This window comes from Chiloscyllium punctatum, chromosome 14, assembly GCF_047496795.1.
Source record: "Chiloscyllium punctatum isolate Juve2018m chromosome 14, sChiPun1.3, whole genome shotgun sequence".
Taxonomy (NCBI): Eukaryota; Metazoa; Chordata; class Chondrichthyes; order Orectolobiformes; family Hemiscylliidae; genus Chiloscyllium; species Chiloscyllium punctatum.
The window spans coordinates 32,124,539-32,254,237 of NC_092752.1; the positions used below are offsets into that span (position 1 = coordinate 32,124,539).

A 129,699-nucleotide genomic window follows, 5' to 3' on the forward strand; every position below is an offset into this window, starting at 1 on the left:
AATTCCTGTGTATAAAACTCACATGATTTGGCATGTGTACAAGTGATAATGTATTTACAGATGTACAATTTTTATACATTCAGCTCTTAGAAGTACATTTTCATAAACTTATCAAGGCATCATGAATTCAAAACTGTCAAAAGCCTCAGCAAATTATTTTTCAAACTGTACGCTTTTTCCCCCATTACTCTTCCATCACTGACCTTTACATTAAAGTACCAGAAATCATAGGCATATACAATTCATGAGATTCTTGGAACCGAAATTCACAAAATAATCCATTACCAAGTCCTGTGTGGTAACAAAGGATGATTAACAGGATGTTGAAATTCCAGTAGATACAGAAGCATCCCAAGATGCTATAAGTATTTTGGATTGCACATACTGACCAGAAAAGGAAATCAATGACAAATTCAACTGACTATTCAGATCTGGTTAGGCAGCAATAAAGGCGAGGCACTTCTCCATTTCAAAAAGGGAAAAAAAAAATCAGAAACCGAAGTACAATAAAAATCACATTTTCCACACCTACCAGTGTCTGGCTAGAGTAGCTTTGATAAAGGCCCTGGGAATCAATATAAACAGTACAACCAAAAGAAAGTAACAATCTAAAACTAAATTCAGAAACATAATGCAAAGTGGTACCGGCATTTCAAAATTTTAAAACTTGGGCGACAATAACGAACAGTGATAGTTAAGTATTCCCCCTCTGTAAAATGAATTCCCAAAGAATCACAGTGCAACCAGTTAAATTTTGATTGATTTTGAATGTTTTTATATGCATTTTTATAAAAGTTGAGAAGATTGCCACAAATTACACACGCTAATGCTAGATGTGCACACTTATTTCATTAGATGAAAAAAATTAGGGTAAATATTCTAAACTGATTACTTTAAATGGTATATACAATCTTTCATCCAAGTATTTTACAGTTGCATCGTTCAGCTGGGTTTAAGCCTGGATTACACATTAAGGTAAGATATGCATGCTATTTCAGCAAAGTAAATGATGTACAGCTGCAGCATATTTATAATGATAGTTGAGATTCCACACTGCTACTGTTCATTCTAGCCCTCTGATTAGCAGCAGTAAATAAAGTATACTGCCCAAACTTTCTTACATTCAAGTCTGAACAGATAGGAAGACCAATAGATTGTTTTCACTGGTTGTATTAGGATGCTATATCTTTAAATACAATAAATGCGTCTGATTTTGAAGATTTTTCCAGTAATTTTCACAAATGTGAATAAAACCTTTCAAGATAAACCAGCAACCCACCCTTCCTGCTAAGTATAATTTAAAATAAATGACACTGTCTTAATAATTACTAAGAGCAAAACCACTTCAGCAAATGAGCACTTGTTTTTTGTAAATTTTCCACAAAAAAAATTAACATTTTAGAACAGTATAATGGCATTTTAAAAATTACAAATCAATTGTAGTGCTTTACTGAAAGCACACTAAGCATAAAATAAATGAAACAAAACCAAACCCCAGTACCTCCTGAAGTGAGAAAAATCTGTTATTTTATCTTCATCTGCATAAAAAGATGCAGTAGATAATTTAAGCAGTGCAAGATATTAGTGATTCAAAAGACCATTTTTAAAAAGCTGCACAATCTCCTTTAGTTATACTTTCATTCAAGCCCAAACCATCCAAGTCACTCTGTAACAATCTCCACTAAAAATTTGTCAATAACTGTGTAACCAACTGCTTTAAACCTAAAACACACTGCATCCAGGATGATTAGATTAGATTCCCTACAGTATGGAAACAGACCTCACAACCATTTTCAACACACTGTTAATTACTGAATAATTCATTGAATTATGTCGCAACCCTGGTTATACCATCTTGGATGTAGAAGATTTTCTTTCCAGATTTTATTCTCCCTACCCAAGCATTTTCAATTGTACACTTCCCAGAAATAAATTTATGTACTCTGATATAGATATATTTATATATATATATATAAAATCAATAATAACAATAGGAGGAACTGGCTGCAAAAGCACTATGGTAATGGACTAAAAAATAATTTTTCTTCTTTAAGAAGTATGAGAATCCTCATTGAAATGTAAGGCATTCCAAATTCAAATGTGTAATTTTTGCATATTGTGCAGGAATGCGTTTCTGTAAACAGTAGTTCAAGGTAATCTTGAAAATCAAAATGAGGGGTGTGACAAATTGATTAGATTCTAAATTCCTCTTCTCCAAACAGCTGGCTGAAAGCTCAAAACTTGGACTTAGTTTTTCCCACCCCAAAACTGAAAGTAATATGAATATTTTCAAGTTTTTTTTCTTTCATTGAGGTGGAGTCTAAAAAACTGGACAAGGTCCTTGAGCTTAAAATACTGATGCGATTTGTATAAGCAGGGAGATGTAATGCAGAAAGTCTATTTCTCAGGTGTTTCAGGTTCAGTGGTAGTCATGGCAGCAGTATTCTGGCTCCTATTGTCCTCAGATTTCCCAGATGATGCATCCCATTTCAAAGGGTTTGTTGAAACCTGAGACTTATTGGTGAGTAAGGGTTTAGCAGCATTTACTGGTTTACTAGAAGAGGCATTTGGTTGATGTCTTCTACGACCACTGTCATCAGCTCCAGAGGAACGTCTCTTTCGACCAACCTCATCACCAAATGGGGGCTAATAAAAAGTAATGTTTAAGAACGATTCAATAAAATAGAAGTCAGAAGTATAATAACATTATGCACTAGAAAGGAAAGTTCAGAACTTTTGAGTAAAATACTAATTATCTTTAGATGCTGAAGCATGCAAGCAGAATATTTGCAAACACATTAATAGCTTCAAGATTGTACCAACCAGATTAAAATATAGGATAATTTTCTGGCTAAAGATCAGGCTTAAGAGATCAGATAAGCAGAAACACAGTTTGCACGATTTTTAAGTTTAATGCAACAGAATATTTAAAAAAAAAGGTTTCAACTTCAGGCATTATAATGCTAATATTGGTCTTCATGCACGCCTTGGGGGTGATTGAACCAATAGTCAGTGGACTGGGATGGGGTGGTAGAAGCAGTTAATTGCATTTGTGGAACCCAAGCAAACAATCCTGAACCTCAAACACTCCACATTAAGTGAAGTACTTTCACAATAAAATTACCTATATATGGCAGGTCCTCGTAGATTACACTGCATGCAGTTTGGCTACATTCAGGCCAAAACAATTTTGTCAAGGCAACAGGTGTTACATCCTGTATTTGCACATGCACAAGAGACAATGCCCTTTCCAAATATGAACCCTAGACAACTTCTGTGACACCAAAACAAAATGGTGCTAGGTACAAATCCCGATTCATAATATGCACATATTCAATACATAGGCACCATGGGCCAAGATGCAATGCATTTCTAAATTTAGCCTTGACAATAGTAAGAATGGAAGATGATTGCGACCAAAGCAAGCATACATTTCCACAAAACCAACCTTCCTAGGTGACTCAATTCTATGGTGACAATTATTATTTGTATACACATGTTAAGTGATAAACAAATGAGCTAATTATAATCACTAAGGAATTGTTCAAAATGTTTCAAGTAACAAATCACCTTCTGTAACTAATGAAAAACAAATGCTAAATATACTCACATCAACTCTGAAGTCTTCAAGTCGCTTGAACTTACTAAGGTATTCTTGCAGTTTGGGATCAATTGGTAAATTCTTTGTTTGAGTGTATTTGAGAAAAGCCCAGAATTTTTCCAATCCATAGAGTTGGCCTGAAAGTGAAGCACTCAAAAGTCAGTATTTGGATCGAAAATGAATCGATTGTAGTACAAGACTATTAAAATTTCTTCATAGGAACTGAATGCTGAATAATTTTCATGTTATCAATAAATCTTCTATTCTTACCATATGTATTTGTGAAATGCTTTCTAAAAAGTAATGAATTTCTGCTGTAATGAAACCACAGAATACGTACAGAAAGCTAGGTATTAGCTGGTATTTATTATTTTGGACTGACAGTTACCTGCTTCATAGTCTTTTACAGTTTCTTCTTGGAAATCTTTGAATATGTCATGTCGAAATCTTCTTTCTAATCCATAACTGTAAAATCTAAACAGGCACTCCAACCCATACCTGTGAAAGTTAAACACCAAAGTGGAATGATAAAAGGAAACAAGTCAAATATTCTAAACTTAACACAATAAAAAAGCTCAACTAGCAGTACAGCACCACTGCTTCAAATGTTGTTGCATTCATTCTGACAGTAATTATTACAAATTTTAATCTTTTATGAACCAAATAAGTGAATAATACAAGTCAAGTTTAGCTTACATTTTATCTAATGGGAAGGGTTTGGAGGGATATGGGCCGGGTGCTGGCAGATGGGACTAGATTGGGTTGGGATATCTGGTCGGCATGGACAGGTTGGACCGAAGGGTCTGTTTCCATGCGACTCTATGACTAAGGGGAGTAGAGACAACCCTGGTAACTATAGACTTATGAGCCTTACTTCAGTTGTGGGTAAATTGTTGGAATAGGTTATAAGAAATATAATTTATCATTTAGAGAGGAATAAGTTGATTAGGGATAGTCAACACTGTTTTGTTTAACATAGGTTGTCCCTCACAAACGTTGAATTCTTTGAGAAAGTGACCAAACAGGTGGATGAGGGTAAGGTGGTTCATGTGCTGTATATGGATTTCAGCAAGACGTTTGATAAGGATCTATACGGTAGGCTATTTTATAAAATACGGAGGCATGAGACAGAGGGTGATATAGTAATTTGGATCAAAAATTGGCTAGTTGATCGAAGACAGAGTGGTGGTTGATGGGAAATATTCATCCTGGAGTTCGATTACTCATGGGGTACCGCAAGGATCTGTTTTGGATCCATTGCTGTTTGTCATTTATATAAATGACCTGGATAAGGGCGTAGAAGTATGGGTTAGTAAATTTGCAGATGACACTAAGATCGGTAGAGTTGTGGATAGTGATTAAGGATGTTGTAGGTTACGGAGAGACATAGATAAGGTGCAGAGCTGGGCTGAGAAGGGGCAAATAGAGTTTAATGCGGATAAGTGTGAGGTGATTCACTTTGGAATGAGCAAGAATGCAGAGTACAGGGCTAATGGTAAGATCCTTGGTAGTGTAGATGAGTAGAGAGACTGCTGTGCCCAGGTATGTAGATCCTTGAAAGTTGCCATCCAGTTGATAGGATTGTTAAGGCGGCATTTGCTGAGTTGGCTTTTATTGGTAGAGGGATTGAGTTTCAGAACTAGGAGATCATGCTGCAGGTGTACAAAACACGAGTTCTGCATACAGTTCTGGTCGCACCATTATAGAAAGGATGTGGAAACTTTGGAAAGGGTTCAGAGGAGATTTACTATGATGTCACCGGGTATGGAAGGAAGGTCTCAGGAGGAAAGGCTGAAGGGACTTGGAGGTTGTTTTCAGTAACAAGGAGGATGAGAGGCGACTTAAGCGAGACGCAAGTTAATCGGAGGGTTAGATACATTGGACAGTGAGAGCCTATTTCCTTGGATAGCAATGGCTAGCACAAAGAGACAGTTTTAAATTAAGAGGTAGTTTCTTTACTCAGTAGTAGGGGTGTGAAACACAGCCTGCAACAGTAGTAGACTTGCCAACTTTAAGGGCGTTTAAATCGTCGTTGGATAGGCATATGGATGAGAATGGAATAGTATTGGTTAGATGGGCTTCAGATTGGTTCCACAGTTCAGCGCAACATCGAGGGCCAAGGGGCCTGTACTGCGTTGTAATGTTCTATATTCTAATGTTCCATGGTAACCTTCTTCGTTATCCATGACACCTACAACTTCGGTATCACCTGCAAACTTCCATACTATACCTCCTGTGTTCACATTCAAATAGTTTATATAAATGATGAAAAGAGGCGGACCCAGCATTGATCCTTATGGCACACCATTAGTCACAGGCCTCCAGGCCAAAAGGCAACCCTCTACCACCAACCTCAGTCTTCTACCTTCAAGCCAGTTCTGCATCCAAATAGCTAGTTCTCCATGTATTCCATGTGGTCTAATCTTGCTAACCAGTCTACCATGAGGAACCTTATCAAACACCTTACTGAGGTCCATATAAATCAGGTTCATCGCTCTGCTCTCATCGATCCTCTTTATTACTTAAGTCATAGAGATGTACATCATGGAAACAGACCCTTGAGTCCAACTCGTCCACGTCGACCAGATATCCTAACCTAATCTAATCCCATTTGCCAGCACTTGGCCCGTATCCTCTTAATCATATACCTATCCAGATGCCTTTTAAATATTGCAATTGTAGTACCCTCCACCACTTCCTCTGGCAGTTCATTCCATACACGCACCACTTTCTTGGCATTAAGGTTCCTTTTAAATTTTTTCCCTCTCAGACTAAACCTATGCCCTCTAGTTCTGGATTCAGCCACCCCAGGGAAAAGACCTCGTTTACTTATCCTATCCATGCTCCTCCAAAATAAAAAGATCAAGTTACAGAGACTTAATTTCCCATGCACAAAGCTTGCTTGCTAACATTGTGCTCCTTTTACAAGGCATGTCTTTTTAAAAATTCTGATTTGTTGTTTATAGAACCAAAGTGAACAGCATCACACATTCTACTCTCCTCCCCCACCTCCCATCCCCAATCAGCCATCTTGTTGCCAACTCACGTAATCTAGCTATTTCTCTGCAGCTGTGTCCTTCTCTCAGCATATATTTTCATCTAAATTTGGACAATAAACAAACTTGGACACATTACTTTTAGATTCCATTTCTTCATTCTCCATGAAAATGGCTCCTGTTCCCTGCCTCTAAAGGATGATTTATTTTAGATATACTCTTCCCTAATACGCTTGGCTGATTTACTTCCATTCTTCTCCACCCATTTATCAAGTAGTTTTTAAGTTTCCCTTAGGTGGCTTTAAAAACATTCCCAATTTATTTATTGCAAAACCAAAACAACCGTCGTCAACTTCCCTAGAAAGCTAGGAGGGATCCTGCTTCCTAATTCTACCCATCTGTAGTGAAATGCACTTTGTGAAAACTTTACAGGACTTTAAACAGGGCTTATACTCACTAAACTTTAGCAGAAGCAAGAAGTGATGTCATTGAAACAAAAGATTGAGGCCAACTGCACTGTAGGTGCTGAGAGAGAAAAAGAGAGCAAGATAGAGAGAAAGAGAGAGGAAAAAAAACTCTAGGAGTCAGGAAGCACGGTTTAGAAATAAGAGGTCCATTTATAGAGACTAAGTGGAATATCTTTCGTGCCTTTGGATTTCTCTTTTCCAGCAGGCAACGGAGTGTGGGTCATAGAATGCACTCAAGGCTCAATGGACAGATTTGACAGACAAGGGAGTAAAGGATTTAGGAGCAGAAAAGCAGCAGAGTTAAAACCACAATCAGACCAACCACAATCTTCTAATATTGTGATACGAGTCCAGTTGATACATTTATCAGATAAGTCAGATCCCAGACAGGAAACCGGCTTGAATGTCAAAAGTGGTCTCTTACAAGTATAAGGAGGCATTGCTGCAGCTTTTTCTTCAACAATAAAACAAGTTTATTAATAAAAAGATACAATAACCCAAACCATCTTATAATATTATATAAATTCAAATATCTTTAAATACACTGTAAAAATATAAACCTAATATACTCCTTTGTACTCACACAGAGTCCCAATACCCAACACCCCGGAGTTTTAAGTCACTTGTGACTCCTCCTACAGATAGCTCCAGAAAGAAGCTGTCACACTCCTACTTAAACATATTCAGTTTGAAGTCACCTCTTTTTATCCCAGCTCTTATAGTCTAGGACTAACACCAACTTATCACTCAAAAGTCACACTATATCCTTCCCTTCTTGGGAACCCATGTCGACACAACCACCCTGTTCCATGGACTTCATAAGACTGTTCTACAAAGGTCTCCTTCTAAACTATAGATGTTTCCCTTAAGCTTTAAAATAAGTGCCAGAAGTCACTCACAAACCATAAGGCCTCACTACTTACCTTGTTGGGTTGCAAAACAATCAAATTTAAAATAGTTGATTAGTGGTTCACAAAACTCAAGTCAGGTGTCAAAATATTTTTAAAAAAATCACCATGTCTATAAAAAGTTCAGTTAATTATTAGCTTAGACAGAAGACCCACGCGTTATCAACTCAAAATACCACTCAATAGCAACCCAAACATACAAAAATTAATCCTACAATTTACATTACAAGTGGATTAGGCTCAAGGGTCAAATGGCCTACATGTTTTTGTTATGTTGTTCTTGGCATTACAATCCTACACTTTAAAGGCAGATACACTTTTTCTGTTGTCTCTGAAGTGGTGTAAATCCTGGAATATTTCTACCTTAAAATTTCCAAATATCCTTTCATTTGAACAGCCACAGTCAGTTTCTGTACTGGCTATTTTAAGAAAAGCCCATCCTCTAGAAAGACTCCCAACATTCCCCAGCGCTGTACTAGTGCCCTGCTCGGGCATAATTCCCAGTTCCACAAATGCAGTTTTTTCTCATATGAATCAGCACAACATTCACAGCAAGTTCTTCACAAGCCACAAGGAGACATCTTTAACCTCGATATCAGGCAGGCAATACTTCGGAGCTGCATAGAACAGTATGCAACCCTCGAACTAAAAATGTTCCTTTCGCTGTCATATTTACTTCCTCTCAATTAAACAGTCTTCTGTGATGTGATCAATTTGTCCATCCATCCACACAGATAACAAATAACTTGTTATTTAAATGCTTGCCAAAGGGAACTGAATCGGTGATCTCCAATTCATGCCTGACTCACATTTGTATACCTTCCTTTATAAAATTACTAACAAAGTTCAACGGTGGCTCAGTGGTTAGCATTGCTGTCTCACAGTACCATGGTCCCAGGTTCGCTTCCAGCCTCGGGCGACTGTCTGTGTGGAGTTTGCACGTTCTTGCAGTGTCTGCGTGGGTTCCCTCCGGGTGCTCCGGTTTTCCCCCCACAGTTCAAAAATGTGCAGGTCAGGTGAACTGGCCATGCTAAATTGCCCAGAGTGTTAGGAGCATTAGTCAGAGGGAAATGGGTCTGGGTGGGTTACCCTTCAGAGGGTCGGGGTGGACTGGTTGGGCCGAAGGGCCTGTTTCCACACTGTAGGGAATCTAATCTTAACCAAAGTTAACTACTTGACTTTCGCCCAGGTAATGCTTCCTCCTATGTCCCATAACAGATTACAGCTTGAACTCAAGTTCAGCAACAATGTCTAAGTTGAGTTGCTAACATTTACCAAGTGTACAGATTCCAATTATTTCCACAAACTCTGCAACCCAAACAGTCTATTTGATTTATTTAACTAGTTACTAATTTGTACTGCTTCTTCATAGTGTCTTCAGCTTAGCTTCCTCCCTAAATCTCTTCCAACCTAATCATTTTGATTGAGCTTCTGCTAACCTGCTCCAATAGTGCATTACAGTCACAATTTTGGTTTTGCTAAACAATTGTCTTGTACCTTGGGATGTTGTATTATCTAAATGAATATTAAAAAATGTAAATTTGTTGTGAGGACAAAAATCTTTCATTTTATCTGAATTAGGAAGAATTTCCATCTTTTAGTCCAGTCTTGTTCTTCATATTCAACTATTCACTGCTGATTATACCTGTAATTGTCTTTTGCATCCTCAAGGGATAGCTGTTTAAATTCTTCATACATTTTCCTGTTGAAGTGATCTCTGAGAAAAAAGGACCAGAAACGGAACAGGGTGTTCATTTCCTGGGACTGTCCAATTCCTACTCTCTTCCTCTCTGAAAAGGAAACATTACGCAATTAGATCTGTACCATTCCAAATACCTTGCGATTTTTCTGAATCGTTTAAACAGTGTGAAGTGCATTCAAATGTCACTTAAGTAGGAGACCATTCTGCTCATTGAGCCTCCTCAGTCATTCACCAAGATCATGGTTGATCTTCTAATTCAACACAATTTTTCTTCACTAACCCCAAATCCCTTGATATTTTTAACGTGGAAATCTACTGGTCTCAGTCTTGAATATACACAATGAACCAAGCCTAACACTTAAGCTTTAAACTGGCTATGATGCAGATTTGCAACTTATGATTTATATTCAGTACAAAACAAGATTACAGACATCTACATTTGCCGGTTTCCTAGCTGTCTTACCTTGTTCAGTAGATAATTAATTGTTAATCAGTAGTTAGCTGCATAAGTTGATGACATCTGAAGGTTGTTTAGATTGAGAACAGATGAAATAGATAATTATTCTGACCCATTAGGGAACATTTTTAAAGCTAGACAATAAAAATTCATTCCTCGTTGTCTGGACCTTGAAAATAACCCATTTGATATTCAGATGTCTTTTGAATTCCAGCAAAAGAGTTGTACTTTATTTTGTTATCAACATCATTTGGTCTCACAAAAGAAGAGTTAAGTTCCTGCATAGCATTTCACTCAGATTCAACAGCCACAAGCTTTATGTATGTCAGAAATGAAGTACTATGGAGTTAACCTACTTCAGTACTCTTTCTGATTTTTTTATAAATAAATTTGATTAGTTAGGGCTGAAGAGCATCCTGCACATAATATGTTTTACCTTTTGAGCAATGCATGTGAGATGGACAACCTAAGAATTCTTCTGGTGGATAATCCTATGAAAAAGGATAGTTTAGTTCTATGTAATGCTACTTTATTCATGACAAGCCAAATGGTTCATGCTTCAGCTCATTGAAGTTCATTGAAATTTTCTTTTGCAATGCATAGAAGTCAAATTCAAGAGAAAACCAGAACTATAATGATGAGATTCTACAAAGGAACAGTTTAGCAAATTTCAATCAAAACACTATGGAACTGGGAATCATGATTGCCAAGCTATTCTCAATTATGAGTAAGGGAGATACAGCTACCTGAAACAGAAAAGAGGCAGCAAGTCAAAGTTATGGTCTTGTTCTTGTCAGGGCTGCAATCAAGAAACCAAACTAACGTAAAGGAACACCAATATATAAAATATGAGAAAAGGGCACTGATAGATGGGACTGTGGCTGGCATGGAGATGCAGCGGGACCTGTTAACTGTCAACCATAGCTAGCCAATTAACCACTGTTATGTTCCATTATGTACTTTATCGGTTTCCTCACTTGGACTACATTCTCTAGGTCGAGTCTGTAAGGATATTTCCACATGGGTGATGCACACCTTACATTAACAGCACATGTGGCCAAAGAAGCTCTCCCTGGCCAATCTACATAAATTGAATGAGTGACCATATTAGTGTTCATATATCAACTCAATAGATTTCTGGGAGATAGCATAATATTCCATCTAAATTTAGAATTTTAAATTTGATTCATTCTCAACAGCTCTGATATTCTTATTTCACTCCCCACTACTTTCACCACTGTAAAACACATTCCTTCTGACTCCTCATAGTGCTGGTGTAAGTTATTAACACATATACATGGAAATTCATTGAGTTTCTTTTTGATTTGATAAAGTCCCATGTACCTCAGTTTTAGTGGTTCACTACAGGCCAGTAACAATACTAATACCCTGTTTTCAATGACAAATCCACTTTCGCTTTACTTGTTTGTTTCATGATTATCTAGTGCTCTTTGGCCAACTCACATGCTTTGGCTAATTATTTACAGTAACTCAAAACATTTTGGAAGTTTGGTTTGAAGCTTTGGTTCAATTCTTTAAGGGGATCCTCTAACCTCATATCCCCATATTAGTTTGAAAGGGCTTAATCCTGTAGACTCATTAGAGATATCTTTAATTGCCAACTACAAGAAAATGCATCGTTTCCAATCATTACGATATTCTGAAATAGGCTGAAACCTGGTCTTTAAAGTTTGATACCATCTTTCTTCTAGTGCACCTTGCAACTATGAATGAAAATAAATTGTATATTCCTAAACTATTATTTATTTGAATATATGATTGAAAATTCAAACCTTGATCGATTGCATTGCCTGACGTATCACAAGTATGAGAATCATTCCAGTGCAGAAGGCATCAAGTTAGTCCTATCTTCTTTGCCTTTTCCTAGTAACCTTGCACATTATTTCTATTTAAATAATCAAGTACCTTTGTGACTGTCTCAAATGAACCTGCACCTATGATACTTCCAGGCAGCATATTCCATCATTTCCCGCTTGAAAAGTTTGTTCTCCTATCACACTTATTTCTTTTACAAATTGTTTCATGAGCAGGAAAAGTTTATCCATCCCTGTTCAGATCTCTCATGACTTTTAAAATAAACTTCAATTACTCTTTGCTTTTCCCTCTAAGAAAATCACCCCACTTCTTCAATCTACCTCAACTAAAATGTTTATCATCCTTGAAATTATTCTTCCAAATCTCTTTTACACTTTCTCCAATAAAGTGCTTTAACAGTACCCCAACTGAGTTTGTGTGTTTTATACAGGTCCAGCATAATGGTCACTCCTGTACCCATGCCAGTATAATAAATCCCAGAATACTGTATGCATTAACTGCACCTGTCCTACCACCTTTCATGATTTGTGTACATATACACCTTACTCTCTCTGCCCCTGCATATCAGGGTCATCCCCTTTACAGTGTAACTCCACTTTCATTTGCAACAATGCTGTCACTTCAAGGTTATTTGGTCCTTGGGTTTTGTTTTAAAAAAAAAGGTCACAAAGGCAGGGGTACCAAAAGGTCTAGGAAGAGTCTAGTTTAACAGTGGCAGGGGAGTGGACAGTTCTCCCAGTTCAGTTTTTTTTTTCCTAGTTTGGTTTAGCTGTGGCATTCAAATGATGCTGGAGTTCAGGAAGGTTGCAAACTTCAAATGATTCCTGATTGACTTTCTCTCTGATATCTCTTTGGATGCTGTTCCCTCCTGCCTTTAAGAATCTTTTTCAATTTACCTTTGTGCCAAGGGATCTGTTTCTAGGATGTTAATGGATTGTTCCTTAGTTAAGTTGCTGCATCAGGTTTTCCAATAATTACATTAGTTAAAACAGGAAAATCAGAATTTGGAATATAGTGTTTACATAATTTCTGTTTTGCTTAAAGTCAAGTGGTTTGACCAGCTGCATCACACCTGGAATATCCATTTCACATCTAGCTCTAAAATAAGAAAAAGTTAGGGTCTCGGCTACCTCCTTAACATATTTTATCGGAGTCTGGCCTGGTCCATAACATACTCTCACAAATCACCTCTTGTTTATCTGTATTTAACTTAATTGGCCACCCACCCATCAACTTATCAATGTCCGTTTGATATTCTATATCAAACTTATCAAGTTCACAATACTTGGAAATTGACGCCTGTACTCCAAGATATAGGTTATGAATGTAAATGAGGAACTATTTCACTACCATTTTGCTGTTGCTTTTCACTCAGGAAATGTTTTTGAAACACTCCTGACTCTTAAAAGACATCAATTCCCACTTTTGGTTTTAGTTAGGAATCCTTCATAATCTATTAGGACCCTGCTAAAGGTTCTTCAAAAGTTGACATCAGAATAAAAGGATACAGGTTCAATTGATGGTTTGAATTTTCCACTACTTGACATGTATGGCATGTCTGGAAAGTTTCATCATATCTTTATGTAATCCTGACCAGTAAAAATGTTATTCTAGTTTACCTTGCATTTTCCTAATACCCAAGTGACCTAGCTTTGGAATTTGGAGAGTCACTGATAAATTTTGTTACAACATCAAGTGTGAACTACTTGCTGATATACTAACACCAATTTGGCATGAGCAGATAGTTAAGGCTATCACAGTTACTTCATTAACACTCTTGAACAGCAACTTTCAACTGAATACTGATTCTGATCCAGTTTCAGAGTAAACTGTTTGATAAAGTTCTGTCAACTCAGGATGGGTTTATTACTTCTACATTCGAGAAGACGGGCTAAACATGGTGAGGGGGTAAGATTTAACAGAGACTTAAGGGGCAACGTTTTCCACATAGACAGTGGTGCATGTATGGAATGAATTGCAAAAGGAAACGAAGGAGGCTGGTACAATAACAACATTTAAAAGCATCTGGATGAATAGGAATAAGAAGAGTTTAAAAGGGATATTATGACAATGCTGCTCCTTTAAAAAAGTTATGTTATCAGTGGCTTTTTTTCCCCCCAAAGAGGGGTTGCAAAAGGTAGAGGTTCCGATTTTTCTGGGATTTGGGGTCTTTGCTTACGGCTAACAAATACTGCCGACAACAACAATCAACCAGGGAAAGGCTTTTACAATTTTTAAAAAACAAGTGTACAATGAATGGGGAGTGACCAGTTCTCCCAGATCAGTTTTTTTCCTGGTTTGGTTTGGTTTGGTTTTAGCAAGCAGTCCCGAAGCTGCTGCTCTGAGAAACAGCTGCAGTGGAAAGAGATTCCATGTTTCAGCATATGATCCCTGATTCATCCTCTCTCCCCAATTCCACCCCCCCGAATCTCTCTCTGGCAAGAATCTGCATTTGCATTTACCTTTACCTTTTTTCGGCCAAGGGGTGTGTTTATGTTGCAGGAAATTGGAACAGCTCTTCCTTAAGTTGTAAGAGATGTAGTGTTGGTCAGGTTTTCAAACCATTGTTGTTAGACTAAATTTTGTTTTCTTTTGTTTGTGTTTCATTCGATGGTGCGTAAATACATTCTGTTTTACTCTAAGCCAAGTGGTGCGACCAGCTGCATCACTCCTGGGACATCCACCATACATCTGCCTAAAGTAACTAGAAAAGTTAGGGTCTTCAAACGTTGAGGGGGTCTAGCTTGGTCCATAACAACATGGACTAAATACTGGCAAATGGGACTAGATTTGTGAGAGGATATCTGGCCGGCACAGCTAAGCTGAACCGAAGGATCTATTTCCATGCTGTACATCTCTTTGATTCTATGTCAGACTCATTCACAATACTTCCTTCCATTTTATCGAAGTTCTTTTTCTTAAAAATTTCCTATTCCTCCCAATCCCTTGTCAATTCCCATATGGCTATTTCAATCGGGAGGGGTCATAGGCACCTATCAGAACTGCTGCTTCTCAGATCGTTGATACTTGGTGCTCATCTAAATAGATCAAATTACTACAATATTAATTTGGAATACTCTCAGAAGTTTCTTCTAATTTCTATGAGCAAAACCACAGAAATCGCAGCATTGCTTTCTCTTGAAAATTGTAGAAGTGCATGAATAGACATTTAATTGATTACCTTCAGGGACAAACTCAGCTGCGTTAAATTCTACCTTTTTAATGACTACATAGTGTTTGAATATTCTCCCTGAACACTAGTGGTGTACATATTCATAGTTGTGCTTATCTGGTCACTAACATTAAGATTCAAGCACCTTTTGGCACTTCAATGTCAGCTATTTTTTAAAGGTTAATTATCTTTCAACACCATACTCTAAATTTTAGGTACTAACCAAACATTTTAGTTAAATCAAATTCTTCAGTGCAATCAGAATCATACTTTGAATTCTGCTTTCTTCCTTTACCCCAAGCTTTTCTTTAACTAAGTCACACTGTCGGATTTCTTTCTTTCTTTGGGGTTCAATGTTTTCCATTTCCTTTCCATGTTTTTCCTCTCCTCTCTTGCCATTTCAAAAATTTTAAAATAGTTTCTATCCATTTTCAATTAAATCTTATCTAATTGTAGCTTTGATACATCAATTTTAGATTGCTCGGTTTTCAATTCTAAATGCTAGGTTAATCATGATACTCTCATCATCCTCACAAGATCCAGTATGACATCATCTACTCCCAAAATGTTTTAGTAACATAATCTAAAACATCTTTAAAATTCCAAACTACATAACATGTTACACTGCAATTCACATTCCTATGCCAAAAACCGGTTGGTACTTAAGGATTCATATATCTCAAATTCAAGGATTTCTGATCCCTCATTTAAGACCCCATATGATATGAATACTGGGCAAATCAGGTCCTAAACCAAAGCCTGGATTGATCAACCCTAATTTGGTATTTGTGATTTATTCTAAACCACATCAGTTTGCTATTGAACATATTCTCTAGGAGTTTGCCAGTGTAATTTTTAACAAACAATACTGAATTGATAAAGAAGTCGACACTCCATTGGGGAAAATGGTTAGAAAGATTGTGTTAAAAACACCAGAAAAGGATTCAAAACCACACACTCTCTATCCCAGCAATACCCTTACAAACACCACAACCCAAGCAAAAGCTACCACCACATCCAGACCAAGATTTCTTGCTCAAGCTGACACAACTGTAACTAGTTTCCTTCTGACCACTTTCTGCACATTCACTAGATACTTTATCTTCAGCTGAGACACTTAAACTGCAAACTACGCTCATTATTACATAAACCTCAGAGCAAATATGAATTTCCTGAAAACATTTCCAGCAGTTTTGCAGGATTTCATACCAAAGAGTTTAAAACTATTACCTCCATTCTCCGGCATATAATATACAAAGACTACTTGCTTCTGGAGCCCTCTGTGTCTCTCAATCCCTGTTGCTGGGAGTTTTTTAAAATCCCCAAACCTTTTGTAAAAATGCACCAAAAGATAACTAATCCCGATTTCTTCACTTCAGAGCTGTAAAACTTCATTAGAAGTCTATGTACCCAAAGACTTTGATTGGCTTCTCCATACTAAGAACACAGAACATAACAGCCCAAAGGGCCTTAATTGCGATGTTACACTGACCTGTGGAATCAGTCTGAAGCCCACCTACCCCACACTACTCCATTTTCATCCATATGCTTATCCAATGACCATTTAAATGCCTTTAAAGGTGGAGAGTCTACTACTGTTGCAGGCAGTGCGTTCCATGCCCCTACTACTGAGTAAAGAAACTATCTCTGACATCTGTCTTCTATCTATCACCACTCAATTTAAAGCTTTGTGCCCTTGTGCTAGCCATCACCAACTGAGGAAAAAGGCTCTCACTGTTCACCGTATCTAACCCTCTGATTATCTTATGTCTCTAAGTCACCTCTCAACCTTCTCTCTAACGAAAACAGCCTCATGTCCCTCAGCCTTTCCTCCTAAGACCTTCCCTCCATACCAGGCAACATCCTAGTAAATATCCCCTGAACCCTTTGCAAAACTTCCATATCCTTACTATAATGCTGTGACCAGAACTGTATGCAATACCACAAGTGTGGCTACACCAGGGTTTTCTCCAGCTGCAACGTTACCTTGTGGCTCCCGAACTCGGTCCCTCTCTCAATAGAAGCTAACTCACCGTATGGCTTAACAACCCTATCAAACTAGGTAGCAACTTTCAGGGATCTATGCACATGGACACCAAGATCTCTCTGCTCATCCACACTACCAAGAATCTTACCATTAGCCCAGTACACACTATTTCTGTTGCTCCTTATAAAGTGAATCACCTCTCATTTTTCTACATTAATCTCCAGCTGCCACCTCTCAGCCCAGCTCTGCAGCTTATGATTCTCTATAACCTGAAACATCCTTCAGCACTATACACAACTCCACTGACCTATGCGTCATCCACAAACTTACTAACCCATCCTTCCATGCCCTCATCTAGGTCAGTTATAAAAATTACAAACAGCAGTGGCCCCGAAACAGATCCTTGTGGTACACCACTAGTAACTGAACTCCAGGATGAACATTTCCCATCAACCTCCACCCTGTCTTCTTTCAGCTTCTAATCCAAACCGCTAAAATCACCCTCAATCCCATGCCTCCATATTTTGTGCAATAGCCTACTGTGGAGAACCTTATCAAATGCCATGTACACAACAACCACTTTACCCTCATCCACCATCTCAAAGAACTCAATAAGGTTTGTGAAGCACGACCTACCCTTCACAAAACCATTTTAGCTATCCCTAATCAACTTCTTGGCACCAAGCTCACAACAGCCTTAAAATTATGTTTCCCCTTCATTAAAAAAAAACTTAAGATTACAGTTCTACATTATTCCTAACAACTTTCAAGCATTTGTTTGCTTGCATTTCAGTGCCAATGAATGAATTCAGTGCCATTTCAAGACAAAAAGCTTAGAATTCAGTATCTCTTGTAAGCAACATTAATGTGCTATCACCAAATTATAAAGCAGTCTTCTGAATTAAAAACAAGGCTACAAAACGTTCAGTGGCATATACAATTACTTGTTACAACAGGTAGAAAGCAAGTACTGCAGACGCTGGCGATCAAATTCGAGTGTGAAATGCTGGAAAAGCACAGGTCAGGCAGCATCCAAGGAGAAAGAGAATCGACATTTCATTCCTGCTGAAGGGCTTATGCCCGAAATGTCAATTCTCCTGCTCCTCGGATGCTGCCTGACCTGCTGTGCTTTTCCAGCACCACACTCTCGACTACTACTAGAACACACAAAAACATTTTGTCACAACTTATTTTTCTTTCTCAGCTGTACATTAGAAGTAAAAACCTTCATTAAGGGTTCATTTAAAGCTACAAAGATACCTTGAAATAAAAAAACAAATTGTACAAACCAGTAAAAAAAGAACTACTACTTTTGATGAATACATCCTTTAAATGCACTGTATTCAAAATTATCCAACCTACTAATATATGAAATATAGGAAAAAGGCTTACCGTTCAAACATCTTCGACGATATTTGTGGTAAACTTCTTGAGTGAAGCCATTTTCTCTCAAAAGCTCATGGGAAGGATGCTGGAACTTAGGTAGAGAGTTTGGTGTACAGCCATAACTTCCAACAAATGGTGTGCCTTCTGAAGGACTGGCATTTGAACTACTAGGTGGACAAAAACAATTTCAAAGCTAGGAATGAAATGTTACTTTCCTTAACATTTTCACACCATTATGTTTCCTATGGATATAATACTATACCTGGCTTGTAGACACGCCACTTTTCTGGCAGGCATTTTGTTAGTTGTTAGTCTCTGCTGGTTTCCTCAGCATAACTAGTCATACATCAGCCAATCGAACACGCGAAAACACAGAATTATAAGGACATTCAAGACTATCTTTTGTAGCAGTTGAATATGGTTTTAAACTTACACACAAAACTGGCCAAATCCCCAGATCTTGATTCCTGTTTCCAATAATTGGAATCATTTGTACCCTTCATGTTGGCTTAAAATCGACTTTTAGCCCCTGGCACTGGCTTTCAACGATATCATGGTGGATCTGTCATCAACTGCCAATGTACCTAAATAACTAGGATTAACAAAAATCTAACCACCTCAGATTTGAAATCAGCCATGTTTCCGGTACTACCTGTTGACTGCAAAAGGGTTTCAAACTTTTACCATCCTATGGATGAGTATCCGAATTTCACTCCTGAAAGGCCTGGCTCCATTTTATCTTGACAATGTTCCTAATTTAAAAGTTTCCAACCTGCAGTAGTATTTTCTCACATCAGTTTTGAGAACGTTAATATCAAATCTCCCCATAACTATCCAAATTCCAGGGAATACATATCTAGTTTGTGCAGGTGCTCCTTGGAATTTACTGCTCGAAGACCAGGTTTCATATTGATATATCTATGTTGAACCCCTCCAAAGACACTAAATCCTATGGTTTTCCTATGCCCAGGACTTCTCTCAGTACTTCAGTTGTAATAAAATCCTGATTAGCTGGAGTATAATCTCTAACTTTCTGAACTTTTGGCTTTTCACATATCATGGCAAGCATTATCAGTCAAGTCTCTGACCTCCACTGCTTCTAGATTTGCGCCATTTAAAGTTCTCTATCCTGTCCTGGGTCGAAAATGATGATCTGATTTACCTGCATAGGAAATTGATTTCCTACAATTTTACTCGTTCTCTTAAACCATCAGTTTTTCTTTGTAAATTTGTATTATTTACAGTGTTGTCTATGTTTGTCATCAGCAAACCTGAAAAGTGGTTTACCTCACTAAATAATAAAGTAAATATTTTTAATCAACCAATTCAACACGTTTGACAGCTCTCCCACAGGCAGAACTTTATGGCAAACCTTCCAATCCAGAGGTAGAGAAACTACCGGAAGAGCCCAAACATTGAATCTTTATTATAGACTTGCAATTTCCCTCACAAGAGATGGTAAGCTCACCAATCTATAGTTTCCTTGGTGCTCCTCTCACTATTCCTAACTAAGAGGACACAGAAATATTTCCAATCTAAAAAGGACTAATTCCTGAATCAAGAATTTGTGATGATTTCAAGGAACAAGTAGGTTATTGTTACATAAAGGAACAAAAAGAAACTTAGCTTGAAATATTCCACTTGCTATAATTGATGAATTCTTCAGATGTGATAATTTGAAACAAGTTTAATATTTAATTGTTTTTAGTACCTTGAAATTACATTAAAGTCCAACAGTGAATGACTTAAAAGGCAAACATGAAAGTGGGGGACAAAAAAACGCTCCGGAATGATTGAATTTATTTTCCAGGACATTTTGGCAATTGGCTGGTTACAAACTTACGAAATTAGGCACAAGTAACTGTTCAGCATTATGGGTTCAAAATAAAGTTGGAATGTTATGGTTACACAAACAAATTTTGTTTATAGACTGTTGTCTTTTACCAATTAAGTAATTTCCATTAGAACAGACATCATGATATGTGTAACTTTAATGCTGATTTTTTTATAAACGTCCTAAAGAACTGCTTCAGTATTAGATTAAACTTTACAGAGGCAGTATTACAATATACATATTGTCACAAAGTAGCAATATTCAAAAACACAAGTAGACTATATCAGTAATACTTTCAGTAGCATAAACAACTGAATTGTCTAAGAATTCAGTATAAATACTGAATAAAAGTCAATTAAATTTAACTTACTGATAATGCTATAACAAATGTTAATGTTAATATTACAATTATTTTCTTCTTTCATGGACAAGTTACAAAATTGTTATTTATTCAGTTGATATAAACTATCTAAACATTTTTGTAAAGTTAATGCTACAATGCAAGTAGCAACATCACTATACAGAAGAACCTTGATTATCCATAGGACACAGGCAGGCAGTATTTCGCTCGCTTAATCGAATTCCAGATAATCGAATGCTGTTTAACAGTTGAGCTGAGCATCGGAACCTTGCAATCTTGCCGGATAATTCGATATTAGGATAATTGAATGCCAGATAATCAAGGTTCCTCTGTATTAGTTTGCAACTATATTAAACATTTTAAAAAGCCTAGGAATGTAACGTACCAGACGATTAATAAGTGATATAAACAAAAGCATTTACCTAACAGATGGTGTTCTTGGTCTGTGTTCTTTTGAATCCATAACCCAGCCAATGTGACATTCAAGTGGTGGATTTGAACTATGCCTCGTTTTTCTTTTCCTTGGTGCCTGCAAATGCAATTACCGTGGAGTTTTAAAAACTACCAATAACTTAGCTTCTGCCTCAGTAAGTTACACATTACCCTCAGTGTACTCATTCACATCATGTATTTGGGCCAAGTCACTATGAGGTCAGAAAGGGCTTGAGGTAAAAAGATTATGAGGTTAAATAGGGATGTATTGCCATTGATATGGTAATAGATATGATGTTACTTGAGTTTGCAACTTAATTTCAGAATTTAATAGAACTGCCTGATGATATTAAGTGGCATCATATGTATAGTACAGGTTCTAAAAGGTTTTTCTATTTTGTGGAAGTCTTTGAATTATGAATTTCATGAGGGCTACTGTTTCCTAGGAAGTTAACTCATTTTCTAGAAGACAAAATACTGCTGGGTAATTATTACAAAAGGACTCTAAGACGACTTAAAATGTTTTTACTTCATTATACCTATAGATATTAAGACAATAGGGACACAAAAGAAGGGGAAAAAAAATGAAGGATAGTATCCAAATTGAGATATTACATTTTCATGTCTCATTCTTTCAAATGGTACAAAACTGGAATATCGCTGAAAACAAAGGGATGTTTTGTCACAGTATTTCATCTTGCCATTCATCTCGTGTGCTCCAATGTTCAATGAGATCATGGCTGATAATACTCAAACCCATTTTCCTCCCTTGTCATCTCAATCAGACTCCCTTAAAATATTTTTTAAAACGTCCATTTCGACCTTGAATATACTTAAGGAGCTAGCCTCAACAGTCCTCTAAAAGAATTCCACAGATTCATTCTCAGAAGATTTCTCCTCATTTCTGTCTTAAATGGGCAACAGCTTACTCAGATTGTACCTTCTGGTCCTAGACTCTTCCCACAAGAGCAAACGACATTTCTGCATTTACCCTAAGAATCTTGTATGTTTCAATCAAGTTGCCTCACATTCTAACTTCCAAAGAGGGCAGGCCCAGCCTAATCAATCTCTTGCCATAAGACAGTCCCTCCATATCTGGAATTAACCTGGTGAACCTTTCTTTGGACTGTCACCCAATATCAGTGTATCTTTTCTTGGATATAGGGGCCCTACCTATAAGTATTCAATTTGTGATCTGACTGGTGTTTAGTCTAGTTTAGCAAGACCTCCTACTTTTATACTTCACTCTTTTAGAAATAATAGAAATTGTCTTCCCTATTACTTGGATTCTAGCTTTTCGTGATTCATGGAAAAAGACTTCGATATACCTCTTTCTGTAGCTTTCTGCATTTAATATTAAGCTCCTCTATCTTTTCTTGAAGAGGAAAACCAACATTTACTTGACCAAAGAGGAAAGTGCAGATTGGTTAGCAAGTTGTCTTTTTTTCCGGCAATAATCAACATTATTCTAGACCCTGGTGCAATGATACAATACATGCTACTCAAGGAAAATTTGGATTTGATGAATGATTTTAAATAAAAAAATTTGACTAATAAAGAGCATTTTAAAATTTAAATGAGCACTCAAGTGATGCATAAGCATTAAAAAGCAAGATTTTCACTGTCTTTAAAATATGGAGAGACTTTGCACCAAAAATGTCATATCTTTCCACTTTATTGTGTTTCTAGCCAGAAAAGGATAAATATTTATCGTACCTCAATGTCTAAAGGCCTTCCTTCTTTGACGACAGGATAAAATCGTGGTGTCTTACTGGGATCTTGTAGCCTAGGTGTACGTGGAGTCTTTGGGGTTCTGGCTGGACATGCTGGAGATTCTGGTACAGTTGTAGGTAAAGAACGGGCTAGGTTTGATGATGGTGGCTCTGCAACACCAAACAGCTTGTTGGCTAACTCTTCAGCATAATCTGTCAGACACAAGTAATTCAAAATTTGTCTCCAACACATATTTTAAATAGTAACCATGTTTTTCTTCAGATACACAGAAATGTTTAAAATCAGGCCTCACTGTCTTTTACATTCTGGTCTTAGAGGTATAGAGATGTACAGCATGGAACCAGACCCTTTGGTCCAAATTGGACATGCTGACCAGATATACTAAATTTAATTAGTTCCATTTGGCAGCATCCCACTAAGCCCTTCCTATTGATGTATCCACCCAGATGCCTTTTAAAATGTTGTAATTGTACCAGCCTCCACTATTTCCTCTGGAAGCTCATTCCATACACATGCTACTTTCCGCATGAAAAATTTGCCTCTTAGGTCCCTTTTAAATCTTTCCCTTCTCACCTTAAATTCGTGGGTGAATGTTCATAAATTCTCAGCTATGCACTTCAAAATAAGTAATAATGGTACTTGATCAATATTTTAAAGTCAAGGATCAAAAGGGAGGCTGGCTAGCATTCAGGCAATGTTTGTAAATTTTAACCATATTCAGTTTTAAGAATACAGTTTACTTATGCTTCATCAACTCTGAACATGATTTTTTTTATTCATTCGATGAGGGCAACTGGTTAGGCAACATTAATGCCCATCCCTAACTGCCCAAAGGACAGCTAAGAGTCAACCACATTGCTGTGGGTCTGGAGTCACATCTAGGCCACACCAGAGAAGGATGGCAGTTTCCTTCCCTATAAGGAATTAGTGAATCAAATGGGTTTTTCCAACAATTGACAATGGATTCACAGATAACATTGGACTCAATTCCAGATTTTTTAAGAATTAAATTCAAATTTGAATCCCAGGTCACTATCTCAAATACCTCAATTTTCTCAGCTCACTCTTCTCTAAAGTCCCTCATGGCTACAACCATTCTTATTAACCTTTTCCATCCTAAACTATTGAGATCAGCAAATGCTAAGCCAGTGTTCAATAAAGTTTAATTGCAACTTGCGCATTTTTCTACTCAATAACAACTGAAGCAGCCCATGATCTAGACCATTTTCAAAAAAGTCTGTAGGATAGTATCATCACTGGCAAGAGCAATATTTGTTACCCACTCCTAACCACACAAACTGAGTAGTTTGCTGTGCCCTTTCAAGGGCCAATTAAGAGTCAAATCATATTGCTATAGGCCTGGAGTCAGATCAGGGCCAGTCCAGGTAAGAATAGCAGAATTATTTCCATATGGGACATAATGAATCATATTTTTGAATGATAAACCAATGGCAGCAACGGTCACTAATCAAACAGATTCTAGACTTCATTAATTTATTTAATTTATTTTAAGTCCCACCATGGTATGATCTGAACCTATGAAACCTAGAACCTTGGCCTGGGCCTTTGAATTACTAGTTTAGTAACATTATCATTGCGTCACTGTGTCCTCCTTCAACCACCCTTTTGATGTGCCCTGAAATCGTTCAATGTGCATATATACTTCCAGGTTTCTCTGTTCCTGCTGCTCCTTTAGAATTTTATCCTTTAGTTCACATTGTCTTTGCTTTTTCCTCCTACCAAAATGTATCACATTGTGCTACTGTGATCTTTATTCCCATGGCTGCAGTGTCACTGACCGTGTACTACGGTACTTAATCAAACACCTTTTTCAAATGTTTGCAAACACCACATCAACTGTATTATCCTCAGAAACTCTTATCTCATCAAAAAAAGCTACTTATAAATGTGACTGGCTTTCAATAAATTTTTGCTGTATTTCCTTACATAATGTAAATGCTTTTAAAATTGTTGTACATTATAAAAGGAAAAATACTTCACAATGGAAATTAAAGTTGGTAACCAAGGGACTAATTTAAGATAGCTGGAAAAGAATATTTAAAAAAGGGGAAAAATTATAAAATGAGTGAGTTACAATGATCTGAAGTATATTAGAAATGTGGTTAACAGTAGCATTTAAAAATGGAACTACATGCATATTTGAAAACGACAACATTGTGGAACCATTACAGCACAGTGTTGGAAATCTCATCATTTTTTCAATGCTGGTTCTTTGTAACACCAGTTCATCTAGTTGCACAGTTCACTTTCCTTTTAGCCCTATGATTTTATTCTCCACAACAGTTCAGCCATTTCTGGTTTAAAAACGTTGATTCATTCTGCATCCAACAACGGCTTATATTTATATACCATCTTTAACATGAGGAAACTTCGCAAAGTGCTTCACACAAATCAGATGACCAAGTGTTTTCAAACTGATAAGTTTTAAGGAGCACCATAAAGGAAGAAAATACAGTATATAGGCTGTGGATAATTGGCAGGATATTTCATCGATTGGAGACTGGTCAAAGTGCAAAAAAAAAGAGAATTTAAAACCCATTTGTTGTTGGGGGGGGTGGGGGGGTGGGTGCATGTGCACACATACATAAAGTCAGATTTAGATGCATCTCAGGGAGGCAAAAGACTTTTAAAAAACTACAGAGATAGGAGGGGATGACGCTTAATTCTTAACAAGGAAGAGAATTTTAAAGTCAAGTTGGGAGCCAATGCTGTCAAGCAAGCATGACAGCTAGACCTTACAAATTAAGCCAAGAGGAGTTTCAGATGACCTCAAAATCAGAGAGGTTAGCAGGAAGACAAGCAAAGAGAGGATTTGAATAGTCGAAGCTGCAAGTAAAGAAATAATGAACAAAGAGCTTTAGCAGTAGCTCAGCTGAGACGGAGTAAAATTGGGGGATGTTAAAGGTGGAAACGTGTAGCCTTAGGGGTGACAAACAAGATCAAAAGCTAATCTTAGGATCAAATGTGACACTAAAGTTGAGATAACAAAATCCAGTCTAATCTCATGTTTCCAGGGAAAGGGTTAACTTTGATGATCGTGGAAAGGAGCTTGGAGTGTAGACTGGAAATGATGGTCATTGTTAGAATCTGCCCTGGACCAAACAAGTTATGGAGCTCAGATCTTGGCTACTCTGTGGTAGTCTTAGCCACTTTTGGTTTTAAAAAAAAAGTTGGATTCCATTTCCTAATTGCTCACTACACAAAACGTTTTTCATTTAGCTGCTGAATCAATGCTACCAATGGAATTGATCGAGCAACCCCATCAAATCTCTTGATCGAGCAACCCCATCAAATCTCTTGATCGAGCAACCCCATCAAATCTCTTGATCGAGCAGCCCCATCAAATCTCTTGATCGAGCAACCCCATCAAATCTCTTGATCGAGCAACCCCATCAAATCTCTTGATCGAGCAACCCCATCAAATCTCTTGATCGAGCAACCCCATCAAATCTCTTGATCGAGCAACCCCATCAAATCTCTTGATCGAGCAACCCCATCAAATCTCTTGATCGAGCAACCCCATCAAATCTCTTGATCGAGCAACCCCATCAAATCTCTTGATCGAGCAACCCTATCAAATCTCTTGATCTTTTTTAAAAACGAGGGCAATGTGGACTTCTCCAATGTAAATACATAACTGAAAAGCCCCTCAACTTTACAGCTTGACAGTAATACTTCATTTTCTCAGATTGAAGGAACATTTGGGCTGCTTGGTGTCTTGATGTTAAGAGTAGTCCTTATCACCTCAACTCTGGGAATTCAGCTTTATCCACCTTTGGACCAAAGCTGAAATCAGATTTGGAGCCAAGTGTTGAATATTACCAGAGTTATTTCTAGTGGCTGAATATTGGTCCATGTGTATAATGTCATGTATTCCCTTCAAACTGCACGATTATTTAGGAACCAGAAACTATCCACCCATAACCTGGACCCTTTAGGGTCCTTCACATAAGTGGGTACAGACAAATATTGAGTATGTTTGCTTTAGCATTCTTCAATAAAATCAATTGTGTTTCATTGAAGTTTCCCACTCACTATACACATATTTCTGCTTTCACTACTCAGACCAAAAAAGGATTAATTTTTAAAACAAAAAACAAAAACCCGTGAATCTTCTCTCAATTTTTCTTCCTTTTGGGGAACTGGGGAGGTGGCAGATGGTTTCTCATCTGATCATCAGCTTGCTGAATTGCATCATGAATGCTCCTTCTGTAACCACCATGTCCTGATGTAGAACTTGTGGCCAGTGGCCCACATGTATTGATATTACTACTGCGCCTCAGGACCTCCTGGTTAAGCAGCAGAGGTACGAGCGGCCAAGTGGCAACCAGGAGACTGTCATATCAATAATGGCAGAGTGTTAAAAACTCCTTGGGTCCCTCCTTCATGACTATTCAGACCAGATATCCTGTTTTTGGATAGCGCATACCAGTGTATGGTATTGGTGAAACCAGAGACATTGTTTGACAGTAATTCGAAGTACCATTTATGTCAGCCTGTTGCTTGATCAGCCTATGGCTTGACCAGCCTGAGGAGCAACTTTTCAAACTTCAGCACCAGACCCCTACAGTGTTATTAGTGTGTTGATTCAGACTGTTACTATCAAAATTTTATGCTGAAGCTGCTGCCATGTGCCGAATCAGTGAACCTTCATTGATAACAACGTTCTAATCCAAACTTTGTTTTAGTTAAACTAAACTTAAATTTACAAACAACCTTGGTGAAGTTTTAAACCGAATCACTAGCCCAGTCGCTTAACAGCAACACTACTGCTCCCGGTCTTACTGCTTCATAGATTCTCTTGCATAAAAAGATAACTATTGACATGCTTGCAGAAATAAGTATGTGATTCACCTCAATTAATGACCATAAAAGGCCAATTTTAATACATTGCAAATATAATGCAGTAAATGTGATCTGCTTCAAATCATAAATTGAGTTTACTTCAGAAGTGAAAGTAGGTAAGATACATCACTCAGCACTTTTTTTAAAAAAAAATGCAATTCCCCCATGATTGAATTAATTAACTAGAATAGGAACAGGAATAAATCTTTTTTTTAAAATAAGTACTCGGATCAAGAATTAGATGTTTGGTACAGACTATATTGATCTTACCTTGGTGGGCCTTTGGTGGTGCAGGAGGCACCTCCTGGTTTGTGTCAACTGGTGGTTCAGGAGCTAGGGTATCGAAATGTTCTTTACTAATGACAGTCAACTTCTTAAAATTCTCAATTTCTTGCTATATTGTAGAGGGAAAGGCAACAGTTACATTCAGACAACTTTCACTTTGATTGTGATAAGGCAGAATGCATTTCAATGTAAAGATTTAAGCATAATTTTCAGTACAAAAGTGGCTAAGTGATAATGACACAATCTGCTGTGACTTAAGATATCGGAGCAGAACTAGGCCATTTGGCTCATTGACTCTGTCCCACCATTCGATCATGGCTGATGGGTTTCTCAACTCCATTTTCCTGCCTTCTCCCCATTACTCTTGATCCCCTTAACTATCAAGAACTCTGTCTGAAATGCACTCAACGACTTGGCCTCCACAGTCCCCTGTGGTAATACATTCCACAGATTCACCACTCTATAGCTGAAGTAATTCTTCCTTGTCTCATTCTAAATGGCCGTCCCTTCATTCTGAGACAGTGCCCTCAGATCCTAGTCTTTCCTACCAGTGGAAAGATCTTCTCCAAGTCACCTTTATCCAGGCCCCTTAGTATTCTAAGTTTCAATCAGAACCCCCCTCATCCTTGTCAACTCCATCAAGCAGAGACCCGGAGCCCTCAACTGCTTCTCACACAAGCCCTTCACCCCCAGGATCACTCTTGAAAATTGTCTCTGGCCCACCTCCAAAGCAAACACATCCTTCCTTAAATACATCACCCAGAATTGCTCTCAATATACCCATGTGCAGTCTCAGCTGAGTCTTATACAACCTCAGCAGTTCATCTCTGATCTTGTTTTCTAGTCCTCTTGAAATTAATGCTAACATTCCATTTGCCTTCCAAACTGCCAACTGAACACACATGCTAACTTTAAAAGGAACTCCTAGTTCAGGATTCTCAAGTCCTTTTATGCTTCAGATGTGAAGCTTTAACCTATTTAGAAAATAGTCTACGCCTCGATTTATCCTACCAAAGTGTATAACCTTTCACCTCTTCCCCACTGCATTCTACCATTACATACTCTCCTAGCCTGCCACAGTCCTTCTGCAGCCTCCCAACTTCCTTAACACTTTCTATCCCTCCACCTATCTTTATGTAATCTGCAAATTTAGCAATACCCTCAGTTCAAACTGTTATTGTGTAACATTAATAGTTGTGGTCCCAACACAGACGCATGCGGAATTTTATTAGTCACTGGCTGCTTCCCTGGGGAAACAGAAAAAAAAATTCACTATCTCTGCCTTCTGCCAGTCAGCCAATCCTCGACCCATGCCAGCACCTTGTCTCTTGCACCATGGGATCTTAGTTCAGAGCCACATATGCAGCACCTTGTCAAAGACAGCCTGGAAATCCAAATACATCATGTCCACTGGCTCTCTTTTGTTTAACTTGCTCATTATCTCTTCAAAGAATTGTAACAGATTTGTCAGGCATTACCTTGTCTTGAAGGAGTTGTGCTGACTTTGAAGTAAACTGTAATTTTGTTCTTAAATAACAGACTCTAAAATCTTACCAACAACTGAGGTCAGGCTAATCGGCCTGTAATTTCCAGTCTCCTCCATCCCTTAATCAGGGGCTTTTACATTAGCCATTTTCCAGTCCCAGTGATGCTCCCTGACTCAGATTCTTGAAAGATCACCACCATTGCCTCCACAATCTCCTCAGCTACCTACTTTGAACCCTAGGGTGTAATCCATCTGGTCTGGTTGTTTTATGCACCTCCAGACCTTTCAGTTTCCCCAGCTCCTTCTCCTTAGTGATGGCCAAAACATCTGACTCTCCAAGTTCTGGTGTGCTGCTGGTGTCTTCCACTGTGAAAACTGATAAAATACCTATTCAGTTCCTCTGCTATTTCTTTGTTCCCAGTATTTCTCCAGCCTCATTTTCCAGTGATCCAGTGTCCACTTTTGCAAATCCAAAAAACTCTTGCAATCTTCTTTTAAATTACTAGCTAGCTTTACCTCATATTTCATCTTCTCCCTTCTCTATTAATTTTTTTCAAAGGCTTCCCAATCCCCTGGCTTCCCACTAATTTTCACCACACTGTATGCTATTTCTATTGCTTTTGTGAGGTCCCTGACTTTCTTCATCTGCCATGGTTTGTTTCATCCTCCCGAGCAGGTTTCGAATTCCTTGTGATGAATTTCTGCTGTGCCTCTTGAACTATACCCATTACTGCTCCACCGTCTTCCCTACAAGGCTCCCCTTCCAAAGAACTACTGGAATTCCTGATGAAGGGCTTTTGCCCGAAATGTCAATTTCGCTGCTCGTTGGATGCTGCCTGAACTGCTGTGCTCTTCCAGCACTACTAATCCAGTATTTGCTTTCCAGCATCTGCAGTCATTGTTTTTACCTTTTATCCCCTTCCAATGAACTCTGGCCAGCTCTTCCCTCATGGCTTTTTAGTTACTTTTCCTCAACTGTAATAACGTTCCATCTGATTCTAGCTTCTCCCCCTCAAACTGCAGCTTGAATTCTTTCACATTATCATTGCCCGAGGGACCCCTTCATCTTAAGCTCCTAATTAAATCAGCCTCATTACACATCACCCAATTCAGAATTGCCTGTTCCCTTGTGGACTCTATCACAAGCTGCTCCAAAAAACAAACATTCTTGCAGACATTCTGCAAATTCCTTTTGAAATCTGCTAACAATCTGATTTTCCTAGTCTACCTGCATATCGAAGATCCTTCGATTGTAATAATTCTTCCATACTTTTTCCATTTCCTAATTTATTTTCTGCCCCACATTCTAATTACTGCTAGGTGCCTGTACACAACTCCTGGTGGTTTTTCTTTTGCAGTTCCTCAACACTTCCCACTTTGGTCCCACCTTCCAACTGTAGATCATTTGTTGCTATCAATTAATTTAATTTCTTACAAACAAGACAACCCTCACCTCTGCTCATCTACGTGTCCTTTCAATAGGACATGTAGCCTTAGATATTTAGGTCCCAGCCCTAATCCTCATGCAACCACGTGATATCCGCAACATTGTACCTGCTGATTTCAATCTGTGCTCGCAGCTCATTTATCTTATTTTGTATACTGCATGCATTGAAGTACAACACACTTTGTCTTGCATTGACTGCCCCCTTCTCAGTTATCCCTTCAAGTGTGCCCGAAGTTAGATTCCTGATCCTTTTTATACTCTACCCAATTACATGTTATTAAAGTTTCCACAACATGTCAAGCACACCCCACTCTTATCTTTTAGCATAATTTTTCATGCAACTTAACCTACACCCCATTTACTTTAAAGCCCTATCCACAGCCCTCTTTTACAATTTGCCAGGACTCTGGTCCTTGCATGATTCAGTTCATAGAGGCATAGAGATGTATAGCACAGAAACAGATCCTTCAGTCCAACTCGTCCATGTCAACCAGATACCTTAACCTAATCAGTCCCATCTGCCAGCACTTGGCCTATATCCCTCTAAACCTTTCCTATTCATTTCCCCATCCAGATGCCTTTAAATGTTGTAATCATACCAACCCCTACTTCTTCCTCTGGCAGCTCATTCCACACACACACACACACACACACACACCCCTCTGCGTGAAAAAGTTGTCCTTTAGGTCTCTCATATCTTTTCCCTCTCACCCTAAACCTCTGTCCTTACTTTTAGACAAACCCCCACACCCCAGGGGAAAGACTTTGTCTATTTATCCTATCCATGCCCCTCATTTTATAAACCTCTATATGGCTTGTCCCATTGAAACAGCTCCCTCCTTCCCCAGTACTGGTGCCAATGTCCCATGAATTCGAATTGCTTTCTCCCACAGTGTTTGAGCCACATGTTCACCTCTTCAATCTTGTTGACTCTGTACCAATTTGCTCATGACTCGGGTAATAATCCAGAGATTGCCACTTTTTTTGGTTCTACTTTCTTAATTTAGCCTCGAGTTGCTCATTTCCTTCAACAGGCTCTCTTTCCACTTATATTGCTGTTACCTAAATGGACCATGGTAACTGCATCTTCCCCTGCCCACTCAGGCACCAGACAGGAAAGGCATCCTTCAGGAATTTCGACTCTGGCTGCAGAGAACACTGTCTATTCCCATGACTATTATTCTTGATTACAACCACATTTCTCTTTTCTCCCCCACTCTTGAATGGCTCCCAGAACCATGGTCAGTTTGCTCATACTCTCGATAGACTCCACTCATCCACACAGGGAGCAAGAATCTCAAACCTGTCAGACAAGCTTCAATAGAAGCTTTCGAATTAAGCATCTTTCTAACCAGGCTGGTTTTTTTAACAACCCTTCTTTGAAATTAATATCTGTTGTTATGTATACAATTACGTCCTTTGTGTTTACAGTTCATTATACAGGAAGTTAACCACTCACTTTGACCCCAATCAAATGCAAAATGCAGATTACCCCACCAACATGTCAGGGAACATCTTGCAGAAACTGCAGTTTTGAGATCATCTGCAAATATGAACTTGTGATTTGGATGCAAGTGAAAGTCTACAATTAATTGTTTGCAACTTGCACTTGTTACAGGGACTCATGTTATAGTATCCCTTTGTAATACCACTGCTCAGCAGTTTGTAAACGGACAACTCCATGTACTAACAACTCCATTGTCGACGTTAAAGTCCCATAGTAAATAGACTCTGAGGCACGAGTACACATGTACAAAAGGAAGAAATTAGAGTACAGCATAACGTACTAGGAATTTATTTCAGCTTGATACCTCAATTCCAAAGTAAACTGAACACTAGTGTATTCAATATGCCCTTAAACACCCTACATTAATACTTTCCCTAGATACTAAATTGATTTCTCCAATCAACTCCAACCATCAACTCATTAGGATTCATGAACATGTTCTACTAGGAAAGGGCTAAAAATTAAAGATAGGAATGGGAGGTTGGAAGCAAACTGCATCCAGAAAGTGACCGTTTAAGTTGTGTGAGACAGATTCAAAGTTAAATGCAAGAGGTTTAAAAACAGGGATGTGAAATTCACTTCCAGAGTTAGTAGTTCAAGTATGTCAATACTAATCCTGATAATAGAAATAGGGCTGAAGGAAAACAGGAACTGGGTAAACAAATAAGATTAGAACTATTTGCTTGTATGGAAGTGCAAAGCTCAAGGACCAAATGGACCAAAATAATTTGAGAAATACATTAAGGACAAAAGGGTAACCAGGGAGAGAAGAGGACCCCTCAAAGATCAGCAGGGCAGCCCACGTGTGGAACCTCAGGAGATGAGAGATACACTAAATGAGTATTTTGCATCAGTGTTTACTGGGGAGAAGGATATGGAAGACGTCAAATGTGGGAAATACATAGTGACATCTTGAAAAGTGTCCATATAACAGAGTTGTTTTGCTGGATGGATTAAAACGCATACAGATGGATAAATCCCAAGGACCTGATCAGGTGTACCCAATAACTCTGTGGGAAGCAATTGCTGGGTCCCTTGTTGAGATATCTGGATCGACAGTCACAGGTGAGGTGCCGGAAAATCGGAGGTTGGCTAACGTGGTGCCACAATTTAAGAAAGACGGTAAGGAAAAGCCAGGGAATTATAGACCGGCGCGTCTGACATAGTTGGTGGGCAAGTTGTTGGAGGGGACCCTGAGGGACAGCATTTACTTGTACCTGAATAGGCAAGGGTTGATTAGGGGTAGTCACCATGACTTTGTGCGCGCGAAATCACGTTTCACTAATTTGATTAAGTTTTTTGAAGAGGTAACAAAGAGGATTGATCAGTGTACATAGCAAGATCGAGCAGAGGCTACAGCAACGGATGTTGTGTGGTGTCCATTCAATCAACAGACCAGAGAGTGTTCCCTCCCACTGGAGAACACTTCAGCAGTCCGGGACATTCGACCACAGTCCTTCAGGTGACCATCCAAGGCTGACTTCGGGACAGCCAACAACACAAAGCAGCCATGCAGAGGCTGATACCCAAGTTCGGTACTCATGGGAATGGCCTCAGCTGGGGCCTCGAGTTCATGTTACAATACAGGTGACCCCACAGCACTACACACCCACACGCTCATGCAGACCCTCTCTCATAGACAAGCGCTCTCTCAAACACTCACATACACACACACACACATGCACCCTCTCAGACTTATAACTGCTTACACTCATTCCACACAAACATGTTTTTGGGGTGAATTTGTAGTTGCTGAGTTACATTTTATTTTGCTCAAAAACAGCATGAATCCATGTAAGATTCTATAAATTTCTTTTAGAAAAAGAATCAGTCTGAACATTGGGGCACTGACAAGCCTCACGCCTCCAACAATTATCTTTTGTTAAAGCTCATTTGAGAATGTAACTTTAAAAAGTCCTAGGATTTACATAAGAATGAACTATAACCAACATGGTCATTCTAAAAAGATGAGCGACGTAACAAACAATTCAGGTCATTTTCAATATATAATTTCAGTTGCATCACAGTGTAAATTTTTGCTATAAATTTGGTGTCATATGATCTTATACTTCACAGCCACTTGAAGGAGCAGCACCCCAAAGCTTCCAAATAAACCTGTTGGACTATAACCTGGTGTTGTGTGATTTTTAAACTTCGTACACCAGTCTAACACTGGCACCTCCAAATCATGGTAACATTACGAGTGCAAGTGTTTCTTTAGATATGTAAAGGGCAAAAGTGGACAATGGGCCACTGAAAAATGACGTTGGAGTAGTCGCAATGGGGAACAAAGAAATGGCTGAGGAACTGAGTAAGTACTTTGCGTCAGTCTTCCCGATGGACGACATGAGTAATATCCCAAAACTTCAAAAGAATGGGCGGGGGGGGGGGGGGGGGGGGGGGGCAACGATGAGTACAGTGGCCATCAACAAGGAGAAGGTATTAGAAAATAAGGTCTAAAAGTGGATAAATCATCTGGATCGGATGGGCTACACCCTGGAGTTCTGAAGGAGATAGCTGAAGAGATAGTGGAGATGTGGAGTGGTGATCCTTCAGGCATCACTGGAGCCAGGAAGGATCCCAGAGGACTGGAAAATCACCGATGTAATCCCCTTGTTTAAGAAGGGAGCAAGGAAAAAGATGGGAAATTATAGGGCAATTAGCCTGACCTCAGCCATTGGCAAGATTGGAGTCCATTGTGAAGGATGAGATTTCTTGACTACTTGAAAGTGCACGGAAAAATACAACAAAGTCAACCTGGTTTCATCAAGGGGAGGTCATGCCTGACAAATCTATTAGAATCTATGAGGTGATAAAGAGTGTGTTAGACTAAGGACAGCCAATGGATGTTATCTATCTGGACTTCCAGAAAATTTTCTGATAAGGTGTTGCACAGAAGGCTGCTGAGTAAGGCAAGGGTCCATGGTGTTAAAGGCCAGGTACTAGCTAGCATAGATAGAAGACTGGTTGCCTGGCAGTGGGGACAAAAGGGTTCTTCTCAGGATGGAAGCCAGTGACTAGCAATGATCCATAAGGGTCAGTGTTGGGACCACAACTTTGCACCTTATACATTAATGATCTGGATGAAGGAACGGAGGGCATTCTGGCTAAGTTTGCAGATGATACAAAGATAGGTGGAGGGACAAGTAGCATTGAGGCAGTGTGGAGGCTGCAGAATGATTTAGACAGGTTAGCAGAGTGGGCAAAGAAGTGGCAGATAAAATACAGCATGACAAAAAAGTGAGGTCAGGCACTTTAGTGGGAAGAATAGAGGCATGGACCATTTTCTAAATGGGGAGAAAATGGAGTTATATGAACTACAAAGGGACTTGGGAATCCTAGCCCAGCTTTCTCTTAAGGTAGACTTATAGGTAATTAAGAAGCCAAATACAACATAATCATCCTTAGGAGTAAAGGGAAGACCTTTTAGAATGGATACAAGGAGAAACTTCTTTAGCCAGGGAGGGGTGAACCTATGAAATCTATTGCCAAAGACAGCTGTGGAGGCCACGTCATTCAGTATATTTATAACAGAGAAATTCTTGGCTACCATGGGGATCAAAGGTTATGGGGTGAAAACTGGAAAATTGAGCTGATTCAATGGGCCGAATGGCCTAATTTCTGCTCAGTCTTATGGTCTCTCAGTCTTGTAACTTAAGTATTTCTATTCATATTAGTCCAATTCAGCAACCACGTGACCCAGATTTCAAGAGATCAAATATAAACAAAAGATTGTTCCCTTTAAAAGTTTATTAAAAAGGAAAAAACCTGCCAAATAATTTGTATATATTGGCCAACATCTAAAAATTCTATATCAAATGAAAAATAATAGGATCCAGCACAATAATTGGTTTGAATATAAAAAGAAAGGGCACATTAATTTGATGTCCTTTAACTGAGACAATCATATCACCTCAGACTGACTCAGGTCACTGACCAAACTTAAAAGATTAAGATGATCTACACCAATTCAGTTTATAACTCACCTTTATAGTTGAATACTCTGGCCCGTTTTCTTCCATCCAAAGGTCTTGTTCGTAGTAATATAAACCATCATTGATAGCCTTTGCAAGCTCTGTTGAAATTTTTGCTCGGGAAACATGATTCCCTGTCCGGTCACCACCTGGGTGTTTGCGCATGTGAGGAGGAGTCTGAGTCACAATCAAGATCTTGTTCACATCACGATCATCAATTTCATAATCTGAGTCATCATCCGACCAATCTGTGAAAGTATTCTTGCGCCCTATCTGTTCCATTTCTTCATCAAACATGAAATCGAGTTCCTCCTGTTCCTCTTGTTCCTGTTTTAGCACCTGAGGTTTGGGTGAGTTAGGTTCCTGCAAAATCACAATTAAATGGTATATAAAATAACGAAAATTAATTATTGCTTGGGACATCAAACCAAAAATTTATCTATCTTGATATTTTCTAATCAACCTGTTCAAATTCTTTACACACCTCTGGAGCAGATGGGACTTCAACTTAGCCCTCTTGGTTCAGAGGTAGGGGATATGACCACTGCACCACAAGAGCCCTTTGGCTTATGGTGTAGAGTACAAATTTCAGCTGCCTTTAACTGGACCACTCATTGTTCAATTTATATTGCAGTTTAACCATGTAAAGCTGATGTCTTTTGCAGTGGGTGCAGTGATTTACTAGATTACACTAAGGTTGAGGGACTGGAACTTAATGGAGGGAATACTTGGGATTACTCTTGCACTAGACAGGATAAAAACAGATACAGTAGCACCTCGATATACGAACAACCCCGTGCACAAACAAATCAGTTGACGAACAGGATTGCACGTAAACTTTTGCTTCAATATACGTACGAAATTCAAGGTACAAACGAAGGTATGAACGCAAAAAGCCTGCGCGCGACCATGTGGTTTCGTTGTTCTGCTTTGCTACGTGCTTGTTGAATGCAAATGCTCTCAGGCTCCGTGTGATCTCACTCAGTTAGTCTTTGGGGCGTGTGCTGTGAACAGCATTCTAACGCTATCCGAACAATGGGAAAAATTGATTCAGTTCGCAAACCAGGTCCCGGAACGGATTAAGTTCGTAAGTTGAGGCGCTACTGTATAATAGAGTTCATTAATCAGAAAAGATTGGTTTTCATTGAGAAAAGGATTGTTAACCAGGAAGACAGTTAAAATAGAAGCAAAAAGAGCAGGAAACTGGAGAAAATCTTTGCAGCAAATAATCTAGATTGTACTGCCTGAATGCAGAAACAGTAATTTTCAAAAGGCAAATAATTTAAGGAGAAACTGCAGAGATAGGAAGAAGGAACCACTGAATTGGACTCATCGAACAGCGTTTTCAAGGGCCAGTGCAGGCATCAATTAAATGAAATTCCCTGCAAATCTGTGATCAGACACTTCTAAGATGTACAATCACCGTTAAATTCACCATTTAGTAACTGCATCAGGTCTCTCATCAAGTTTCTCCAGAATATATGATCAGAAAATACAGTACATAGAGACCTCTAATATTACAAAGTTAATCAAGACATTTCACAGAAATAGAAAGCCTATGTGGATGTGCAAAGGCCTTGAAGAGGAGCTGGCTTTGAAACAACTTTGGCAGAGAAATTTGGCAGTAAAATAATTTCTTTTGATAAGGAACAGGGAGAGGAAGAATTCAACGGAAAAGAAAAACATCCGAATTGGGATGCTGCAGTGACTGCAATTGCTCCATCCAGCATAGCAAGCACAAGCTATAAACTGCCATGTCACAAGAGTCATGACAACAGATCCAGGAATGAGAAACTTCACTTATCGGGATAGAATAAAGAAGTTGGGATTATTCTCCTTGGAGATAAGGTGGCTGAGAGGGGAGTTGATAGAGATTGGCAAAATCATGAGTTGGGATGAGATTGCAAGAAGCTGTTTCTGTTCATAAAAGGTGGGCAGAGATTTTAAGTTATGTTCCATCAAATCAAGAACAATATGATAAAAATGTTTTTCATTTAGCAACTAGTTAGGGTATGGAATGCCAGATGTCTCAAACATGAACATTCAATACAATAGAATGAGCATGCATGGGGAAAAGGCAGGAGATTGGCACAAGTAATAACGCGCATTTGTAGAGTCAGTGCAAGTAACATGAGCCAAATGGCCGCCTCCTTTGCTGCAACAATTCTGCAGTTGAAAAGTGCAAAGATTGAATATAATTGACAAGACCCTGGGAATTGTATTAGGTTTAAAAAATCATGGGACAAGAATTTTAAATGCAAAACACTATAATTCAAGATTTGAATTTGAAGTGATAACTTTAATACTCACATGACATGATTTGGTTTTAAATTAACACCAGGGCACAGAGTCGATACCAAAAAATAATACACTCAATGCAGCTGTCACTATACCGAATGCAACAAAGTCTATTTCCATCAGATATCAGTACTGAACATAGGTCTGTTTACTGGAAGTAAAACTTGTGGACATGTTTTACAACTGGTGTAAAGATAGATCAGCACAGGTTAGCAGAAACTTTTCATGTGAACAAGATAGATAAGAGCATAATAAAAGTAAGGTTACAATAGCAAAAACTTTCAATTAACTTAACCAATTAGTGTGTGTAGTGGGCAATCTGGTTTTATTCTGAATAGAAGTGCTATACTTGGTGGACCAAGAGAACTCTAAACAATTTATCTTAAACAATAAAATTCAGTTTTCAGTAAATACTGAACCTAATCAGAAGTACGAAGCTTCAGGAATGTAATCCGCAAACACTTTTTTAAAAATGATAGCTTTCCATCGCAGAAGACATGATATGACACACCCATTAATCTACAAACTCAAAAGTCTTTAGTTGTTCAATTTGTCTGAATTGTTTAACAGTTTAATACATGTTTCATTTGTTCAAGAACAGGTATAACTTTTGTTATACTTCACACTTGTTGAATACTTAATTCTCCTGGTTTCCCTCTGTTCATACTTTAAATAGTCTTATTTGTTTTACTTTTATATTATTTTACTATAGCAGGTTTTACAATCTCAGCATGAGTGTTTTGAACTTGAAAGAGGTCATTGGACAAGGGTTCCATTTACCGTGGGTGCAAGACCAATTCTTTCAAAGACCTTTCAAAAGAGGGGAAAAAGCTCAAAGCAATAAGTTGAACTGACAGATCACAACTGGACATCTTAAAGACAGACAAATAGAATTTTAGATGGAAAACGAATAACACTGCTGCAGAAAGGGGTCATTAAATACATTAGTGAATGTTTGGACATGGAAGTGTATTTGAATGAATGAGGGAATTGAAACAGCAAAATGTGATCACTGAAGATAAGCTCAATGCCAGCTGAGAATGATATATCTGGTCTAATCCAACTTCCTCAAGTCCTTTAAGTTTGGCACATTGATAAAATATCCTAGTATACTTTTAAAATAACATGAGGGTTTCTGCCCCTATCTTTCTGCGGGTTGCTTTCCAGACTGTCAACCTCCTTGGATGAAAATACTCTATTCTCCTGCAATCCTATCACTTGACATCTATACCCCCTTTCCAGTGACCTTGTTAATGGAATGAAGACATTTCTACTCAATAATTACAGCCTTCAATCCCTTCGTCTCTGTTCAAAAGGAAGCAAAACACAGCCCAACCAATCTTTCCTAACATTCTCCATTCCTGCCAATATCTTTCTAGTATCAGCTAGAACTGCATACTGTTCTCTAGCTGTGACTGAACAGTTAATACAGATCTAACACTGTCTCCCTATTATACTGTAGACTATGGCTAGTAAAAGGTATTTATTCTGCATGCCTTCTTAACAACCTTATAAACTTGCCCGAACTTCATGTCTGTTTCTCTATACTTCAATAGCCTACCATTTACATCCGTTCTTTGCCTCGTTTGTCATTGCCAAATGTACTACAACTCCTTCTCCCATTGCAAGAATTCTACTTGCAATTTTTCCAGTTACATGAGTCTACTGATATGGCCTACGGTCTACTTTTCCTCTTCACTATGAGCTACATGGCTTATTTACGTGCAAACATCTTTAATCATTCCCCCACAAACAAATCTAAACCACTGATAGAGAACATGACAGCAAGGGGTCCAGTACTGCATGCCATTGAAAATAACTTGCCCGTCATAAAACAAACAGCTGATCATAATCCTTTGCTTTTGCTACTGAGCAAGTGTTTTGGTGCAAATTGTCACTTTTTTGTGGATCCTTATCAGCTTTTATCTTTGAGGTTGCCGCTACATGGACTTGCATCAGTAATCTGAGATAATGACAAGGAGAGCAAGAGGGAGATGGGGGAAAAAGGCATAGGAAATAGAAATTGCATACATCAATGGCACCAAAGTAGATTTGGCATGAATTTTCATTAAGCTCCATAGAATTCATAAATTTTCACAATATTGCAGCACACTCATCTGGTCCACTGATTCAAACCAAGATTAGCATTCTTATGTTACAGCAAATTGAAGTCTAGAACTAATAAGTTTGCAGATGACACCAAAACTGAGGCGTAGTAGATAACAAAGAAGGTTACCTCCGAATACAATGGGATTTTGATCAGATGGGCCAATGGGCTGAGGATTGGCAGATGGAGTTTAATTTAGATAAATGTGAGGTGCTGCATTTTGGAAAAACAAATCTTAGCAGGACTTATACACAATCTTAAGGTCCTTGGAGTGTTGCTGAACAAAGGAGACCTTTGAGTGCAGGTTCATAGTTTCTTGAAAGCAGAGTCGCAGGTAGATGGGATAGTGAAGGCGACATTTGGTATGCTTCCCTTTATAAGTCAGAACATTGAGTATAGGAGTTGGGTGGTCATGTTGTGGAGGTCAGTACATTGGTGAGGCCACTTTTGGAATATTGCGTGCACTTGTGTACTCCTTCCTATCAGAAGAAATTTTTTTTTAGATTAGATTAGATTCCCTACAGTGTGGAAACAGGCCCTTCTGCCCAACCAGTCCACACCGACCCTCTGAAGACTAACCCACCCAGACCCATTTGCCTCTGACTAATGAACCTAACATTATGGGCAATTTAGCATGGCCAATTCACCTGACCTGCATGTCTTTGGACTGTGGGAGGAAACCCACACAGACACAGGGAGAATGTGCAAATTCCACACAGACAGTCGCCTGAGGCTGGAATTGAACCTGGGACCCTGGCGTTGTGAGGCAGCAGTGCTAGCCACTGAGCCACCGTGTCACCCTTTGTGAAACTTGTAAGGGTTCAGACAAGATTTACAAGGATATTGCCAGGGTTGGAGGGCTTGAGCTATAGGGAGAGCATGAATAGACTCGGGCTGTTTTCCCTGGGACTGTCAGAATCTGAAGGGTGATTTGAAAGAAGTTTATAAAATCATGTGGGGCATGGATAGGATAAATAGACAAAGTCTTTTCCCTGGGGTGGGGGAGTCCAGAACTAGAGGTGATAGGTTTAGGGTGACAGGGGAAAAGATATAAAAAGGACATAAGGGACAACATTTTCATGCAGAGGGTCGCACGTGTATGGAATGAGCTGCCAGAGGAAGTGGTGGAGGCTAGTACAATTACAGCATTTATAAAGGCATCTGAATAGGTACATGAACTAGGAAGGGTTTAGAGGGAATGAGCCAAGTGCTGGCAAATGGGACTAGATTAGGTTAGAATATCTGGTTGGCATGGATGAGTTGGACCAAAGGGTCTATATCTGTGCTGTATATCTGACTTGAAAACACCAGCATTTTCAATTTAACTGACAAATTTGATCAAACTGATATATGCAGCAGCATAAATTATGCTTAATGATTATAAAATTGCTAAAATAATCTTTTGCAATTAAAAACTTTATTGAAAAGTCATGGCAGAAAATTAAGTGGTCAACAGGCTGTCATGCATTCTCAAGAGCCCGTACGAACACGAATGGTAATCTCCTCTTCAAACATAAGCTTGGCTGGCTTCAATAAGACCAAACACAAACAGTAACTAATTGTGCACTGTAGACAAAATATTACACTGATTTAATAGCATATTAACACTGATACAATTAAAACATTTATCCCTGAAAGATGGGGGAGTGGGGAGCGAGGGAGCAAGGGAAGGGTCTCATGGAAACCGACAAAATTCTTGGGCGAGGTAGATGCAAGGAAGCATGCTCCTGATGGTTGGGAAGTCCAGAACCAGGGTCACGGTCTAAGAAAATGGGAAAAACCAGTTTGAACTATGATGTGCAGAAATGTCTTCACCCAGATTATGCTGAGCTTGGGGAATTCACAAACACAGAAAGCAATCAAAAATGCAATAAATTTGAAGTAGTTGCACAAACAGCCATGATCATAAATGGTGAGGCAGGCTCAGAATGTGCCAAATGGCCTACTCCTGCTCCCATTTTCTACGTTATATGTTACTTTATCTCTCGTGTCAAACATATGGCATACTAGTGACAGTTTTGGCACCAAGAGACTTGACATTAATTCATTCATAATAAATATACAGTGTACTTATAAGTATGAAAATACATACCTTTGAGTTTAGTTGTGATGAACGATGTCTTTTTTTTCACTTCTATCCAAGAATCAGATTCCAGATCAGGCAAACTTGTAGAAAGCCCCTTAGATACTGTCTGAAGGTTGTTGGCTTCAACATTTGTATTTGCATCAACTGGAGTTCCTACCCTTGGGGAACTAGGAGCAGATTCTGAAAGTCACAAGTGACAATATTTTATAATATATGTTCCAAGCCACATTACATCTGGACAATCTACAGGTTATAAACAAACATACAGCAGACTGGGTTCTCTCTCTAGACCACAGTATGAGAGTTGGTGCATAGCAGCAAGACCCATTCTGATCAAGAAATCTGTCTGATGTATTTACCTAGAGGTCAGGTATTTTGTTTTACTTTGTCACGTGTATCAGGCCATGCTGGCTCAGCTAGAATTTATTGCTCACTCTGAAGTGCCTGGTGGTGATGGTGGTGGTGGCCTTCTTGAACTGCTGCAGTCTTTGAGCTGTAGGGGCACTCTAGAGAGGGAGTTCCAGGATTTTGAACCAAGCAACAATCATAGAGATGTACAGTACAGAAGTAGACCCTTCGGTCCAACTTGTCCATGCCAACCAGATATCCTAAATTAATCTAGTCCCATTTGCTAGCACTTAGCCCATATCCCTCTCAACCCTTCCTATTCATATACCCATTCAGGTGCCTTTTAAAATGGTGTAATTATACTAGCCTCCATCACATCCTCTGTCAGCTCTTTCCATACACGTCTGTGTGGACTTTGCACATTCTCCCAGTGTCTGTGTGGGTTTCCTCCGGGTGCTCCAGTTTCCTCTTGACAGTCCAAAGATCTGCAGGTCAGGTGAATTGGCCATTCTAAATTGCCTATATAGTGTTAGGTGCATTAGTCAGAGGGAAATGGTTCTGGGTGGGTTACTCTTAAGAGGATTGGTGTCGACCTGTTGGGCCAAAGGGCCTGTTTCCACATGGTAGGGAATCTAATCTAACATTGTAGGAGAACTAAATATTAAATCAAGAACAAGGAATGACTAAAATTAATGCAAATAAATGAATAGTAAATGAGTAGTGGTGATAAAATAACAAATCGAGGAAAGTTCCCTTAAAACAGTGATTTAAAGGAAGAGTCAGAACACTTTAGATGCAGACTGGTTTTCCGAACTCAAAATGCTGGTATTTCAAGCTGATGCTTTGTCACTTGAAGCACTGATGTTTTTTCTCGCCAGAGGTGCTGCCTGTGTATTTCCAATATTTGTGGTTTTAATTTTCATTCCTCAACACCTGCAATTAATTCATATTTTGATGATCTTTAAAATTCTCTGTTTAGGAACTATTTCTTTAGATTGGAAAACTATATGTTACACCACTATTTAAGTGAAGGTGTGAGAAGGAATCCAACCAGGTTAGCCCAACAAATGGTCAGGAAATTACTTGAGTCATCTTGAAAATTCAGTTGATCAGAGTGAGTCAAAGTAATGGATTTGTGAAGAGCTGCTCATATGTGTGACCCTAACTGATTTTTATGAAGAGATTATTCAAGTAATGGATGGTGAAATGTTTATGAATATTATTTACATGGATTTTGAGGAATTTGATAAAGGCTGCCATTAAGAGGTTGTTTTAATTGCAATTGAAGTTCAAGGAATTAAAGGTAAGTTAATCGATCTGGTTCAGAAATTGGCTAAACAGGAGGAAACAAATGCATTAGGAAAATGGGCAATATTTGATTAGTGGTGCCTTGCAAGAACATGCTGAGGCCTAGAAAGCAAGACAACTGAGGTTTACCAGTGCTACAAAGATAGGTGCCATGAAAGATGTGCAGATGTAAGCATTGATCATTAATGTCAATTTTTAACTTAAAATTAAACAGGCAAAATTGAGAGAACCCACTTTGGATAAAAAAAAATTAAATGGTGAAAAGTTAGTGGCACAGTAGTCTATAGACCTGCACACAGATCATTTAAAAGTCATGCACAGATCCAAAAATAACCTCAAAAAAGATAAATGGAATGTTGACCTTTAATTCGGAGGACTAGAATAGAAAGGGTCATGGGTCAGGCAGCTATACAAAGTACTGATGATACTACAGAGTATTGTACACAGGTCTCGGCACCATACCCTCAGAAGAATATTACAGTACAGCCAGCTCAGCACAATGACACCTGGAACCTAAGGGTGGAATTACAGACTGACTGGGGTTGCAACCCTTATAATTTCGAAGATTAAAAAGGTGATGTGATTGAACATGCGAAAGTAAAAAAAGTGCAAGGATATGGAAGGTATAAGAAACAACTTTGATGGTGCTGAGGGAGATGGTCAGTCTTTTACAGTGGGATATGGCTTCACATTACAGCCAAGCCTCTTGGAAGTGAAGCGAGAAAAATTGTTTAAGCATAGGGTGATTAAAATCTGGAACTCCATTCCAAAGTGAGGGCAACGCGGGGTCGATTGAGAGTTGTTACAAAAGATATTAAGGGATATGGAAATGAAGGTATATGGTGTTAAAGATAAGCCATAACCTGACTGAATGGCAGAGCAGGCTCATGGGTTTAAAAGGTCCCGAAGGACACATGCTCTCAATCCTGATAACATTAATACACATTTCCTCAAGCTTCAATATCCTTAATGTTTAACAGCACAGAGCATGTAAATACTTAAGAATTAGTTTTATAAAAATCCACCACAATGGTAGAACAACTGCAGGTCATCTTATTACAAAGCACGTACTGAATGCAGCATCTCCAGTTTTGGAGTTGCTGTGGAGAATTTTATTTAGTTACTGTGCTCTAGTTGAACTACTCCGTTGGCCTTTTTAATTACACTACGAAACAGAATCAAAACGGCAGCAAGACTAATCTAAAAAGAGTGGCACTTGGTCTGAAACAAAAGTCAACTCTCAAAAGGAGGAAGAAAGCACGGGGGGGGGGGGGGGGGGGGGGGGGGGGGGGGGGGTCAAAAATACAGTTGGTTGACAAACCAACCAATCCACTTTCCTAAAAATTAAAATACAGAAGTTGAGGTGCTTGTTAACTGCACTCGTGTTAAATAAGAAGTGTCCAGTACTGGACTTCAAGTTTTCTTCTTTGGTATTTGCCCTGTTACCATGGTCACTTGCGTCCATTCTTTTTCAGCAGTAAGGGAAGGCAACTTCCAAGGTCAATGTCTCTCCTTCCTTAACCTAAAACAAGTATACATGCAGCAGTAGGGTAAAGACAGATTACACTAAATTGAGGCACATAATTTTGCTGATTAAAGTCCAATAGTCTTGCTGTTAATTGCGATAATTGGGATTTCAAAATTGGGATACTAACATTAGCAGAGGTGTAAAACAGCAACACTCGAGGTGTGCGCATTATCAATGACACTAGGCTCCTATTTTAAATGAAACACTATGCAGTACACTTACCAGTTTGAGAGCCATACATCTGTCCAGGTACAAATTCTGGGCAGTTAATTAAACGGGAAAAGTCAGTTCTTGGAATGTCAGAAACAGGTGGGCCTGGAATAGGCCATTTCTCAGGACTCTCTTTTTTCCTCATTTTCTGGTCCACAATTTGCACCTCTGTACTCCCTTTTAATGCCTGAAAACACAGCAATAGCATTGGTAAATGTAGACTAAAAGATATGAATGACAGATCATTAAATTTAAATTTAAGTTTTAATTAGGTTTGCCCTCAAATTGATTAAAGAATCAAAATGATCGAAATCAGGGAAGACAGTTTAGCTAACATATCACAATTACAAAAGTTCAGAATAGTCTAAGTTAACACATGGGAAAGTCTCAGAAGTAATCAAAATAAAATGGCTTTTGTTATTTGCCCGATGTGAGCACTTTTTAAATGCTATGCTTTTTTCAAAAAGATGTGCCACCAATGCACTGCACCATACTACTTCCAAACTATGATTTTGGGTGAGTGGGTGGGGGACATGGCTGCACAGTACATATAGCTTACTTGGAATTTCAGAAGGCTTTTGGTAAGAGATTAGCACGCAAAATTAAAACACACAGGATTGGGAGTTGTGTATTGACAGATACAGAACTGAATGGCAGTCAGCAAACAGAGCAAGAACAAATTGGCCTTTTCCTATTCCTCTGGGAGCCGGTGAATCATGGGGGTAGAGAAGGGATCAGTGTTAGGACTTTAGCTATTCATACTACAGATATGATTTGGATGAGCAAACTAAATCGAAGTAATCTCTCAAAGTTTGCACATGACAAAACTGAAGGTAGCATGAGGAGGATGCAGAGATACTTCAGGGTGAATTAGACAAGTTGAGCTGATGGGCAAATTGGGAGGGGGCGGGGGCGGAACGAAACGAATAAATGGGAGGTTACCCACTTCGGTTGCAAAACCAAATTATCTGAATGAAGATAGATTGGGAAAGGTGCAATAAGACTTGGGTGCCCTTGTACAACAGTCACTGACAGCAAACGTGTAGGTGTAGCAAGTAATGAACAAGGCAACTGGTATGTTGGCCTTCATAGTGGGAGGATTTGAAAATAACAGGGATGTCTCTTATTGCAATTATACAGGGCCATGCTGTGACTAGACCTTGCAGTATCGTGTGCTGTTTTGGCCTCCTTATCTGAGGAAGGATTTTCTGGCTATGGGGAGTGCACAACATAGGCTTACCAGACTCTTTCTCAAATGACAGTAATTGTATTTATTTTCTCTCTTCTTTTAGCACTTGATTTGATAACTTGGGAGTGATATTAGTGTCCTCAACCAGGCACACTGATGCAATGCAGTTGTTCAACTCTTCTGCCATTTCTTGGCTCCACATTATTATTTCCCCATTCTCGATCACGAAAGGGGCTGTATACTTTGGCCTCTCCCTTCTTTCTTACATATTTAAAGAAGCTCATGCTGTCCATCCCTATATTACTTGCATGTTTACCCTGAAATGTTTATCTTGTTATGATTATTTGTTTGGGCATGTTCTGTTGGTTTTAAAACTTTCCCAAACCTCTCGCTTCCCACTAATCCTTGGCACATTGAAAGAAAAGCACGCAATTGGCTGCTGTCCTCAACTTCCTTGGTTAACTACGGTCGGCTTATTTTCCCTTACCAGAAAGTATCTTTGCTGTGAGACATGAGCTATTTTCTTAAACACATGCCAATGTAATTTTAAGAACAGGACAAAGTTTATTACATATGAAAGGGTGGGAAGAAACGAATATTCTGTTCTATGCAAATCATTGAAGCAGATATCAGAAATAAAGATTTTTGCCTTTACACACTTAAAAACTTTATGGATACTTCATCAGTCAAGGGTCACCCTTTTTCTATTTCAAAACTTGCTTGCTAGCATCTTTAGTTAATATCACTTCCTAAGACAATGTTACAAATGACAGACAGTACAATCCATTAAGTTGGCTTTGTAACACAAACTGCTCCGTATTTTGGTGCACATGAGGGATAGTGTCACTTTTCCTATTGACACCTATTGCTTTAAAAACTAATTCTCTCAACAATATGCTTAGTGGTCACCTTTGCAGGCTTATAATGAATCAACCAAATACACTCACTTCAGCCAATCTGGGACCATCGACAGAAATTTTGGTACACCTCATATGTTGTGCTCTGATGCTGTTTGAAATTTAAGACATTAAAGATGAATTTATTCTGAAAACTCAACAAGTTTCAGAACATCACATTGAGGCAAGGCTAAATCTAAGACAATGGCTAGATCACTGTCAGGGAGTAGTGTATGCAGTCCTGGGGGCCACATCACAGAATGGAAAATGTCAAATTTACCAGGATGAAAATTTAAATGAGGAAAATCTTAAGGCATATCAGAAATAAAGAACTCCATTTAAATTTGCACTGAGTGAGAATAATTTTGTATTATACACGGGAACATAAAAGTTTTGGGAAAATATTTTCACTATTAAATACTTGCATGTACGTTGAAACTTACAAGTTTACAATACTTAGCAGGACTGAATTATTACGACTTCCCCTTTCAATACATTACTTTTAGACATATGTGACTTTTAAGTCTGAATTAAGTTTCAGAGCTCTAAGTATTGAATAACATGAGTTAAATCTTCAGTGATGGAAAGAATTAATTATATTTGCCAAGTTTAAGATCAACATGGGTTGGAATTAAGCCAGCATACTTTAAGCAGAAAGCACTGATAAAGTGGAGGTTCTCTCTATGTAACATGCTCAGGGTCTAATGATTGCTGCTTCTCTCACATCTCAATCTCTTAACAGTCTTTAATTACATAGACAGGCAAGCATCAAGAAATGACTTAACTGGAACAGGGACTAAAGCCTGCAAAACATGCTAAGTATCTTACTGACAATCTGAGCAAAATAGTCCTAATAAAATGGCAATAATTAAGCAAATCAAACTTTGTCAAACTTCAAAAAACATTTCAAAATCCATCAAAATAACTGTCAAAATTACAATACTCTAAACTAAGTTTTAAAGAAAAATTAAGAAATAAAACAGCAAATAATTTTCTTCTATAAATTGGCATGAGTTACGGCCACTACTCAGGAGGAAACATGGATGAATGCGAAATTCAGAACAAACCTTATATTCAGTAAAGGCAAATTACAAGCACAAACTGGCTGTGAATAAAATTCAAAGGATACCTGCCTTAGGACTGACTTCAGTAGTGAAGAGATTGGCATTTCATATCTATGTGTGGCAGTCAGGTATGCTGCCATGCTTATTGTACTGTTCCATAAACAAGAATGCTACATACATATACAGTTAGTCAATTTCTTGACACAAATTCAAGTTTTCAAAAATATACACGATGACAGCAGTTTAAATTACAATCAATTCCTTTTTAAGTTGCGCCACATCAACATTTCTTGCATTTTGAAAACACTGCACATTTTGCTAAAAGCAGTGCTCAAAATTTGAGGAAATTCAACCCTACAAAATACAATTTTGTACCACTGTATACTTTCGTTCAAAGTTCATTGTCTTCTTGAGCATCAGTTGACATCCTCTCCTCTGAGCCTTCGTACAGGATTTGATCAATGACTGAAGTTGACACTTATGTAATGTAATTCAGGAAGTTGCTACACTAGCTCAATTGGATGAATTTAGATTATGCCTACTCATTTAGGTAATCATAAGATTCCATGACATTATTTAAACAGAAAATCCTCCTTGTGTCCCAGCCAACATTTCTATGCTCCCTCCACACCCCAACCATTCAAATAGATGCCAAGATCGACCAACCATGCAGCAAACTCATTAATGGCCGAAGCACATTGCTGCCAAGTTTTTTTAGTATGTTTCATTTAGAACGAAAATGATATGCTTCATAGAAAACAAGACATTTCAATAAATTAACTTTAATTTTAATTTATTTAACCATTTTCAGTCTGATTAAAAGTAACTTCCTTTCAAAGGCATACACTTTTTCTTTTATAAACAAAAATATGCAATATTAACCTTGAACATAATGATGCATTCCAAGGCACTTCATTGTTGCATTGATATAATTTGGAGATACAAGCAGCCAGAATTAGAGGAGCTCAGACAGCTTGGGAATGCTGCAGTGCCGGAGAAGTTACAAAAATAGGGAGGCACGAAGTCATGGAAGGTCTTGAAAGCAAGGTTAAAAATTTTCAAATTAAGACAATTGCAAGTTGGAGTACACACAGGTCAGGGAGCATGGGGTGATGGGTAGCAGGCAGAAGACAAACAATTACGAAGTTCAAACCATTTTTGGCATTTTACATTACAAAAACAGACAGACATTACCTCCAAAATGAGATTTACATCTGTAGTTAGAGCTTGCACCCGGTGGAAACTAGCAATCAGAGAAATGGGTAGGAAACCTTGTTCATCCATCTTTCTCCGTAGGAAAAAATCTCTTTCCAGATTTTCTGTACTGAAGTAGTACTCACTAAAAACAGAAATTACCAGAGTTAAATCATTTACCCAGCTAGGCTATCATTAGGAAAGCATTGCAATAATGTCACATACATCTGTCGTTTAATGTACTCCTTCAGTAAGGTTTCATCCACTGTGTACATCTGTGCTCCACTTCCATCGTCATAATAGTACATCATGTTAGTGTTGTATTCTGGTACATACTGGTCAGAGGTATCATATGATTGCTTGTACCCATATGGATAGTCATAATTCACTGAGGGAAAAAAAGTAATCAGTTGCATTATCCAAAGTTACATTTGAAAGTTAATCATACATAGCTTCAAATCTTATGCTTTATGCAATCATTTCACAGAATTATATGTATTTTTGCACAGCATACATTATTAAATATGATACCTACAGCTTAGTTTCAGAATCTCAGCCTAGAAGTATTATAACTTCTATGATGGAAACCTTAAATTCCTTCATTTAAAACAGAATTTTCTCAATCACCAATAAAAAACGGTGAAATATCAAAATTAATGACATCCGGAATCTCTTCCGAAACTATCAAAAATCTGTTTAAATGAAGTTAACTCACTCTAATCCTTCTTAATTTCATTAAGTCATCCATTTTAGCCTATGAAAACAATGAACAAAAATTGCAAGAATCTTGGAACATTCTTTATAATTGTATGTAATAAGAATATCCTTTTCACACAAAAACCTGTATATTCAATCATGAATCATTCATCATCACTGATGAACACAGGCTGGTAATCTGCTCCTCAGTCAAAAGGCCAACCATTTAAATTCTGAACAACAGAATTTATAACTAGATTATGCAGTTTATGGAATTCAAATAGGTCAAGCAGCAGACTCCCAGAAATCAAATTACCTGTTTAGTGGCTGAGCTGGAAAGTTTGTTTTCAGGCCGCTGATTATGTTACCCAGTCTGGTGATGGAATGTCTGAAAACAAACCTTCCAGCTCAGAGAGCAAACTTACATCCAGAATCTCAACCTGAGCTACAAATCTTTTCAAAACCCACTACCTGTTTAGTCTTAATAAGGTGGCTGCACATCCATGAAAACAAGCAATGTCAGAAAGAAGATAAACTTTGATATGTTCTCTCTGGGGCCAGCCAACCATGCTCAGAGATGTATATGTGAGTGAATAATTGCTACTATGGATACTTAAAACATAGCAGTCAAGTGCCATGTGCAGCTCTAGACTCTGACATGAACCAGTAGTAAGCCAGGGCATTACTACACAGTTTTCCTAAACATTAGTCATTGGTCAAGATGTTACCTGTGCTGAAGCAGTTCACCTGTGGAGACGAGATCGGGTAGAGATCTTTTCCTTAGAGCAGAAAAGGCGCTGAGGTAGGGATCTGATTAAATTGTACCATGTTCTGAGGGGTGCTGACAGGGTCGGGGGACAAACTTTTAGGGCACAGTGGCTCAGTGGTTACAACTATCGCCTGACAAATAGTTACCCAACCAGAACCAAATCTGGGTTCTTGATACAGTGTAGATCTGTACAGTTGCCCCATGGATTTTCACTGGGTGCTCTAGTTTCCTCCCACAGCTCAAAGATGTGCAGATTAGGTGGGTCAGCCATAGTAAATACAAGGTTACAGGTATAAGATGGGGGCTGGGTCTAGGTGAATGTCCTTCGGAGGTTGGTGTCATTTTGATGGGCTGAGTGGCATCTTTTTGCACTGTATAGATTCTTTGATTCTATATTTCCAGGCTGTTTTACATAGATCCTTTCTCCACGCTACATTGGTTGATGTTTGTTTGAAATGCTGTGTGGATAGATGAGTAAGCTATTATCCCGAGAGACGGCAGCAAGGTTTCCAAATACTGTCAGAGGCATTCCTCGAGGTTTGATGTCGACTGCATTACCAGTGATACAGAAGCCAGTCTACGACATTCAATCTCAGAGACAGAATGGCTATCCACTACGGTGTATGTTGGATGGAGATACTGATACATAAAACCCACTTTCTTCAACCACTTTTAAGTTGTAAAGAGAGGCACTGTTGATGGAATTGATTTGCCAATACTATTCGCAAACACTTACCACGCGAGCTTCCCCTGCCACGTCCTCTTCCTCGACCTCGACCTCGGCCTCTACCCCTGAAACTGCCTCGTACACCACCACCTTCACTTCTAACACTGCCAACTTCATCAGCATCATCCCTTCTGTCTCTATCGCGCTTGTCATCTCGGCGCCAACCTTCACGAAAGCAAGTTTGTATTATTCAAATGCAGTTTCTTAGGACAGTTCTAAAATTTCTGGTCATTGTTGACTGACAGGAGACTCAAAATGATATATTACAATTCAAGAAGTGTTAATGACATCCATCAGACTGAATTGATTTGAAGGAGTCACAACATGGAACTTGCCACTTTTAGAAATTCTCAGGTATTTTAACTTGCTTGCTACCTTGGTAGTATGTGTGTTTTACTTGTGCTTAACTTCCGATTTAAAAAAAGGCAGGCAGGATTCAGAGAGGACCACCAATAAGTGGGAGCCATAGCCTGGTGGGACAACAAACCCACTGCAGGTTTGAATGCTGTTTGAGCATATGAGGGAGGTAGGGAGGGAGGGAGGTAGGGAGGGAGGGAGGGAGGGAGGGTAACAGTATCTCAAAATCCTTGTAGAATCATAAGCAAAGGAAAGTATGCTGCAGGAAAGCTTGCAGGTCTAACAATATTTTTTAAAATATTATGATTTTCTCATGGACACCCGAGAGGAGGCCTTAATGCCACTTCCACCTACAAACAGGAAAATTGTCATCCTCCCAACTAAAAGGTGGTCCATATAAAGCTGAAAAATTATAACAGCTTCAAGCTGTCTCCACGTGGACACTTAATTGCTGCCAGGCAGGTTGATGGCGTTGATTTGATGCTGGCTCCATGAACATTACTTAGAGATAGGAGGTGACCTAATACTGGCACATTTGCTCTGGATGCCAAACACTTTCAGGCTTAGGCACTTTTACATTGTAAAACAATTTTTATTAAAGCATGTGACCAAACATTATAATGCTTTTTCCTATGGAAATACTAAAGTAGAAAAGATTTTGTTAACCTGAACCATGAACATGTACGAACAGTTCCCAATGTCACGCTTTACAATTTTACTCCTCATAAGTCACACGGCACACTTTCCAGGGGACAAAAGCTTATACAGATGCTCAGGCAATTTTCCTCAGACCATCAGTAAATTAAGGTCCAGGTAAAGTTACCATAGTTCAAGATGACTATAGGGTGATTCTTTCAGAGACAGGCAATTGGTGATGATTTAACTGGAGGGTCACCAAATCTCAGGCAAGAGGTTGAGAAGGACAGAACTTCATGATAATCTCAGCTGGCGTGGAAATTGAACCCACACACTTGGCATCACTCAGCATTGTAAAATAGCCATCCAGCCAACTAAGCTAAATAACTCCCTTGACCAATCAGTACCAATCAATTGAATGTTGGATAACTTCCATTGGCTTCTCATGATTTTTGGTCCACTGTTCTTCAGAATATTTTAAAGAAACATTTGTGTGCTCCAGTAAGATTGGCAAGTGTATTTTAACACTTTCAGGTTGTGTCCATGTTGTGAAGACATTTTGCATTTGAGAAAGTTTACCTGTGCTTTGCTGACAGTTAGAAAAACATATGTAGTTAAGTAATGATATCCAAGATACAAAGAGAGCAAGAGTTTACACTGAAGTCCTTTAGATATTGCAACAATCAGCTGTTTCTATCTAAAATCCTGGATATGCTTCAGAAAAGAAAATAAATGACCATGTACTCTCAAAAAGAGTGTTTGGAACTTACTTCTTGAATAGTCATTTCTTTTGTTGTTTTGCATCGATCGTGTTGTATCTACCTGAGAGCGTGAACTATTACGTGAGCTAGGCCTTTCTTGCCCATCTTGTTTCACTTCATCTAGGTGAAGAGGAACCCATTTATGCTTGTTCGCTAAAATATTTAAAAACAAAACAGGTGATTGTGTGCACTGACATAATATCCCTCAAAATAATTTTATAGGAACCAAACAGTCGTGAAGAAAATTCAGAAATCTGCCTTTCAAATTCAAACTGAAAATATTTGCCCCTAATGCAACACCACACTCGGAAAAATATTTAGACTCAAAAATATGAAACAATGAATGGTGATAATAAAACTAAACAGGTAAAGAATTCAACTTGTAAAAGGAGTTTTTATGCTAACAAAATACCAGTAAAACATAAAGACTTTTAAAAATGACGAAAACAAAATCTCACATTAACAGATCACTCTATACCCCTCTGAGCAATAATAAAACCATCTTTTTGTCACCTCCCCAACCCAATAAAAAGGAATAAGCATACAAAGTAAAGTAGGTTCTGTTAATCTACTGTCAATTTCAGCTTTATTCAAGCAGGTTTCTTACGCTTCCTTTAAATTTTACATGTCGTATAATACCAATAATGGCTTCAAAATTGGATAACCAGACTGTCCGAAAATACCTGATGTTGCAGATTTATAGTCATTTGCTGGTTGTACAAAAAAATGCATCTTGCATCAACTGTTAATCATCCCCTTATCTGCGCTGATTAAAACACAAACTTCACGAAATAAAAACCAATAGAACTGTGGATGCTGTAATCAAAAGTAATAACAGAAGTAGCAGAACAACAAATACCACTGTTTACTTTTTGGGATACCATACAATTAATGTGGACCAAGTGCAGGTAAATGGGGTTAGCGTAGTTTCTGTTTTGAATTGCATTGTTTTGTACTTGTTGCAATATTTAAAAATCTATTTTTTCCTCAAAAATATAATTTTAAAAAAAACTGCTGGAAAAGCTCAGTAGGTCAGGCATCAGCTGTGGAGAGAAAGCAGAGTTAATGTTTCAGGTTGAGTGATCAGAAATTCTCAAGGGTCACTCGACCCGAAATGTTAACTCTGCTTACTCTCCACAGATGCTGCCAGACCTGCTTAGCTTTTCCAGCTACTTCTGTTTTTGATACTAAACTACACTAACTCCACTTACATGCACTTGGGCCATATTAATTGTATAGTATCCTAGAAAGTAATCATCATGTGAAGTAGTATTTATGTTATTCAGTAAAGTTGGATAAATCACTCAGGTCCCATTACAATAAGTTGCATTATTTCAATGCAGTTTATGACATTCACTCAAACACGAAAATTCTGTATCAGGAGTAACTCAGTGCAAGACACAAGACAGATTAACCACAGGGCTAAACTGTGAGAGAAAACAAAAAAGACCTTACTTTCTGCAAAGTGCAAATGTCTTCCAATGTTTTTTAAACAACATTTTTAAAATAGAGCTCAACAGTCCTTCAGTACCTGTAAAAGGTAGAAGCAGTTTCAGTAGTAACTAGAAAACCTCAGTCAACTGTTGCGACTTAGAGGCGCTATCTCTTCCAGGTTCTGAACACAGCACAAGGAGTTTCGAATCCTTAAATTGTTTACATGGCACATTCCAGATAACATTGAATATTTCAAGAAAATATGAAAATAATAAGGAATATCTATGTATTTAGCTGGTCTACTTCTATTTCAAATATGTATGTGCTCATATATATTTTCAAATCTTTTGAAAAGGGTTCAGGGAAAGAACAAGCAAATGGGACTACTTGAAAAATTATTTTCCAAAAGTTGGCACAGGCATTTCCTACTTATTCTAAGATTCTACGTCAAGTCTGATGAACTTTTCAATGGTACAATTGGCCAAACAGTCTTCAGTACTGCAAAATTCTAGATGATTCTGACATCAACTCAGAAGAGAAAACAAAATCAGAAGTAATCCCTCTGGGGACTAAGATCCAACTCTCCCCACCCTTTCATACCCATGCTGTTCATTCTTCAGTAAAGGAGTGTTTAAACAAAATTTAATACTTAAGTGTCAAAGTGACATACCAAGTTGTGCTCCACAGTTAGGTGATGCATAACCCTGGTATTTACTGTATATTCAAGACTTTAAAGGCTAATACCATGAAGCTGTCATTTGGTGACCAGTGTTTTGGGAATGCTAACAGCCAAGTAACCTCTAAGGCTAACAGTTGACTATCTGCAGCGTAAAGAGTTTCCTCAAGGTTGCGATAAATATCACTAAGCACAGGAAAGTAAAATAACACTGGATTAAATTTTCAAAATACTAAGAGAATGCAAAAATAATTGCCTTCTTTCTTGACTTGAAGTTGTGAACTCAATCATAGAGAATCGCAAGCAGAGAGAACAATTTACCCCATAGTAAAGGAATCATGCCTTCAAAATGGCCATTTGGATACAAGATTGCTTCAAAGGTTGGAGACAGAGGCCTTTGGTGGAGGGTTGGACTGGAGGCTAATGACCAGCAGTGTGCCACAAGAATCGGTGCTGGGTCTGCTGCTTTTTGTCATTTATATAAAATTATTTTGATGTGAATACAGGAGGTATGGTTAATAAGTTTGCAGATGACACCAAAATTGGCACAGTGAACAGTGAATGTTACCTTAGAATACAACAGGGCCTTGATCAGATAAGCCAATGGACTGAGGAGTGGCCAATAGAGTTTAATTTACATAAATGTGAGGTGCTACATTTTGGCAGGGCAAATTGGAGCAGGACTTATACACTTAAAAGTCCTGGGGAGTGTTACTGAACAAAGAGACCTTGGGATGCAGGTTCACAGCTCCTCAACAGAGGAGTTGCAAGAAGACAGGAAAGTAAAGGCAGCGTTTGCAATGTTCGTCTTAATTGGTCACTGCACTGAATATAGGAGTTGAGGTGTCTTGGTGCAGCCAAACAAGACACTGGTTAGGCCATTTTTGGAATAGATTAATTAGATTCCCTACAGTGTGGAACCAGGCCCTTCAGCCCAACCAGTCCACACTGACCCTCCGAAGAGTAACCCACCCAGACCCACTTCCCTCTGATTAATACACCTAACACTATGGGGAATTTAGCATGGCCAATTCACCTGACTGGCACAACTTTTGGACTGTGGGAGGAAACCAGAGCACCCGGAGAAAACCTACACAGACACTGAAGGAATGTGCAAACTCCACACAGTCAACCGAGGCTAGAATCGAACCTGGGACCCTGTGAGGCAGCGGTGCAAACCACTGAGCCACCATGTATTGCAGGCAATTCTGTTCTCTGGTATAGGACCTATAGCAGATCTCCCCGACCTATCACCTTTACTCCCAACTCCATCTACCTATTGCGCTCTCAGCTACCTGCTCCCCAGCCCCACCCTGCTCCTATTTATCTCTCCACTCCAGAGGCTCCCAGCCTCATTCCCGATGACGGGCTCTGGCACAAAACGTCGATGCAGCCTAACCTGCTGAGCTTTTCCAGCAACACACTCTCAACTCTGATCTCCAGCACCTGCAGATCTCAATGTCTCCTCTGGATAATATCCAGGCTTAGGCTAACAAGTGACAAGTACATTCATGCTGCATAAAAGCCAGGCAATGACCATCTCCAATAAGAGACAATCTCACTACCGTCACTTGTCATTCAGTGTTACGGCCATCACAAAATCCTCTACTATCAACATTCTTGGGGCTATCATTGACCAGAAACTCAAATTTTCTCATCATAAACAGAGTGACAACAAGAAAAGTTCAGAGGTTAGGAATACTGTAACTAACTCACCTGACTCCCCAAAGCCTGTCCACTATCTACAAAGCACAAGTCAGACGTGATGGAATACGGTCTTCCACTCATCTGGGTGGGTGTAGCTCCAGCAAAACTCAAGGAGCATCATACCCCAGGACAACCCTGCAACTGCAAGCATCCACTTTCTTGACCACTGACAGTCAGAAGAAAGTGAGGACTGCAGATGCTGGGGATCAGAGCTTAAAAAATGTGTTGCTGGAAAAGCGCAACAGGTCAGGCAGCATCAAAGGAGAAGGAGAATCGACATTTCGGGCATAAGCCCTTCTTCCTGAAGAAGGGCTTATGCCAGAAATGTCGATTCGCCTTCTCCTTTGATGCTGCCTGACCTGCTGCGCTTTTCCAGCAACACATTTTTAAGCACTGACAGTCAGTACCACATACAAGGTCCACTTCAGAAATCCCACGATCTGTAGACAGCACTTTCCAAACCCATGACCATTTTCATCTGGAAGGAAAAGGGCAACAGATACATGGGGCTCCATCACCTTCAAATCACCCACCATTCTGACTTGGAATTATATCACTGTTCCTTCAGTGCTGATGGATCAAAATCCTGGAATTCCCTCCCTCTCAGAATTGCGGGTATAGTACATCACATGGACTGCAGTTGGTCAAGAAGGCAGCTCACCACCTTCTCAAGGTCAACTTGGGACAGGCAGTAAATGCAGGCCAGCCAGTGACACCCACATCCCACGAGTGGATTAAAAACAAAGTGCAGAAAACTTCCATGACTCAGGTTCCACAATGGACAAAATATGAGCTTATAGTCTAAATTGTAACATTAAGGAAATGAATCAAAAGATGCTGACAGTGGTATCCGAATGCAAACCATCATGATGCAGAAACTGGCTTTAAATCAATTCATATTCAATGGTAAACCTTTTACAGGTGTTACAGTGTAGGCATGTTGTAGGAACGCAAGAGAAACTCTAATTAAACCAGGCTAAATCATACCAATGTGTCAAAAATATAACTAGCCTTTAATTTGAAATTATGCTTTTTGCATTCTTAGCAAGAACAGCTGTATATGCATTATATAAATGCTGATTATAACACTGCCTGTTGGAATTAGTTGACTCGATAACTGAGCATTAAAGCTTTTAAAAATTGCAGATGAAATATGAATAGTAAAATAAATTGCTGAAAATATAGGCCATGAAGTTTCTGTGCAAAACATACCTTTCTTCCCCTTTTGTGAAGTTCCGTGGGATTCATCGTCAATTGTTGACTTTTCTTCTTCATCCTTTTTCTGCATTTCTCGGTTTTCTTTACTTTCACTGTCTTTCTTTTCAGATTTGTCTTTCTTCTTATTTTTATTCAGTGGCTTTTTGTTTGGCTGGTTCATGATGTTATGGTGCTATGAAAATGTGGAGTTAGTATTAACTTGTAAGGTCAATACTCAATTTCACATTTCAATACAGTACAACTTTTTTCAATCAACCATCAAAAAATACAAAGTTTTCCCCATGAACTGCAAGTTAAAATCATCTAAAACAGTTGTGTGATATGGTTGGTTATGCAGATAAATTCAATTTTGGACCAAATTCATTTACAGTAATTTGAATGTATACAGTATGCATGCTATATACAATGCCTGTAAAACCACTTAGAACATAACTAAGATATAAAATGGGAATTGTAATGAACAACAGCATTAAACCTCAAAAAGGTGAAAATTTTGAAGTGTAATACAACTTATAATATCTAAGACATTGCAAATCGAGAGACCTGGAAGTAATTTATCCAAGGAAATTGAATAATGAAATAGCAATGGCTTGAACTCTAAAGGGAATAACACTTGCTATTCACTTTAGAAAAAGCCAAATTAAGAAAAAATCTGAGGCCATAGTCCTCAATTTGCCTTTACATCTTCAACAGGTTATGTACAAACAGCTCAAGAATCAGGGGGTCCAATCAGATTAAAAAATCATCAGGCAGTAACAGGGAAAGTGATGAGGAAAAATAATTAACATGCAAAATCATTTTATGAATCAAGAATGTTAAATAAAAATTTGGAAGCATGTGTGATCAAAGGAGATATGTAAATATAAAACTCAAACCTTTCAAAAAAGTTTAATTCTATTTTAAAAATCTGTAACAATAAATTTACTTTTGACTAAATAAGAACCAACATTAGTGAAAGAAATCTGATCAGAGAAGTTATTCAGCAGTAATCATAATTCCATTACATTATTAGAAATTGAATTACTCCTGAACATCCAAGTTTTAACTATGATGTAGTGGTGTCAGTGTTGGTCTGGGGTGAACAAAGTAAAAAATCACACCACCAGGTTATAGTCCAACAGGTTTGTTTGAAAGTATTAGCTTTTGGAGCGCTGCTCCATCATGAGGTACCTGTGGAGTAGGATCATAAGACAGAGTCCATAGCAAGAGATCAATATCATGCAACTGAAATGATATATTGAAGAAACCTAGGATTGCTGTTAAGTCTTTCACCTTTGAGAATGGGGTGCAGGCTTCAGTTCATTAATATGTAAATCCCAGAGCTTCTTTCAAGTCACATTCTGGAGATAAATTCAGGTTTTATAACAAAAAGGGTGTGAGGTTAGAGTCTGCCTGTATCACAATCTTGAGCCAGTCTGGTTCTATTTCCAAAGTAGGAATTTATAAAATTATACACGAATTGACTGAGTGCAGATTGTGTGCTTTTTGAACAAAATATAATGTATCTGCAATTACAATTTACAAATGCAAATTCACTCCAGACACTTGTGGTGTGGGGGGGGGGGGGAAGGGAGAAGAGGCAGAGAGGAAACAGGAACCCTAGGAACATGAAGGAGAGAGTGCATGCATGTGGGGGAGTAAGTTAGTGCGTGTGCAGGACTGCCTACATCAGTGTGACAGAGTATAGGCCTGTGAGAGGGTGTATACTGTCTCTCTCTCTCACTACCAAGCACGCGCATGCACACCTCCACCGCACACCCCTCCCCACCCCCACAACAAAATCCCCAGGGGGAGGGGAAAGTAACCAGGAAGGAAGGTGATAGATGAAGTGGTGGTGGGAGATGGTGTTAGATTGGAGTGGATTGGTGGGAAGAAAGGTGGACAGTAGGACAGTTCAAGAGGGCAGTGCTGAGTTAGAGGACTGGATCTGGGATAAGATGAGGGGAGGGGACATGAGGCAACTGGTGAAATGGACATCGATTCAGTTTGGTTGGAGGGTCCCAAGGAGGAAGATTAGATGTTCTTCCTCCAGTTGTTGGGTGGCTAGGATTTGGCAGTGGAGGTGGCCCAGGACTTGCATGCCCTTGGTAGAGTGGGAGGGGGGTATCAAAGTGGTCGGGCTCACCCCACATTTCTGTGGAAGAGCTTACACTTGAAACATTGACTCTCCTGTTCCTTGAATGCTGCCAGAGTGCTGTGCTCTTCCAGCTTCACAGTTTTGACACACACAAGTCTATGGGGTGTATTTGCATTTGCAGAATTATATGCACAAATACATTCTGTTTTGTTCAAAAAGCACACAATCTGCAGGCAGTCAATCCATGTAATATTTTATAAATTCCTACTTTGGAAATAGAACCACTCTGGCTCAAGATTGGGATAGAGAGACAGACTCTAACCTCACACCTTTAAAGCACCGAGTTGAGATGTCATTTTTAAAAAATAAAACCTTAAGTAATTGAAATGTGACTTGAATTAAGTTCTGTGATTTACATATTAATGAACCTAAACCTACAACCTATTCTAAAAGATGAAAGACTTAACAGCAATCTTGTTTGTTCAATATATTGTTTCAGTTGCAGGACACTAAATTTTTTTGATAAAAATTCTGTGTCTTATGATCCTGCTCAGCTGCTACCTCATGAAGAAGCAATGCTCCAAAGGCTAGTAACTTCCAAATAAACTTGTTGGACTACAACCTGGTGTCAAAATTTAACTCTCTCATCTGGTCTTTATGCAATGATAATAGCTAAAGGTTTTAAGTTGATGCCTTAACTGATTTCAGAGTAGCAACAGCATAGCCCCTTTGCAGGGTTCTTGTGGTGCCAGAAGGTCAAAACTCAAACCCCAAGTTCTCCAGGTGTGCAGTGCATCTCTGAACAAATTGTTTAGAAAATATCTATAGGCCTGTGGAACATCAGGGCATCACTGCCTGCAATTTCAGGATTTTCTCACTTAATCACGTACAGATGACAGAGCTGTTAGTTTTACCAAATTGTAATGAAGCACCAGCAGCCTTGCGATTATTAAAAAACAGCAAATGTTAAGCTAATAACATTCAAAACTAAGTAAAACTGTGAATCATAAGACAAAAATCCAAGCACAAGATAACCAGAATGTAATGAGCTAAAACAAATTATGGTTTGTAATTTTACAGATGACATCAAGACTGATAGTGTAGTGGACAGTGAAGAAGGTTATCGAAGGTTACAAGGAGATCTTCTTCAGTTCAGTCAGTGGACTGAAGAATGGTAGGTGGAGTTTAATTGGGATAAATGTGGTGTATTGCATTTTGATAAAATGAACAAGGGCAAGACTTATACGATTAAAAGTGGAGCCATGGGTAGTGTAGTAGAAGAGGGGTTCAGGTACATAATTCTTTGAAGTCTGCATTTCAGGTGGGGTGGTTCAGAAACCATTTAGCATGCGTGCCTTCATTGCTTAGATCTTTGAGTGTAGGAGTTTGGATATTATATTGAGATCGTACAGGACGTTGGCGAGGCCTGTTCTGGAGTAGTGTGTCAGTTCTGATTTATCAGAACGTTGCTGGTAATGCAGAGTTTGAGTTATGAGGAGAAGCTGGGAGTTTTTTTCATTGGAACATAGAAAGCTGAGAGGTAACCATATACAAGTTTATAAAATCATGAGGGATCTAAATAAGGTGAATGGCAGGTGTATTTTCCTACCGTGGGAGATTTTAAAACTAGAGGCATTTTTATGGTGAGATGAGAAAGATTTTTTAAAAAGACACGAGGGGTATATTTTCTTTAATATACAGTATGGGGTTTGTGTGTGGAATGAACTTCCTGAGGAAGTGGTGGATATGGGTACAGTTAATGTTTAAAAGACATCTAGATAAGTTGACAAATAAGAACTGGATCAAGCGCAGACAGGTGGGACTAGTTTAGCTTGGGATTATGTTTGGAATGCACTGGTTGGACTGAAGGGTCTGTTTCAGAGCTGTATAGATCTATGAGTAACAGTTACATATGTCACAAAGCTGGTCCTTTCTTCTAAAAGCTGTTCATTTTCTCCAGGATACTGTGTCCTTAGTTTTTCTCAGAGGGATCGTAAAACAGTCCGGGCTCCAAAATAACTGGTTTGGTACAGAGATGAAAGTGTTTACTGAGAGGCCTTTTTGTTTATACGTAAACAGATGAGACTTTAGGCCACAGCTTTCATGTTTTAGAAGTAACCTGTATAACGAAAGGGGAGTCGTCAGTCCAAAAAGCTGAAGTCTTGTTTGAGTCAGTTCAGCAGTGGGCTGTGTGGAACAGGCTGCAAGACTCTCTCCTTCTGCCCTTCTAATTTTGACTGGTAAGCCTTGGTTTCATTTTTGCTCTGGGTTTAAGGGGTTTGTTTTTTGGGACTGTTGCGTGTATTTTTCGGAACAGCATAATTAAGTCTAGTTTGGATAGACTGAGTTCCATGGGCATTCTATATTCTGTTCTTTGTTTTAAAACCTGGTAGTCGACCTAGCTAACTTACTCCAGGTAATTTTCACTGTCCACTGACCGAAACAAATAGCAAGGTTACGGTCTGGACTGCCGGCTTAAGAAAGTTTTGAGTGGTCCGGCCTAGTCCATAATACAAAGACTTGACCTCTAAATAGAGATGAGTTTAGGGTGACCCTCCTTATAAAGGTATATGATAAAAGCATCTGATCAGGTTGACAGAAACTAATTAGCAACTCTCATCTTGTCATTATCAAAAATGAAGGCAGAGCATTAAAATTGCAGCTACTCAACGAGGTGATGACTTCACACAAGAGGTAATGCCAACATGAAATGCATAAAGAGTTGTTGATACTAAGTCAGTTGAAAATTTCAAGATTCAGTTGATTCTGACAAATTCTTAGGGAAGGCTGAACAGGCTGGGGCTATTTTCCCTGAAGCGTCAGAGGCTGAGGGGTGACCTTCTAGAGCTTTACAAAATTACGAGGGACATGGATATGGTAAATCGGCAAAATCTTTTCACTGGGGTCAGGGAGTTCAGAACGGGAGGGCATAGGTTTAAGGTGAGAGGGGAAAGATATAAAAGAGACCTATGGGGCAACTTTTTCATGCAGAGGGTGGTACATGTATGGAATGAGCTGCCAGAGGAGGCTGGTACAATTGCAACATTTAAGAGGCATTTGGATGGGTATATGAATAGGAAGGGTTTGGAGGAATATGGGCCGGGTGCTGGCAGGTGGGACTAGATTGGGTTGGGATATCTGGTCGGCATGTACAGGTTGGACCGAAGAGTCTGTTTCCATGCTGTACATTTCTATGACTCTACGATAAAGGGCACAGATACAAAGACTGAATTTAAGTTTTACAAAAACAAAGTTTGAAACAAAGTTCCACCTAAAATGAAAAATTAGATTTGGACTAGATTGGCTCCCAGCCTGCAACTTCTCTATCTTAAAATTTCTCATCTTCGTTTTCAAATTCCTCCATGTCCTTGCCTCTCCATTCCTAATTTCCTTCCAATTTAAACCTATAGATATTTTTGCTCCTCTAGTTCTGAATTTTGCATAATGATTCCATCACTAGTGGCTGAGACTTCAATTGACTAGATCTTAAGTTCTGGAATTCCCAGTCTGCACTTTTGATTTTCCAACTCATCTGCATCTTTTACGTCACTTATTAAAACCTCTCTTTTCAATTAAGCTTTTAAATGATTTGACTTAACTTACATGACTGATTCAGTATCATGTATTTTATCAGGATATTTTAATTAAGAAGCCCTAAATATTTGTTGCATCCCCTATTTGTTGCATCCCCAATGCAACTGCTCCTTGATACAAGTGTGCTATTTACTTGAATTGAAGATTAAAAACTAATTTGCACTCCTGCAGATACAGACTGAATTTTTAAAAATTGTTTGCTAATAAACCATTTAATTTTATTTCAGCTTAATATATAGACAAGTGCACTGCACATTAACATACCTCCTTATTAGCAATTTCGCCTGGAGTAGGCCAGTTTGTGATGTCACTGAAATCGCTTGCCTAAAAATAGGAGAAAAACAAACATTCAATATTTCAATAAACGTAAAAAGAACGTTACAGCACAGAAAAATGCTACCCTACCTGAGCTGGCTCAAGCAATCTGATAAATCCCACTTCCTTGCACTTTCCCTACAGCCACGCAAACATTCCCATTCCAAATATAAATCAAATACTCTCTTACAAGTGATTGCTGAACATACATTTTTCACCACTTTCTGGTAGCATACTGCAGATTACAACCAGGTGCTTAAAAAACGTCTTATGTCCTCTGTCATTACTGACTCTTCTGGAAAGAGCTCATTCTTATTTGTCAGAACTCTTCATATATTTGAAGACCCTTTAGGTTTTCCTGTAAACATTCAGATCCGGAGGAAAAAATATCCCATCTCTAGTCTTTCCACCTGAACTGAAATCAGTCATCCCAATTTTATTCTGGTATTTTCCTCAAATCAAATAAGCAGTTTTGATTTTCCTGTTTCCTGACTAGTGTTCATAACTCTTCTGTAAAATGTACCTCAGAAAAAACATAAATTAAAGTTAGTGACACCAAATGGAACCAAATTTGCACCCCAATACACCAACATTTCCATGCATTTTCATGCACAAGTTTGAGCAATTTCTTTGCTGCATAACACCTCCGAACACCACAATACACCAGATACATTGATGACATTTTCCTCCTCTGGACCCATGGTGAAGGGGTCACTGAAACAATTAGTGAAATTAACAAGTTTCATCCACCATCACAATTACTCGAGAATCATTCTCATTCTTCGATACATGCACCTCTGTCATAGATGGACACCTCAGTACCTGGCTCTACTGCAAGCCATGCTGCACTTCGCTAGCTTCCACCATAAACATTAAAACAGCCATCCCCTACGCAGAGAGAAAAGCTCAACACAACACAGGATCTGTTCAGATGAGGAAGAACGCAATGGACAACTGAAGGATGCCCTCAAGAACGGGATATGATGCTCAACTCAAATGCCAGTTCAGACGTGCCGCAGTGAGAAAACGTCATGACCTCCTCAGGTACCCTTCGCCATCCAGTACTTTCTGGGAATGGAAAAACTATGCCAAGATCTTTGCAGCCTGCAACCCTTTATCGATGAGGATGAGCACCTCACCAAGATCTTCCCTATGCCCCCACTCCTTGCCTTTAAACAACCACCAAACCTTAAACCACTGACCAAGACCACTGTTCACAGCAAACTGCCCAGTCTTCAGGACAGCAAACATCATCATACAACCAGTCATGGCAATGACTGCAAGACATGCCAGTGTCGACATGGATACATGGGGACACACCACCCATCATGTGCATGACAGGTACTCATGTGGCTTGGCCAACATTGTCGCTTTCAGACACTGCAGGCATGGCTGCCCTGAGGCATGGTATATTGGTGAACCAAGCAGATGCAATGACAACGAATGAACGGATACTGCGCAACAATTGCCAGCTAGGGATGTCCCCTCCCAGTGGGGAAGCACTTCAGCGGTCAAGGACATTCGGCCTCAGACCTGTGGGTGACTGTCCTCTAAGGCCGACTTCAGGTAACAACGCAGAGTCACCAGAGGTTGATAGCCAAGTTCAAACATGGGATGTACCATAAGACAGCCTCAACTGCGATCTTGGGTTCATGTCACACCACAGGGTAACCCCACCACACTATACACTCTCAGATACCCTCTCACAGGCATTTACACACACAAGCACACATGCACAAACACAAGTCTATGGGGTGAATTTACATTTACAGACACATTCTGTCTTGTTCAAAAAGCACATAATCTGTAAGCGATCATGTGACATTTTATGAATTCCTATTTCGGAAATGGAACCAGCCTGACTCAAGGTTGGGATACAGACTGACTAACACTTTTAATGCATTGTCTGAGCAGAGATATCTATTTCCTGGACATTTGTACCTGCTTCAAAGAAACAATGTAAGAAACAAAATAAAAACAAAAATTGCAGACTGAAAGGCTGTTGTGAAGAAATGTATTTAACACTCATTCACCACTGTAGATCCTGCAATAGTCAAAAACATACATTAATGTAAGTATGAAAAAGTCAGTCAAGATGCAATGAAATGTGACCAACGTTGGAATTAAGAGCTAAAAGGGAAATAAATTGCAAGCAAAATCCAGCATGCTAGCAATAAGCTAGACAAAGAGCTCAAGAACAAATATTTTAAACACAGGCAGAAATGATATGGAAGGAACAAGCCGCAAATCCAATGCTGTGTGGTATGCCACAGAACTGTCAAATAAAGTAAGGAATAGTTGGTTTAACCAAACTTTACAAATATCTTAAACAGGCATAGGAAGGGAACTTCAGAAACTAGGTAACTGCAGGCATCACAATCAAAAGCTGAGGAAGGTCATGGATATTCAAGAGCCTAGAATTAGAGGACCCCAAATTACAGAAGTCTGCTTGACTGATGTGGGTTGGGGGTGTCTCTCAAGAGATTAGAATAGATAAGGGGAGAGCATTCAAAAATTGGGAGCAAACATTTCGCTCCAAAAACTAAACAAACAGAACTTGGAATAGGTTGACACAAACAGATTAGATAACCTCATGTTTACAGAGGGTAGCACTGAGGGAGATCAACCAGGAGTGCATGTGAATAACTGAGTACAGAGCTAAGAAAAGTATATTAAAATTATTTGAACAGATCAGACAAGACCAAGCACAGGTCAGGCAGAGTTCAAAAGATGGGAGAAGCTAGTCTTATTAATGAACATAAGAGATTGGAACTCATCCTGGAGAAAAATATCACACCAAGGTTGCAAACAGACTGGCAATCACAGACTTGCCACGGGTAGAGATGAAGTCAATAGCTATTGGAACAGAAGGTACAACTACTTTTAGAAATAAAGCAATTTAGCAAAGTAAAAAATTAAAAATAATAATTTGGAAAAGGAGAATAACGGAATAAACCATTTGAAACAATTGACAAGAAAAACATTTTTAATATGTATTGTAAAAACAAATATAATTCAATATGTTTTCTGAACAGTGTTGCATCACCGCCTTGTACAGCAAGGAGGGAGATAGAAAAGATAAACCCCTAATATATACTTTTTTTTGAGGGGGAAAGACAGGAGTACCTAAAAGATGTGGGACAGTTTTGGCTGTGTATTAAGATAATTTATGGTAATATTAACGATGATAGTCACTGGACTATTAGGTGATCAATCAACAAAACTTTCAATATAGTCTTCCTAGTTTATTAGTTTCAAGGAATGTTACAATTTCTATCTATAAAGTTTCACAAACTTAAAGAGGGACATATCTTTAAAAGGATTTGATAACTTATTTTGCATACCTTTCCAGTTTTCTTTGCTTTGGGCTTGCTTGCCTTAATCACTTTGGTTGAACTTTGTTGCTCTGAAAATTCAAAATGCTCAGTTAGGAGCTGTTAATGCAATTGATTAATTCAAGAATATCAAACTAAAATACCTTAGAATCATTCAACAAAGATTAAGTACAGCCAAGAGTATAGCCTCACAAAATACATCATCTAATTGTTAGACTCTTGGAAACAAAAGTCTTCTTTATGTGTTGCAGTAATTTCCCGACATTATGCATGAATCAAGGGCGATTTTGGTTTTTACCCCGCCTCTGCACAAGGATGATCTGAAACCACATTTCCACTGATATGTCCCTTTGATTTACTCATCCTCAGAAGCAAACTAGAAACAGGATATTTTGCAAGTTACTGGAAGAAATTCTTATCTTATTACTTCATAATGCAGGAGATTACAGTTTAGTTGAAAATACAATTAACATTCCATTGAATTTCACTTCATATTGTTCTCATAAGGTTCTATTCTCAGCAATTTCAAAAGGCAAATATTTGTCTCAATGGTTAACACTAAATATTCTGAATATTGTGGAGAGCAAAAGATCTAAGACATAGGAGCAGAACTAGGCCATTCAGCCCATCAAGTCTGCTCTGCCATTCAATGAGATCAAGGCTGATACGATAAATTCCTAACAGAAAAAAATTGAATTGAACTTAGGTATAAATATCAACAAAGAAAAAGAGTGGTCAAGAAATTAACAGGATAAAGCTGCTGTGAAATCTCCAGAAAAGGAAACCTGCATCCTTGGATTTTAAAAAGGAATAGTGCAGAAGCATTTGATGTATAGTCACTGATCTTCTACAATTCCGTGATTACCAGAACTCTCTGCACAGATTAAAGGCAGCTTATGGAATCCTATTATTCAAGGGAAGAAGGGAGTCACACAGAATGGAAGAATGCAAGAATGCTTTATTAGGGGCATGGGAATACAGCATTTAGAGAATCACATTATTATTTTTAATGAATGGTGACAAATCATATTGATAAATCCGTTAAGTTGTTTTGAGGATAAAGTTAGAAAACTGAACAGAAAATGTGATATATTTGTACATTCAAAAAGCTGTGATAAAAGGTACTCCACAAGGGGCTACTACATGATATTAAGACTAGTGAGTTGGAGGCATTACATGAGCATTGAATGAAGAGTGGTTGAAAGATGAAAACAGAAAGAAACCTATCATTTTCAGGTTGGGAAACCTGCAAGTTGGGGTACCATAAAGATCAGCACTGGGGATTCAGTGGTTTACAATCTATATCAATGACTTGGAACGAATAGATCAAGTGAAACATATCCAAGTTTGCTGATGATACAAAGTTAGGTGAGAAGGTGAAGGATGCAAATGTGGCTACAAAGACCAGTTAAGTAGGCAAAAACAAGATGCATGGTCCTGCAAATAAATGTGAAATAATCAATTCAGCATGTAAAATGGAATTTTGAAAAAATAAAATGGAGACTGGAAAACAGTGGTATGCAGAGATGCGTCTTTGTACAGCTAACAATTGTGAAAGCAACCTAGAGACCAGCCTTACTCTAGTCTGATTGTAATTATTACAGTGTAGAAAATTTACTGCCTTGGTGAGTTCACATTAGGAATTGTGCACGCACTTTTAGTTTACTTAAACTAAATACGATGCGCTAACCTAGGAGGAAAGGTAATTGTCCATTATAAACTGATGCAAAATCAAATTGCTGAAGAAACTCAGCAACATTGTAGGAAGAAAGCAAAGCCAAAAGCGTCTACTGACTTCATCAAAACAGGTCTCAAAACGTTGACGGATTTCTTCCCACATGGGCTGCCAGACTACAGTTTATCCAGCAATTTCTTTTTTGTCTCTCCAGCATCCACAGTTCTTTGTTTTATTCTATTAACCTGATTCCAAGGAGAAGGGGAATATTCTAGGATCAGAGGTCAAGTAGGACTATATTTCCTTGAATAAGCAGAATGTATCCTTGAAAAGGTAAAAGGACATTGTGAAGGATTTTGACTCTGTAATCAGAAATTAGGTGTCTCAGTCTCAGAATAAGGGGTCAGCCATTTAGGACAGAAGCATGGAGAAAGTTCTTCAAAGCACAGATTCTGGAATTCTATACTCCAGATGCTCAGTCATTGAACACATCTAAGTCAAAAGACTTTTTTTTCATATTGAAGTAGTTAAGGGATAAAGGAATAATGCAAACAAGTGAGATTGAGTTGAAACATCAACTCTAATTGTACTGAATGACAGGGCAAGTGCATGGGGCTGAGTGGTCAACTCTCATTTATGTTCTTATCTTTCAATTCTAACTATTGACACATTCAGAGCTGCAGAAATAATAGGTGATCCATAGTTACCTTGGCTTTTTGGAAAAATATATAAAGCCATAAATGCAAAGAAATTCTATTGATTTTTTTTATGAAATTATACACAAAATGGTGCTTCAGGAAGATGAATACCAGGACAACTATTCACCATTTACAGAAACAACTTAAAACATTAGAAGTATGTCAAAATGTGAGTATAACACACCAACAATGGTTAAAAAAAAACTTAAATAATAAATTAATTTCTACTACACGCATGCAGTTACCAAAATAAACTTGATATGGTGCATTGCAGTAGGGAGAAAAGGAGGCCACATAATAAGTGCTGGGATCAAATGAACAGACTGACCCATGGGTACAAATACATAGGTCACTAAAATAACTAATGCAATTAGGGTGAAAAAAAACTACAACGTGCAGAGGTTTATTTCTAGAGGATACAATCGATAAGCAGGTCACGAAGACTAAAACTTAAACAATTAGAGGTCAAAGAAGCTGCAAAATTGATTTGAGAATATTACGAAATTGGAATGGCTTTACTCATCAAGAAATATTAAAATGACCAGTTGTTCCATTCTCTGGGAAAACATATCAAACAGCATATCTCTTCGCTGTTTGCAACAAGGTACTGGCCATAAGCAAAACACCTATGCTTTCAAAACACAAGTGTCCAACATTAGATGTGATTTCACTCTTGGGAATGTCTGGGATAATCCTGAATGTGCGAACAACCAATTTGTAATCAATTTAGAATTTAGTCAGGCTTAGAGCGAGTGTACTAAAAGCTACATATTAACATAAAGGGCTCTTTCCTTTGCAGACAGAATTAACATGTACACACACTGTACCCTTTCAACTCATTAAATTGGTTTGCAGCCACGGATTCATTTCTCAGGATAAAGCCACCTGGTTTAACTGCCAATCATTTAACTGGTTCATTTTCTATGACAACGCCTTGACCAGAGTCACCTGCCACCTGATCAGGACTGACCAATCAGACAGTACAAATGTTGGATTCTTCCTCCTTATGTTGGTATTCTTGCAAATTGTACTTCAAGAGCAAAACAAGAGTATTTGTCAAAATGTCTTTCGTCAGCAATACAAAAATACTTCCACAGGATATAGATAGTGGCAAACTTGCATTTGTTGCTCACCTCTAACTGCAATGAGGGGCAATGGTGAGCAGTCAGCTTGAACCATACCATTAGGGAAAGGTGGCGGCCGAGTAACACAGACACAGCAGCTCATGGAATTTGAACTCAATTAATGGATCTGGAATTAAAAGCTAGTCTCAGTAATAGTGACTATGAAATCCAATATGTTCAAATCGATTTTGCATCACTGTGTAGCCACCTGGTGTCATACTTGGAGATGAAAACTTCCACAAAAGTAATGATCGCCTGGATGTATGAAGTGACAAACTAATCCAGAAGAAAAGGGCAATTAAAGCCACAAAAAACACTGACTCAGGACTATACCGTGCTTCATTGATAACTAATCAGCAAAAATCTTTAAGTCATTTTGTGTCAGCGCTGTGGGTGCACCTGCAGATGGACAGCAGCAATTCTAAAAGACAGCTCACTGTAACCTTGAAGGTTAATTAGCAATGGGAAATAAATGCTAACAGAGTCAGCACTGCCCACACCTCAACAATACATTAAAAAGAACCCATGGTGTAAGGTATGGTAATCTCAGTGGCGTTACCGAAAGATACCCAAACAAACAGTCAGTCAGTGTGATATACTGGATTTGGGGTTAGTGATATTAATGTCTGCCTTCAAGGAGTTAGAGTCCTAGAGATGTACAGCATGGAAACAGACCCTTTGGTCCAACCCGTCCATGCCGATCAGATAGCCTAACCCAATCTAGTCCCACCTGCCAGCACCCGGCCCTTATCCCTCCAAACCCTTCCCATTCATATACCCATCCAAATGCCTCTTAAATGTTGCAATTGTACCAGCCTCCACCACTTCTTCTGGCAGCTCATTCCATACCTAACACACAGATGAGGGTTGTCAGATGGGTTGTCTTCCAAATTAATCAAAAAGATTGCATTACACATTAGAGAAATTGTCCCAGTATGGTAAAACCATTTAAAATAATTTGAGAGTTGTGCACTTGGAAAAGCAAGCTTTAAAACATATGGAAAATGCTGGTTTTCAAGAGATCCAAAGCACGTTCGAAGTGTTTTTAATGTTGGAGATGGCTTTCCAGAAGCTCCAGCACTAGAGTTTTACAACAGAAGGACTTTATTTTATGATAAATCAAGCATGGAAAGTGGCAGTCAATTTACATTTCTTTAAAATGCGATTGTGTGCAATAGCCAAATCTAGCATTCAGATCTTAAAATTTTTAGATTTCACTTTTAACAACTGTTTGTGGCAAAGCTTACCTCCTAAAAATAGGAGAAGTAGACTTAAGAAAAATCAGGAGGGCAAAAAAAAGGGAACATGAGATAGCTTTGGCAAATAGAGTTAAGGAGAATTCAAAGGGTTTTCACAAATATATTAAGGACAAAAATGTAACGAGGGAGAGGATAGGGCCCCTCAAAGATCAGAAAGGTGGCCTTTGTGTGGAGCCGCAGGTAGGGGCAGATACTAAACTAGTATTTTGCATCAGCATTTACTGTGGAAAGGACACGGAAGATATAGAATGTAAGGAAATAGATGGTGACATCTTGAAAAATGTCCATATTACAGCAGAGGAAGTGCCGGATGTCTTGAAACGCATAAAAGTGGATAAAACCCCAGGACCTAATCAGGTGTACCCTAGAACTCTGTGGAAAGGTAGGGAAGTGATCGCAGGGCCTCTTATGGAGATATTTCTTTCATCGATAGTCACAGGAGAGGTACCGGAAGACTGGGGGCCAACTAACATGGTGCCACTATTTAAGAAGGGTGGTAAGACAAGCCAGGGAACTATAGACCAGTGAGCCTGATGTCGGTGGTGGGCAATTTGTTGCAGGGAATCCTGAGGGACAGAATGTACATTTATTTGGAAAGGCAAGGACAGATTAGGGATAGTCAACATGGCTTTGTGTGAGAGAAATCATGCCTCAAAAGTAACAGAGGATTGATGAGGGCAGAGCAGAAGATGTGAACTATGTGAACTTCAGTAAGGCATTTGAAACGGTTCCCCATGGGAGACTGGTGAGCAAGTTTAGATCTCATGGAATACAGTGAGAACTCGCCATTTGAATACAGAACTGGCTCAAAGGTAGAAGACAAAGTGGTGGTGGAGTGTTGTTTTTCAGACTGGAGGCCTGTGACCAGTGGAGTGCCACAAGGATTGATGCTGGGTCCATTACTTTTCATCACTTATATCAATAATTTGGATGGGAGCATAAGAGGTACAGTTAGTAAGTTTGCAGATGACACCAAAACTAGAGGTGTATTAGACAGCGAAGGAGGTTACCTCAGATAACAACAGGATCTTGACCTGATGGGCCAATGGGCTGAGAAGTGGTAGGTTGAGTTTAAATTTAGATAAATGTGAGGTGCTGCATTTTGGGAAAGCAAATCTTAGCAGGATTTATACACTTAATGATAAGGTCCTAGGGAGTGTTGCTGAACAAAGAGACCTTGGAGTGCAGGTTCATAGCTCCTTGAAAGTGGAGTCGCAGGTAGATAGGATAGTGAAGAAAGCGTTTGGTATGGTTTCCTTTATTGGTCAGAGTATTGAGTACAGGAGTTGGAAGGTCATGTTGCGGCTGTACAGGACATTGGTTAGGCCACTGTTGGAATATTGCGTGCAATTCTGGTCTCCTTCCTATCGGAAAGATGTTGTGAAACTTGAAAGGGTTCAGAAAAGATTTACAATGATGTTGCCAGGGTTGAAGGATTTCAGCTGTAAGGAGAGGTTGAATAGGCTAGGACTATTTTCCCTGGAGCGTTGGAGGTTGAGGGGTAACCTTCTAGAGGTTTATAAAATCAGGAGGGGCATGGATAGGATAAATAGACAAGGTCTTTTCCCTAAGATGGGGGAGTCCAGAACTAGATGGCATAGGTTTAGGGTGAGAGATGAAAGATATAAAAGGGACCTAAGGGGCAACTTTTTCATGCGGAGGGTGGTATGGGTATGGAAGGGGCTGTCAGAGGAAGTAGTGGAGCCTGGTACAACTGCAACATTTAAAAGGCATCTGGATGGGTGTATGAATAGGAAGCATTTGGAGGGATATGCCCAGGTGCTGGCAGGTGGAACGAGATTGGGTTAGGCTATCTGGTCGGCATAGATGAGTTGGACTGAAGGGTCGGTTTCAATGCTGTTCATCTCGATGACAGCAGTTCTGTGAAATTCAGAAGAGGTTTAAAAGATCTTCACTATCAATTTGATCATTCAAAATCTGTTAGCACATTGTTATAAATTTTCAGATCTTTTTCAACAAAGATGTTGGCCTTTAAACAGTACCAAGCAAAGGGAAGTGGAAACAAGGAAATGTCAGTTATTTAAAAAAAAGCATGTAACTGGTTAGGCAATGTTCCAACACCAGTCAAAGAAACCTCCTCCCTCCCACCCACATCTGTGTTTATTATTTAGATAATAAAACATTCCACCATTTTAGTAGAATGCACAGTTACAAATGACTGAAAACAAATAACAGACCTTGTAATATAATGTAATATGCACCTTCAATGGCTTTCTTTTAAAAGTAAGATGAAACTATCACACAAGGTGACAAATTGCTGGAGAAAAGTGACATTAGTAGAAGGCAAAAGATATTCAAATATTCAATTACAGATTCACAATCTTTGGGTGCAGTGCAATTTCAATTCAGTCCTAAACCTGCTTCCCGTATTTGGAGGCTATGCCCTCTGGTTCTAGTTTCACCCACCAGTGGAAACAACCTCCCTGTGAGAATGTGTATAGTGTATAAGCAGGCAGGGAAAGAGTTAAGTTCTGCGTTTTGTGAAACAAGGAGGTTCAGCTGAGCATGAAGAACTTAGTTGACAATGGGGTGCTGCAGGCAAGGATAATGGGTTAACAAGGTGGGAAAGCAATGGTGGGGTGGCCAGAGTACCCATAAGCATGACCAACTGACCTGTAAAAAGGAGATGTGTTTTCTTTGTTCGTGGCCTCTTTTGACTCGACTTCGCATGCCTGCAAAGATTGTCAAAGAGGTCACCTAGATTGTACAAGCTTTAATGAACTTTAACTGTTTGTAGAAGTTGGTGTGTGAGAATTGCATCTCATGTGTGAACCTCAGGAAAAGAACCTAAAATATACAGACATATGCTAGACTTTGATACAGAATAATCAATATTTCCACAATAGGTTTCCTGGCAGCCCGGGTAAAAATGAAATTTTGCCTTGATGTCCTTTGTTCCAGCTATATTCATCCACAAACAAAACATTTTCTTTTTTATTTGGATTGAAAGCCTAAAAGGTTAGTGCACTGGCATGGAAATCTACAAAGCCAGTTGTTCTGTCGTCTTTGCTTTTTTAAGCAACTTTTTGTAGTATAATTTAGTAATAAACATTGGTCAAGTATTAAGAAGCTTCCAAAGTTTAATAGAATGAAGAAGCCATTCAAAGAATGAAAAAATTGTTTAACCAGAAACCAGAGATTTGACTGGTCAACAGAACTTCCTGCAGCATTTTGCAGAAACATTTTGAATGTTCCTTAAAGCACCGTGTAATCTAGAGAAAAAAAAATTGGAAAAAGTATGGAAACTTTATTAAAAACATGCTGAGTGCCAAAACAGGAGGTTGTTAAAAAGGACTCTATCTCTCTATTTGTTTTTCAATGTTGCAAACAGCTGTTTAAATATTACACTGAAATATGTGGGTGACCACGATCACCTTTGCCTCCTGGTTTGCAATTATATGATAAGTTTTGTCAGTCCCTCTCGTCAGAATTTACTGTCAAAATTCAGAACAAGTAGGAAAATGATTTATTAAAAGGGAAGTAATGGCGTAGTGGTATTATTTATCGATTATCTGGATTTCGGACCTAATAATGTTCTGGGGACCTGAATTTGCGTACTGCCATAGTTGTTGGTGGAATTTAAATTAAAGAAAAAAATTCTAAAATTAAGAGTGCAGTTTTGGCCATGCAACTGTTGTTGATTTTTGGAAAAGCACATCTGGTTCACTAATGTCCCTGAAGCAAAAACATCAACCATCCTTGCCTTGCTGGCATACACACGACTTTAGATGGGGTAACTATGCTATTAAGAAATCTGCTCTGATAACAAAAGTTGCTAATAAGGCTTCAGCGCAATGACGTTGAGATTAATGTGCTTCCTTTGTTGTAAAGCTGGTGTGATTACAGTTTCACCATTCTAATATTGTTAACTAAACACCAAAATAAAAATCAATGATTCTGATCTATGGATAGAATTTGTCCATTTAATTCATGAGTTGAAAATTGTTTGATACTTTGTAGAATTATCGAATCGTTACAGCATAGAGAAAGTCCATTAGATCTGTTGTACTTTTATTTTCCTCGACCCCACCAAACCCAAATCACCCGTGGCATTTTTTTTGTCTATTAACCACCAACTGTAAATCACCAGTGCTTTCCTATTGATCTGTTCTACCTTTATCTACTCTCTGCAAAAGAAATGCAGCCAGTCCCACTCCTGTACTCTTTTCCCTGTAGCCCTCCAGATATTTTCATTTGAGGTAATATAATTCCTCTGTCAGCAATAATTTAGAATATCTCTCCCACACACACAGGCACTGAATTCAAGATCTTAAACACACTGTTTTAAAAGACAAGCTCTTTTGCTCATATTACCACTCATTACTTTGCCATTCCCCTTATTTTGTCGTTGACATTTCTGCTGTGGGGAACAGTTTTTCCTTTCTCCTTCTGATATAGACCCCTCATGACTTTAAATAGATCTGACTTTTTCTCCATGTTTTATTGGAAATCATACACAGCTTTCTTCACTCTGTCCATGGAACCGAAATCCTTCAACTCTGGAACAATTATGAATCTCCGCACCTCTCTATAAGCTTTGCATTCTTTCTAAACCTTATGTTTTACATGGTTCATTACAAATTCCTTCATTATATTAGAAAGCCCAGTGTTCACATGCTCTTGACCATTTTTTCAATCACCACTACCGATTTGAATACTTAATATGCATACCTCCCTTAAGTCTATTTGTGCACGTGCTTTGGATTGTTTTGTTTTGTTTATCTTTCCTCCAAATGGTATCATTTCACACTTCTCCACATTAAATTTTCAGTTGCCATGGTGGTTTATAAAATCACGGATAGGGTGAATAGCCAAAGTCTTTTTCCTAGGGTGGATAAGTCTCAAACTAGAGGGCATAGGCTAAGGCAAGAGGAGAAAGATCTGGATGGATATAGGAATAGGAAGGGTTTAAATGGATATGGGCCAAAATACTGGCAAATGGGACTAGGTCAGATTGGAATGTCTGGTCAAATGGATAAGTTGGACCAAAGTATCTGTTTCCATAATGTATGGCTCCAAAGACAACAAATGCATTTTGCAAAATTGCAACATTTAAAACACTATTTTTCAATTGATCAAATTAATGACCTGCACATAAAAATCAAAAAAGACACATAGCTTAGCTGGATTACCTACTGCTTAGATGCATATTAGAGCAATTTATATGCTTCATTACTTCCATTAAGTTTCAAATATCATCAGCTACAAGCACCACTGAATCTAGTGGTTTGATTAAGGACTAATCTACTAGTCAAGCATAATCATTTAAAAAATGGTTTTTCCAGATATTTGAAATTCAAACAAGCAACCTGCAAGACATGGGAGCTTAGTTTCCTATGTTTTACAGGGGTATTTGCTAATCGTGCACATTGAAGCATTCATATTTTGATTTCTACTTTAGATTCCAGATGGATTGTACAGGTTTCTGTCATCACTTTTTACAATAAGCCTAAAATCTCTCCTCAAATCACCACATCTCATTCATCACTTTTAAGTTTTGAGATTATGTAGAAAATGGATGGCATACTTACCTACAGTCAATTTAAGTTGTGACGAGACTACTCCTCTGAGGTAGTTGTGGTGCCCTTGGGTTTTTTTTCCCATAAGGGTCATAAACACAGTTGCCAAAAGGTCTGGCTTGGATAGTCTTTACGGCCAATTTGATTATAGCTACAGATACTGCCACAGACAAAAGGCTAAGTTTTAAAAACAACACTTGCAGCCAGTTCTCCCAGCTGTTTTTCTCTGGCTTGGTTTGGTTTTTAGCAAGCAGTTGTGAAGCTGCTAGACCCAAAGAAGCAGGTCCATGATGATCCTCCCTCTCTCTGACATCGCCCCTGGGAGACCCTGTAGGTTTCATTTTACATTTTGCCAAGGGATGTTAATGGAGATTGTTGCAGCAATTTGGAATAGCATCATTAAGTTGCAATAGTTTGTTAGGTTTGCATATCGGTTAAGTTATTTTATATTCTGTTCTGTTTTGTGTTCCATTTAGTAAGCTTGCAAATAAATTCTGTTTTGTTTAAAACTAAGTGCTTGGGCGAGCTGCATCACTCCTGGATATCCACCTTGCACCTGTTTAAAACAACTCGCAAAGTTAGGGCGCAGGCTACTTTCTTGAAATGTTTTGAGGAGTCTGGTCTGGTCCATATATCAACATGACCCCTCCCTTCCCAAAATGTCCAGGATGTTGATATTATGATCTACCATTCTGATCTCAACACCTCGTTAACTAGAACGCCCGGAAGTATGGAACTGAATCAATTGGCCTTTTAAAAACAAAAGCTTACCGAACTCATATATGCCAATTCAGATCCAATTCTGTCAGGGGACAGAAACCAAGACAATTTCCTTTTACAAATGATCAGTCCATCTGTTTAAACATGTTATAGTACACCTCCACAGCAGAAGGGACTTGAACCTGGACTTCCTACTACACAGGAAGAGAAATTATCACAAGGCTTCAAACAGTCCCAAAGGCACCTTTCTATATGGACACAACTATTCGTTTTTTTTAAGAAAAGCAATAAATCACCTGCGTATGTAAATGAAGCAATTGGAAAACAAAGCCCATCAAGAGCAATGTAGACCAAAGCTGAGACAGGGCAACTACTCAGTCTTACAGCACCTTCCACCTATTCCCTCCTTTATATGAACCCAGTTAAATAAAATAACCCTAAAGACTGCTTAATTACTTGCTGAATATAAATTCCCTCTTTACGCTAGAATTTTATTTTGCATATTTCACCTTTCCTTATAGTACCATTATCAAAATTATTTTACCTTCTATCCCTTGTAATAAAATCTTTCATATTCCTTCTTTTATATCTAATCACCAAGGTCTCCGAACAAAACAAAAGTGATTTGCTTTCTTTAAGACACACATAACAGCTGGAGTGCTGTAGAAACTCAGATTTCGCAGCCTCTGTACAGACCTTGTTTCACCAGCATTTTTCATCTGTGTTTCAGATTTCCAGTATCCGCAATTATTTATTTTTATTTTGGAGAACTAGTGACTTGTGTCAACCTCCATTAACTCGTCTTTCAAAGATTTACCTTATTCTAGCAAGGCCATTTATCAAATTTTGCAGATTTAACAAAGGGTGCTGCTGAGAAAACTCCAAAAGAAAACGGTTATGCACATATGGGAAAACCTTTCTCTGACTATCCCTTGTCTAAGATTTCCTTTAGAGTATCAGATAAATTATGTTCCAGCAGCTAATTACAGTTAACTTCCGGTTTTATTTTCTAGGCTTCTCAAACCAAAAACATTTCCTATTCTTTCCAATCAAGAATGTGATAAACCCAGTTATACTCAAGTAGCCACTTGGAAGATAGGTACAAACACTCAAAAAAACAAATTTGAATTTTTCTGAATTTAATTTAGTCTTTTATTTGTTCTCAAAATTTTCTCAACAGAAACATGTTTCATCATAAGACACAGTGGATTAGTCTGCATTTGCAAACAGATAAACAACCGAATGTCAAAATCATTTTAGAGTTTTTTTAAAAACCGACAGTGTGTTAACCAATCCACTCCCACACTGTGGATGCACACCCACTATTCAGCACATCAAAACAGAATGAATCTATGACAAAAAAATTACTGGGTTAAAGCTTCTTACAACTAGTACAATTCCCTTCACCTGATCTGTATCATCAACATCATCTTCCAAACTTTGATGTGTAATTTAATTCCATTCCTTGTTATTCCAATTAAAACAATGAATGATTGTTTGAAATCACATCCAAAGTACCTGTTAGTTATGACCCAGACGTTACTGTGGTTCATTGTTCGAATTCCTGAATTAGTGTCTGCTAGAACTGCCAAATCTCCAACTCTATTCTTACTCCTTCTAGTATGACTTTGGCCTATATATATATCCACTACTATTAAATCCTCCTTTATTAATTACTGCTGAATTTAAGCCATAAAGGCTGCTGGAAATTAATGTTTTTCAATTTAAATTTTGAAGATTCAGATACAGGTTCCAAATGAATGTTCCTTTCTGAATACTTCCCTTCGGTCAAAAGGCAGTCCATCTACATTTATCAACTTAGCACAATCCAAACAATTGCACATACTAGGGCACTTTGTTGGTGGATGCAATATCAAAGCTATACTGAAACAGCTTGGTTCAGGATGCAGCTTATAGAGTCAGCACAGAAACTGACCCTTCACTCTAACTAGTCCATGCCTAACTAATTCCAAACTAAACTAGTCCCCACCTGCTTGCTCCTGGCCCATATCTCCCCAAACCTTTCCTATTCATCTATCTATCCAAATGTCTTTTTAAACATTAGGAATGTACCCACACCAACCACTTCCTCAGGAAATTTATTCCACACGCAACTCACCATGTGTAAAAAAGAAATGTCTATTTTTCAAAATCTTTCACATCCCTACACTGCAATTTGCCAGATCTCCTTTAAATAAAATCACATCAGATTTGTATTACTATAGAACTTGGCAATCTATTGTGACAGATCATATTGAACAGAATAACTTGTCAGATTATCTTTTGTTTTTAAAATATTCTTTATACAGTATTGTATCTTTTGACAGAATCCTCCACATCCATTGATTTGGGTCTCTTTGCATAGAACCCAGGTCAAATTTCTTTGCATTGTATCCCTCACGCTGGCTTTGTATACATTTCAGTTGGATGCTTTTTTTATCATATTTTGCCAGACTCCATTTTATATCTGGAGCAAGTCTTCAGGACTACGCTGAAATTCTGTCAGAGCCAATAGCCCTTGCAGTAACTAGTTTCTTCAATCATTTCCTGAGATCAGAGTGAAGCTAATTAGGTGAAAGCCAAGACACTGGGAACCTGAAAGTGGTAAAGATAGATCGCCCACTTGGCACTTCTGACTGAAGATGGTTGCAAGTGCTTCAGCTTCATGCAGTAATGCAGTGGGCTTCTCCATTATTCAGGATGGAGATATTTGTGGAGCCACTTCCAGCAAGTTATTTATTTGTCCACCACCATTGACGACTCCAATGTGCAAGGACAGCAATTTTAGATCTGATGTATTGGGGCTATGGAATTGTTTAGACTTGTGCTTTGTATGCTTCAGCCACTGATCAAGCAAGTAGTCCCATGCTATAGCTTCACCAGATTGATATCCAATTTTCAAAGTAGGTGTTGCGCAGCTACCAGTATGCCCGGAGCTCCTCATTGAGCCAGGCAGGATTGATTCTGCAACTTGGTAGTAATGGTAAAAATGAGGAAATTTGTGCTTTGGCTGATGACATTGTCTGTCCTATTTAACACAGTATTAGTGCCACACAACGCCTGGAAGGGATTCTCAACATGAAAACAAATCTTTGTTTCCAAAAGGGTTATGTGGTGGCCACTCCTACCATCAAGTTAGTTATTGACAAACAACCGACAAGCAGATTAAGGACAAGGTTAAGAAGGATTCCCCCCACTTTTGATGGCTCCTTCACCACTTGCCACAGACACTGTATAACAGCAGTCCCCTTTCCGAATCAACCAGTTTGGCCAGTAAGTGATGCTACCAATCTACATTAAAACCTTCTATCCAGTACATGTCTGCCATCTTCACTGCTTCCTCCTCCAAATGGTATTTGACGTGAATAGACAATAGGTGCAGGAGTAGGCCATTCTGCCCTTCGAGCCTGCACCACTATTCAATATGATCCTGGCTGATCATCCTTAATCAGTATCCTGTTCCTGCCTTATCTCCATACCCCTTGATTCCACTATCCTTGAGAGCTCTATTCAACTCTTTCTTAAATGAATCCAGAGACTAGGCTTCCACTGCCCTCTGGGACAGAGCATTCCACACAGCCACCACTCTCTAGGTGAAGAAGTTTCTCCTCATCTCTGTCCTAAATGGTCCACCCCCGTATTTTTAAGCTGTGTCCTCTGGTTTGCCACTCACCCATCAGTGGAAACGTGTTTCCTGCCTCCAGAGTGTCCAATCCTTTAATAATCTTATACGTCTCAATCAGATCCCCTCTCAGTCTTCTAAACTGAAGGGTATACAAGCCCAGTGGCTCCAATCTTTCAACATAAGATAGTCCCGCCATTCCAGGAATTGACCTTGTGAACCTATGCTGCACTCCCTCAATAGCCAGAATGTCTTTCCTCAATTTGGAGAGCAGAACTGCACACAGTAGTCCAGGTGTGGTCTTACCAGGGCCCTGTACAGCTGCAGAAGAACCTCTTTACTTCTATACTCAATCCCTCTTGTTATGAAGGCCAGCATGCTATTAGCCTTCTTCACTACCTGCTGTACCTGCATGCTTACCTTCATTGACTGGTGTACAAGAACGCCCAGATCTCTTTATATTGCCCCTTTACCTAAATTGATTCCATTTAGGTAGCAATCTGCCTTCCTGTTCTTGCCAAAATAAATAATCATACATTTATCCACATTAAACTGCATCTGCCATGTATCTAACCACTCACCTAACCTGTCCACGTCACCCTGTAATCTCCGAACATCCTCCTCACATTTCACCCTGCCACCCAGCTTAGCATCATCAGCAAATTTGCTAATATTATTACTAATACCATCTTCTATATCAATAACATATATTGTAAAAAGCTGCGGTCCCAGCACTGATCCCTGTGGTACCCCACTGGTCACTGCCTGCCATTCCGAAATGGAGCTGTTGTTTCCTATCAGCCAACCAGCTTTCAATCAAAGTTAGTACTTTGCCCCCAATACCATGCACCCTAATTTTACTCACTAACCTCTTGTGTGGGACTTTATCAAAAGCTTTCTGAAAGTCCAGGTACACTACATCTACTGGATCTCCCTCATCCATCTTCAGAGTTACTTCCTCAAAAAATTCCTGAAGATTAGTCAAGCATGATTTCCCCTTCATAATTCCATGCTGACTCTGACCTATCCTGTTACGGCTATCCAGATGTGTCGTAATTTCATCCTTTATTATAAACTCCAGCATCTATCCCACCACTGAGGTCAGACTAACTGGTCTATAATTTCCTGCTTTCTCTCTCCCACCTTTCTTAAAAAAGTGGTACAACATTAGCCACCCTCCAATCCGCAGGAACTGATCTCCAATCTATCGAACTCTGCAAAATAATCACCAACGCATCCACAATTTCTCGAGCCACCTCCTTCAGTACCCTGGAATGTAGACCATCAGGCACTGGGGACTTATCAGCCTTCAGACCTAATAGTCTCTCCAACACCAATTCCTGGCAAATATAAATTCCCTTTAGTTCAGGTCCTTCAGCTACTGTTACCTCAGGGAGATTGCTTGTGTCTTCTCCAGTGAACACAGATCTGAAGTAACAATTCAATTCTTCTGCCAATTCTTTGTTCCCCGTAATATATTCCCCTGTTTCTGTCTTCAAGGGCCCAATTTTAGTCTTAACCATTTTTTTCGCCATTCACATACCTAAAGAAGCTTTTACCACCCTCCTTTATATTTTTGGCCAGTTTACCTTCGTACCTCATTTTTTTCCTCTGCGTATTTCCTTCTTAGTAATCCTCTGTTGTTCTTTAAAACCTTCCCAGTCCTCCGTTTTCCCACTCATCTTTGCTATGTTATACTTTTTCTCTTTTATCTTTATATTTTTCTTAACTTCCTTCATCAGCCACGGCATCCCATGCTTCCTCTTCGGATCTTTCTTCCTTTTTAGAATGAACTGATCCTGCATCTTCTGCATTATACCCAGAAATATCCACCATTGTTCCTCCACTGTCATCCCTGCTAAGGTATTGCACCATTGAACTTTGGCCAGCTCCTCCCTCATAGCTGGTGACTCTGTATTCTTCAGCTGAGAGGTGGTGATCAGCGAGAGGTTTCTTTGCCCGAGTCTATCCTGCTGACATCAGATTTCGTGTGGTCCAGAGTCACTTAAGGACTTCCATTGGATCTCTGGTTCAAGTACTTATGCCTGTGTTGCAACCTCAAGAGAGACTGTCATGCCAGTTAGACAACATACCCGGGGACATTGATGGCAGTGCCAGGGACACTACTGCAAGTATGATTCTGTGAATATACTATTTTTGCTTTACTATTCTGAGGGAAAGCTCTCTCAATTTTGATGGAAGACCCCAGATGATGGTATGGAAAACTTGCAGGGGCAACAATCTTATGTTTGCCATTGCCATTTCTGGTGTCTACATTGATGCTAAATAGTCCGTCTTGTCGAATTCCTTTTTTAAATTCAGAAATGATCTTGCACGCAACTTAACATTTGGACCTCTTCTCCTTTGTATCTCTCTCCTACCCTGCCCACCACCCCCACCACCCAAAATTATCAAATCATTCCTTTTTTTGCCATCTATTAACCACCAGTAAATCACTTGTGTTTTCCGATTGGTTAATTTACATGCAAAGCTCATTCAAGGAAATGCAAACCATCAAATGAGAGGGGGCCAAATCAAAATGGGATTGGAAGGGGTAGACTTTGTAACAACTTGGTCAGCTAGTTCAGAGGAATGTTCAGAACCAAATGACATCACAGCAGTCCGCAGTCACAAAGACCAATCAGGTAACAATAACAGTTTTCCTTCCCCAAATGGCATTAAAAAACCAGATGGATTTTTATGACAATTGTTACATATTCACCATTAGGCTTGCTTTTAATTACAGATTTTTACCAAATTCACATTTGACCACCTGCCATGGTGGGATTATGCCACCATTAATTACAATTTTTGCAATACTCTTCTGAAAAATATCCACCACACTTTCTAAATTTATCAAACCCTAGTCATGCCCCATTTGAATTTAAAATTCAATTTTCTTAGAAACTTAATAGAATTGCCAAACCTCCTCTAATGTTCAGCTATTGGGCCTTGAACTCTTGAATACTTTATACCTATCCTTGTTTACAACAGGAAGCAACAATGACAGGACCATGTTTGATATTATTCTTAGTAACCACATGTACTTACGTCCACTTCACTTTCAGTTTCACTTAAAGATCAACTTTACAAAGCATGGTATGCAAGTCATAGATGTACAGCATGTAAACAGACCCTTCGGTCCAACCAGTCTATGCCAACAAGTCCCATTTGCCAGCACTTGGCCCAATTCCCTCTAAACCCTTCCTATTCATGTACCCATCCACATGCCTTTTAAATGTGGTTTTTGTACCAGCCTCCATCACTTCCTTTAGCATCTCATATGTGCACCATCCTCTACCCCTTAGATCCCCTTTTAAACCTTTCCCCTGTCACTCCAAACTATCCAGATACTTTGCTACTGATCAGTTTCAGCCATTCGTCTCATAAATGACTCCAACTACAATGTTCCACTTGAAAATAACAGTTTTCAATACTTATCTTAATTCCACAATCCTCTGCTATCAAATCCAGTTTAGGTCAGAGGTAGCCACTGAGACACAAACCAAGATGTCTTTGTGAATATGTTTAACAAATATTTGCAGCTCCTTCTACACACAGTCCCACTTGCTGCCACTCTGCATAATGAGAAAAATCAAATAACTCCAATTAGCAGCTTTATTACTATCCTTCACCTTTGCAAAAAAAATTGTCACCTCTTTCCCCTTCAATCTTTATGACAACGTTCAGTTTGGTTTAAATTCAAAAGCATCCAGGAAATCACAAGACCTTTATTATATCTTTCAAAACAATTTGACTATCTTCATACAATTACATATCAAACATAACTGAATAAAATACATTAAAAATGCCAATCATTATGTTCAATGTTGGTTTCAAAATTGCAGTTTGACATTTGAGCAGAGTTGTTGCACATGGAAAACACAAGTTAACCTCCTACACCAAAAATCATCCTAGTTCCAATAAAAACTCCAAGTAATTTTAATCGCAGTTCAAAAGATAAACTATTTTATTACTCAGTGCCATATTCAAATTAATGCAGCCAGTACAGTGAAAGTTCACCTCAGATAGTTTGATATTACAATAGGGGTGTGACATAATATTAGGATGAGCTACAAGCAGACAAATAGAGGTGAGCTTGCATAACGGCAGCCTGGTAATACTTGATATTGTGACATTAAACACACTGCAGAGGAGCCATTCTTAGTTGCATAAGAATTTGCTAAAATGTTACCTTCACTTAGTTGTGCCAGTGAAAGTCAATATCTTTGAAAACTAATGCCTTACTATTTATTTTATTTATAAACATATTCTTTAACAATAGCCTCCATAGAAAATAATCAATTTATCATCACACCCCTTTGGGGATGCTGGAGGGCAAAACAGGAAAACTCGACCACTGAGATCTTAGGTAATTATTCCTAAGTGACAGTGTCACTTTTTGGCAAATCTACATACCTTTTATCCACAGAGGGCAGCAGTGTGCAGACTTCAGAACTGAGCAAATTAAATATAGCAAGTAGGACAGCTGTTTATTACCAGGCCCTAAATTACCAGACAGCGTCAAAGATCAGAAAGATGTGCACTCCCTCATTTTAAAACGGGAAAAAAAAGAAACACCTCAGCATCCACATTCCTCATCCACCATCCTCTCAAAAGCTGATATATTGCAACGACTTCACTTCCATTCTTCTGAATGGAGTGTGTATAGGCCCAAATGCCTTTCCACTCAAGAGCCTCATCCAAGGAACAGTCCATTGAACCTTCTCTGATCTGCTTTTAATGTACGTATATGCTCAAGATAACAATACGGCAATGCAGTAATGTGGAAGTAGTCTCACTAATGCCCCGCATGGCTCAGTTGGCTGGACAGCTGGTTTGCAAAGCAACGTGGGTTCAATTTCCCATCGCTGGCTGAGGTTATCACGAAGGATTCTCCTCCCCAACCTCTCCCATTGCCTGAGCTATGGTGGCCCTCAGGTTAAATCACCATTCATCTCTCTCTAATGAGAACACAGCATGATGGTCTGGTAAGACTATAGAAATCCAACAACAATCATACTAAGATTTCCCCCACCAGTAGGCTTCACCCCCTTGCAGTCAAGGTCAACATTCTACTAGTCTTGCCAACTGTTTGCTGTACTACATGCTAACTTTTTTTGTGGTTCATTTACAAGACATCTAAATCCTGTGTATCCAGCATTCTCTCTCCAATAAAACAATTGATATTTTATTCTTCCTCGCAATGTGGACAACTTCACATCTTCCCACATTGATTTGTATGACAGATGAAGTACAGTCTCAATTTCTTGAGCAGGAACAGAATTTTCTTTAAATTAATAAGCATGCACCATTGAAAAATATTTTGTTTACCACTCACTTCTGGTTAGCCTGAGCAACTTCCTTGAGCCAATATCTGAGGCATTCTTTGTAATGGCTTGATTAATCAAGTGGTTAACCAGGTCACCTCAAAGAGTAGTCATGAGTCTTAATAGATATTTAGCCAGAAAAGACATTAATGCAACATTAATTCCAAACAATACAGCTCATTAAAACATGATAAAAATAGAATCTCATACTGTGTTAACGTGACAATGCCGTCAAGACAGTTACATAAAAACAGTAACTGCACAACAACCCTGAGAAGTGATAATTCTCTTCAAAAACCATGTTCTTGGTTTTTTTTGAAATAGGCATATCTCGATTTACCTGTGTCTGAGCAGCAAAAAGCTCAGTGAAATTAAGGTACCCTCTTTGCTGGCTTTTACAGACAGCACCAGTCATCTAGGAAGTGCTACAGCCAGGATCAAAGATCACAAATCCTATCTTTCAAACAATTAAAAGTTGTGTAATCCATGACTGATTTGGCTGCCAGTAAAGCAGAATTTAACTGCAATATGATACTTTATTGCAAAGGGAATAATAAACAAGAAAAAATGCCTCAACATGCTGCAATTGAAGATATCCTGAACTAGGGCACAATGTTCAGATAGTTTTCAGGAGAATAAACATGCTTTAAGATCTCACCATTGGAATCAACAAACATAGTACCTGAATTACTGTCTAATATTTCCTACATCTAAAAAATATATTGGCCCTATTCTTCTAAGCAAGAAAAGCTCTATTTCTGATCCAGATCAGATTGAAAATTACCCATTTACCTTTGGAAGCAGTTTTCTGAACAAACATCTGGTCCAGGAACCTTTCATCTTAAGTAGAAAAGTTGAGTCCAGGAACCCACGATGACAGGAACAAAGGATTAGTAGAAAACTATGCACCCTTTGCAGTAGTAAGTAATGTATGCTATGGTTTAAAAGACAGCCATTTTTACAGCTAAGAGGAGATACATATTAAACTTTGCATGATGAAAGGGGGCCACACAGGGTGAGAGGACCCACATGATATAAAGTCATTGTGGCTTGGGAGATCAGCATATATCAGTATTTTAGTTAATATCTGCTCAAGACTTAGCAAATTTTTAGCCTCTAACATTTCCTGGCCAACTAAAATCTTAACTCAATCAGCAGCCTCCAACACTAACACAGTTTGGGATTTTTTTGAAGGATTACATAGAACATTACAGCGCAGTACAGGCCCTTCGGCCCTCATTGTTGTGCCGACCTGTCATACTAATCTGAAGCCCAGCTAATCTACACTATCCCATGTACGTCCATTGTTTGTCCAATGACGACTTAAATGTACTTAAAGTTGGCGAATCTACTACCATTTCTAGACTCCCAAGTAATTGCCCAGTGTTGCAACGAACAATTCCCACAGAGACAGCTGTATTTGGATTTCTGCATGGCAGAGATGTGCAACTCCCAGTCTACACTGCTGCAATGACCATCTTCCTATCAAAAGAGCTGGGTACATGAGGCTTACATGAGGCTTGCTCTTGAAATCATATTGCAGAGACCTGAACTACCTTCAAAGCAATACATGTACGGTCCGCTAAAGCTTCATAGAATAGGACTAAGTCATTTAGCCCAAGCCTGGTTTTCGGTCAATGGCAATGACTGGTCTGTGACCCAAATCCAATTATCTGTCGTTAGCAAATATTGGCGTCAGATTAACAAAAAAAAAGTTCGCATTTATCAGCTCTTTCAAAGAGCAGCCCAGTTTAGTCTCGTCTGTTCTGTCCACATTGCATTTTCTCCATTCTCAATCCTTATGTACTATACTCCGATTTATACACAATGCTTCAGCTGACGCCTATGCAGTGATTTCTAAAGATTTAGCATTGCTTCCTTGCTTTTATACTGTATGCCTGTAAAGCCCAGGATCCCACATTTCCTGGTAAAAACAGTGACAACCTGTCTGGTCAAAGAAAGAGAAAATGTACACATTTCCTCAACTTTCAGAAGTAACACAGAATAGCACTATATACAGCATTTGTAGTATCATTGAAACAGGAGAAAAAAAAAGACAATTGTAATCTATCCACAAATACCATGTCTAAACAGTAAATCTCATTGCCATTACCCAGGATCCAAGTCAGAGACTGCATATACATGAAGCTGTGATTACAAAAGAGTTATTTTTGTTTCATATTTGCTATTTTCCAATCTGGGAGACCCAGGGCAGTCCCAGCAGATTGGAAAATAGCAAATGTGACACCACTGTTTAAAAAGGGAAGTAGACTAAAGATGGGGAATTATAGACCAATGAGCTTAACCTCTGTAGTGAGGAAGATGCTCGAGTCCATTACCAAGGAAAAAATAGCAGGGCATCTCGAAAGAAACTGTCCCATTGTAGAGGCACAGCATGGACTCCTACTTCACAAATCTTTTGGAATTCTACGAAGATATTTTAAGCAAGATGGACAAGGTGGAACCCAGTGGATGTGATGTACCTAGATTTCCAAAAGGCCTTTGACAAGGTGCCGCATGAGGCTGCTGCGCAAGATAAGGATGCATGATGTTAGGATACAGTATTAGTGTGAATAGGATTGGTTGACTGACAGGAAGCAAAGAGTGGGGATAAATGAGTGCTACTCTGGCTGGCAATCTGTTACTAGTGGCGTCCCTCAGGGATGGGTGTTGGGACCACAATTATTTAATTTATATAGATGATTTGGAGTTGGGGACCACATGTACGGTGTCAAAGTTTGCTGATGACATTCAGACGAGTGGCAGAGCAAACTGTGAAACTTTGCAGAGGAACATAGATACATTGAGTAAATGGGCAAAGGTCTGGCAGATGGAATACAATGTTGGTAAATGTGAAGTCATACATTTTGGTAAGAGTAACAGCAAAATAGATTATTACTTGAATGGTAAAAAGTTGCAGCATGCTGCTGTGCAGAGAGACCTGGCTGTCCTTTTGCATGAATTGCAGAAGGGTGGTCTGCAGGTACAACAAAGTAATTAGAAAGGCAAATGAAATTTTGTCCTTCATTGCTAAAGGCGTTGCGTTTAAAAGCAGAAGGGTAATGTTACAGCTGTACAAGGTGCTGGTGAGACCATACCTAGAATACTGTGTGCAGATTCGGTCTCCTTACTTAAAAAGGACTTACTGGCACTGGAGTGGGTGCAGAGAAGGTTCACTAGGTTGACTCCAGAGTTCAGGGGGTTTGGCTTTTGAGGAGAGACTGAGTAGATTGGGATGATGTCATTGGAATTCAGAAGGGGTGTGTGTGTGGTTCTTATTGAAAGATATAAAATTATGAAGGAAATTGATAAAACAGAAATTGATATGATATTTCCACTGGTAGGTGAAACTAAGACAAGAGGGCATGGTGTTAAGATTAGAAGAAGCAGGTTTAGCACTGGACTGAGAAGGAACTTCTTCACCCAGAGGGTTGTTAATCTATGGAATTCCGTGCCCAGTGAAGTGGTTGATGCTACTTCAGTAAAGCTTTTAAAGCTAAGATAGATTTTTTTTTAAAATAAAAGGAATTAAGGGTTATGGTGAAAACACAGTTAAGTGAAGCTGAGTACACAAAAAGATCAACCTCAAAAACGCTGGACAGCCTACACCTGCTCCTAGTTCTTATGTTCTAATATAGTGCTCGAAAGGCCCAGTAATCTGGCCAGTTTTAAATTGCACTAAAGTTTGTAAATTAATATGCCCCATTTATATTTTACTGGTTTGAAGGTTTACAAAGTATTATTCTCAGCTAAAATAAATTGCAGTCTTCCAAGAGATGACAATTTCCAGCAAAACATTACCACATATGAAGGTGTGAATGTCAGCATTTTTGTTAATTGTACAATTTGTTTGTCAAAACTAATATGACGTATTTTGAGGTTAAAGCAGTACAGACTTTTGACATCTGTTCATGCTATTTTTCAATATGCATTTAGACTTGTATATTTTTGATGGCTTCTTCCAAGTTGCTAAATTACTTAATTCAGAAAGTGTACTTGCAATTATATGTCAAATACTACCTATCTTTTACAATATTCAATCTTGCACAGCATCTTGTTGAAATTGAAATTAGAACATGAACAGTTTGTAACAAAGCAGGTTAAAAGCAAAAGATAACATTAAGACGACAGATCTTATTACAGGTGCATTTCTGCATTAACATTTCTAGAGGTAAACTTCATTTTCTATTTTCCACCTCAGTTCCTTCAAAATGAAGGAACCAGGAAATCAGACAGGGCATGACAGAAAAACAAAACACAGGCAAGAGAAAGAGCAAGAACAGGATCTCCCTTGATGGCTAGAACTTTTTTTTTTAAAAGAGAAAAGCAAAAGGGACCTCAATAAGCGTCTAGAAAAATAATTGCTGCTTACATCACAGAATCAATTTGAATTTTATGCATTGAACCTCGGTATAAATGTATGTCTCAATTACACCAGTAACAACGACATAACTGCAACTGTCCTTTTGCACTGGAGCTGTGACTTCTAAATCAACTAAATAGCACTAAAATTTCTCCAAGTTGCAATTACAGATTGGACATAGAACATGAAAATCAGCAAACGAAAGCACACTGTCAAATGGGAGTCGTTCATGATGAGCTCTGTAGGATATCAAACCTTCAAGAATGGTTAATTTGACCTGGTATAGATTTACAACAAATGAATTGAAATCTAAATTAAAGGGACAAGTAAATCATAGTATTAATTTCACCCTTTTTTCAATCTGATGTAGCCTATACATTCAAATTTCATTATCAGAAAAGTAATTTTTTCAAAAAAGTATAATCTTCCTGAAAATACCTGGGTTTCAGGTCTCTTATTATCTAGGATGATTGAACAAAAAAACTCAAGTCTGTCCACATCACAATGCTTTCAGGAAAAGGTTCAGCTGCAGCCCTTGGGACTTGGCACAGTTCCAAGCAACTAGAACTCAACACAAAGAGGCACACTTTGTTCTTACCTTCGCAAACACTAGCCCTAGATAATTTTCACATGGGTTTGATTTTTAAATTTTCTTAGATTCCCATTTTATTTTTCTCAAAATAGTATAAACATTCATAATTTTACACCACACAAATCTGTTAAACTGACTGATGAAACCTAACCCCATTTTACAATATGTGGAAGAGCACTGTATCATTTTAAATTAACTTAAAGTAAGCTTGACATTCAAATAACTATCAATGGGTTGTTGTAAGGTTTGTATCTGTGCTGCAAAGTGATTGTTTATGGGTTAGCCCTTCTGAGCGATGAAATCCACTGAGGAAGTCAGCTTTCACTGGGGAAAAGAGTTAAAGAAATGCTTACATATTACTGCTCATTATTTACAGATGTCAGGCTTAACCTGCTCAGAAGTGTAATTCCAGAGCAAATAGGACTTGAATCTGGTAGGGACACTACCAGTGCACAAGAATCCTTTACCCGCGTTAACTGGAGATCACAAAGATGGAAGCTGTTCTGAATTTTTCCCAAGAAATGGGCAGGAATATAGTTAGAAATTTCATAAGCAGCAAACAGTAGTGAGAAGCTACAGGAAGACCCTAAAAGCAAACCAGACAGAACAATAAAAACCAACAACACAAAGACTGCAACAGTATTCATGATAGCCCACCATTACGGCTTCAAGATAGACAAGGATAGGCAAAACATTTGGTGCTGCTAGCTTCACCCACATTCCACAAATTTAAGAGTTAAACATAAATGCTTGGCAGAGTGCCCATAAACATATAAAATCACAAACATAACAGATGAAATTTGTGATTATGGTCAAACAATGTGCCTGATTGCCAAACTCATTGCATATGACTGATTTTTTTCTTTCTGCATAAAACCATACTAGACAGTTCGCATGAAAACAAAATAGTAGACCCATTAAGGCCACTGAGCCTGTCAACCATTCAATATCATAGTTCAGATTGTGGCCTTAACTCTGCTTTCTTGCCTAGTAATAATCATTCTGATTCAGCCTTGCATATTATTCAGTGACACAGCCTTCAATGTTCTCGGTGGTAGAGAATTTAAAAAGCCGATATCCTTCAGATGAAACTCGTGCTCATCTCAGTTTTAAATGAAGTATATCTCCAGCTGTAAACTGTGCTCCCTTAGTCCTAGATTCCTCCAGGAAAATCAGCCTGATGAACCTTCTCTGAACTTCTTCTAATAAAAGAAGAAAGCTCCTTACACAAGCAGACCAAAACTGTTCATAGTATTCCATAAGCAGTCTTATTGATTAAAAGCAAAACACTGCGGATGCTAGAAATTTGAAATAAAAACAGAAAATGCTGAAGAAATTCTGTAGGTATGACAGCATATGTGGAAAAATAAAAGTTAATGCTTCAAGTCAGACATAGTGCTATCAAAGCACGGTAGTGTACCAAGATACTTCAGTTTTTTATATACCATCTCATTCATAAAGGTCAACCATCTATTTGCTTAAATTTTTTTACGTATGTAAAAGTAAACTAACAAGAATAAGCCACTCTGCGTCTCAAGCTTGCAGCGTCATTCCAGCTGATCTTATGTCGTATTCATATATCCCCAATAACTTTTCACCCCTCCACACATCAAGGATCCATCTACCTCTGCCTTTAAAATATTCAAGAATTCAACTTCCACCACAGAGGAAGACTGACAAAGTTTCATGACAAATAATTTGCTATCAGTGCCATTTGCATCATGAGCTTGCTCCACCATTCAATAGGATCATGGCTGATCCTGATAATTACAAATTCCCACTAACCCTCTATCTCCTTTCACATCAAAAAAAATTCAAGAGGTTCTGCTTCTACCGCGTGTTAAGGAAGAGAGTTCCAAAGAGAGACAATCCTCTCAGAAACATTCTCATCTGCCTCAAGTGACCAACCCTTATTTTGAAAATCACCCATAGCTCCAGATGGAGCCACAAGAGGAAACATCCTTTCCACATCCACTCAGTCATCCGCTCCAGATCTAACGTGTTTTAATCACATCAGCTCTTACTCTTCTAAACATCGGTGTGCACAAGCCTCATCTGTATAACCGTTCCTAATAAGACCACCAACGCATTCTAGGTATTAGTCTCGTGGATCTTGAGCTTCCAACGCATTTACATCCTTCCTTAAGATGACTAGAATGCTGCACGGTACTCCAGATCTTTCTCATGCCCTGTATAAATAAAATAGAACCTTCACAAAAATTCTGTTAACCTTCCTAACTCTTCTGTACCCGCATTGTTACCTTTTGTGATTTATCTACAGAAGTCCCCAATCGCTCCACAAATTATTTAGATAATGTTTTAATGGAAAATTTCACATTTTCCTACATTATACTCCATGTGGCAGATCATTGCCCACTCACTCAGTCCATCTATGCTTTGTCGTCTCACAGCATCTTCAAAACCGACTTTCATGCCCATCTATCATTACATTCAGCTACAGCAACCATACCTTCTAGTCCTGCACCCACGTCATTTACTTAAATTATAAAAAGTTGAGACCCCAGCATGGATCAGTGGCATGATACTTATACATCTTGTAAGTCAGAGAATGACTGAACGATACATATACAGTTCTCTTTTAGGTGGCCCATCGCCTATCCTTGCCAAAGGTGACCCTTGGGTCTAAAGAAACTCTTTGGTCTCTCCATCAGGATATAAAATTCAATCAAATGCTGCTCACTGCTAACTCAGGGGGACCTTCTCTTTGAGGTAATTAGTTAACAATCCTATCTCGTTGCACTGTACCAGGTCCAGTATGGATTGCTCTCCAGTTGGTTTGCAAAACACTATGAACTCAGCTAGGCTACGTTTTTGCCCATCGGGTTTTTTTTAGCCCATACGTAGATTAAAAATTCTCAATAATTACCACTGCATCTTTCTGGCTAACTCCCATTATTTCTTCCTTTATATTCCTGCCTATGTGGTGACAGTTGGAAGGCTTGCACATTACTTCCACAAGCAACGGTTTTCCTTTATCATTTCTCCTCTCTAGCCACAATGTTTCTATGTCCTTGCTGTCTGAACCTAGGCCATTCTTTTTTATTGTGCTAATACCATTGTTAATCAACAGAACTGCACTCCCCTCTCCCCTAGCTATGTCCCACCTAAATATCAGGTATCACTCATCCAATACTTAGGTACCAATTTGTTATTGCGCAGCCATGCATTCGTACCTTCAGGATAATTTTCTGTGATTCAAGCAATAGGACAGCCAAATTTCACTGTACAGCATTCCCTATTTTCTGGCCCCCTCCCCAATTCATTTCTGCAGCATCGTACACGCTTTCTTTTAATTCGACAGCATCCTTAGCTATTCACAAATGGTGCATCTTTTTCACAGTCTTATTTCTTTCAAAGATATGTTTCACTGCAAAAATATTTCACTAAATGCCCACCACTACCCTGTCTTACCTAGGTTTAACAAAAAGTTTTCATTCTACTTTAACCAATTTTCATAATACCCTTGTAACAGCCTGTATTTAAGTTTCTGAAACTAATTTGGAGGTCAAATTTCCAACTCTCAAAAGTGTCAAAATTCAATCATTTTATGATCATTCATAACTAGGGTGCTTTACAAAAACAGTAATTTATTAATCTGGTCTCATTACTAAGATCTAAAATAGCTTGTTCTTTGGTTGATTGCAGAACTCGTCATTGAGAAAATACACCAAAAACTTATCCTTCAGCTAACTCAGCCAAATTTGTTCCAGCTGATCTACAAGAGGATTAAAATCCCCCACAATTATCATAATACTTTTTTGCTCTCTTCTCTTCCCCCCCCACTCCCCTCAGCAAGTCCCATTATTGATCAACTTACACTATAGTCACTATCATTCCAGCCAGTTTTGGTACATGGATAATTTAACTTTCAAATTTGCACTAAGGTGCTTTGGCACTGCACTTTATTTACTTGCTCTGATGAATCATTAGCTCTATAGTGTGGTATTAACTACAAAAAAAAAGAGGGGACCAATTGGAGTATAGAAAATTTTTAACTGGGCCACAAATTGAATTTTTTTTAAAAACATGTATATCATTGCAATTTGTTTCTTCAAATAGTCATAGTAAGGAAAAGTTTTAGTCACTACACAATACGTCAAGTGTGATCTAACCAAGATTTGACACACATTAAACCTAATCCCGTCACTTTAAACAGCAACCCCTTGTTTAGAACTGGAAGCGCTTCTTAAAAAAAGAGCACACTAAATGAAAATCACTCTCCTGTAAGAAAACATAAAAGATAGGCAAGTTATGCTTTTAACCTGTAATGTTTCCAATAAAAACCTTTGACCATCTTGAACTTAATCTGGCCTAAGATTACTCAGTAACCTATCACTAGCTTGTAGACTATACCAACTGTTATTTCATGCCCCCCCCCCCCCAAACGAATTCTCCTACACATATCCCCTCTCCATGTGTCACCGGTCTACTGAATCCTTCATGGCAAGGATCAAAGGGAGGGAAGCCACAAGCAGGACAGTCTGATAATAGCATTGAATTGTGCAGACCAGAAAGATCCTAGGTTTGATTTCTTTTCATTGACCCCAATTAGAACTAATAAGGCATAACCAGCATTGGTGTGATTGGATTTGAAAAACAGCTGGGACAAAAAACAACAAGTAGGGATACTTCCACGTTGCTGGGACATTTACATGCAATTGTTGGGCAAGAGAAAGATTCAACAACTTTTATTATCTCTTGCCAATGACTAGGAGAAAGCAAAGACTACAGATGCTAGAGATCAAAGTCGAAGACTGCGATGCTGAACACGAGACAGATAAACAAACTTTTGGGTGAGGTGCCTGGATGCATACTTAACATCTTTTTTAAAAAAATGAAAGTAACAGAATGAACTCATGAGTCATGCTTCAATTGTGAATTTTCTTCTCTAGTACATTCATTCCATATACAAACGTTGTAGTGCAGGTACCATTAAGATGATATTGGAAACAACTCTGCTCAGGTGCTTTTAAAATTGCATTTGAATTAACGTTGAAATGCACAATTGGCATACCATATGTTCATGCCTCCTGACAGCTACAGGTTGAGTTTCTAAAAGATTGCAAGGTTAGTGTCATTTTCAATCCCCCAAGTGAACCATGATCATAAATCAGCACTAAGACTGCCTATTTCAACAGCTATTCATTTATCAGCTTTATGCTGCAGAAACCCTCATGCACGTCTTTATAGTCTCTCAACTTAAAGATTTAATTGCACTGCGGCTATCTCCCATAATTTAGTCTTCCACCATCAAAAACTTTAAGTCAACCAAAGCACTGCTGCCACATGCCAAATCCCATTAATCCATCATGCCTATGCTATTGACCTTCTTTGGTTTCAGATTTAAAAATCTCATCCTCAGACTCTTATAATGACCTCAAGTGCACATTCCTAACACCACCAAGATCTGTATTGTTCCAATTTCAAAACATCTCAGATTTTAATTGCTATACCACTGGTGCCAGTGCCTTAAACTACCTAGATCATATACTCTAAAGCTGCTTCCCTACCTCAATTTTCTGCTTTTCAGCACTCTTTAAAACCTTACTTAACCTGTATTGCCACTATGGTATTTTGTTTCATAATGTTTTTGGACATTTTATTAAAGGAGATATAAACTGCTAATCTCAAATTTGGGAGGGGATATGTCTGAGAAAGGGAAGGGAGACAGAAAGACAGACAGTGTGAAGGAATATCAAAAGGTTAACCAATTCCCAGCAAGGGAAGAAAATAAAATCTTAGGGCAACTCACCCTGAGATGCTCTTGCACACCTCCTAGCAACTGGTTAGAGCAGCTTTGGCAGAGGCCTGGGAGCAGGTCACCTGCCCGCCCTCTTGGCAGGGGGGGTGGTAGAGGGAGACCTAAAGAGGGGGGAAGAAAAATAAACTTTTAAAATAAAGGTGGAGAAGAAATTTAAAATCTCCAGTCCAATCAAATTTCATCCCATGGCAAAACAAATCAAGCCCTCAATCTTTAAACTTCAAGGGTTAAGTTTTATTTGGAATACTGTCACTCCCAGCACAACCTTTTTGCACTCTCATATCAGAAGTAATTAGCTTCTGTGCACAGCACTACCAGTGTCAAACATGGTCTGGTAGCTAGTCAGGGAACTATTCTACACACAAGATTTAAGGGAGTGACAGGATGCTCAAACATGATTCATAGCAACTGAAGTCACCTGGAACACACTGAAATGTCTCAAGGTGTTTCACAGCAGAAATATACAATAAGTTATGACAACAAGTCACATAAGGAAATATTGGGTCAGATGAACAAAAGCTTGGTCAAAAAGGTTTTACTAAATTGTTTTCAAGATTTGGTCAAAAAGGTTTAGGGCAAGAATGCTAGAACTTAAAACCAAGGCAACTGAAGTCTCGCCCTCCCCAACAATGGTGGAACAAACAGAAGTAGGAATACAGATGAGGGCAGAATTAGAGGGGCACCAATGGGTCATGAAGGTTGAGGACAAAAGGAGATCCCCAAAGTGGAAAGGGGCAAGACCATGGAGAGTTCTAAAACAATGACGACAACTTTAAAAATCAAGATATCACTTGCCCTGAAGCCAACATCAGCTAGAGTTAAGACCCAATGCGAGTTAAGACATGGGCAGAATTTTGATGACCATGTCTACAAAGGCAGAATATGAAAGACTAACCAGGCATCTGCAGAAACAGTTAAATTTGAAGGTAATGAAAGCATTAGTGAAATTTTCTGCAGCAAACAAGCAGGAGTGAGTATAATCAAGCAATGATGCAAAGGTGGAAACTGACAGGCTTAAAAGATGGCATGGATAAGAGGTCACAAGCTGATCTCACGATCAAATGCAATGCTGAGTTCAAGAACGGAGTTTGAAAAGGGGACATAAAACAATGGCTTCAGTCTTCTGAAGACTTAACTATAAGAAGTTTCAGCTCATCTACTACTGTGCGTTAGATAAGCAATTTGATAAGTTAGCAACAATGGAGTAGTTGAGAGAACTGTCGGTGCACAGTTTGAGCTGTCATGTGTCAATGCTGTCAGATAATGTCAAAAGGAGCAATTCATGGCCTTGTCCCCATTCTCATCCATATGCAACATGTAGGTGAGAAATAGGTGAGGTCTAGGAATTGCTTCTTGGTGGATACTACAGGTAGTGTTCTGGGAGTATAAAGAGCGACAGTGTTCCAAATGAAACTTTATCCCCTGAAGTTGCACATGATTTGCTACCAATGATTAAAATAGAAAATAATTAAATTAGAACAATCCCACTCAAATCGAGGGGAGGACAACATAATGGCACGGTCAACTCTGCTGGAGGCTAAATATAGGTAGAGAAGGACAGGGAGGGAGATTGACTTTATCCACAGTTACAAAGGTGTAATTTGTGACTTTTTTTAAGCAAAGAGCTATTTACATATTGCGAGACTGATAGATACCAATTGGAGAGATTCAAACGGAGTGTAGAGTCAGATCTACAAGACAGAAAAATGCCCTTCACATCCACATTGTTTGTTTGTTTGTGATCATTTAACTATTCCAATTGCATTTTCGAGAACTTGGCCCATAGCCTTGTATGTCTCAGCATCCCAACTGCACATCTAAATACTAGTTAATGTTAAGGGTTTCCTAACTCTAGCACCCTTACAAGCAGTTAGTTCCAGATTCCCACTACCTTTGGGGGAAACGTTTTTCCTCACTTTCTAACCTGACTCTTACTTAAACCCTCAGTCACTGATCCAATCAAAGGGGAAGATTTCTTCCTGTTGACCCTATCTATTTTATACATAGACCCTCAATTTTATACATCTCCGTCTCCTCTGCTCGAAGGAAAACAACCCCAGTCTGGGAAATCTTGAATGATAGCTCAGACTTTCTATTCTAAGCTACATCCTAGTAAGTTTCCTCACCACGATCTCCACTATAGTCCATGGGTGGATTCCAGGATGGCACACAATACTCTGTCCTAATCAAAGTTCTCTCAGTTGCATCATAACCTCCCTACTACTAAACTCTATTCTCCAGCTAGTAAAAGCAATTACACCATAAGCCTTCTGAACTACTTTATCCACCTGCCCTGCTACCTTAAGAGACAGCATACATGCACACCAAGTCCCTCTGATTCAATTCCAGAATAAATAGGAAACAATTTAAGAGACAAGAGCATGATCAAGGTGTTTAGACAGGAAAGGATTTTTTTGGAGATGGGGCACTAGTTGCAATGGAAGTTAGGTCCAATGTTTATTTGACATCAAAATGTTACTTTTTATGAGGACGGCAATAGCAGCACTGAAGGTGGACAGTGGCAAAGGAAAACAATTGTTAGCTGATATTGCAAACATGAGAACCAGAAGGGAAGTTCAGTGAAACGTACTTTAGTGGGATGAAGATCAGTGGAACTGATAGCTGAATAGATAAGAGGAGTTCAAAGAGGGTATGAGAAGACACAGGAGAAAAGCATGCAAGGTCATGGCTCGGGGAAAAAGGACCATTAAAAGTTTGGAAAGGCAGGTTCGTGCAAGGCAGGAGCATGGCAGAGGCAGCTGATCAGATTGTCTAGGTGTACATGGCATGTCTTTGAGGTCTGTTTGTTGCAAGTATAAATGGATGGGACAGGAGAGGGATTTTAGAGGAGGTCCAGTGAAAATATGCTTGTAGAGACAGATGTACAGCATGGAAACAGACCCTTCAGTCCAACATGTCCATGCCAACCAGATATCCCAACCCAGTCTAGTCCCACCTACCAACACCCGGCCCATATCCCTCCAAACCCTTCCTATTCATATACCCATCCAAATGCCTCTTAAATGGTGCAATTGTACCAGCCGCCACCACATCCTCTGGCAGCTCATTCCATACATGTACCACCCTCTGTGTGAAAACGTTGCCCCCGAGGTTTCTTTTATATCTTTCCCCTCTCACCCTAAACCTATGCCCTCTACCCTAGGGAAAAGACTTTGCCTATTTATCCTATCCATGCCCCTCAATTTTGTAAACCTCTATAAAAGGTCACCCCTCAGCCTCAGACGCTTCAGGGAAAACACCCCAGCCTGTTCAGCCTCTCCCTGTAGCTCAGATCCTCCAACCCTGATAACATCCTTGTAAATCTTTTCTGAACCCTTTCAAGTTTCACAACATCCTTCTGATAGGAAGGAGACCAGAATTGCACGCAATATTCCAACAGTGGCCTAACCAATGTCCTGTACAGCCACAACATGACCTCCCAACTCCTGTACTTAATACTCTGACCAATAAAGGAAAGCATACCAAACACCTTCACTATCCTATCTACCTGCCACTCCACTTTCAAGGAGCTTTGAACCTGCACTCCAAGGTCTCGCTGTTCAGCAATACTCCCTAGGACCTTACCATTAAGTGTACAAGTCTTGCTAGGATTTGCTTTCCCAAAATGCAGCATTTCGCATTTATCTGAATTAAACTCCATCTGCCACTTCTCAGCCCAATGGCCCATCTGGTCAAGATCCTGTTGCAATCGGAGGTAACCCTCTTCGCTGTCCACTACACCTCCAATTTTGGTAGCATCTGCAAACTTACTAACTGTACATCTTATGCTTGCATCCAAATCATTTATGTAAATGACAAAAAGTAGAGGGCCCAGCACCGATCCTTGCGGCACTCCATTGGTCACAGGCCTCCACTCTGAAAAACAATACTCTATCACCACCCTCTCTTCTACCTTTGAGCCAGTTCTCCCTGTATGGCTAGTTCTCCCTGTATTCCATGAGATATAACCTTGCTAATCCATCTCCTATGGGGAACCTTGTCGAACGCCTTACTGAAGGCCATACAGATCAGATTTACTGTTCTGCCCTCAATCTTCTTTGTTACTTCTTCAAAAAACTCAATCAAGTTTGTGTGACATGATTTCCCACGCACAAAGCCATGTTGACTATCCCAAATCAGTCTTTGCCTTTCCAAATACATGTACATCCTGTCCCTCAGGATTCCCTCCAACAACTTGCCCACCACTGAGGTCAGGCTCACTGGTCTATAGTTCCCTGGCTTGTCTTTACCACCCTTCTTAAACAGTGGCACGTTTGCCAGCCTCCAGTATTTCAGCACCTCACCTGTGACTATCGAAGATACAAATATCTCGGCAAGAGGCCCAGCAATCACTTCTCTAGCTTCCCACAGAGTTCTCGGGTATACCTGATCAGGTCCTGGGGGTTTATCTACCTTTAACCGTTTCAAGACATCCAGCACTTCCTTCTCTGTAATATGGACATTTTGCAAGACATCACCATCTATTTCCCTACAGTCTATATCTTCCATATCCTTTTCCACAGGAAATACTGATGCAAAATATTCATTTAGAATCTCCCCCATTTTCTGTGACTCCACACAAAGGCAGTCTTGCTGATCTTTGAGGGGCCCTATTCTCTCCCTAGTTACCCTATTGTCCTTATTATATTTGTGAAAACCTTTTGGATTCTCCTTAATTCTAGTTACCAAAGCTATTTCATGTCCCCGCTTTGCCCTCCTGATTTCCCTCTTAAGTATACTCCTACAGCCTTTATACTCTAAGGATTCACTCGATCTATCCTGTCTGTACCTGACATATGCTTCCTTCTTTTTCTTAAACAAACCCTCAATTTCTTTAGTCATCCAGCATTCCCCATACCTGCCAGCCTTCCCTTTCACCCTGACAGGAATATACTTTCTCTGGATTCTTATCTCATTTCTGAAGGCTTCCCATTTTCCAGCCGTCCCTTTAGTTGCGAACATCTGCCCCCAATCAGCTTTCGAAAGTTCTTGCCTAATACCATCAAATCAGCCTTCCTCCAATTTAGAACTTCAACTGTTAGATCTGGTCTATCCTTTTCCAATCACTATTTTAAATCTCTCAGAATTATGGCTGCTGGCCCCAAAGTGCTCCCCCACTGACACTTCAGTCACCCCCCTGCCTTATTTCCCAAGAGTAGGTCAAGTTTTGCACCTTCTCTCGTAGGTACATCCACATACTGAATCAGAAAATTGTCTTGTACACACTTAACAAATTCCATCTAAACCTTTAACACTATGGCAGTCCCAGTTGAGGAGAAAGTGAGGACTGCAGATGCTGGAGATCAGAGCTGAAAATGTGTTGCTGGAAAAGCGCAGGTCAGGCAGCATCCAAGGAGCAGGAGAATTGATGTTTCGGGCATGAGCCCTGACTCATGCCCAAAAACGTCAATTCTCCTGCTCCTTGGATGCTGCCTGACCTGCTGCGCTTTTCCAGCAACACATTTGCAGTCCCAGTTGATGTTTGGAAAGTTAAAATTCCCTACCATAACCACCCTATTATTCTTACAGATAGCTGACATCTCCTTACAAGTTTGTTTCTCAATTTCTCTCTGACTATTAGGGGGTCTACAATCCCAATAAGGTGATCACCCCTTTCCTATTTCTCAGTTCCACCCAAATAACTTCCCTGGATGTATTTCCGGAAATATCCTCCCTCAGCACAGCTGTAATGCTATCCCTCATCAAAAATGCCACTCCCCCTCCTCTCTTGCCTTCCTTTCTATCCTTCCTGTAGCATTTGTATCCTGGAACATTAAGCTGCCAGTCCTGCCCATCCCTGTAATTGCTATGATATCCCAGTCGCATGTTCCTAACCATGCCCCGAGTTCACCTGCCTTCCCGGTTAGGCTCCTTGCATGGAAATAAATGCAGTTTAATTTATTAGTCCTACCTTGTCCCTGCCTGCCCTGACTGTTTGACTTACTTCTGTTCTCAACTGTACCAATCTCAGATTGATCTCTTTCCTCACTATCTCCCTGCGTTCCCCCCCACCTTACTAGTTGAAATCCTCCCAAGCAGTTCAAGCAAATTTCCCTGCCAGTATATTAGTCCCCTTCCAATTTAGGTGCAATCTGTCACTTCTATCCCAAAAGAGATTCCAATGATCCAAAAATGCGAATCCTTCTCCCATACACCAGCTCCTCAGCCATGTATTCATCTGCTCTATCCTCCTATTCCTGCCCTCACTAGCTCGTAGCACTGGAAGTAATCCAGATATTACTACCCTTGAGGACCTTTTTAAATTTCTGCCTAACTCTAATCTCCCTTCAGAATCTCAACCTTTTCCCTTGCTCTATCGTTGGTCCCAATGTGGACAATGACCTCTTGCTGGCCCCTCTCCCCTCTAAGAACATTCTGCACCCTCTCAGACATCCTTGATACTGGCACCAGGAAAACACACCATTCTTCTTTTTCTCTGCTGGCCACAGAAACGTCTAACACAATTGATCACTTGGAAGCCGAAGTACCCCTCATTGCATTAGAGCCAGTCTCAATACCAGAAACTTGGCTACTTAAGTGAGAAGAGAGGAGGGCTATGCCAAAGCAACAACCAGAGCAAGGAGAGCATGAAGGACTAAGACAAAGACCCACATGGTAGAGTAAATCAGTAACACTTTGCCCAATAAAAAGCTTTATTTGCAATGCCTTCTAAAATATGGACTGGAGAGTTTGATCTATCATTATAAATTTCCCAGATTGGGGTTGTTTTCATTCTCGCAGAGCAGAGAAGACAGACGAATAAAAATCAGTAGAAACATTCTGGTAAGAAAAGCACCAAAGGTTAGATACCTGTGAGTTTGAGAATGCAGTCATAAGTGAATTAGAGATAACTCTTGCCAGGTTTCAATTTCTTCCTTTAAATATTTACTTCTGGAATATTGCATCCAGTTTTGATTGCCCATTTATAGGAAGATTATTGTTAAGGTGGACAGGGTTCTGAAGAGATTTACCAGAATGTTGTCAGGTGTGGAAGGTTGGTTGTATAATGAAAGGTTGGATAGGCTGGGACTTTCCCCACCAGAGCATAGGAGGTTCAGAAGCAATCTAATAGGTTTATAAAATAATAATGGTAGTTGTCGTTTCCCTAGGATGGAGATTTCAAGACTTGGGACACATTTTTAAGGTCAGAGGAACGAGTTTTAAAAAAACATGGAGGGACAAATTCTTTACACAGAGGGTGGTTTGCATGTGCAATGAAATTCCGGAGGAAGTGGCGGATGAGGGCTATTTGGAAAAGGACATGAATAGGAAAGGTCTGAAGCAATATGGGCCAGGAGCAGACAAGTGTGACTAGTTTAGTTTGGGTTTATGTTCAACATGGACACTGGTTGGACTGAAGGGACGGTTTCTGTGCTGGACGACTATGACCCGAATTGGAAAATCTGTTCACAGCCATAGACACCCTGGCTGACATTATTTCCAATGTTGGAAGTGAAAATAATATAGAACTTCCCTGTTGTGACTCTTTAATGTTTTGAATTACTACAGCATTGGGCAGCTGAACAAATTTTTAAACAAAAGACACCCTCTTCAATTATATTTTAAAAATCACTCCTGAATACAAGATAAATACTGACATTTGAACTTTCCCACTGACCTATTAGAGTCAATCTAATATTGTCAATAAATAATTAGTATCAAAGTTGTAAAGTTGCATTTTCAAAGCTAATAGGTCAGATATGTAGTTAACACTACTAAGTTTCACACCAGAAAATGGTTAATTCATATCAAAAGAGACAAAAGGGACAATACTGCCACTTGCCATCCCTAGTGGTGATTAGCTACAACCCTAAAGTAGGACACACATCTTTGCAGCCCACAGACTTCAAGGTCAAGGATTCAAAATCAGATGAACTTGCCTAAATCAACATTTACAAAGAAATTCAATTTTAAAGGATTAAGTCTTGGTGCACTGCCTCCTCCTACCAAATATTACTTGAAGATTCTGAGATAAACAACCATACCATGTCAACAAAAGGGTTAATACCACTGGAAAGCACAAGGAACAGAACAGTAAGTTAGGAAAAAGGCATACATTTAGCTGGCTAGAATGCCTCTAATAGTAAAAACAGTTTGCTTTGGAAATAAAATGCAAACATATGGTAATGCACTGCTGGTACATTGCAAGGACTTTTTTTTTTAAAAAGTGCAATTTTAACCCAGCACTCTTCAGCACCAAAAAATTTAAACAAAAAATTCAATTCCTCTACGTCATTGACCATGTCAATTAACTTCAATAATTTATTTAATAAGGTTACAATAATTTGCTGAGCAACCATGTTGAATGTTACTTTAAAAGGGTAGTAGTAGTACTTGTTGTTTGTCATCAACAGTTGGGGCAGCGGCAAGTCCATTTTAAAAGTTTGGCACGTGCTTAGAATCATGTAAAATTCAGTCTCTAACTCTATATAGCTGGTTTATTATTCCATTCCAACGGAATATCCACCTTTCTAATATCATAAAAAGCCATCTTCCTCCCATGAAATATTGCTTGCTCGTACTCCTACAACACGTGCTAGACTGAAATTTGATCGGAATCGGGGGATGGGCATCATTCAGATTGCGCTGTAGTCCTGAATGTGCTTTCATCAGCAGATTCGGCAACTTGAGTTTCACAGGGTTGATAGGGAATAGCTGCAAGTGATTTTGGGTGGGAATCGGAGAGAAATCTAACTAATCCATATTTTTGTTCATTTAAAAAAAAAATGAATATTCTGTTGTAAACAGACATCATTCACACAGAAAAAGATTTTATCCAGTAGGATTATGGGTACAGCCGCTTTGACCTTTGTCGTCAACTTGGTGATACCACTAGCAGCAGAAAGATCAAAGCTGTTGACTTTCGAACTTAAATTTAAGATAAAACATAGCTCCTAATAACGATCATGCATATAGTTACGTCAAACTCAAATTTGATTAAGTCAAGCATAAATATACAATTTACCCAATGACGTCTTTCCTCCAACTATACAAAACTTCGACATTACAAGAGGTTATTTAATTTAAATAATTTTGCATATATTTTATTTCAGAATGCGAGTGTAAACAGACCACACCTCTTTCAGATTTGCTTAATCTGATGCCCTTTTAAGTAAATAGAATGGACGAACGACGCTTACAAAGATGGCAACAGCACGAAAACATGGTCTGTATACAGATTTTTAAAAAGCACTCTTTTTAGAGGCATACCTGCTAAACTGAATGAAGCGATGGGTCACTTGTTGCACCAGACCTAAAGATACCGACAAGCCATGCAATTTGAAGATAGCACAGCAGATCAAGCGATTGTTAAATTCAGAATTTTAAAATGGATACATACATTTTCCCCAATAAAAAATAATCAACCTTGCAATAAGTAGCAAATTGCAAGTGATCACAGAATTAAAATTCACCACTTGACTATCACGTTCAGATTTCCTTCAAGAGAATTCAATCAGATTTTAAAAGTAAAGATCCCGAGCACAAACCTGTCTCCTGGCTGTTGACATTCACGCTGTTAGTCGTGACCATATTTTTCCTCTTGGTCCATGGATTGATTTTAGGAGGAGGCGCCTCAGTGAATTTTTTCTGCAACTTCTCCGCCGACTCCCTCTGGCTTTGATCGTTTTCCTTATTCTCGGGGTCGGTCGCCAGCTCCAGAGGGCCGCTCTGCTGTTCGGACTGGTCCCGGTGTCCGGATTGTGGCTCTAACCTCGCCAATAGATCGTTGCCCGCTTCCTCGTCTCCTCCTGAAGCCGAGGACAAAGTGGAGCAGGCACGGGTCATCGACTCTTCTTCAGAGCCGCCGCCGCTACCTGATGGCTGAACAGAAGTGCCGTGATCTGTGATCTGAAGCATAGGCGATTCAACCTCGGTTGTCATCATGCACTGCACGGTTTGGCCGGTGTCCAAAAATCACTGCTCTTCCTTTGGCCTTGCTCTAATAATTTGCTTTAAAATAGTCACGATTTACTGTTGAATTAAAATATAGGATGGGCAATTAAAAAGATGCTCCCTCGCTTCTTTAAAAGCCTGTTATTAATAATAAGAGCATAGAGACAATGAGTGACTCAGCCCAACACCCGAACAAGTTAAGGAGATTTAAAAATGGAAGGGGTGCAAACGAAAGAAACAGCAGAAAAATTGAATAAAACGCAGCCACTCCAGCGTGTAAAGCTAATAGCTCTTCTAAATGTTACTTGAAGGCAGGTGGGAGGGAGATTGCAGAATATAAATTCTAAGGAAATAAAAATAAACGTTATTTAGATCCAGACATTATTATAGAAACGTTATTTAGGCTAGACCATGTGTTCTGGTGCTCACCTCTCCTTAAGCAGCTGGGGGGGGGGGGGGGTCACAGAGGAGAAGGAAATGAAGTGTCTGATCAGCTGGTTAAAGCTTTCACCAGCTCTGGGCCACCACGTGCGAGCAAATGCTGCTCCTCACACCAACGTAGGCCGGGTCTCAGGAACATAACGCCTGGCCAGGGCCCCCCGTCCCCCAAAATCCTCTCCCCGAGGTCTGGACAGCACTTCACCGGCCCGGCCAACGCCCCCATCATCTGCCCGGGAGGGAGGGAGGTCGGTCGGTCGGTCGGGGGGCTGAAGAACACTCCGCCAGCCTCAGCCACCCCTCCGGGGCCTGGGGACAAGCGTCCACCGGCCCAGGGCCTCCCACCATCTTCCCCGGGGCCTGGGACTGTCTCGCTTTAACACCATTGTTACGACACCCAGCTGTTACTGTGGAAACAGGCCCCTATTTATTGTTTATTTCCCCAAATCCCGTGGAAATTTATTTTTTTCAAAACCATCACCGAAGAATAGGTGGGAGAAATTTGAACCTGGGGATTCCATAACGGTCATTTTGGGGAACGCGGCCGCCACGGGTCAATTCAATGGCAAACATCAAAATGAAGAGTCATGTCCACCTCCTCCCCCTTACCTTCGGTCAGGACCTAAAAATATACTCTCAGTCTCTCTCACACGCAAACCGTGTGCGTTATTTTTAAAAAAAAACCTCCAGGGGGAAAACGTGTTTTCTCTTTTAGGTTGCGAGTCCCAGCGGAATTTCTTAATCGGGGGGGCACGGAGAGAAGGGAATAAGAAAATGAAGTCCTGCGGGGAATTCCGGCTTGCGAAAAGCAGCAACGGGCGAAGTGAAAGCAGGAACCGGGGAGGAGGACGAGCCAGCGCCAACACCAGTCACAATATGGTGGACTTCAAGAAAAATGGACGAGCGGCTCCCCCTTCGGAACTCGAGCGTTGCAACAAACGTGGTTCCACGCCGCCGCCGCCTCTTCTTCTTCAGCTCCACAACCTTCAAACCTCCCCCCCCTCCCTCTCCGCTCTTCCCTTCCCCTTCCGAGACCGCCCAAGGCGGAGCACTCCTCTCCTCGTTCTTTCTCGCTTTCGCTTCCAGGGAGGCTCCGGTTCTTCTGGGTTTAGCTGCACCCGCTAGACCGCTGCCATTTGCTCAAGTTGACACATGCTTCGCTCCCACCATGTTAACCGATCGCTTGGTGCTGCGCCTGCGCACTGCCCGCTTCGTGTTTTTTTTCCCCCCCTCTCCCTCCGCCGTCCCGGAGAAGGGGGCGGGGCTGGCGTGAATGGGCTAGCGCATGCGCCTTTCCACTTGCTCCTCTCACCTGCCCCCCCCCAATCCATCTCTCTCTCTCCGCGAATACAATAGGCGGTGGCCGGCGCCTTTCAAGTCACAAGCGCAGTCTATTGAACAAGCAGGATTGTATTTTTTTGGCATAACAAAATCAATGCAAAAAGTGATGATGGCCCGTCTCACTGGTCGCGTCTTTTTTTTAAAAAAAATGCTAGCTCAAGTTGTTTTTCGCGTGTCTGGCTGTGCTGCTGCTTCTTGCAAAGCCGTGCCCACGAATGAAAGGAAATTAAAACTTGGAATACAGTTTGTTCCAACAGCTACACCATGGGTTTTCTTATGTGCTTGGTAATCAGTCTTTGTTGGGACACTGGACTCCTTTGGCTGTAAATTCTGTGAGCATGACCCACAGCTACCTAATGAAGGAGCGACGTTCCGAAAGCCACTGCTTCCAAATAGACCTGTTGGACAATAACCTGGTGTGTGATTTTTAACTTTGTTGAACAAAATCCTAAACGTGGAGACCTACTGGCGAAGTGGCAGTTTCCCTAAGCCAGGACGCTCGAGTTCAAATCGCACTCCCTCCAATAAGAATGTAACAACTATGAGCAAGTTGATTAAATTACCTAGGATTTTAAACATACAGCTCTTGGAACAGTGCTCTGGACTATTAGTGACGGGTTCAAGTCTCACGTGCTTCACGAGTGTAATTACATCTCTGAACAGTTTGATCTAGAATATTTTAAGCATGCCAAAACACTCAAACTACGAAAAAGTATTTCAAATATAATAGATTTTGTTTAAAAAAACACAACTTTATTGAAAAAATGCACATTTTATCAAAACTTTGTGCTGTACGGTCATCGGTACGTCCATTAGAATCATGTAACAGAAAACAATTCTATACTCAATATAAACTCCCTGCTATAGGAAGCATGTTGTGAAACTTGAAAGGGTTCAGAAAAGATTTACAAAGATGTTACCGATGTTGGAAGATTTGAGTTGTGGAGGGAGAGGCTGAATAGGCTGGGACTGTTTTCCCTGGAGTGGAGGAGGCTAGGGTATGACATCATACAGGTTTAAAAAATCATGGGGTACATGGATAGGGTATATAGACAAGGTCTTTTCCCTGTGATGGGGGAGTCCAAAATTAGCAGACACAGGTTTAAGGTGAGAAGGAAAAGATTTAGAAGGGACTTAAGGGGCAACGCTTTCATGTACAGGGTGGTGCATGTATGGAATGAGCTGCCAGAGGAAGTGATGGCTGGTACAATTACAGCATTTAAAAGGCATCTGAATGGTATACGAAGGATTTAGAAGGATATGGGCCAAATGCTGGCATTGGGGTATCTGGTTGGTATAGATAAGTTGGATCAATGGATCTGTTTCCATGCTGCATATCTCTATGACTCTGATTCTATGACTCAATGAGGAAAGTGGAGTCTGATTGTTAGAGAGAATAAACCAGTGAATGGGAGAGGTATTAAACCAGAGATTCAGCAGGAAATAAGCACAGTGCATGACATGGTCTTTCTGTCTGCAAAGAATAGGGGCACTGTGTGTTAATATGTACCTTTCAGTACAGGCAAGTGTGCCACACATGAGTAGAACTGACTGAACTAAATTGTTTATCATTATATTTTCTAGCACATGCAGGAGGATTATTACGCAAATATTGTTAAGTACTTTGCTTGTTAAGAACATGTTATTTGATATCATCTGTTAATCTTTGGGATGGATAGCCTAAATATCAATACTGAAATTCATTTACCAAATTACTCATTTACATCTGAACATCATGTTGGCTAGATTCCTCAGGACAATATCTTGATAAAGAGTCAACCTGCTTGTTTTAAATTTACATAAATTGTGGCAGATAAAAGTCAGTTATCATCGAAAGGATACATTCTCCATAGCAATATCCCCATTGATCAAATCAGAAAGTCCAGTTACCAGTCAATTGGAACTCACTTCTCATACAGTATAAAATGTTGCTTTCCTTTGACATAACTCTTAACAATCCTCTGAAACAACATGTCACTCAGTTCAACGATAATTAGGAATGGTCAATAAATAGCATAACCAGTGACACCTTATGATGAGGTTATGATGGATCTGATTTTATCAGTCAGGACACAGCTGGGGTACTATATGCAGTTCTGCTTACCACACTATACAAAGAATGTAATTGCACTAGAGAGGATGCAGCAGAGATTCACCAGGATATTATCTGGGCTGTAGAAATTTCATTATGAAGAAAGATCAGATAGGCTGTGATTGTTTTCCTTCGGAACAAAGAAGACTGAGTGGGTATCTGATTGGGGTTACAAAGTTCTGAGGAGGATCTGGTCAATAGGGAGAAATAGTTCCCCTTAATAGAATGGTCAGTAACCAACGAGCACAGTGTTAAGGTAAGAAGCTAGAGGTTTAGAGAGGATTTCAAGGGGAAAAAAAAAATCACTGATTCGCTTGTGGGTATCTGCAACTGAAAAAATTATGGGGGACACCTCAAAGCATTTCAGACCTATTAAGATGAGCACTTGAATCTTTCTAACGGGATTAGAACACATGGATATTTGATGACTGGCAGACATGACAGGATGACAGACCTCTTTACTTGCTGTAATAACTCTATGACTATGACTATGGCTCTCTATAACCTACATTCCATCAGCAAATAAAAACCTCTCTCCTATTCAGTGCTTGGACAACCCACGCTATTAATACTTGCTTAATTCACAACCACCGCTTTACCATTGGTCAGTTGGAAGGCCTATGAAAAGTCTTTTGATTTCATAGGCTAACACAACATTGAGAGATGCTTACTTTGATTTAAAAACTGCACATCTTACAATAGATTCTGAAACATTGATATATCTGAAATTCACAGGACACACCTAGATGTGGAATGTCCCACGAATGTGCAGAGGGCAAACAGAATATGTGACTTAAAAGAATGCAGCTTTGAATTGCATGACATATGCTGAAATGTATTCAATTTTTTCCCAAATAAATCTTAGCCTGGAAAAAAGGTCCTGAACCCAAGTTATAAACCTTTTTTCAAAACTGAAGAGCCAGAGAGCACAGTTTTAGAGTTTTACCTAAGAACCAAATGTGAGATAAGAAAACATTTTCACACAGCCAGTGGTCTGGGTTTTGAATGCTTTGCCTGTAAATCCATTCAAATCAGGTTCAATTGAAACATTCAAAAGGGCACCAGATGATTGTTTAAGTAGAAACATCAAGCAGGATTATGGGGAAAAAGGGAGTTCAGCATTAAGTCAAAATGCTGAGAGAGCAAATGCTGACTCATCAGGTAAAATGGCTTCTGTAACCATTGCCTCAATTTTATGATATGCTTTTGACCAATCTTGGAGTCAGCAGTCCTAACATCTAATTCCTCCATTCACTGTAAATTAGACTCATCGAGTCATTAGATTAGATTGCCTACAGTGTGGAAACAGGCCCTTGGGCCCACCAAGCCCACACCGACCCTCTGGAGAGCAACCCACCCAGACCCATTCCCCTACACCTAACACTACGGGCAATTTAGCATGGCCAATTCACCTAACCTGCACATCTTTAGACTGTGGGAGGAAACCAGAGCACCTGGAGGAAACCCACGCAGACACGGGGAGAACGTGCAGACTCCATACAGTTGCTCGAGGCAGGAATTGAACCCCGGTCTCTGGCGCTGTGAGGCAACAGTGCTACCCACTGAGCCACCATGCTGCCGATGTACAGCACGGAAACAGACCCTTCGTCCACCTAATCATGCCAATCAGATATCCCAAATCAATCTAGTCCCACCTGCAAGCACCTGGCCCATATACCTCCAAACCCTTCCTATTCATATACCCATCCAGATGCCTTTTAAGTGTTGCAATCGAACTAGCCTCCACCACGTCCACTGGCAGCTCATTCCGTACATGTACCACCATCTGCATGAAAAAATTGCCCCTTAGGTCTCTTTTACGGAGGAATCTCGATTATCCGAATACCAATTATCCGAAAATCGGATTATCCAAAGGAGATCTCGCGATCCTGGTGGAAACATTACATCAAAGATGTGTTTCCAACAGTGATCATGTCTTTTGTTTACAGTTATTAAACAGGCACCGTGTCCAAATGACTGACTGCCCACCCTCTCTATCTCCCCATACTTTCCCTGGAGTTCTACAAAGGGGTATACCCTAAACCCCCTCCCCATTCCGCAGATAATCTCTCCAACATTGTCCTATACAGGGCAAAGGTAGAACCTGTCAAAAAGTTGCAGTAAAAAGTGGCTGTGGCTGTGTGCGTGCGCTATTTGGAGACTTACCCCACAAAGACAACTGAAACAGTCTTGTTGGTGTCCAGTCCAGCTGCCCCGGCGAGGGGGCGGATGGGGCAGTGTTGGACAGGATTTGGGGTGGGGGGAGGTGTTGCACGGGGTTGGGGATGGGAGGGGTGGTGTTGGGGGCGAATGGACATTTTTGGGAGCGGAGGGGCGGAGTTGGGGATGGGGGGGCATTTTTGGGGGCGGAGAGGTGGTGTTCCTTGGGCTGGGGGTGGGGGGGGGGGCAGAGGGGCAGTGTTGCACAGTATTGGGGCGGGCCCTCGCGCGCAGTGCGCTGCTGCAGTCTCCTGAATGGGGAGCAGACTTTAAAAGTTCTGAGCCCCAGCAGAAAGAAATTTAATCAATTAACCGAATAATCAATTGTCCGAACCAAATAGTGCCCACCCATCATGTTCAGATAATCGAGGTTCCCCTGTATATCTTCCCCCCCTCACCCTATGCCGTCTAGTTCTGGAGACTGCACGCCAGGGAAAAGACTTTGTCTTTTTATCCTATCCATGCCCCTCATGATTTTATAAACCTCTAGAAGGTCACCCCTCAGCCTCTGATGCTCCAGGGAAAACAGCCCTAGCCTGTTCAACCTCTCCCCACAGCTCAAATCCTCCAACCCTGGCAGCGTCCTTGTAAATTTTTTTTTGAACCCTTTCAAGTTTCACAATGTCCTTCTGATAGGAAGGAGATCAGATTTGCACACAATATTCCAAAAGTGGCCTAACCAATGTCTTGTACAGCCGCAACGTGACCTCCCAAAGGAAAGCATACTAAATGCCTTCTTCATTATCCTACCTACCTGCGACTCCACTTTCAAGGAGCTATGAACCTGTACTCCAAGGCCTCTTTGTTCAGCAATACTCCCCAGTATGTTACCATTTAGTGTGTAAGTCCTGCTAAGATTTGCTTTCCCAAAATGCAGCACCTCACATTTATGTAAATTAAACTCCATCTGCCACTTCTCAGACCATTAGCCCATCTGATCAATATCCCGCTGTAATCTGAGGTAACCTTCTTTGCTATCCACTACGCCTCCAATTTTGGTGTCATCTCCAAACTTACTAACTGTACCTCTTATGCTCACATCCAAATCATTTATATAAATGATAAAAAGTCAAAGGAAATTGTTTTATCCGAATGCAGTAGTAGGTATACATCCATTTCAATGTGCCAGGCACAGGGTGTATGTCAGCTCTGAACTGAGCTGTTGCTCTCCAGGCTAAATGTGATTGGTAGTCCTTTTACAGCACTCACAGATGTATAGCATTGACCTGAGGTAGACAAATGCATTTTTCAGGATTCTTTTCAGGTGTAGTGGTAGTACCTCTACTATTGAAACAGGAGATTTAGGTTAAAGTTCCACCTGAGTTGTATAACATCTCTGAAAAAGTTGGTTTGAAAATATCATTTTCTTTACCCCCTGCTTTTTCCATGCACTACTTAACTGCTTTTCTTACTGGCACCCTGGTTAGCAGCAAAACTTCCAATGCTTCATGCTGATTCCTTGAGATCTCACTTGCAGGCATCATTGTATTGTAGACATTTGTGACCTGTTGTTCTCATGCCAACAGTATACTCACCATAGACCATGCCTTTGGAAATGTGGCTGTCACCCATGCAGTATCTACAAACAAGCCAAGAGTTACTGTTGACTCCTGAGGAAAAACATGCTTCAAATTAATGTACTTTACATTTGGTACTCTATATTTGGTGATGCTTAATCCTCATATTAGGTTGCAGTGATTGAATCTGTGTAAGTATCCATGCTTTGCTACTGTAAAGAGGGGTGTTAAGAACAAAAGCCACATATATGCAGACCTTCATATTTTTGGTTAGTTTGCCCCACATTCTCATTTTCAATTTTGACATGAAAATTGCAGCTTTGGCAATCCTACTTCTGATTTTGAAATCAAGGGACAGATTTCTGATAATTGGTGATCAAAGAGATGTGAAGCTGTGGATGGCTTCCAGAATAAGATTATGATATTGATGGAAGATGAAATCTCTGTCATGACCTACAAATTTGAAGCTTATTGTCAGTCCAAATTCCTTGTAGGGCAAAAAGAACTATTATGTAGGCTGCTGCAAGTGAACTTCAGTATGGAGTGTCAGTGCACTATCATCAGGAACAGCATTACATATCTGACAAGCACCACAGACCATTTTGTTACACTTAGAATGCTGTGTAAATGTAAATTAATACTGTTGCACATGACTTTCATCCAACTATTTTTGTGCAAAGCGATCGTCAAAGTACAACCAGATTTTCAGTTTTTAAAAAATTATTCTGTGAACATTGGCTGTGTGCGCTGGACAGCATGTATTACCCATTCCAGTTGTCTTCAAGAGTGTGGTGATGAGCTGCCTTTTTGAACTGGTGAATTAATTTAGTGTAGGTAAACACACAATACTGTTCAGGAGGTCAAGGATTTTGACAGTGAAGGAATAGTGATATAGTTCCAAGTCTAAACTTTCAGGTTGCAGTGCTCCTATGTATCTGCTCCCTTGTCCTTCTAGATGGGAGTAGTTGAGAGTTTGGAATCTCCCATCCACGAAGTTTGGTAAATCTCTGCAGTGCATCTTGTAGATGATAAATACTACTGCTACTGTGTGTGGGTGGTGGAGGGAGTGAATGTTTTTAGATGTGGGAGCAATTAAGTGGGCTGTTTTGTTCTGATTGGTGTCAAGGTTCTTCAGTGTTGTTAGAGATGCACTTTTTCAGGCAAGTGGGGATTATTCTAGGGTACTCCTGTGCTTGGTAGATGCTGGACAGGCTTTAGGGAGTTCAAGATTCTTAGCCTCTAGCCTGCCCTTGTAAGTACATTATTTATCCGGCTAGTCAGTTCAGAATGTCAATAGTATGGGAATGTCAAGGGACAATAGTTATATTATCTGTTGTTGGGGTGGTCATTGGTGTGATGTGAACATTACTTGCAACTTGTCAACCTAAGTCTGGCTGTTTCCAGATCTTGCTGCATATGTATCTGAGGGGTCATGATGGTGTTGAACATTGATGATTGCACAATGAACATCCCCATCTCTGACCTTAAAGTGGAGGGGAGGTCATTGATAAAGTAGCTGAGGATGGTTGGGCCTATACACTAACCTGACAAACACTTGCAAGGATCTCCTAAAATTGAGGTGACTGATGTCCAACAACCACAGCCACCTTCCTTTGTGCAAGGTATAACTTCAACTGGCAGAGAGATTTCCCCTGATTCCCATTGCCTCCGGTAATGCTAGGGTTCCTGGATATTACATCCCTCAAATGCTACTTTGACATCAGGTGCAGTCACTTTCACTTCACTGCTGGAGGTTAGCTCTTTTGACCATCTTTGGTCCAAGATTGCAATGAGATCAGGCATTAAGTGGCCTGGCAGAGCTCAAACCGAGTGTCAGTGCGCAAGTTCTTGGTAGGCAAGTTTACTGTGCGTTAGTGGTGGGACTATTGACTGTGATAGTGCTTTTGATGACACATCCGATCACTTTCCTAATGTTCGAGAGTAGGCTGATGGGGCGTTAATTGATTGGTCAGGCAGCATCCGAGGAGCAGGAAAATCGACATTTCGGGCAAAGGCCCTTTAGCCAATACATCGATTTTCCTGCTCCACAGATGCTGCCTGACCTGCTGTACTTTTCCAGCACCACTCTAATCTTGACTCTAATCTCCAGCATCTGCACTGCACACTTCTGCCTCAATAATTGGCTGGCTAAGTAACAGCATCACTTAGTGCTGATGCTGTTTGGCTTGTAAGTAGTCTTATATTGTAGCGTCAGCACATTGACACCTCATTTTCAGCTATGTTTGGTGCTGCTTCTGGCATACCCTTAGATATTCTTCACTGAACCAGGGTTGATCTTTACCACTTTTTGTATCTGGGCAATTTTTCACTGGTGCTGGGTCGCTGCCAGTGTTGAATTGAAACAACTTGGCCATAAACATGGCAAATTCCGGAACACAAATCATCAGTACTACTATTGGAATATAGCATTTGTAGTGTCAAGTGTCTTCAGCTCTTTCTTGAACTCAATTGAATTGGTTGAAGACTGGCATTTGAGATGCTAGGAATCTCTACAGGAGGTTGAGGTGAATCATCAGTTTGATCGTTCTAGCTGCAGATTGTTGCAAATTGCTTGTCTTATTTTTGCCTAATATACTGGGCTCCCCCATCATTAAGGATAGGGATATTGGTGGAATCTTCTTCGTCAGTGGGTTGTTTAATTGTCTATCACGATTTATGACTGCATGTGGCAGGAGCAGAGCTGAGATCTGATTTGTTGCTTGTGGGCTTGATTAGCTCTATCATTTAGTGCTGATGCTGTTTGGCTTGTAAGTAGTCTTATATTGTAGCGTCAGCACATTGACACCTCATTTTCAGCTATGTTTGGTGCTGCTTCTGGCATACCCTTAGATATTCTTCACTGAACCAGGGTTGATGATCATGATTAAGTGGGTGGATACACTAAACCATGAGGTTGCAGATTATCTTGAAATACGATCTGCTGCTGCTGCTAGCCCACAACATCTCATGGATGCCTCAACTAGAGTTGCTATACCTGTTCAATATTTATTCCATTTACAACAGTGTAGCACCACACAACATGATTGAGGATATCCTCAATGAGACCTTGTCTTTACAAGGACTGTGGGGTCAGCACTCCTCTGCTACTATCACATACTGATATATCTGCAAGGGGTAGACTAGTGAGGACAAGCTCAGCTATGTTTTCCCACATATTTCAGTCAGCAGGGGTACTACCAAATAATTCTTAGAGATGGACATTTAAGTTCTCTATCCAGAGCACATCTGTGCCCTTGCCACCCTCAACTGTTTCCTCCTATTGGTGTTCAACACAGAAAAGCACTGATTCATTAGGTGTGGTTGACGGGTAAGGTAGTGGTTATTGGCAGGAGTTTGCTTTGCCAGTTTTGACTGATACCATGACCCTTCATGAGTTTCATGATAAATGTTGAGGACTCCCAGGGAAACTCCTGATTACTTACCACTCGTGCCACCACTTCTGTTGATCTGCTCTGGTAGTAGAATGGTAGTTGTGTCTAGGTCATAGTCATATTCATGGAATTGTACCTTTCAGACAATGGCAAGCTTTTGCTTGACTAGTCTGTGTCAGAGCTCTCCAAATTTTGGACTAGCTCCCAGATTTTCTTGGAAGACCTTCCAGGGTCCATCCAATTGTATTCCTTTGAGACCTTGTTGTGGTTTTTAAACAATTGAGCAGTTTGATAGACAATTTAAGAGTCAACAATACTGACGTATGACCATATGTATGACCATACCAAGTCACATGTATGCCAGACCTGGTAAGAATGACAGGATTCTCTCTCTGAAGGGCTTTAGCAAAACAGATGGATGTTTACAACAATTATTTCATTGTCATTATTACAGTTTAAATTGCAGATTTTTAGAAACTGAATTCAAGTTCCAGCATCTGGTGGGTTTCATTTCTGGATCCGCGGAGCATTACCTGGGTCTATGGATTACCAGTCCAATAACAATACCTTAAACATAACCTCACTGCAGTGGGATGGATGCTTTTCTGGAATTTTTGGATCAAAATCCTGGAACTCACTCTGTACAGTATTATGGGTGTCTCCATACAGCAAGGACTGCAGCAGTTCAGGAAGGTAATTGTCCACAACCTTCTGTAGGGCAGCTGGGAATAAGTAATAAATCCTTGCTTTGCCAGCAATACGTAAATCCTACGACAACTAAAAAATAATTTCAAAGGTAGACTTTAATGAAAATAATGTTACTATATAAACATCAAAGCACATGAATGTTAATAATAAGATTGGTTGGAATCATACCTGGCACATAAGATGATTGTGGTTGTTGAAGATCAGTCATCTCAGCTCCAAGACATCTCTACTGGAGTTCCTCATGGAGTCCCTGCCATCTAAGATCCTAATACTCTCAGCTGCTTCATCAATGACCTTCCCTCTATCTATGATCAGAAGTAAGGAGGTTTACTAATGAGTGTGCCACATTCCGCACAATTTGCAACTCCTCAGATACTGAAACAGTCTATGTCAAAATGCCACAAGACCCAGACAATATCCAGACTTTAGTTGAAAAGTTGCACGTAACATTTACACCACACAAATGTCATGCAATGACCATCTCCAATAAGAGACCAACACTCTTGACATTCAATTATGTGATATTCATCACTGAATCCCCCACTATTAACATCCTAGAGGTTACCACTGACCAAAAACTCAACTGGAGTAGCCATATAACTAGTATCTACAACAGCAGGTCAGAGACTAGAAATACTGCAAGAGTAATTCACCTCCTGACTCTAAGCTTGTCCACAATCTACAAGGCAAGAGTCACAAGTGTTATGGAATACTATCCAAGTGCCTCCAATGACACTCAAGAAGTTTGACACCACCCAGGACAAAGTAGTTCAGTTGATTTGCACCAAATCCACAAACATTTTTGGATCAAAATCCACAATCATTCCACTACTCAGTATCAGCAGTATACTGCTGCAGACAGTGTACTGTCTCCAAGATGCACTGCAGAAATTCACCAAAGGTCCTTAGCATGTTTCAAACCCATGACCACTTCCATTCAGAAGGATAAGGATAATAGATATATGTGAACAACAAAGCCTGCAAGTTCCCCTCCAAGCCATTCACCATCTTGACTTGGAAATGTATTGCTATTCCTTCTTAGTCACTTGGTCAAAATCCTGGAACTTCCGCCTAAATGACATTGTGGGTCTACCTACAGCAAATGGACTGTAAAAGGTTCAAAGAAGGCAGCTCACCACCAACTTCTCAAGGACTATTAGGGACAGACAATAAATGCTAGCTTAACGATGTCCATGTTCCATTCTCTTAAACAATTAGTGATGTTAAAAATATTAAAAGAATAATGAAAACATCTATTGATACCGAATCAAAACTTTTCTCTGCACCCAACTGACATACAACCCAACAACACAAGTCAAATACTCAGCAGAAATGGAAAGAGTAATTATTTGGTCTGAATACAGTTTCACAAGTTCGCATAAGCACAATATTTTGTGACTTCCATTTACTCTGGGGAGGTTGTCCCTTCAATTTTTTTCAAAATGTCTCACATTTGAACATTCTCATTTCAATGCAGTCATCACAAGCTTTAAATATGTTCATCTCGGATAAGAACTGCTGGGTTCTGATATTCTTCACCTTTGGAGTCTTGCTATCTAGAAATTTATGTTTAGTTACATCCTTCTGTTTTAAAGTTTCTCTATCCTTCTTGAGGAGGTGGTCTTGTGGTGCAGTGGTAACATCCTTACTACTGGCTATATATTTTAGCCAAACAGACTAATTAATACAAGAAATCAGCTTATAGCTCAAAGAAAACGCAATTTTGGAAAAAAAACATTCAAATTGCGCTGGAAGCAGAAAGCAGAAAAATTCACAGGCAGATCCTGAGAGGAGAAATCCAACCCTACTTCTAGAGGACAACATATTCTATTTTTAATATGTGGATATTCTAAAGAGGTACATGACAAATCTATGTAGAGGACAAGTCAAAACCTGATGTTAAGACTTACTGTCAAGTTCTGAGAGACAATGAGGTTTCACACATATCAACAACGTCCAGCCATGATAACGAAATTCCACATTCCTAAAAACGTAGGTCACTCTTAGAAGATCGCCATGCCTTGGAGCTGCCTGTGTTGGACTGGGGTGGACAAAGTTAAAAGTCACACAACACAAGGTTATAGTCCAACAGGTTTATTTGGAAGCACTAGCTGTCGGAGCGCTGAAAGGACAACCAGCTGATGAAGGAATGGCACTCCAAAAGCTAGTGCATCCAAATAAACCTGTTGGACTATAACCTGGTGTTTCAGTATAGTGGAAAAACTAGTGGTCACACAAAACTGTCAAAAGCATAGGACTGGTCACCATGGACAAGTTAGACCAAAGGGTATGTTTCTGTGCTGTACATCTCTTTGACTCTATGAATGTTGTGTCACACTGCAATGCAAATGCAGACAAAATGTATAAGATGCATGTCTTGACCTTAGGTTCATCAGAAAACTCAGAGAAGACTAACACAGAACATCAACCACCTCTAAGAGAACTAGTCCAAAAGGAAACTACTGACAAACTAGTCATAGGGCAACTATAGAAGACTTATAGGGCTTCCTGCTTTCATGGTGGAACAAAATAGAATATCCAGAGACTCTACTTACGTAGGCATAATTATTTCATATTTTCAACAGGAAAGAGGTCACAGATTTTATTTGGTGGAAATATTCAGCTCTGTTTCCTAAAACAGAAGAGTCAACGTCACTGACAACGGTACTGTTGAGTGAGCAACAATTTTTCAATAATTCAACAAAATCTGAAAACATCAACTTCAACAAATGACCAGAGGGTGGCTGACACTGTTTAGCCTCATCACCAAATCGAGAGAGATGAGTTGCTTACAACTTCACATGAGTCAGCTAATGGTGACAGGTACAAGGCATGGTCAGGAAGAAATTGCCTAGTCAGGACAGTGCAAAAGCAAACACGTTTTTCCAATTAGGAAGATATTACTTGATCCAGAAATCTAGGACATTGCCAGGAAGAAAGTACTTGCTCACTTGATCCAACAGAGTAGATGCTACCTGATGGACAATCATGAGTTTGATATTATGGGGAAACTACCAGAGTTAGCAAAGAGTTCATGTGCAAAGGAAATTCAAAAGGTTCTTCCAAACTGAGAAATGACCAATGACATCCTCTACAAAAGCTTTTTTAGTGATAAAAGATCAGTCAGCAGAGAAGTGACTCATGGATCAGAACCAAGGTCAACAGCCCTCAAGTCGAAGACCTATTATTCTATCATGTCCAAATACAGCATGTTCTGGGAAAATAGTAAATTGGCAATGTTGTGGACCAGATCCAACCTCTCAAAACATTTTTAAGCAGGTAGCCCAGACTGTAACTTTGCTATTTGTTTTAGGTAAGTGTATAGTGGATATTTCTAGAGTGAATTAGTTGGTCCAACTGCCAAGTTTTAAACAAACAGAATTTATCTACAAAATTACAGAATCAAACACAAAGAACAGAAAACAGAATAATGGGTAACTTAACCTATCCAAAAATCCGACAGTCTATCCCAACTTAATGACGCTGTTCCGGAAGTACTTGCAACAGTCGTAATAAACACATCCCTTAGCTCAAAGAGTAAAGATGAAACAAACCAGGGCTTACAGGCTTAATGTTAGAGGCAGGGTACCTGGCTGGACTTGCCCCAACAGCCTTTCTTCACGCACACACAATGCTGCTAAACTGAATCAAGACCTCTAATCTAAACGAAGGCTAGCAACAAAGCCAGCTGGCCACTCCCCTTTGATTATACCAGTTTCCTTTTTTAAGGCATGGAAGCCTTCGGCAGGAGGCAGTGTGTGTTAGGGGGTAAACAAAAAGGGCCCCAATAAACCTTTCAAACCCAAGTTGGAGCCTGGCCAATTACTCCTTCTCTGAAAGGAAACTCAAAGGGGAAGAGAGGGTACTCCTAAAGGTAATATAGTTATATACATAAATTGGCTAACTGGATTTAAAAAACGCTTTACCAAGTAATGTTTATGGTAATGGTTCTGAAACCTTTCTAAGGACCACAATCTTGTCGTGGATTGTGCATACATAGAAACGTGAGAGCTAAACCATCTGCAACATTGCTCATGGCAAGGTCAACCATGACAGTAAGGTCGGGGGGAGGTTCTAAACAAAGCACAATCCATGAAGATTTCAACAGCAGAGCTGGTGTAGATGATAGCCAAACTTAAATTACAGTATCACAATGGTTGTAAAGGTGAATGAAGGCTGCAACAGAGAAGGACTGCAAATCGCCTTGGTCTCCACGTCACTGGGCTTTGACCCCTATCTGCCAAGTTGGCTATCTATGCATTAGCCACCCCACGTTTAAGCACGTCACATACAGGCATCTTCCCAAGAAGTCTAGTCCTGTTTACATCCTGGACTAAAGTCCTATGGCAGTCAGTTAGTGGTGGAGCGAGCAAGACTCTGATATCTGGAAGTCACAATTCACAAACTGACACAATAGGTGGCGGGTATTAGATTCAGTCATTTTGCTCCTGGATAGGGCAGGTAAAGCATTTCAGCAGCTACACCCATGACGGAGCAGCCCAGTTTAGGATCCGCTCTGCTTACCCCAGTAGGGGAGGAGGCTGGAAGAAGTGCCCTTAAAGTAGCCTTCCTCAAAACTTCTGACTGGATTTCCATGTCCAGAGATCATCCACATGGGGTTAGAAAAGAAGAATAATGAACTTTGGAGCTTGGAATGCAAGAACTCTGATGTTCCCAGCTAACAGTGATCTATTAGAGAAAAGAATTGTGATCACAGTCAGAGAACTGAAGAAATGCAAGATCGATTCAGCTGCTCTTTCTAAAACCTACCTTGCAGATAAAGAGCAACTGAAGGAGCTGAAAGGCAGTTACACTATCTTCTGGAAGGGGAAGGTTGCTGATGAGCATAGTATTCACGGTGTTCAATTCGCAATTAAGAACCAGCTCATCAGTTGCTTCTCTGAACTTCCTGCGGGAATCAATGATTATCCCCTAAACTCACATCTGATGTTCACCAACAACCAGATGGCTACAATTGTGAGCCCTTAGGCCGCACCCCTTGACTCAGAGAAGGAAGGAGAGTTTCTATGCCAACCTTGACACTCCAAGGACATTAAAATAATTCTTCTTGGAGACTTCAATGCTAGGATTGGTCGAGACCAGAACCTTTGAGATGGCATCATAGGAAGGTATTGGCAACATCAACTCAAATGGAGTCTTTCTTCTTACAAAATGTGCGGAGTACAACCTCACCACCTTAAATACTCTTTTAGAAAAACAAATTCAAAGCATCTTGGAGGCACCGATGCTTGAACCAATGGCATTTCATTGATCAGGTAATTGTTCACTCTGGGGACCATCGGGATGTGAATGTCACTGGGGCTATGATCAGCTCAGATGATTGTTGGACCACTGCTTTATCTGTTCCACAATGTTCAGATTACACAGAAATGAGGATTCAAAAGCAGACCCGGCCAATATTCAACATGGTCTCTATGCAACATCTACAGACTTTACTTGCTAAAAACCTACCTTGAGAATACCCAGAGGACATAGGAGAACACTGGAGTCTATATTAAATCAATCATTTTCAGTACCTTCAATTACACCCTAAGGTACAATGAGGTCTTATTCGATGAGAATGATGCAGAAATTGAACAGCTCATCTCCAAGAAAAAGACAGCCTTCTCTGACTGGCAGAATGACATCAGCTGCAAGGCCAAAAGAAGGGCCTATGCCAAAGCGAAGGCTGATGAGGGTAAAGGAGCTCAAAAACATGGTGGACTTATAAAGCCTTGGAAATCCAGCAGTTGGCAGAAGCAAGAGATTCTTCAACAGCACCAAGGCAGTACATGGCCCAAACTCTCTTTGCTCTAAAGACAGACATATTCAGTTCAAGGACAATAAGGCAATAAACATATACACTGGAGAAAGCAATTCCAAGAACTCCTCAACCATAATACCAATGTTACACTGCAAATAGTTAACCAAATCCCCCAAGAGCCATGCAAGGTGACATGGGCGAACCTCCCAGTGTGAGCAAAGTACAAGAGTGGACAAGGAGCTTAAAAAGGCTGCTAGTCCTATTGGGATTCCTGAGAGATCCTAAACGAGAGTGACCCACAACTCCATCAACACACATTTACATTGGTCTTGAAGATTTGACTCAAAGAACAATTTCCCTTGGAGCTTAAGGAATCCTTTGATTGTGGCCATATTCAAAAACAGTGATAAGGCTGACTGTGGGAATTACATACGCATATCCCTTCTGTCAACCACTGGCAAGGTACTTCCACGTGTCCTTGCCAATTGATTTCTGTTGTTATCTGAGGAAATAGTCCCTGAATCAGAGTGTGGCTTCTGCCATACAGAGGAACAACAGACATGATTTTCGCAGCATGTCAGTTAGAAGAAAAAATTCAGGATCAGAAACAACTCCTTTACCTGGCCTTCTTTGACCTCAGGCCTTTGATCCAGTTAACCGCCAGAATCTCTGGCGATGCAGCTGCCCTGATAGGTTCAAAAGGATACTGAGGCTGCTGCATGATGATATGTCTGAGACAGTGCTTAGCAACTGTGGATTAGAGTCTCAGCCTCTCACCGTGGAGAGGGAGTCAAGCAGGACTGCATCATCGCACCCACTCTGCACACCATGTTTCTTATCACTGTTCTCCATTTCATTGGCCAAACCTGCCTAACGGAATTCAAATCATTTATCAGATAGACAGATGGCTGTTCAACCTTAATAGGTGCAAGGCCTCCATCACCTCCTTCTTGGAGTGTAAATATGCTGACAACAATGCCATCGCAGCAGACTCTACGGTTGATCTGCAGTGCGTCTTGAACGGCTTTGCCAAGGCATCCAAGCTTCTTGGCCTTACTCTTAATATAAAAAAAATGCTATTACTCCATCAACCACTACCCACTTCCACCTCTCTTACAATAGGAGTCAACAACATTGCCTTGAAAACATGGATCACTTCCCAAAATCTCAAGAGTTCTCCTCAGGGCAAACATAGATGTAGAAATACAATACTGAAGAAGGGTATTTGAAGAACATGACCTACAGGCCCAGACTAAACTTCTGGTCTACCCACACTGCCATATGGAGCTGAAATGTGGACTACCTACAGTAGATACCTTAAAACACTGGAACACCACCACCAGAGATCCGTATGAAAAATCCTGTGGGAAGACAAAGTGCATTGACATCATTGTCTTGGAGGAGGCCAATATAGCCAGCACCACCACCACCATAATTCAACAGCAACGCCAAGGGACCAGCCTTGTCACCTGAATGCCCCAACTCACACCTCCCAAAACAGATCATGTACTCTCAGCTGAAGGTCAGCGTGTCCCTGGTGGCCAAAAGAAATGCTTTAAAGATAACATCCAACCCCAAGAAATTTCACATCAATTTCAACAGCCGGGAGGACATGACTACTAAATGGAATCACACGAGAATCAGCAAGGAGCTATTTATAGAGTCATAGAGATAGACAGCATGGAAACAGACCCTTCGGTCCAACACGTCCATGCCGGCCAGATATCCCAACCCAATCTAGTCTTATCTGCCAGCACCCGGCCCATATCCTTCCAAACCCTTCCTATTCATTTCCCCATTAAAACTATTTCTGCCACACTACTGAACAGACACGACTCTTGCATAAAGAGAGACAGAACATCAGAATGCCCATCCAACACAACCTGCAACCACCACTACCACCCATCAGCTCTGACATTGCATCAGAATCTGTGGATCCCAGATTGGCTTCTTCAACCCTCTGAAGACCCACAAATAGACGCCCTTATACAGGACAATCATATTTAGCTAAAGCAATCGCTGAGTAAGAGAAAGTTTTGAAAACTTTTTGTCAAAGGTGCATCGATTCCACCCAATCTTTTGATGCCATGCAGCCTTTGGGTGGAGAGAGGAGTTCTAAATGATCCTACAGAGGAAAGTTTATTCTGTACAAGCAGCCCTTCCATAAAGACTCAACAGTAGTTATTCTCTACACAGAGCAAAAAGATTATCGTGGCTTTTGGAGCTCAATTATCTCATTCACAGGACATCATTGCAAGCTTCCTCAGGGTAGTGTCTTCAACTCAACCATATTTAGATGCTTCAATGAGCTTCCTTCCATGATAAAGTCAGAAATGGATGTTCATTGTGTAATCAACGATGGTCAGCACCATTCCTGACTCCTCAGATACTGAAGGAGCCCTTGTTCAAATGCAGCAAGTCTTGAACATCATTCACGCTTGGGCTGATAAATGGTTAAATAACGATTCTTATCACATAACTACCAGGCAAAGACCACACCCAAGAAGTGAGAATTTAATCATCACCCCTTGGCATTCAATAGCATTACAATCGATGAATCCTTCACTTTCAACAGACTGGGGGTTACTATTGACAAGAAACTGAATGGATCATCCATATAGATAGCGCAGATATAAAAGCAGGTTAGGATCCTGGAACTG

General features: G+C 39.6%; 1 protein-coding gene across 1 annotated transcript; it reads right to left on the reverse strand.

The window, feature by feature from the left end:
• Window positions 1-747: 747 nt before the first annotated feature.
• LOC140485711 (la-related protein 1B-like) lies at window positions 748-111,216 on the reverse strand. The gene is given in 21 exon segments (XM_072584154.1): window positions 748-2,646; window positions 3,611-3,738; window positions 3,990-4,099; window positions 9,618-9,762; window positions 18,519-18,679; window positions 21,130-21,236; window positions 22,856-23,064; window positions 28,010-28,133; window positions 36,451-36,801; window positions 42,936-42,971; window positions 42,973-43,109; window positions 46,336-46,510; window positions 50,667-50,811; window positions 50,892-51,054; window positions 52,868-53,023; window positions 54,622-54,765; window positions 59,642-59,819; window positions 65,583-65,642; window positions 68,978-69,039; window positions 109,162-109,645; window positions 110,615-111,216. Coding segments are annotated over 20 exon segments (3,237 nt in total). The 5' UTR covers window positions 109,559-109,645; window positions 110,615-111,216; the 3' UTR covers window positions 748-2,397.
• Window positions 111,217-129,699: the final 18,483 nt, after the last annotated feature.